Consider the following 104,465-nt stretch of genomic DNA (forward strand, 5'->3'; position numbering starts at 1 on the left):
TAATAGTCAGTTAACTCTCGAGCTCTTGCCTCGGGAAGATGAACACTACAAGGCTGATAACAGTCGCCAAAGCATAAATAAAACTACATACATAAAACATCAAAACGAAATCACATTAAAACTGAAAACATTTTGTCTTTCAGAAATCGATTATCTATATTGTGAGTAGATCTAATTACTTTTACTGTTGATGTTATCAATTGAACCATTTGAGATTCTAATGGATGAAGCTAAAATATTAAAAATCTAGGTTGTTTAATATTGGATCCATTTTGACAGCTTAAATTTTCTCACTGTGAAACAATACATTCCCTTACTCCTTTATTATTATTTTTTTGGGGGTGTGGGGGTGGGGGTGTGTGGGGATATCAAGCCTTCAAACAGATATGAAAAGCACGTCCACATCCCAAAATTAGAAAACTGCGCCAAATATTCTAACACTGTTAGTCAAATGATAAGCGGTCTCATTCACTCGTCGGTCGCCGTTGACATTTTCCAACCGTGATGTACTAGATATGCTTTCTAGTTCTGTCAAAAGAATATATTATTTGGAAAATGAAACCACGTGTATCCATTATACTACCACAACATTAGATCAGCTGTTTCATGTGACGTCATCCACGTCACAACACGCGAGGTCAAATCACGCGCACCTGTCCAGACGACAAATTCACAGCCGCGAGATTTCACCGACCGTCTGTAAGCCTATTCGAATAAAATTGCAGATTGTAACGAAATTAAATTATGTTTACTCATTGCTGATATTTCAGATGACATATCAAATAAGAGTTGAAGACTTGCAATAGATTATCATACGTTAATCGAGAGTACAGTGTACATCAATAATTTGTAAATCTAATATTAATATTAGATCTAATATCCATGGCAGAATGTTGGAAATACGAGATGATAATATATTAAATTTTCTGAAGAGATTAATAATGTGTATTTGATGATATATGTGCATACACAATTAGTTATCAGTTTTCTTATACAATACACCATGTACCATGTACATTAGACTACTATTTCAGCAAACCAATCACAGCGCCATTATCACAGTTTCAATGAAAGGAAAAACAAATCGAACTTAACAGCACAGCGTATCGATAAGCGGTTAACCCAATACAAAAAGGTATTGCTGTCATCATTGAAGAAGTTATGTTGATGTTTTCAGAAGTTGCATTATGTTTGTATCGCGTGTACCATCGACAGAAACGGGGGCCGAGCTACCACATGTGGAACTGACCTTGACACAATTTGTTTACAATAAGGCGTCGACTCACGTTAGATGTCGTGGCCACACTTTTGAAATCTCCATTTTCGACAAAATGTGAAACAGTTAGGGCAAGTCACTCACACGGGCAGGTAGTTTGAGCAATCACACAAGACTCTTAGTCATTTCATATGAAAAAAGTAGCAGTTATTTGTCTGAACGGGCGAGCATGTTGGACAACCGGCAAACAAGAAATCGCGGTACAGATATGATGCGAACGTGCCCTGTCGATCACTTAAAAAAAAAATCGGGGTTGGCCATTCAATGTTTAGGTTTTGATCATGAACTTCCTGCCCATAAATATACACTATACCAACTTAATATTAACGATTATAGCTATCTTAAATTTCCATATCTTTGATTTGAATATTTTCTGTAAATCAGCATCATAAACAAAAAGACAATCTGCACTGTCGTTTCGTCTCTAGCGCCGTGCTAAATCGCCATGACACACAGTCGATAAACATATGCAATAAATTGAACATAAAAACTTCCGTGGCCGACTAAACGTTAGTACTCTTAAAAAATTACGCCAGTAACTGTATAAGTGGGGACAAGTAAATCTTTCTGGCCAGTCCGATCAAATTTCTTTTTCAAATTGGCTGTCTGATATAATAATAGTTACCTTTATGTGACATGGGTGCATAATAAAAAAAATGACTTCATTCGCATGAAGTTCAACACGGGGAGCACCTTAAACAGTACCACAGCTTCTCTTGAGGACGATCTCTGCCGTAGGTCACATGTCACAAGACAAGCAACCAGTTTTAGTGAGAATCCGTCGGACTACGTCCACACTGTTAAACTTATTGCAAATTTACCTAGTCATGCCTATGACGTTACGGAACTGAACGAAAAGGGTCGAATAGGTGACGGACACTTACGAAGGTTACGGGTAGGCATGGTGTCTCGTGACTTTAGTCTACGGACACTTACGAATGATCCCGATGCCATTTGGTAAACTCGTCCCATTCCGTAATCTACAAGATACCGGATGGTGAGGAATGAGCCGATATGCCGCGAACTGAAAACGGCTCCAGGCGTCAGACGTCAGACGTCGAACTCGCGAGTGCGCATGAATGATAATGGTATTTAATAATTCGTCGGGTGATTTTTGTGACAGAAAAGAGTGGTAGGGAACACTGTAAGGATGATGTGGATAATAGTAAGGAACGATGGAGGAATAAGCATGACTAGTGACGACACAACGGTGAGTTCGCTTTTGAATCAGTACTGAAAAATGTAGCCGATGAAAGTGGCTTGTGTGAATGTTCCAGGACAGTTTCCAGTAGCCAAAATATTCGACACAAAACCATTTCATCCCCTTTTACTCGACGTTTTTGTGGGAAGAATATAAGGAGCCGCTATACAATCTATAATAGCCGCTAAACGAGTACCTAGTCCCTCCCTAATGATCGTAAAGGGGTGATTGATCGTAAAGGGGATCCAAGGGTTAAGGATAGACTTAGGGTAATCTAATAGCCACTAAACGGGTTCCAAACCCTAAAGATCGTAAAGGGGTGATTTATCGTAAAGGGGATCCAAGGGCTAAGGATAGAGTTCGGAGTAACCTACCCTAACATTGGCGACATTTGGATGTGTTCAGCACCACTAAATATCCCTAACAAACTACATTCTTGTGCATAATAATGAAAATTAATGCACCGAAAAAATAACATATGTATATTAGTTCCCATTTATAACCCTTTTAGCCACTTGAATTTCGAGAAAAACGAAATAAAAAATATATAAAAAATAAAAGTGCTTTCGTAAACTGCGCCGCCGCAGGCTATATTCAGTAAACAAATATTCAAAACTCTCCACAGCGCTTGGCGTATTCAATGACATTTCGTGTAGAGATGATAGATCACTGGGGGGAGCTTATGCACACTCGATGACCCCTGACGTCACAGGGTATTGTTTCGCCGGTGTGACTGGCAACAAAATACTACAAATTACGTCATAGGGTATGATCACGTGTTTGAAAAGTTTGTGGTACTGTATTCTAAAGGTAGGCCAAGTAACTTATATGCATACCTATTGAAATGAAATGCTAAAAGAAATATATCTCGGTACAAATAATGCAGTTTGTATTTGTTCTGAAAGCATCATTCTAAGCACTTATTTGTTCTTCCCTGCATACTAACTCGTTTCATTGCGGGAGAAGCAAACGCCTTACATGGCCTATTGTATTCACTAGAGGTCTCCATGTTGAACTGTACATGGGTTATCTTCCCCTCAATTTTCATAATTAACGCGATAATCTCAAGAGGATTTCAGTTATAATAGATAAAATATCTGAATGATTCTGAATGTATTTGAATATATTGAATACGATGTGAGCTGTATATTTATTAGACTTTACAATTAGTACAAATAAGAAACAAAATTAACTAATGGTAAAAAAGCAGAGTTATTATATAGAGTACATCACGTTCGTTTTAACACATTAGTCTACCGATGTAAACAACGTGAAGCACACAGCAGTAAGTAACAGCCGATTTCCACCTAGACAGCCATGTCGGACAACGAGGTAGAGGAGGTGTCTTTCCTTCCGGGTGAGTGACTACATTCTAGAAATCTGACCCCAGATATTAGGTGTTTATTTTTGTGATGAGGACGGAGCTTGCTGTCTGCAACGCCTGTCGGTGTCATTTTGACAGTTGACATCCTAACTGACAAAAAAAGTGAGCTCGTTATAATTTCTTGAATTGTAAATGAAGTATGCTTAATCGAAGTCTGCACATCGGAAACTGCTAAACAATGAGAGATGTGTCATCCGTACAGGGGCTTGGAGGGGTAACTCGGGTACTCGGGTCGGGTGGGTCCTGAGTACGACCCGGAACCCACACTGACAGTCTCGGGACGCAGTATCATCGTTGATACAACAGAATGCATCGGTTCAGTGTTTTTGTTGTATATTTTCATCAAATATAGCATAACATGCTCAAACAGGATAATGACTCATTGTAACTTTCGGGTATTTAAGGTACTTTTTCATGTTTTGTAACAACCACTTACTGAACATTACTACCATGTTTAACCCTCATGGTGCCTGGACGTCAGTCAGCCTGCAAACCGCTCAGTGCCGCACTGTGCTGACGTCGCGGTTACAAAAACGTATACATTGTATCAAAAGTGTTGCAACGTCTTTATTTCTTCACACAGTGTAACCAAATTGTAAAACATGCAACACGAGTTGATTGTCTTTCCAACAGTATCTAAAGTCACCAAATCCAAAAGATCTATGCACTGCCCAGCCATCAATAAAAGTGCTGGTATTATAAGTTTCCTACTTTTCCACATTAATCGTAATATGGAAGCACCCGAATATGGCAAGCAAAGTCAAGTAAGCGCCCTTGTTTGAAATCTAAATGACCAATGATTCATATCATTGGCAAGAACATGTCCTTACAGTGATAGACATATGATATTTATGTTGAAGTACACATTCACTGAGTATTTTCTGTGAGTTATATTTACCGATAAAAAATCCCGATGAAATTGTGCGTGTTTTTTACGTCAAAACAAAATTGACGGAAGTGGTCGTGATTAATTCATACGCAGACTGTTTCAAAGGTTATGTCACAAAAGGAATGACAGTTTGGAATGTATATATTGAAGAAATCCCGGTTACGTCCATGTATGTTTCAATGACCGTGCTCTTTTATTAGTGATAAAAACTTCGGGGTAATTGACATCGTACATTTTCAAAGGACAAAATGTGAAAAATCGCTAAACAGCCCTAACAATACTCAAATTGACATCGCTCAATATCGGCCATCATTGTTATTTCTTAATAATTAACAAGATTATACTAACGTAATACCACCCAAGAGTAAGTACATGTAGATTCAATCAAAATTGTTGAAACGTTTTCATGGGCAGCAAATCTATTCAACAAACCTATTTTCGATCACTCGCAACTCGGGCGCCATATGTCATTGTTTCACTATGACCACCAGAAAACATACATCCTCGTATCAGCTCGTATTTCGCACTTGGCTGCCTAACTTAGACCTTTGCTCAAAATATACTTGTATGGCCAGACCATGAAATACCACCTTTTCTTTCATTTAGTCATTTGATTTATAAATACGACTTTAGAAGTGTATTTACACCTAGCTAGGTATGTACATGTACATTTAAGGACATATGTGATAGTTTATTTCCACTAGTTTCCCATTACATCCCATTCTACTAAAGGAAACGTTTGAAATAGATAATGATCGTAGGTCAATGAAAGTAATGGAATTATTTGTCATAAAAGAAAAAATATATTCTTGGTATTGAACTTCGAAAATTTAACCAGCAAAATCTTTAATAAAAATGGTTTATTATGTCTTTCCTTATGTCTTGGCCTAGCTAAACTACAGCTTGGAGGGAAGATATACAAATTAAAATGGTGAAAAAAACCCAAAAGAATGCATTGATTTTGCTCTTAGACAAATATTTACTTAAAAAAAAATCTATTTCATACTTAGGATACAGAACAAAGTAGAATCTAATTACTACTATGTCACTGGTCGAAGTATTTGGTAATTAAGATAATGCAGAGTGAAAAAAGACATAAATATAACTATATAAAACCTCAAAACGAAATCACATTTACACTGAAAACCTTTTGTCTTTCAGAAATTGATTATCTATATATTGTGAGTAGATCTAATTACTTTAACTGTTTATGTTATAAATTGAACCATTCGAGATTCCAATAGATGAAGCTAAAATATTAAAAATCTAGGTTGTTTAATATTGGATCCATTTTGACAGCTTTCTCAAATAAATGCACATCAAGCCTTCAAAGAGATATGAAAAGCACATGTCAACATACCAAAATTAGAAAACTGCGCCAAATATTCTAACACTGTTAGTCAAATGATAAGCGGTCTCATCCACTTGTCGGTCGCCGTAGACATTTTCCAATCGTGATGTACTAGATATGCTTTCTAGTTCAGTCAAAGAGAATATTGTTATTTGGAAAATGAAACCACGTGTATCCATTATACTAACACAACATTAGATCAGCTGTTTCATGTGACGTCATCCACGTCACAACACGCGAGGTCAAATCACACGCACCTGTCCAAACGACAAATTCACAGTGGCGGGAAATCACCGACCGTCTGTTAGCCTATTTGAATAAAATTGCAGATTGTAACGAAATAAAATTAATTTTACTCATTGCTGATATTTCAGATGACATATCAAATAAGAGTTGAAGACTTGCAATAGATTATCATACGTTAATCGAGAGTGCAGTGTACATAAATAATTTGTAAATCTAATATTAATTTTTGATCTAATATCCATGGCAGAATGTTGGAAAACGAGCTATAATATATTCCATTTTCTGAAGAGATTAATAATGTGTATTTGATGATATATATGCATACACAATTGGTTATCAATTATCTTCTACAATCACAGCATATACCATGTACATTAGACTCACAGAAAATACTATTTCAGCAAACCAATCACAGCGCCATTATCACAATTTCAATGAAAGGAAAAACAAATCGAAATCGAACTTAACAGCACAGCGTATCCAAATACAAAAAGGTATTGATGTCATCATTGTAGAAGTTATGTTGATGTTTTCAGTAGTTGCATTATGTTTGTATCGCATGTACCATCGACAGAAACGGGGGCCGAGCTACCACATGTGGAACCGATCTTGACACAATTTGTTTACAATATGGCGTTGACTCACGTTAGATGTCGAGGCCACACTTTTGAAATCTCCATTTTCGACAAAATGTGAAACAGTTAGGGCAAGTCACTCACACGGGCAGGTAGTTTGAGCAATCACACATGACTCTTAGTCATTTCATATGAAAAAAGTAGCAGTTATTTGTCTGAACGGGCGAGTATGTAGGACAACCGGTAAACAAGAAATCGCGGCACAGATATGATGCGAACGTGCCCTGTCGATCACTTCGGGCTTGGCCATTCAATGTTTAGGTTCATGAACCTCCTGCCCATAAATATACACTATACCAACTTAATATTAACGATTATAGCTATCTTTCCATATCTTGAATATTTTCTGTAAATCAGCATCATAAACAAAAAGACAATCTGCACTGTCGGTTGGTATGTAGCACCGTGCTAAATCGTCATGACACACAGTCGATAAACATATGCAATACTTGAACAAAACATTTACGTGTTTGTGACATGGGTGCATAATCAAAATTCGCCGTCATTCGCTTGGTGTTCAAACATGGCACAAAAAGGCCGAGAAGAGCGGTAGCCACTTTACTAATCTCCCCATATTTCGCAATCCGTAGCATTGTATAAAGTAGGAGTTACACGATGTTAAAGCTAAGATGATTGGGGTGATGATGGTTATAGTTTTGACTTTGCGCACTCAGTGTTAAATATCAGAATTCACAGTTTAAAAAGGGCATTTTCTCGGGACCATATATGGTCCCCTGGCACTATGCGGGTGTGAAAAGTGAGGGACCATATATGGTCCCGTGGCACCAAGAGGGTTAAAGGACTGGAGTGAGTGAGTTGGGTTTTAACCCTCTGGATGCTGAGTTTTTTTTCTGACACACATTTTCCTAAGATCGGAAAAGTGAAGGTTGTGCGAGAATTGCTCTCACGCAGCACTGGATCTACCTCTGGCTATAAAATTACGCAGAGGTGGAGAATATTAAATTTCCTATTTGATGGTGTAAAGTTAACTGCAAATATTAAACCGGTTTAATTAAAATACACTTCTAAGTGTTGCCCGAGAATTTTTTCAGCTCGAAAAACAGTAAATTTCTCCGCTTTTTATCGTACACTGATAAAAGTACTGTGCGACGATTTTTTTTATTTACAAGCTTTACGGAATCTGAGCGAACAAAATACTGCGCAATATCTGAACGACATAACTATATATGGAGTTATATGCGTATGTATAACGACAAACATGCAATGCTAAAAAATAGTTTGCAGTAAATGACGAAAACTGATTTTTCTCTATGACGTCAAAAGGCGACAGAGATGTTACACACGTACAAAGAAAAGGGTGCATAACTCCGCTAAGCTTAGCACTAGTTTATTGTAACTCAGGTCACTTGGTGAGAATTAGCTGTGGGTAAGGATAATACATTTTCGTGGTGTTTTGTTCACGAGGAACCAAACTATTCCAACACAAATATCGATAAAAAAAACTGTATACGTTTAGTTGTTAAAAAACCCCATAAGAAACGATGAAATCGTGCTTCATAAAAAAGTGGTAATAGAGAAATGGATGGCCCTATCTAACCTATAACTAAGTCCTTAGATTCCAACATTCTCCTGAATGTGTAAGTGTAATTTGACTAATGTTGCACCATTATTAATGGAGCACTAGCCTTATCATCAAATGTAATGAAATACCAAAAATAATAACACCGTTCTATTTGACGTCATGGCTGGTTTTATGTCTTTCATAATGTCAGAGAAAGACGACACTGGTATTTTGATTAATATATATCTCCCCTAATTTTCGTTCATGATATGGAAAATGTCGATGTGTAAAACGGAATTTGAAAGCTCTATTGGTATAGTATTATCAGGATAATTGTATACGGTTGAACCAACAGCTAGGGTACTTGGCATGGGTTTTATTTTTATTCATTTTACAATTCCTGGAGAAATAAAGTGAACAGTTTAATATCCTGTGATCACAATATTGAAAAAAGAATGAACCCATTGATTATTATATATAATGCAAAACGAGAGAAATAATTTGTAAATTGTTTGTGGCTAACACGCACCTGGCGAATCGTTAGATATCATGGTCCTGTGTATCAAACGACAAAAAAAATAAAATTTTCCAAGACCAAGACAATTCTTTCAGAAATGTGTGCATATCTTTTAACGAAAAATATTATCCATTTTGTTAAAGTAATATATTCAGTTTTAGTTATGAAATAAAATGAAACAGCTATTCAAAGACATTGATGAACTTATGATACTGACTATTACACATCCCAGGAAATACGCACATGCTGCAGTTACATTTACGCTTCTTCTTGTAACACTTGTCCATAGGAAAGAAATATCGTATTCGACACTAAAAACCTATCAATTGTTATGTAAACAATGTTCAAACAAACAGGAGATTATCAAAGGTCCGTTCATACATGTTGTGGCTTATATTTGCGTATGATATCATTTTGAACATTGACAAATATCCAAAGGGAAATTAATTGTATGAAAAAATGTATAAAACATATGCAAAATCTACATCATAACTGAAACTGTAAACAGCATGATACAATGATCGTGTGCAACTCTCATTCAAGGACCATCACCTCAAAGAAATTACCAAATATGTACAACAATGTTGACGTATGACATCACTACCTGTGACCGACTTTTACAAAATGGCGTGTTCACTGTCAACAGTACGCGAGATTTTACGAGGGGACTTTCGTCGATTCAGGGATCACATATACATAAATGTGACATGTAAGTAATCAGAAACATTCTGACAATCTATGTACTGTTATTTGTTGTTATAATTTTCATTGAAACAAACCGCAATAGTCAGAAATTCCGATAAATACCGTTGTCGTTGTGCATGATTTTGCGTCAGTCGTGGCGTCACACAGGACGGTAACTTTGACAATTTCTGTTGAAAATATCAAATCATTGCAATGTATCTATTTTAAACACTAGCCAATATGGCGAAAAGTTCACTTTGGCGTTCGTGTTTGCGTATTTTCCAAAACATTCGAAACGATTCTCGGGTTATCAGAGACGTTTTGGAATGATCATTGGTGATTTCATAAAAGACAGATACCCATGATCACTAATATGCTATTTTTGAAATTCATTTCTCCGAGTAAATATCCTAAATTTAGATTTCAAAACATGCTGTAAATAACGCTATGAGAGGTGATTTAGTAATTTGTAAAAATGGCGACATTTACGATGTACCTAATTTTCAGAGGTCATTTTCAGTACTTTTGCTTGGCCTAAAATGCCAGTGGATGATATCACAGAACACAGAATTTCCCACCTTATTCAAAACTGTGAAGTGTATTTGTGTGGGTGATATATTTTGAATTTTATTCGACTTCAAAGTGAGGGTTGTAGAGGAAGGACATATATGTCCCTCTGGCATCCAGGGGGTTAACGCCGCTTTATACAGTATTCCAGTTATATCACGGCGTGTCAGCTTAATGTGGGAGGAAAGCCTGAAGTGATGCAGGTCTCAGACGTTTACCACTTCTGTGAAACCCACGAGCACCATTTTCCTTCATCTTGTTCAAGTTAATCAGTCAACACAAACAAATGTAAAGAATACTTCCGGACACTGTCATGACATCATGAACTTTTTATCTCTGCAGTGAACTGAAATCAGATCAAGCGTTAGTGTGTTTGTTATCTGCAAATATAAGGGACTGCCAGCCCCCTTTTGGTAAGGCTCAGGGGTCTTATTTAGAAGGCATTGGGGACTCAGCAGTGTTGTATGTGGGACGCAAATAGAATCATATTTGGCACGCAGGTTCAACATTTAAAAAAAAATATAATGGTGTACAGCTGTGCTTATAATTTTCTTTTATATACTTAATTTTTTCAGAATCTAACATCAAATCTCATCTTTTTATTGCCTAAGAACGAGTTCTATTGGTTTTCGCCTGTGGTTCACATTCTGCCTTTGAATTCTGACGTGCTTTTGAGATTTGTGTTAAGTAGTATTCGGGATTCAGGGTTGAGCAAATGAGACTGTTATAAATTAGATGGTATTGACTATTCAGTATTCAGGAGAGAGTGGTTGGCACCCTCATATAATCAACAAGAAACATTTCAATAATCATAAGAAATCAACTAAAAGTGGTCAGTTGTACAATTCAAACTATATTATGTTTATTGTAAGCATTTGTTAATGAATCCCTATCAAATAGTGATGATACCAAGTGTTGCGAAAAAGTGAGTGTGTCAATACTGTCATGCCCCACCAGTGGCACCCATCAGAAACCATGCAAAGTTATTTGTTAACCTGAAAAAACATGGGAACAATTCTGGTACATGTCAATATATGAAATTGCATTTGTCACTGATACGTTAAATTTGGAAATGTTTGAAAGCTTTCCTAAGACCTTGAATGCTGTAACCCCGATCAAACAACTTTTGAGCAAGAGTCGTATGATGCTCTTTGAAATCTTTGTAGAAAGAGCATGCCTGGTTGTACGTCAAAAGTTGTGAAATGTAAGACAACAAAGATGGAGCTACAGGAATATTCCTCAACTTAAAGGGAAGGTTGACTTGTTCCTGGGGTATCTAACTGTAAAACTAATGTGATAGCTGCTGAATGTAGCCTGTGAAGTAAGAAAAAAACATATCATTTTCTGGTCATGTTCTGTAATGTTTTCATTGTTTTTGAGAATTGCTCAAATTTACAGCCTTTGTTTTCATTGAGTGGGTATTTTGTGTATCCGATAAATCTATGTGCTGTCTTTTGAAAGTATGAAGTCAGATGTGAAATTGTTATGAAAATGTTGAGTATCAGTCAGATTAGCAGATAGAAGCATTCCTACCAAACATTTATGCTTCTCACATCTGTTGACCGTTGGTGCTCTCATTTGCCTTGAACAGTTTGTTAACAGTTATATAAAAACAGTTATATGAATATAAAAAAAAAATGCACACCACCTCACATGATGATAATCTTGTAAATACTTTCTTGTGACCTAATCATTCAACATAAAGAAGTTCAGATGCTTTTTTCTTTTCAATTATAAGATATGTTTTGTGCCACATCCTAGTATACTGCTGGGGCTGTACAGAACACAGGTTGCGCATTACTTGTCTGAGTGACAGCTGGTACAACAGGATGTATATACTGCTGCACCTCCCTGCAATTGCATGCCAAACTACAATAAGCTGCTTTATGGTTGAAAATCATCTTCCTAATAAGGCATATGTGGCACCACATATCCCCAATCACACACAATATGTAGCACCGCATATCACATACAAGATATGTGGCACCACATATCCTAATCACATACAAGATAAAAAGCTGTTTTACATATGTGGCACCACATATTCCCATTCACAAACAATATGTGGCACCACATATCCCCAAACACATACAAGATATAAAACTGTTTTACATATGTGGCACCACATATCCCAATTCACAAACAATATGTGGTACCACATATCCCCAATCACATACAAAATATAAAGCTGTTTTACATATGTGGCACCGCATATAGCCAATCACACACAATATGTGGCACCGCATATAGCCAATCACATGCAAGATATGAAGCTGCTTTATATATGTGGCACCACATATCCCGGATCACATACACGATATAAAGCTGTTTTACATATGTGGCACCACATATCCCCAATCACATACAATATGTGGCACCACATATAGCTAATCACATACAAGATAAAAAGCTGTTTTACATATGTGGCACCACATATCCCCATTCACATACAATATGTGGTACAGCATATAGCCAATCACATACAAGATATAAAACTGTTTTACATATGTGGTACCACATATCCCCAATCACATACAATATGTGGCACCGCATATAGCCAATCACATACAAGATAAAAAGCTGTTTTACATATGTGGCACCACATATCCCCATTCACATACAATATGTGGCACCGCATATAGCCAATCACATACAAGATAAAAAGCTGTTTTACATATGTGGCACCACATATCCCCATTCACATACAATATGTGGTACCACTTATCCCCAATCACATACACGATATAAAGCTGTTTTACATATGTGGTACCACATAGCCCCAATCACATACAAGATATGAAGCTGCTTTATATATGTGGCACCACATATCCCCCATCACATACACGATATAAAGCTGTTTTACATATGTGGCACCACATATCCCCAATCACATACAATATGTGGCACCGCATATAGCCAATCACATACAAGATAAAAAGCTGTTTTACATATGTGGCACCACATATCCCCATTCACATACACGATATTAAGCTGTTTTACATATGTGGTACCACATATCCAAAATCACAGAGCTCCACATAAGCTGCGTATCTGCGTAAAATACGCATCAGAAATGCAGAAATATGCAGTAAAATAAAATCCAAGCGTATCAAATACGCAACGAACATTACAGATACGCTACAAAAATAAAACTTGTGTTTATCATCAAAATATTGTGAAGTAACCCTGCGTATTCGATTAGCGAAATAGCAACTTATTTGGAAATTATAAACGGGCATTCCGTCAACCTTGCCAAACTCCACGATGACAGTTACATCATGATCATTTGCCATAACACTTTCTTGTGGAAGTATCGTGGTATTTTTGAGTCCTATAAAGCTCTCTAACCCACATGACACCGGTTTGCAGGGACAAGATGAATAGTGTTGTTAAATATTTAACTTAAATACCCACATGTGTAAAAACTGTTTTACATATGTTCGTATCACATATCCCCAAGCCTAGTAAATAGATAGAAAAAGTTGGCAAAAATGCCCTGCAGATAATGTAATAACGTAAGCAATTGGGGATCTATATATTGATGATTTTATTTGAATTTTATCAATTTATATCCACTAGTTTTTTACACTCTTACCAGATGGTAGAAGAATAACCTGTAAGCAACCTCAGCAGAATGATCCTGGTCACTAATACCACCGAGATCACGCAAATCTTACTTCAATGAAATCTTTTCCTTTATGTGAACATGATCATTTCAACCATTCGGCAGAGGACACAAGAGATCATGCCAGTGGCTCCGTCACTCATAAGGTATGCTTCCACGAGATTCAGCTGTCATATTCAAAATGTCAAAATTAAATACCTTGTCATTATGCCATTGCTGGACCAGGCATGGGCAGTCAGAATACCGTGTTCATCTGTGTACTTACTGAGGATGCATCTAAATGTAAACAGATTTAGCACTTGAGGTGATTTATTTGTGAGTGTTGCAAGATGTTACAATGATATTTGATACAGCTCATCTTATGGACTGTTTATGTATTTGTATTTATGTATTATGTAAGACAACATACCATTGCTGTGTATTTCAGGCATGTGTCAGCTTGATGTCTGTACATAGTCCCACCATGCATTCATGCTTGATGAAACATACTCTGTGCATGCTCTTACCATGCATTCTTGCTCTTGGTGAATCATATAAGGGTAACATTGATGTGCTCAGCTATCTCAAAAGGTTTGATTAAAAATATACTTTAATAAACAATATGCCTCCATTTTCACATGTCTGACAAACATTGATGAAAATTATTTGTTTGTAAACAAATTATTATAAGATATTATCATCATCATCATCATCATCATCATCATCATCATCATCATTTAATTATTATTATTATTATTATTATTTGTTTGTTGCCTTATCTTGCATATTTACAATTTTTTCATCCTACATAAAAATGAAATATTGGATATTAAATGGCTATGAAATGAAGCCCTGATAATATGTGTGGTTTACATAGTTAATAGCTTCCTAGTTTGACATGTGGAGACTTGATGTGTTGGAGAAAGCTTCATTTAGGATTTTATCTATTTATCATTATAATGACAATTTTATAAATGCTATGTTTCTCCTATCAACAAGCTGTGGCAGCTATACAGTCAGAAACACCTGTCGTAGGTTGTGTGTGTGTGTGTGTGCGTGCGTGCGTGTATGTGTGCTTGCATGCGTGCCTGTGTGTCAGATATCTTAGTTGAATATCTCGCATGTAGCTGTCACGTTTTAACTCGTTCAGCACAACTGTGTTTGTTCAATCATCTACATTCAACATGACAGTTTGGTTTCCATTTTAAACTTAAAGTTATTTTGGACCATCATACTCACATTTACTCTGATAAATCAGGTTTAGAAAATTATTTTTATTTTCTTTAGTCCAAAGAAATAAATTGCTACAGAGTTACCACTTACCTAATGGTAAATAGAGAACCTCACCCATGTGTGTTTTGATATTAAAGGGACAGAACTTTGACGGTTCTGTGCTTTTTTAATTCAAACTTGAAATAGTTTCCGAGGGTGACGTGACATACCAAATTTATTTTTCAAAACTATAGAGCTCCGCACAGCGAAGCTGACAATGCAAGCCCTGCGCAGAGTAAACTGGCTTCAGGAATGTTATTTATTAGAGGCAATTTTTTTATAAAGTGTGTGTGTTTTTCTCATGGCTGAGAAACTACAAACTACTAATTGCCCGATTAAGAAGCCAGTGTTTGTCAAAGCCTACATTACAATATAAATATGCCTCGGTCATATGAAGCCAATCACTCTCCTACATAGAGGTTCCTTGTGGCCAGCCTAGTACCTCGGTCACATCTTACACAGTCCATTCATGTGTTTTTCATCGGTTTCATTTTGGCGTCTACACATTTAGATAAACAGAACTTTCATAGAGAAAGTATCCCAAAACGTGAAAAACTAGTTCCGTTTGCATATTTATCCTCCACATGCTTATAATCTTCAAAGCCCTATGGCGATCGACTGTGCGATATCGTCACTTTGATGTGTAAAGGTATATTGTCAAGCACCTCACCTTTGCTGTTGGAGTAGCATATCTATATAATTATGCAAAACAATATGTAGAGCACACAAAAAGGTTTGCATAAGACCTGTCTGTTTTTATATAAGATATCATTATTATGTGCAGCCTCTTGAAGGATGTTGATAAAGTGTACTTTAAAAATATTTAATCAAATTTTAATAATGATGACTCCCTCAATAGCATCCAACTTTAGAAATGTCGGACAAGTCCATTTTACAAGCAGGTGGGTTAAGTTTGGTATTTCCCGCATATTTAAACAATCCTCATGTCGATTACCTGTACTTTTTTTTCCAATACTGATTGTCATATCTAGCCCACTTTTTGGATGCAATCGTTCGGCCATCACGTTTATCTACGTTACTAGCCCAGCTACATCTATGGGGAACAACTTCCTAGACACTTCCCTCTCAAAAGTAACGTTGTCCAATATATGACATCATCAAGTTGTGAGTGCATATTTGAATTTCCAGAAATGACATCACGTTAGAACAATGTCTTATCGTGAAATAAACCATGCTTCATTCTTCATTGTCCTTTGCAATTTATCACGTAACTGTCTTATATTTCAGAATCTGTGCTTTTCTTTACGAACAGGAAAATCTTTCTTCTAACCTTTTCAGTTTGTTAAAAGTATTAACCAGTGTCTTGAGTGTAAAGTGTACAGCTAACCAGCATCAGCGCAAGAGAGAGTAGTGATGCCATTTGATTGTGACATCATGGTAACTGATGTCACAATGGTCTGCAAAGTATTGTAGCCAATTTCATTGTAGTGGAGATATCACTTAATCTCACCTCAGTGATAACTCCTAGGGAAGCCAGTTTGGGATGATAAATGTGGTAGTCCACAAGAAAATGTTACTTGTCCGTCCTGAACTTTTCAAGCAGTTTATGTTAACTTTGAACCCTGTAATTTGAATATATTTTCTCAGTAGTTTCAACATTAGCACTTGTCTTTTTTGGTATTTTATATTTGTAACTGTTTCTGCTTTATTTCTCCCTTCTATTATGGCAGGGGAGAATGGAATACAAGTGAACCTCTCATCAAGATGCTTAAATGTGCATTTTCTATTGTAAGTGCACCCACAAGAAGAATATCGGTACTTTTGATCCCTCTTAAAATTCAGCAAATGTCTTTTCACCATGATCTAGTTAATAAATATTTGTTATGTTGAAAATTGTGCCTTCCTATTCATTAAAATTGATATTAATATTCTTTTCAATTTGTGAATTGACAGGTTGACTTTGTGAATCATACTATGCATTAAGCATGTTTTTCTCCAGTTTACCCGTGTCAAATACATGTGTCACTGCCTTCATACCATAAACATTTTGTGTAAAAAGAATCTTTTTCCATGTGTGCCCTTAAGGCACTGGGAACTTGTCTTATCTTACTATATTTGAATTTGATGGGTCAATGGTGTTTTGATTAATTCCCATGTACCTCGCTACTGTAGTTTTCAACTGTAAAAAATCTACCCTGTCATCATGGCAACAGCCATTTTACTGATATCTGTAATCTCTGCAATTCAAGCTCCTTACAGCAAACAGTGTTTGTCATATAATAGCAGGGCTGGGACGGGTAACTCGGGTACTCGAGTCGGATGGGTCCTGAGCAGGACCCGGGTACCCACAGGACTACCCGGACCCATGGTTAGTCCCATGATTATGTTGTTTAATGACAAAAACTCACTATAGCTCAATGGTTACACTACAAGTCGCTAATGTTCGCATTTCTTTTTGTACAATGCTCACATTCATCAAAAGAATTATCAAAAGAATAGTGTAATATACTGACCGAAACTTTTTTGCGAGAGCTGTGACGTTTCACAGACTTGGGTTAGAGTAGCTTCCCTTTGATAAAGGGCAGTTAGTCTAGCAGACAGACCGATGGATTGCCATGAAATGTTGTTTTGCATATATGTAGTTACGCCATTCTATAAGAAACAGGTTTCAGTTGGAACTATATCGGCTTCTGTCGCTGTCCGACTGACACATCACTTACCTTCTGACGTAATATAGATCTATATTAATGGCACATTCCAGGAAGACTTGCATTGTTTAGGTAATGTTTGTGAGAGATAGGAAGAGATTTTCGAGCCCAGAATTGAAAAATGACGTATGATAAAGAGGTTATTGCGCTTGTGTCTATGGGAATTAGCTCACCATGCCTCGATAAATACAATATTTATTCCTAATACAGGATATTTACCATCCCCAAACACACTCGCCTGATAACCTCTACATATTAACATAAGGACATAACTATAGTGAACATGGACCAGAGACAGAGCAGCTTGCTGTGGGAAGGCGGGAGCAAGGTCTGGAGGTTCCTGTGCTCGACCAATATCTAAACAAGTTAGACTGTGTATGTTAAACCATAGGGAGGAGTCAGTTGTTTATCATGTACTGAGATGACTCAGTTAAAGATTGCCATTTTGTTTATGATGATATCATTCGGTTTTCACCCTAATCTGTGTAATTGAATGCCACTCAGCATGCTCAGTGTCCGACCCTGTGGCAAGGGATGCATGATCTCTTTTTGTTTCAGCTGACTCGCCTAAGGTGGTTGGTCAACACCCCAGGTGGATTAACTACTTATGTAACTGTGGACAGTCCTCCTTTAGGAGAATGTTCTGTAGTTGGATTAAGAATTAAGGTGACAGGCCAGTTAAGATGGATAACACTGAGACACTAATTAACTTACTTACTTACTTACTTTGGAGATTTAACGTGCGCTTTCCGACTGATGCGTATTTCGCACACGGGCCCGGCCAGGCCATTTAATGTGTTTCCGAAAGGGGCGAAGGTGGTCTGTGCAACCCAAGAGGGGGGTTTTAGGGGTTGCTTATATAGAATTTGGGAATTTTGAGATTTGGAATAGATGCCGATGGGATTGGGGAGGAGAACTAAGGGAGCTGGGTAATTAAGAGTTTGCTTGGCATTTATATGGAGCAGTCAGAATAGAGACACCCAGCCACTGTGTTGTGAACTTGTTTTCTGAACCTACTACTTTTGTCAGTCTAATCAAGATACTCCCTTGCCACAGCCAAATGTTTCAGTCTGAACTCATTTGACAGAGGCATCGGTAAGTTAACACCTGTATTAATTTGATAACAGATTCACAAACCCTAAGTTTCAATACATTTCAAAGAAAACAAATTCAACCTCCATTTATTACTCAAGATAATGTTGTCCAAACTATCATTATGTTACTTGTAAATCAGTAGCACAAATATGAATGAAAAATCAAAATGTGTAAATGACAAGATGAATAAGGAATGAAAAGCATAAAGATTTCAGATGTTATTAAATTTGTGTATTATATTGTCCTCCCCTTCTCTGCACCTAAACAGCAATGAATGTAATCAAAACATGCAGAAACAAAAACATACATGGCCTCAAGTGCAGGCAATCTGCATGCTGAGGATGATTTTATGGCTGCTTGTTGCCAGTTATGTTTTTCCTGAGTCAAAGGCTTTTGCAGCGGTTGAAATTTAAATTATTTTGATATATTGTTTGAGAGCTTTCGACAATGGACGATGCTATCCGTAAACCCATTTTGTTTTGTATGATGCCTGACTTATGTTCTCAGATTTCGTTGCTACTTACCATGTTCCCAACACCATAAAGCAACATGTTTTCATAAAGCATGTACAAGATAAATTAATACATTCCAAGTCGGAGGTATTTTGATGGTGCGATGTCAGACACATCTTTTGCTGTGAGAGATGTTATTGACGTAAACTCAACTCTTTCTCTACATATCGTCATGCACACACTTTAGAATGTGGGCATTCAGATGTAAATGTTGTATCATAAACAACATGAACAAGTTATCCACAACACATCAATACAAGATGTACAATAGTGTCACATCATTTACATGACAGTCAAATAATATATGTTGATTCAACCCTACAAAGTGTCAGGTGTAAAATGCATACCTTTGAACCTAATATCCAGATGTAAATAATGTATCAAAATGAGTTATCCACCTTCGTACTAGATCTACACCTTCAATAAATCCATGGTCTCTTTCCTCTTGTATGGAATCAAGTGATGTATATACGTATATATGTCAATATGGACATATCCCACCTCACTTCAAACATGCACACCATACAGTAGGAAATAACACTGAACATTATCTAGCCCCCCACCTGTCACTTCCTCGTTATAACGCTAGCGACCTTATTTCCTTTTCTCAGTATAGAGAAAGTTGTCAGTTTGAGGGACAGCTGTCACCAATGCAATCGTTGAAACACCGTCGGAAGCGAGGGGCCTCTTCTACAATACAGATGGAGGAACGAAGCCTCATTGATGAAGGTTTGTCTATTTCACTTTGACATCAGCTAATGCTGTGTTTGTTTGAATCTCCCCAGCCATGTGTCCTGCCTCACAGAGACATATGTCCACACCCACCATGTGCTTCAGTGCAGGACCAACATGGCCATGTGTTGATAAGTTTTCTACTCTGAAGCTACTAAGTTTTGTTATCACTGTCAATATATCCCTATAACTGCGTGTTTGACTTGACAAGGTAATCAATATAAATCTAACACATGTGTCAACATTGCATTTGTTTATGTTGTGTTAGGGTTTTACAGGTTATCCTATACACAAATGTGGTATATCAGTCAATATGTTATGTCCATTCCACTATATTAACAGTTTCTGTATAATTACATTTAGTGTATTTGGTACAGACCATTTGCATCATTGTTTTACTTGTATACCACACCATAGAAATTGAAATTAGTACTGAATGGCTAACCTGAGCCAGTTGGCACATGTCTCTCATTACGAATCATTGTCCATTGTATAATTAAAGACAGACAGACAATAGTTTATTAACGTCTCACTCCTGTACATACATAAAACAGCTTTATACAACTTGACATAGATAAAATGTACAGAACCATTCAGTAGAATTATGAGAGACGAATTATCACAGAATTTATACATAAATGATATAAAGATATATAGTAATAAGTTATCCATATAAAAGATGTTTTCTACGATTAAGAATTAAAAAGCAGACTTTGGCAAGTATAAAACACACACTGGAGTCACTGAAAATAAAACAAAGTTTGTCGACATCAGGCATATCTAAAACATTATAAGATTTAGCAATACATTCATTAAAAAGAGTTGCCCTGATATCATCATATAATGCGCAGTGAAACAAAACATGGACCTCGTCTTCTACGCTGTCATTACAGTGAAAACATCTTCTATTATTGACAGGTACACCTTCGTATCGACCGGTTTCCACTCGAATAGGAGCCACACCACATCTAAACTTGGCTAGTGCCGATCTATAGTTTCTGGGCATCTTATTTGAAACATAGTATAATTAAATGTACTGACGGACCTTATCTCCCAGCATGATAAAACCACTAAAGAATGCATCCTGTAAGTAGCAATGCCAAGGACAACTTGGTTAATAAAGGGGAGCAATTGATGTGTGAAATATGTCCTTGTCTTGTAAATAAAATGGAGATGAATTTGTGCCTGTGTTACTTATTGCCTGCATGTTTTATTGATCTTACATTTAAGCACTGTATACTTAATATCAAGGATCCTTGCAGGCAATATGAGGGTCCTCCTGTGAGGTAATGAAATGGTGTTGTGTCTTCATTAAATCATTCCTTTAGAGCCTGGAATGAATCAGGGATTATGTAGACAGTTATGATTGATGGATAAAATAACAGACACCCATAATTGCTCTTTATAAGCTGTAGGGACAATGAATATTAAGTATTGTGCGTCCCTTCTGACGCAGTATATTTTTTTTCTGCAACCATTCTATCATTGTGTGTACTGGACACACATTTGTGTGTCATGTGAAACTAAAAGCCTGCTGCTCTCAAGCACTATAATATATTGTCTGTAACCATGACAACAGGTTCAAAGCTAACCAATCACAGCTATGGTATATTGTCAATAACAGGTTCTGAATTAACCAATCAGCTGTGGTATTGTCTGTAACAGGTTCACCAATTACAGATATAGTATTGTGTATAACAATGCCATAGATAACCAATCGCAGATGTATATTGTAATAACAATGTAATAATTAACCAGTCATGCTAATTACAGCTGTGGTATTGTCTATGTGAACATCATAGTTAACCATTCGAAGATGTATATTGTAATAACAACATAATAATTAACTAATCCTGCTAATTACAGCTGTGGTATTGTCTGTGTGAACATCATAGTTAACCAATCACTGATGTATATTGTAATAACAATGTAATAATTAACTAATCCTGCTAATTACATCTGTTGCATTATCTATGTGAATACCATAGTTATAACCATTCGAAGATGTATATTGTAAAAACAACATAATAATTAACTAATCCTGCTAATTACATCTGTTGCATTGTCTATGTGAATACCATAGTTAACCATTCGAAGATGTATATTGTAATAACAACATAATAATTAACTAATCCAGGTCATTACATTTGTGGCATTGTCTATGTGAACACCATAGTTAACCAATCGCAGATGTATATTGTAATAACAACATAATAATTAACTAATCCTGCAAATTACAGCTGTGGTATTGTCTACGTGAACACCATAGTTAACCAATCGCAGATGTATATTGTAATGACAACATAATAATTAACTAATCCTGCTAATTACAGCTGTGGTATTGTCTACGTGAACACCATAGTTAACCAATCGCAGATGTATATTGTAATAACAACGTAATAATTAACTAATCCTGCAAATTACAGCTGTGGTATTGTCTACGTGAACACCATAGTTAACCAATCGCAGATGTATATTGTAATAACAACGTAATAATTAACTAATCCTGCTAATTACAGCTGTGGTATTGTCTATGTGAATACCATAGTTAACCATTCGAAGATGTATATTGTAATAACAACGTAATAATTAACTAATCCTGCTAATTACAGCTGTGGTATTGTCTATGTGAATACCATAGTTAACCATTTGAAGATGTATATTGTAATAACAACGTAATAATTAACTAATCCTGCTAATTACAGCTGTGGTATTGTCTATGTGAATACCATAGTTAACCAATCACAGATGTATATTGTAATAACAACGTAATAATTAACTAATCCTGCTAATTACAGCTGTGGTATTGTCTATGTGAACATCATAGTTAACCAATCGCAGATGTATATTGTAATAACAATGTATTAATTAACTAATCCTGCTAATTACAGCTGTGGTATTGTCTATGTGAACATCATAGTTAACCAATCGCAGATGTATATTGTAATAACAACATAATAATTAACTAAACCTGCTAATTACATAAAAATGGCAAATGTCTACTGGTTACGATACCTTAACTACTAGGCAGTTTGGCAAGGAGTACAGGACTAGTGCCAGTTTCTAATGCCGCTAGTAGGTACACTTTTCACTTACCATTTATTTATGGTGTCAGAATTTGATGAGACATCCAGAAATGAGGTAGACAGTCTGCAAGTTTAACAGCTAGTCTGAAGCCCGAGTCTAGTAACTTTATTTTCCACCTAGTTATATCTTAGGAGCAGGCCATATGTAAAGAGTGAATCTACTGAAAGTGACAGTTCAGGACAAGTTGGGGCAAGTAGACTGGTCCACTGTGTCCCTTATTATTTCTGCCTGCCTCATTGGTCTAGTAGATAGGGCATGTGCCCGGAGAGCGGTTCGATCCCTGGCCATAGCGAATGAAGTTCAGAGATGGTACTTGTTGTTACCCTGCCTGGTACTCAGCATTGGGATGAAACAAGGACTGTCTGGCTCGGAGATTGTATGCTGTGTCTGAGTGGGCTGGTTATCCATGTTAAACTGCACCATGGTAGCACAGTGACCCCACTTTCACCTTGACCATGTTGACCTCTCAGTACTTCTGAGTCAGTATTGATGTTGATGCTGTCAGTCACTGTTTTGTCTGGTCCAGACTTGTATATTTACAGACCATAGTGATATAGCTGGAATGTTTCAGGCACAGCATTCACTCCTTAACTCACTCATCTACTATTTTGACAATTGTTTGATTTCACAATACATAAGTGTTCGAATTTTGGGCATTGAATGTCAAAGGGTACTTGTCTTAGCCCTAATGTTAAAAGCATGTGATTCACAGAGTCCCTAGATTAAAATACTATAGCAGCAAACCTGTCCCCAGGAACCCCTTTGATTTGGAACACCATATGTGATCCTAAGTTGTTTATTTCCATGAATTATGTTTAACAGTTTCATTGATTTACCTGTGTCCATACAAGTAGGCAGTATAATATCAGTGTATCCCGGATTACCAGATGTTGCTATTCATTATGACGTAGAGGACTGATGGGATCTGGGATATATACAGAGGTGATTTAAACACCTACTGACAAACTGTGTGTGTGTGTGAGCAGGGGGTGGTTGTGCTGGGAAACTTATCTGGATCCAAACGTAAGTTGATAGATTGTGGCAACATTTCCAGACATTGAGGCACTGCCTGGGCTCACTAATCTTGTGACGCGTCTGTGGTCTAGTAGGTAGAGTGTCAATCTAGAGGGTGGAAGGTCAGTGGTTCGATTCCCTGGCTGCATCTTTCTAAAAGACTTTAAAAGGTGGTACGCAGAGAAACTTAACACTAGCACACTAGCCCTGACAAGTTTTGTTAATGTTAAACATATCCTACATATGTCCTTAGGGCTAGGAGTAGAATTGCAAACATTTTTGGTATTGCCATATGTTATCACTATTCGGGTTAGTAGATGTTCTTGGTTAATTCCATCACTGGTACTTGTTGTTACCCAGCCTGGCGCTCGACATTAAGAGGATAAAACAAAAAATGGTCAACTCGGAGTCAGTATACTGTGTCTCAGAGTGGGGTATCCATGTTAAACTATGCCATGGCATCTCAGTTGGCTAGCACTATAAAACCTGCATGAGTCCGGACCAGTATAAGCAACCACTCACACATGCATGTGCATCCCCATCCCTATATAAGTGCAATAGCCTTGAATGCACATTAAACCTTATTTCACCTCACCTCACCTCATCTTGCAAATTGTGGTGCTGAAATTGTCTGGTTAGCTTTCATCTGGTTGGTATTTGGAGATACTGTTTTGGAATCTGGTGAAGTGTTTGTGCAGAGTGCAGTGAATGGGCAATCTTATTCAATTTGTCTTGCCTTCATTAACTCACTTGGTGCGTTGACCAAGCTAGTCCAGCCTCAAATAGATGGTGCATGTGCATCCGGTTTGCTTTGACTATGATCAGATGATTACAATAGATATAACTCATTCCTTAAACATTCATGTTTCCATATTCTGAAATGATGATCACTTTTCAATTTGCTACACAAATAAATGAATAACGATATTCATTTAAGCTCACTGAAAGTACCCTGTTGGGATTGAGGGTTAGAATAGGTCTGCAGCAACCTGTGCTTGTTGTAAGAGACAACTAAATCAGTTGGGTGGTCCAGCTGGAGGATGATCCGGTTGATGGTGTGGCATTGTAACCTGACACCTTGCCATAATATACCGTATTCAACGTAATAAGCGCCCATGGCGATATTTGCTAATATATTGGCTATTGAAAATCACAATTAGCACCCCTTCCAATTGATTAATGTACACAAGACTTATTTATTTGTGTATAATACGCACTCGTGTGTTATATGCATCCTTAATTATGGGCAATTAACTTCTGGAAAAATAAATCTGTCGTGTATAATACGCACAGACTTTTCTTTTGTATTCAGGCTGTCAGCATAAACCACAAAATTTACGATCTTTCAACTCTGTTTTTTTTTACCAAATTTTTATTCTTATAAGAGCCCTCTATTTCTAATGTTGAGAGCATCCTGGGCGCGTATTACGTAAAATACGGTAGCTGTTATTTAGCTATACATCATTATTTAGAGTTTTGAAAATGTTGTGCTATGTACATGATGTAATGCCACTGTAAACTGAAAAGTTCATTTGATCATTTTGACTGGACGGTATATACATGATGGAAGCATTTTAGAAATTGATGGAATCACTCCATGTTGTCTTGTATGAACATATATATACTTAATTTGGTTATTTTATGATTTTGTAGATGTTCTAGGGGACAACAGATGTGTCTGTAGATGTTCTAGGGGACAACATATGTGTCTATAAATGTTCTAGGGAACAACAGATGTGTCTGTAGATGTTCTAGGGGACAACAGGTACATCTGTAGATGTTCTAGGGAACAACAGATGTGTCTGTAGATGTTCTAGGGGACAACAGATGTGTCTGTAGACATTCTAGGAGACAACAGATGAGTCTGTAGATGTTCTAGGGGACAACAGATGTGTCTGTAGATGTTCTAGGGGACAACAGGTACATCTGTAGATGTTCTAGGGGACAACATGTACATCTGTAGATGTTCTAGGGGACAACAGGTACATCTGTAGATGTTCTAGGGGACAACAGGTACATCTGTAGATGTTCTAGGGGACAACAGGTACACCTGTAGATGTTCTAGGGGAACAACAGATGTGTCTGTAGATGTTCTAGGGGACAACAGATGTGTCTGTAGACATTCTAGGAGACAACAGATGTGTCTGTAGATGTTCTAGGGGACAACAGATGTGTCTGTAGACATTCTGGGGGATAACAGATGTCCGAAAGATATGTCTTTAGATGTTCTAGGAGACAACAGATGTGTCTATAGATGTTCTTGGGGACAACAGATGTGTCTGTAGATGTTCTAGGGGACAACAGATGTGTCTGTAGACATTCTGGGGGATAACAGATGTCTGTTGATGTTCTACGGGACAACAGGTACATCTGTTGAAGTGCAAGGGGACAACAGATGTGTCTGTAGATGTTCTTGGGGACAACAGATGAGTCTGTAGACATTCTGGTGGACAACAGATGTGTCTGTAGACATTCTGAGGGAAAACAGATGTGTCCATAGATGTTCTAGGGGACAACAGATGTGTCCGTAGATGTTCTAGGGGACAACAGATGTGTCTGTAGACATTCTAGGAGACAACAGATGAGTTTGTAGATGTTCTAGGGGACCACATCTGTGTCTATAGATGTTCAAGGGGACAACAGATGTGTCTGTAGACATTCTTGGGTGACAACAGATGTCCGAAAGATATGTCTGTAGATGTTCTAGGGGACAACAGATGTGTCTGTAGAAGTTCAAGGGGACAACAGATGTGTCTGTAGACATTCTTTGGTGACAACAGATGTCTGAAAGATATGTCTGTAGACATTCTAGGAGACAACACATGTGTCTGTAGATGTTCTAGGGGACAACAGGTACATCTGTAGATGTTCTAGGAGACACAGATGTCCGTAGATGTTCTAGGGGACAACAGATGTGTCTGTAGACATTCAAGGGGAGAACAGATGTGTTTGTAGACATTCTGGAAGACAACATATGTGTCTGTAGACATTCAAGGGGACAACATATATCTGTAGATGTTCTAGGGGACAACAGATGTGTCTGTAAACATTCTGGAGGACAACAGATGTGTCTATAGACATTCTGGGGGACAACAGATGTGTCTATAGACATTCTGGGGGACAACAGATGTCCGTAGACATTCTGGGGGACAACAGATGTGTCTGTAGACATTCTGGGGACAACAGATGTGTCTGTAGATGTTCTAGGGGACAACAGATGTGTTTGTAGATATTCTGGGGGACAACAGATGTGTCTGTAGACATTCTGGGTGACAACAGATGTGTCTGTAGATGTTCTAACGGACAACAGATGTGTCTGTACTCTGTAGACATTCTGGAGGACAACAGATGTGTCTGTAGACATTCTGGGGGACAACAGATGTCCGTAGATGTTCTAGGGGACAACAGATGTGTCTGTAGACATTCTGGGGGACAACAGATGCATCTGTAGCTGTTCTTGGGGACAACAGATAATAATTTGTAATTTGTATTCTTCTCCAGGGGACACCATCCTCAACAAGAAGGCAGTTTATGAGCCTTCTGGTTCACAACGCTGTCGCCAGCTTGTTTGTAGTAGAAGCTGGGCTGTCACTATCCTCATCGTCATGGGCCTCTTCCTCATCCTCATCGCCATCATTGCCTCCTTCGCCAGGCCACAGACACTTCCGTGCACACCCCTCAACACTGTCACAGAGGCAGCCACAACGCCGGCCCCTAAAGCACAAACATACATTGCAACAAATGGAAAGGATTTTCCATGGAAAGATATTCGGCTTCCAGAAAATTTAATTCCAGAATCCTATGACATTCTAATTCATCCAAATATATCCCAGTCATATTTCAAGGGCAGAGTTATCATGAAGGTTCGAGTGATCTCTCAAACAGACTTTGTAGTGTTTCATATCAAGGACTTAAATGTCACCCACTTTGATGTGAAATCTCTAAAAGATGGTGAGCCCATACATACCACAGAGTATCTAGAATACAAGGAGGGGCAGCAGTTTTACATCAAGCTGGGTCGGAGTCTGGAGGTGGATGAACAAGTGGAAGTGACAGTCAAGTTTGAGGCCTTGCTCGTCAATAAGCTGGTCGGCTTTTATAAAAGTTCTTATAAGTTGTCGACAGGTGAAGAAAGGTTCGTATTATTTTAGTCTTAATTTTGTTTTTATATTTGAAATGAATAAGGTACTGTTAAGTTTTAAAACTTTTATTCAGTTTTGCAGAGATTTAAGTAATTCCAGCTTAGAGTAGGTCCTCTGACCTATGCTTATCGTCAGGCGTGACTTAATGAATCAGGTGTTCTGAATCAATGACTTAATCCATTGCCAGGCTCTCCTATCTATTTGAGTAAAAAGTGTTTTTTTTACAGTGAACAGGTGAAGGTGTATTGGTAGCAAAGCTCCCGCATCGGAACAAATGCAAATGAAAAGAAAAGAAAACGGATTTGACAGCATTCGGTATCTTAATATGTGCATAGCCGCTATGGGAAACTGTCAAATGCAGTGGAATCTGTTAAAATAAATAAATATTGTTGTTAAGTCCCATTCAGCCACAGACGAATTGCCTACTGTTGACATTGACTGACAGAAGTGTTGGTTAGGTAATTATTAGGTTACATTCTAGATGAAATAATGGATGGAGTCATTTATCCAGCTCTATCACTGATCATCCTTTCTTCGTTTTGTGAAGGCATATTGCAACGACCCACTTTGAGCCAACAGATGCTCGAGGAGCTTTCCCATGCTTTGACGAGCCTCAACTGAAGGCCAACTTCACGCTGAGCATCGTGCGAGACAAACAGCACATATCTCTGTTTAACATGCCCCTGAAGAAGACTGAGGTGTATGACAACACAGGGCTGCTGCTAGACAACTACGACACCAGTGTCAAGATGAGCACCTACCTCGTGGCCTTTGTTGTGTGCGACTTTGCTAACATCTCTAAAACTACTTCTGATGGAGTGAAGGTATGTGGTGTTGATCTGTGTTATACAATGTTGGGTCCAGGGTTAGATTAGGTGCCAGGGACCGATTTCACTATAGTCCAAGCTGCACCAGTGCAGGTAAAACATTGCAAGTGCAGGTAACTTGTGTGAAATAGTCAAATACACAGGTCTGAATGCAGCGAACCTGCAGAACTAATTCTTCACAGTTACCGCTTGAACAGTCACTCATGCCGTTACAGTCACAACAAACAGACACTTTGAAACTTCTGTTTAAGGAAGTATACTGGATATCAAGATGCCCTAGAATCTAAAGTTTTGAAAATGCATTATTTTATTGTTTGGGCTGACCATGACTAGATGTCCAAGTGAGCCCCTAGTATGGTGTTGTGGTTTGCTGTTAACTGGCATGCTTGTCGCTGTATAAGTGCAATAATCTTGAACACATCATTAAACCCCATATCACCTCACCTTGTACATTAACAATGCGGACCTTGATTCAGTGCTATCACTGTCTTTAGTATGTGTTAACCTGAGTAACACCATTGTGGCAATAACTAGATAATGTCCTACTTCCTGTAGGTGAGCGTGTATGCCCCAAGTGAGCTGATCAGCCAAGCAGACTTTGCCCTGGATGGAGCAGTATCAGTCCTGGAATACTACAACTCCTTCTTTGGACTCAAATACCCGCTGCCCAAACAAGGTAATAGGCTGGCTCTGTGACAAATGGCCTTCCAGAGAGAATAAGTGTCACACTCTTCATACTTGTTGTAGTACTTAGCATTAGAGCTATACTATTGCTTGATTATTTTGATGGTGAGCTGTCCCGATTGTGTTTGAAAGCTACGTTGAGTAGATCAGGGCAGATAGGTCTTACCTCCATATAATAACTACGGTTGTATGTGCAGTGGAACCTCTCTGTTTCGGTTCATGTTCATCAGAAGTTTTTTACTGGATAATACCGTCATAGCTAAAAGTCAGATCCACCATAAAACTCAGATCCATGGTAGCACTTGCATCCATTGTAAGTATGGCTCAGATATATTGTAGGACTCAGATCCATGGTAGCACTTGCACCCATTGTAAGTATGGCTCAGATATATTGTAGGACTCAGATCCATGGTAGCACTTCCATCCATTATAAGTATGGCTCAGATATATTGTAGGACTCAGATCCATGGTAGCACTTGCATCCATTGTAAGTATGGCTCAGATATATTGTAGGACTCAGATCCATAGTAGCACTTGCATCCATTGTAAGTATGGCTCAGATATATTGTAGGACTCAGATCCATGGTAGCACTTGCATCCATTGTAAGTATGGCTCAGATATATTGTAGGACTCAGATCCATGGTAGCACTTCCATCCATTGTAAGTATGGCTCAGATATATTGTAGGACTCAGATCCATGGTAGCACTTGCATCCATTGTAAGTATGGCTCAGATATATTGTAGGACTCAGATCCATAGTAGCACTTGCATCCATTGTAAGTATGGCTCAGATATATTGTAGGACTCAGATCCATGGTAGCACTTCCATCCATTGTAAGTATGGCTCAGATATATTGTAGGACTCAGATCCATGGTAGCACTTGCATCCATTGTAAGTATGGCTCAGATATATTGTAGGACTCAGATCCATGGGAAAAGTCAGATCCATGGTAGGACTCAGATCCTGGTTTGTCTAGTCCTAGCAATGGCAAAAAACATCCTTCTTTCTTTTTCATGCAAGGTTTTCTTTTTCAGATCTGATAGCCATTCCTGACTTTGCTGCTGGTGCCATGGAAAACTGGGGTCTCATCACATATAGAATGACAGCTATTTTGTATGACCCTAAGGTGTCGTCGCTAGGCAACAAGCAGTGGGTGGCAACAGTTGTTGCTCATGAGCTAGCACATCAGGTGTGGATTTACAAACCAAAATCATTGTGTTAGGTCCTTTGTGTGATTTATGGTCCAAAACAAATCCAGAGTCCTTGTTATTGTGACTGTCTGTGTGTGTGTCTGTTACAGTGAGTGTAGACTATCTCTGTGTGTGTGTTACAGTGAGTGTAGACTATCTCTGTGTGTGTCTGTAACAGTGAGTGTAGGCTGTCTATGTGTGTGTCTGTTACAGTGAGTGTAGGCTGTCTCTGTGTGTGTGTCTGTCTGTTACAGTGAGTGCAGACTCTGTGTGTGTGTGTGTTTGTGTGTGTGTGTGTGTGTGTGTGAGTGAGTGTGTCTGTTACAGTGACTGTAGACTGTGTGTGTGTGTGAGTGAGTGAGTGTCTGTCTGTCTGTCTGTCTGTGCGTGCGAGTGTGTGAGTCTGTTACAGTGAGTGTAGACTATCTCTGTGTGTGTCTGTTACAGTGGTTCGGGAACCTTGTCACCATGGAGTGGTGGGATGACCTATGGCTGAACGAGGGCTTTGCAAGCTATGTTGAGTACATTGGGGCAGATCAGATCAACCCAGACTTCCACATGGTAAGTATAGTATATGTACACTGACAACTCAGGCAATTCTTTTCCGGGCTCCATGTAACTGTATAAAACATCCACTAGTGCAACCTGATCACTATGCAACCTGATGCCACGTTTTATTAATTTCTGCACGCACATGGTGTTTGTTGGTAATATTTCTAGAATTACATTAAACTGCCAAAATAATTAATAAGTATCATTGTGAGTGCAACCTGGTTTAGTCTGAGGCAACTAGGTTTTGATTGTCAACATGAACCTTGTGCAAGATTTATCCGTTCCTTAAATCTAGCCATGCTTTTGTTTATTTTTTGGTTTATGGTTTGAAGTTAAATTTAACCACCTGACTGCTTGATCTCTGATGTGTTAGAAAAATATGAATTGACAATTTTAAAACTTTTCCTATCTCACACTATACATTTCTTCCTTCTTCTTTCGATCATTGTGTGGAACCGTCCTAAAACTATTTATGCCTCTTCACCCCTCTGAGGTGTAAATTAAAGGGCTTGGCCAAGATAACTCACTTGTATAGCATATTAAAGGGAATTACCTATGATCAAGGCAAAATTTTGCTCTTACAACTTCTCCTATAAACAAAATAGGCTTTACAAATGTCTCTATGTTGATACATTCTTTGTTCTAGCACGACCAGTTTGTGACAGAGGACTTCCTGACGGCCATGTACCTCGACAGCATGAGCAACTCCCACCCCATTCACGTCCCCGTCGACAACCCCGATGAGATCAATGAAATTTTTGACAAGATCTCATACAGCAAGGTTAGACAGAGTCAAAGCTGTATATGATGCCAAGGGCATCAATATCTTCAACATTTTACTGTTCACAATGATATGTGAAAAGTGGAGGAAAATCTAGAATGGATGACTTGCTTGTGTGAATAATGAATAACTGATATGAAAGTCATTTTAACAGTCACTTGGAAGTGTTGTAACCATGTTTTACTGCACTTGATGGACAACTTGATAGAAACGATACATCAAAACGCTGATGCACTTTGATACATGACCTTGATGCAATACATGATACAGACTTGTTTGTTTGTTTATTTGTTGTTTAATGCCACACTCAGCAGTATTACAGCTATATGATGGCGGTCTGTAAATAATCGAGTTTGGACCAGACAATCTGCTGATTGACATCATGAGCATCGATCCATGCTATTGGGATCGATGACATGCATCAACCAAGTCGTATTATGATGTGTGCCGACACAAAATACATATATTTTACTTACATAATGAAGAATGTGAAAGAAATGTGAGCTTGAAAAGCCGTCCGCATTGTACAAAATCAGCTCTTTGGGATCGTTTTGCTTTTCCTGTTATTTTATGTGAGGTGAGGTGAGGTGAAAGGGGGTTTCACCTCACGTTCAAAATTATTGCACTTACGTAGCACATATTGTAACATTGCCTTCCATATCGTTGCACCCCTACAACCGGATACTGAGAAAGCTACAAGGTAATATAGCCAAGTTGTGCACTTCTGTATGTACAGGGTGGGTCGGTGCTGCGGATGTTGCGGAGCATCCTGGGACAGAGCAAGTTCAAGGCCGGTCTCACTCACTACCTGACCATCCACAAATACAGCAACGCTCGCACCGACGACCTGTGGATGGCTCTCCAGGACGTGAGTCACATGACTTTATCAGTTGCAAGATGGGCCATACTAGGGATCCTGTGTCTTTTAAAGCAAAGTGTTATCAAAGTTTCTTCATAAAAAATTACACTGGCTTTGATTAGCACAATGATTATTGTAACTCTTTTTGAATGTAGACTTACAATAGTCCTGGTGCGGCAGTATAAAGGTAACAATATTTTTCAGGGCATTATCAGTTGCAGAGGCTCAAGGTCTTCCATTAACTGCCCAACAAAGGAGGGCTTCTGCAAATGGTAGTGCCATGAAAAATACATTACCATTATTATAGCTAATCCCAAAATGAAGAAAACAAGAAACAGCAGCGTAAGTTTAGTGGCTGTAATAAACACCTCCCAACAGAGGTCATTGATTTACAAATAGCAACGTCACAGAACAGAATAGAGAATGACGTCACAAACAAGAAACGTGACGCCACTGATGTCACGTAACAGTGGAATAGATAGCAGCCTGTCATTAGGGAAATGCGGGTTGCACTCAAGTTACAGTGGCCCACAGATTTCTGATAACGTGTGGGCATTTTTATGATAATTCTATCCATTTAAGCTGTAATGTACAATTATAGACTTCATGTGAGGTCTATACCTGATAAAAGCAATGTTGACTGAGGACAAAGTCATAAACCTTGCTGTCATTTGTGGTCCAGTAATGGACTCAGACATATTATACCTCTTCTCCTTCTTCCTTGTCAAATTCTCCTTCTTGCCTCTTCATCAAATGAATGACCCTGATCCCACCTGATGAAGCTGCAAAAAGTAGCCCTGATCGTCTTGTAGATGTCATAAAGAAGTTCTTCACTGAGAATTCTATGGCCTAATGCCCAGGTTGATGGTGTATGTTGCCCAACCTAGCCTTGTAAGACTTGTTTGTTGTTCAGGCCAACCCCAACCTGCACGTGGACATCAAGGCTGTGATGGACACCTGGACCAAGCAGATGGGATACCCTGTGGTGACGGTGAAACAAACAGGGACACTTCTCTCCCTCACGCAGGCCCGCTTCCTCCTCAACGCAGCTCACACCAACGATGTTGTCCCCAGCTCACCATTCAAGTGAGTCCATGATGCCTCCACACTTGTTATCATATACCAGTAATGGCTAGTGTTATCAAGAAGATAAACCAATCCAAAAAAACAATTCATGAACCGATAAATAGAGAATCTCACCCTCATGTCTTTTGATATCAAATATATCAACACGAGTTGATAAAAGTGGAAAAATTCCGAGGCTTATTTATCATCCAACATCAGTCTTCCAACTTTTTCAATTTGTAGACAGTAATTAGCAGTGCTTTCAATGTAAAAAGTACTGCTAACAGCTTCAGTAGCAGCGCCATTAGTGATGTCATTTGATTGTGACGTCATGGTAACCAGTGACGTCACAATGGTCTGCAAAGCATTGTGATGTAATTTCTAAGGGTGAAACGATACACCAATATTCCGATGCATCACGATACTTGACCCACGATACGAAATACAATAAACGTGGACCCATTTATCGATACGCCCGATACGAAATGCAAATCCCAAGTACAGCGTTTCCTCGCATTTGTGCCTTTCAATAAACCGCTAACTTGGTTATAGCACGCGCTAAGGCATGGCTCCCAAAAACGTACTTACATTTTTAATAAGCTCAGGTTTTACACCGACAGTCAGCAAATCCGAACTGAAGTACGCAATTATCTTGTTATTAAAACGTGTTCATTGTATATCTGGACTTGTGTTTGCAATATTTTTTATTAATCTTATTCAAAATTTCCTTTAATATTGTTTTCATTAAGTTATGTGAAATCGTGTGGGAAGAGATACAGCAACCACGGTCAGATTACCGCTTTTGACGCATTGAAGCGAACTTAAGTTGCTAGAGAATGGATACATATATTAAAAATGCCATACTTTGACTCGTTAAAAGTCATATTTGTGGCAATTTGGCTAATATATGTCAACATAACGTTTTCGCAATCAAAATACATGTAGCAGGGGAAGTCCCTAGGGTGACTGGTCAAATTGTTCCATACGTAAAAATATCCTGCAACAGCAATCACCAGTACCAAAATGCTACACTTGTGGTTCTTATAATTTTAAATATATATATATACTAAAAGCTGCAACTAAGGTAACACGATATTGGAATATATTATTCCTGATAAAACAATAATTTCAGATACAATTTCTTCGACCATTGCATCAAAATTCTTTGAAGTTGTACATAAATTATTTTCTGGTGTTTGAACTTTGAATTGTGTTGAAGGAAAGTTAGAGAAAGTTGCACTTTGAAGCTGAACACCTTCAGTAGTCTTGTTATTATAAAATAATTTTGACTGTTCCAAAATCCTAAAAGGTTCAATCTTGACATGCTTTAAGTCTTGTTTTTTTATCATTGCGTATCGAGATACGTATCGTATCTTGACCAGAATATCGAGATGCGTATCGTATCGTGACCTTCCTGTATCGTTGCAGCCCTAGTAATTTCATTGCAGCGATATCTTCAGTGTAGATATCGCTTGATCTAATCCAAGCGATATCTCCTGCCAGTTTTGGATGATAAATATGCATTTGTGGATGCCTAGCAGGAACTATTTTCAAGCTGAACACATTGATGCAATGCCTTTTTTCTTGATGACTTATTGACTAATGTTCCTTTAGTTTCCCAGTGAGTCACCATGTTCCTGTAACTAAACAAGTCATTGGGTACTACATGATAAATAAAATTGGGTGGTTCACCAAGACATTGTATTCATATGCTACTTTAATGAGTGAAATTACATAATAAACACCCATGATTTTCAGAATGATATTATTATGAATTCATTACTCTTGTGTGTTTCCATATCGTAAATATCATTAGTTAGGAATAAAAATTATAAAATGCTTGCACAATACAAGTTTTGATACAATGATTATATTATATCCTTCAAGCAAAGACAAGAGAAATATAAGTTTAGTGTCTGTTTACTCAGTATTTAAAAAAGAGCATGAAAGTCAAGGAGACCCTGTCATAAATCAAGTGTTGAATATCATATATATACATAGTTATAGAGTTTGTATAAGTTGGGTAGATATAGCATATTATCATTTGATTACCACTAAAAGTAATAATGGCCTGATGGATTGTGTTCACATGGTTGACTGACTGTCTGGCCTCACTGCAGGTACAAGTGGTACATCCCCCTCACCCTCCTCACCAGCGCGGACAACGAGACCCACCAGCTCACCTGGATGAACATGACCTCAGGTAAGTCAATTGTGTCTTTGTTTGCCAGACAACCAGGCCGTGACACAAGCTCAACCCACTTACAGGTAGCCGAGACTATTGGGATTTCCTTGTCTCAGGAGCAATCTGGAGAAATGACTGTGAACATGGTTCTCCGTAATTATGTGGATGTTGCTTCCCTCTCTGACAATCCTGACAACAAGAGACTGCCCCTGGTGGAATCCAGGTTAGAACTGATCCCAACAACCTTTGCGGGTCATAAGAGGCAACCAAATGGATTGGATGTTGAAACTTGGTGCTTTATGCACAATATCAATCACTTGTTTGTCTGGCCTAGACTAAGCTGGATTATTGCAGGGCGAAGTGTTAACAATAAATAACAATTACAAAAGGGACATCATTTCTGTGTCACAATACAGCTCTTGATGATTGTCTCTGTGTCATGGTGACAAGAACAGAACATGATTTGGCTGTTCAATCATTAGATTATTTAGAGGAAATACTTAAACCTGCCTATATTTCATCTACTATGGTACACTTGCAGCTGAGACAACGGTGCCCCCAAATATCAAGTGGATCAAGGCCAACTCGGGCATGAACGGCTTCTACCGTGTCAACTACGACACCGCCAACTGGAAAAACCTCATCAGGCAACTGAAGGATAATCACAAGGTAAGTGTCCACCTCACTGGGCACAGTCTCTACCAGACCTTCTGAAGGAGGCTCCACACAACAAGCTAAACTTTGACGATGTTGATGTAGTGGCCATAAAGTTTCCATGACCTGTGATGGAATTTGAACCACAGGCCTTCTGATCCATGGTCAGTCAGACAAACGTAAGTTTGTGTGTGTGAACATTGCGAAAACAGATGGCAAACTACTTTATGCAGAAATAATATTGGTCTCTATTTTGACGTGGGATTGGTTGACTCAATGTCAGATGATGGGACAGTGTTTTGGAAACCATGATATTTCCAAACAGTATGTCATCATGCAGGGTCACTCATTCTCTTGCCAGGGGCAAGGGTGGCCCAGTCATCAATGGCGCCACAATACGCTGTGCAGAGTTGCATCCCTTGGGTGCGCCAGAAACCTATGATCGTGGTTTTGAACCCTGGTTGCACCTATTTTATGTTTCTAGGTTTGTCAGCACCATACCCGTGCTCGTAGGTTTCACCGAAGTGGTAAACGTCTGAGACCTGTATCACTTGGGACTTTCTTCCCACATTAAGCTGACACGTCATGATATAACTGGAATACTGTTCAAAGCGGCGTTAAACTCAACTCACTCACTCATTCTCTTGCCAGAGCTTTGGGGTAGCCTAGTGGTTCAAGCAATTGTTTGTTACACTGTAGACCTGGGTTCGATATCCCACATTGGTACAATGTGTGAAGCCTATTTCTGGTGTCTGCTGGAATATTGCTCGAAGATGTGTAAAACTCATTCAGTCCCTTACTCCCTCCTTCTGTTGCCGACCCGTGAAGATTCCGGGCTAGAATAGGTCTTCAGCAACCCATGCTTGCCGTAAAAGGCGACTATGCTTGTCGTAAAGGCGACTAAAGGGATCGGGTGGTCAGGCTCGTTGACTTGGTTGATACATCTCATCGATCCCAATTGCGTGGACCGATGCTCATGATATCAATCACTGGATTGTCTGGTCCAGATTGATTATTTACAGACCGCCGTCATATAGCTGGAATATTGCTGAGTGCGGCGTTAAACAACAAACCAACCAACCAAATCCTTCTGTTGCCAGGTCTTCTCAGCGGCCGACAGAGCTGGCCTGATTGATGATGCCTTCAACCTGGCAAGGTAGGGCTTTATCATACATGTTTGTCAGTCCAGTGAGTGAAATAGTCTCAAAATATTGCTGGCCAGGTGAGCTAACTAGCCTTTAGGGTTAGTAGCCAGTTTCAAATGTCACTAGTTTATTTTTCCAGAAATTTGATTCTGTGAAGGTATCAATAAAGTAAACCCACACTGGGGGGAACACTGAGCTTGCAACCTTGATTTGTAACAGATATTAATTTGATTTTTCATTTTTTTTATGGTTGTATTGATCTACAGAAATAGGAGAACTTCTATTATTTTGATCATGAGGTGTGCATAAAAAATCATGAGTCACTCGGGCCAGAATCTTTAGCCAGTCTGAAATTTTGCTAGCAGGCCGGCAGCTATTTTAAACACTTTGTCCAATCCAGACTCAGTTATTTACAGGCTGCCATGATAAGCTGGAATACTGGTGATACCATTCCTTAAATTTATTCCCGAAAAGCTTTTGACACAGATCTTACAATGAGATTAAGATGGGATAGAACGGAAATGTCTGCACATAAAATATAGAGGGACATCTAAATCGTGGAATTAAGGAAGATGACAGACAGTATTCCATGGTGTAAAATATTGTGTTGAGACACATGTTGATTCTGGTACGTACAGAGCGGGGCTGGTCAGCCAGAAGATTGCTCTGGACCTTACGTTGTACCTGGTCAAGGAGGTGGAGTATGTGCCGTGGAAGGCTGCGCTGGACAACCTGGCCTACATCGAAGCCAGGATCATCTACAAGGAAGTGTACACAAAGTTCAAGGTAGGGCACTTCTTGAATATGTTTGTGTGACTGTAAGAAGTGAAGTTAAGAGGGGCACAAAGTACTGAAGTAAAAGTGACCTGCATTAGCAGTGTTTGCCTTACCCCAAGCCAGGTACGTGTATCTACTCATGGTTTGTTAGAATTCTACTTCATAGCCGTCTAATATTGCATTTGCTATGTCAGTATGAACATCGCCACTCTTGAACAAACTGGCTCCTGTTGCTGTAACACTGCTTGGGGCGATGGTAGACGAGGGAAAAGGTTCTAGTGTGTGTAGAAAATGTGTGGATTAGATAATTTTTTTCTGGAAATTATATTGTACATGCTGTTTTTGGTTGCTTTATTTTAAAAAAAGTATAATCAGTTAATATATCATCTGTACAGTTAATGTTTGGTTTCTTGAATTCTTGTTCCTTGATATGCCATGACATCACTGTAAGCATGAGTTCCCCGAGCCTACAAATAAGGTTTCCTGTCTAAATATTCCTTCCAGGCCTACATGCTGAAACTTATCATGAACCGCCTGACGGCACTGCAGTGGACAGACAGTGGATCTCACTTGGAAATGTGAGTATCGGTATATAGGTAGAGAATAGCTACGTAGAATGCTACGAGGCGTTATGGATTATCCTTCCTGTGCCCCCTGGATCTGCAAGTGCAGCGTATTGGTGTTCTGACTCTGTGACTTGGATCATTGTACCATGACAGCATGGATCGTTGCTCATGATGTCAATCGCTGGTTTGTCTGGTCCAGACTCATTTATTTACAGGTCACCAATAAACAAACAAATGAAACATGACATTTCATGTGCTGCACTTGAGTGACTAACGTTCTCATTCACCCACAGGTTCTTGCGAAGTAACATTCTCATCTGGGCTGTCAAACTTGGAAATCAACCATCGATCGACCAGGGCAAGCAACTCTTCCAGCAGTGGGTGCACGACCATGCAAGGTACGCATAGTCTCCATTTTCTGGTATTTAACCTAGCTCAACAACGTTTTGTTGCTCTCAAGGTATCACTGTTCTGGATGCAGCCTTTAACAGAATTTTGAAAATTTCCCTCAAACTAAACAATTTGTGACATATATATATTTTTGTATGTGTCTGTTGGAATATCATTATAGCGAATTGTGTAACTGTTAATAACTTACTGTTTCCAAAATTAATTTATGTGGTTCTTTTAATAAATAGATTGTCTTGAGATTGCATTGTTTGAAAAGATTGGTTCAATACTGCAGTGGTAAAAGACATAACTTCTCCAGTACATTGTCCCGACACTGTTGTGTTCCTCATAATAAGTTGAACTCATATGTTTTCTCCCTTGAAGTATACTTTATTCTTTTCACAAATACATTTACAGAATGAATAACACACTCAATAAACGGAATGAAATTCTGAATAGAAAATATTGAGAGGAGTGGCAGTGAGTTGTGATAGTTTTCAGTGCCAGTGTGGTCAGTTGTCCTTGGCCCAGCGGTGTCGAAATGGCTCCACATTAGTGTCTGATATATTACTGATATGTGATGAATTTAAGATAAAACAGTTGCCTGGTGAACACAGCTCCCTTACTGGTAACTGACTAGACTTAAGAGGATCTTACCACTCACCCTGAGTTGAGCTCACCAGTCAAGAGCAGACAGACTATGGCTTTGAAGTCCAGGACCGTCAGTTTTAATGAGAGCAAAACACATGGAGAGCTCTGAGTGGCATGTGATTGTTCACACATCGATGTCTGCTACTTATGTATGTGTCATCAGATGTGGTCCATCTGTTTCATAATGGATGCCATGGCAGAAGAATTAATCAATTATTCTGAACTTGTGCTTCGGAACTGTGTTTTGAAATATTTGTGATGTTTCTTTATAATCTTACTCGTGTAAACATTATGCATTCAATTTCATCAACATTATCCTACCATTTTGTGTAACCATTCAGTTATACAGGTCAGAAACCTGACCTTACGAAGCTACTGCTTCAGAGTAAAACAGGGGGGCACGGGTGGCCCAGTCGTCTGAGGCGCTGCGATTCACTGTGCAGAGTTGCGTCCCTTGGGCATGCCAGAAACCTATGATTGTGGGTTCGAATCCCGGTTTGCCCAGATTATGTTTCTTGGTTTGTCAGCACCATGCCTGTGCTCGTGGGTTTCACCGAAGTGTAAACGTCCGAGACCTGCATCACTTCGGGCTTTCCTCCCACATTAAGCTGACACGCTGTGTTAAACCCAACTCACTCACTCAGAGTAAAACATTGACAGGCTTAACAACATCGTCAAGGTGAAGAAAAAAGAAAGAAGGTGTTAACGACACTCTTACTAACTCATTTGGTGGTATATGTCCACAAAGTTACAAGACCACTGAAGCAAATTGCCAAATCACAAAATGTACCACTCCTGTGTGTATGCTTGTTGCCTCTCTGTAATCAGGATTTGTCCAACTCTTGGTATTCATCATACAAACCAGCCACGTGATGTGGTGTATGGTTAAATCATATTTTTATTTCGAAAGAAATTGTATTGGTAAACAAGCAAAACATGTAAATGCCTTTCCAGGTAATACCTTAACAACAGCTGGTTATATACAAGGTAGGGCTAAACATAAATATGCTAATAAATGCACATATGAAATGCATGAAGCCAATATACTGTGAAATAAAATGATGCAGTTTTTCATTACTGTGTGTCTGGTGATAGTATCCACACAACTCCACCCAGTCACTGTCACAGTAACAGGCGCCAAGGGAGCATCCAGTAATGAATTTATTTCTGATTTGGCTGTAAGGTCAAACTATTTCAAGTACTGGCGATAAGTTCAGAAGTCATAACAAGACTGACATGGTTCAAATGGAAAGTTTTACATAGATCAGGCATGTGTTATTTCAGTCTAAAGTTCCTTTTTTATCTTTCAAATTTACATGAAGTTTTTCATGTTGAAAATGCATCTTAAGGTTTCCTGTTTGCCTTCCTCAGCAAAGAAGACAAGCATTTTCATATCGTGACCTATGTAGCGTGATACATATCATATCATGACCTATGTAGCGTGATACATATCATATCGTGACCTATGTAGCGTGATACATATCATATCGTGACCTATGTAGCGTGATACATATCATATCGTGACCTATGTAGTGTGATACATATCATATCATGACCTATGTAGCGTGATACATATCATATCTTGACCTATGTAGCGTGATACATATCATATCGTGACCTATGTAGCGTGATACATATCATATCGTGACCTATGTAGCGTGATACATACCATATCGTGACCTATGTAGCGTGATACATATCATATCGTGACCTATGTAGCGTGATACATATCATATCGTGACCTATGTAGCGTGATACATACCATATCGTGACCTATGTAGCGTGATACATATCATATCATGGCCTATGTAGCTTGATACATATCATATCGTGACCTTGCTGTATTGTTTCACCATGCTAAATATGTTTTGGTTGGTCTTTCAGTCATTTGATGTCATTTGTCATGTATCATACTGTATAGCATATTGCAACAATTATCTTTACAGCCCTAACCTACACATTAACACCCTTGTTATAGAACTATGGATGATTTGATTTCTGAACATTGGTGGCCTAGTGATCAAAGTGTTCGCTTATCATGCCAAAAGCCTGGGTTTGATTTCCCCCTTGGTACAATATGTGAAATGTGTTACTGGTGTCCACAACCGTGATGTTGCTTGAATTTGCTTAAAGCAACGTAAAACCTTACTTACTGTGTAAATTAGCACCACCACTTGTGTATGTGAAACTCGCATAACGAGACGTAGCCCTGGGGTTGGTACAGCCTTACCTATTACGTGGCTGTGTTTCAGTATTGGTCCCAACCTAAAGAATGTGATCTACATGACGGGCGTGAAGTACGGCACAGAGGAGGACTGGAGGGAGTGCTGGAAGGTGTACGAGGAGACCAACGTGCCGTCTGAGAAGCAAAAGATGCTGGTGTCCATGTCGTACAGCAGAGACACGAGGCTACTCAACCAGTGAGTTCAACGTCCTGTACTTGCTTTGCCAATTTGGTTTCCAAACACATGGGGTCGGCGGTAAAAAGAATTATTTTAAAATGTTTGCAATATTTTCTTAAGTGATTTCTTTAAAGCAGTGTTGGATAGGTTAAAGCAGAAATGGTGACTTTCTTTGTTTTTTCAGTGGATCGAGTGGTCCGACTCGATGACTCTGTTGATTGCTTGTCATGGTTCCCCAATGGTGTGACCCATAATTATAACCATGAAGATACAGATAAATCAATTCCATGATTATCCATAATTATTTTAAGATAAATAGTAGATATAGATAGCAAACATGTATAAATATGATTTATGAATCATGTCAATATTTCTCTCCATAAAGAAATATTACCAATTTAAATAATATAATATGTAATTCCATATATACAGTTATATTCCCTACTTACCACCGTGTGGCAATGAGCTCCTCTCTAGGTACGCTGTCACGTTGGTTAAGGTCACGTCATTCTATAAAAAGTTGGAATAATACCTTGACAATACTAATAATGGACATATAAAATAAGTTATAAAAAGAACAGATATCCCATACATACGCTCTTATTCCATACCACATTCATACAGTTATAGGTTTAGGAAATGTTTAAATAATAATTTAGTTTAGTAAAGTTTATACTGGTAAATGGTAATACAGTATATAACTAGATAACATATTCTATAGATGTAATACGATACAGTTTAGATTTAAATGAATTAAATTCCACCTACAACCAACTGTTCTGATGGTTGAAATATATACTTTACTTTAACCACCAGCTAAGTTTAATTGTACACTGATGCATTAATCTCTTAAGAAATACAATATGTACAAAACCATATACAGTCATGCCCCGCTTATATGGACTTCAGATATCCGGAAACCTCGGTTCCCGGACGATTTTCATTCAAAATGAAATAATTACTATATAAATTTACCCGTATATACAGAAATTCAGTTTCCGGAACCGGATGGTCATTTTCATACACAAAACACTGAAATGCACACAAAATTGTCTCACTTACCCGGACAATACACTTCCGCTGGTGGTAATCCTTTGATTCGTGAGAAGTCAATTAACCAAGTCACACTGAGTTACGTTTGAGACGAGCTTATTTATTGTACATGTAATCCCATTCGATAAATAAGGCGTCTGTGCAGGTCAGAGGTCAAAGTTGTGACTTCAAACTGTGAGTATGGCCTGTCAACCAGCGAAACGTAAGCGACGTGACTTTTCATATTCTCGTGGGTGGCTCACTCGATTCAAATCCAGACATAGTGTATCATGTAGGAAATTTCAAGGGGAGGCTGCTAGTGCGGACAAGGACGCTGTTGTGAGAGGAAGGGAAAAGTACTGCAAAATTACGAGGAGCAAGACATTTTTAACATTGATGAAACTGGGTTGTTTTTTAAGTTGGGACCATTCAGACGGGCCCCTCCAACCCACTACAGTCACTCACAAGGAAGCTTGTGCTTGTGTAGAGACCTTGATTACATATTACGAGAACACAGGCGATCTGGACAATTTAGAACTATTGTTTAAAATTCAAACCTCAAAATGTGGTAAAGTTCAAACTTCCATGACAGATTTTTTGAGACGTGTATGTCTTGAATAAAGATTGAGTGGATGTATCTGTTTGCTCTGTCATCTGTCATGAGTTGCATAATTGAAGGGAAGTAACTCTTCCAGTAAGAAGCTGGTTTCAGTTATACGGAAATTTGTTTATATGGACGAATTGTGAAATGACGCAAGTGTCCGTATAACGAGGCACGACTGTACAGTATATGAAATACACAAATCAAATAAACTAACCTGGATAATGAAATCCTCAATACACAAACATCAAGTTCCATGAATGTACACACTGTTTAACATCCGCAATCAGCAATGGGCTGATATTAAGGAAAACAATCATTCTTCCTGACCTCCTCAAACATATGTGTAAGACTGCCCACTAGATATGGCTGACAGAAACCTTTAAAACTAAATACACAAAACTAAATAAGCAGACCAGAGAAACTAAAAATGAAAGACAAACGAAACTTGTGCTGTGTGCAAGTGCATTGGTCAGAATGTGGCCTGACCCAGTGAGATGGCTATTACCGGTACATGCAGGGTGCAGGGCTAGGCCTATTGTATTGAGGGCTTGTATAACTCTAAGAGTTTGTAGTGTACTGTATGTAAAGATAAAAGCTGAAATGAAACATCTAAAATATCTACCTAACAGACAGACAGACAGATTGTTTATTTGAGTCTCATCTCACAGAAATAATTACATAAATAAATATAAAAGGACATAAAAGTGAGCCACCCGTTAAGGGTTACGAGAGACTTAAAATGTATCACAGTATGTACAGCATAAATATATTGGTGTAAAAGGGGTATGAAAATATACTACCCGTAACTAGCCGTATAAAATATTTTTTCTTCGTTGGAGAATTAAAAAGCAGGTTTTGGCTGTAAAATATACATAATATTTAAAAAGTACAATAAGTTTATCCGTATTGCATAACTCTAGAAAGTTGGGATAGCTAAAACTCACCTTTTCGTATAAACTTGCACGCAAATCATCTAAAATATCTACCTAATATGTACAAATACTCAAAACTTGACTTGGCCACATAAGTGACAGACTACCTATCAGGTATAAGACCCTGACCTTTGCAGTGGAAACATCTTTGCACTTTTGTCTTAAATATATCAGATCTCCGGTATGTTCTCCCCTAATGGTGCTTGACTGGTTCCTGCTGATAGCCACATTTTATCTTCTTCAAATCATACTGATTATATTCTTTCATTTTCTGTGTCAGAAATATTTCAGATATCCAACTTTTAGAAGTAGTTTTTAAATCACAGAAATCACAAGCCAGAGAAAGCTGAAAGTTTGAATGCTAATCAGCACCCATGTTTGTCCAGGTACCTTGGCTTCAGTCTCAACACCTCCAAGGTCCGGTCCCAGGACACAGAGACGGTGATCAACACTATTGCAGCCAACCCCAGCGGTCAGCTGCTGGCCTGGAGGTTCGTCCAGCAGAACTGGGATACCTTCAGTGAAAGGTGAGACTGACTGACAGGCCAACACTGCCTCTTTCTCTAGCATTTCAGAAGAATTTTGGCTGGATATATTATAGGAATATTTACTGTATGTAGTCTAAAATCTGTTTCCATTTTTTTTTTTTTTCATTGTACAGTTTCAAACTTCAATTCGATACCTTTAAATTTCATTCAGAACCGAATGCAAAAGTGTGAGGTTTCAAATTTTACAATTTTACAGGTTTTAAATTGAAGTTGAAACCTCTAAATTGAAAACATGCCAGTTCGTTTATCTCCATTCTACTGTGACAAAAACAGAACATACACAAGGTCTTTAGTTACAGTGGAAATGATTAGTGAAGTGGTGTTGGTTGAGCTAATATTTTCAGAAGGTTTAGAGGGCGAATTCAGAGATCAGTGAAGAGGGGGTTTAATCCTTGCTTTATGTACCCAAACAGTAATATTGAATATGCTGCATGAACCAGTTCACGTGATCCACTCATTGGTAAATCTGCTAACCAGCCTGTAATGTTTCAGGTACAAGGGTGGTTCATTCGGGATGTCTCGACTCATCAAGGGTGTTGCATCTCACTTCAGCACACAGTTTGACTATGACGAGGTGAGTACTTGCGGCCAGTCCTGCCTCATATGATATCCCTGTTAAATCACTTTCTTTCTTTCTCTAAACAAAACGCAATTTTAGAATTAGTTAGTATCTGTGTTTGAAAATATACACTCACTTTTTCCACAGTGAAAGTAGGAAGCTCACAATATTGTGAAAATGATATGCTGTTATGAGGCCTTCGTTTTTCGAGCTAAACAGGCCTGAGTTATCCCCCTTAGATTATGACGTAATTGGAGCCAATTCAACTTGGTCCCTGTCTATTCTCAACGCAAAAGATATCAAGAACCAGTTTGCGGTAAAACAACATGGCCTACGACACACTCCGGCGCAGTGGTGACTCAGCATAACACTTTGCTGGCTGGCATCTGAGACGCTAGAATCACACACCTGTACCTACACCACGTGAAGCGGCTCTAACAAAGCATGATGACGTCATAATGTTTATCAATTGGCACCAATGACGTCATATTGCAGGGGGCATAAGCCATGGTGTTTTTGTTATGGAAATAGAACACTTGGTAAATGTGAAATATAAATCGTTTTAATGCAAAAAATATGTTAATTAATTGTGATATTTTTATTTTTTGGGGGGTGTATGACACTACTAGGTTAACACTTTTAATGTGGAAAAAGCACAAGAAAAATAGGTTCATTTTCATGTGAACTTGCCCTTTAAGCTGTTTCTATATCTGCCATTAACACATATACAATTCTATAACTGTTTTTTTCCGGGTAGATGGTCATATATAGTCATCATTCATAGGGGTGATACGAGTTAATCATCACTCACTGTCAGGTTTAATCTTCTATATCTGTTATTCCCAGGTATAGGCTTCTTTATTTGTTTCTCTACATTCTATATTTACTCCACAATGTTCTATCTGTTGTTCCATACATGCGTACCTCCCAATTTGTCCGGGAGGGTCCTGGATAAACGACCCATATCATAGTCCTCCACTGGGGGGGGCCTGTTTGACCTGGATGACCCTTTGTCTAGTTATCAACTGGTATTTAAATCCATATGAAGAACGATTTAACAATGTAGACTGGAAAGAAAACTTGGATAGACATAACAGCTAGGCGCCTGAGGGCACTTGAAATGAATAATCAGCCAAGTACTTATCACTTCCTGTTCTCAGCGTGTTTATCGCTGCATAATTTGATAAAACTTAGATATATATGACCGGCCCAGTTATACAGTCAAGTCCCGTTAATATGACATTGTTGGTTGCATATGATTATGACGGATTAACGAGTATGTCGGATGAACAACATACATGACTTTATTAGTTATCAGATTTTTCAGAAACTAAGCTAAGATGTCAATATACCTCAAAGTTACACTATTTGACTCTCAGAAATGAAAAAAAAATATGACCACCAAGCACTGTCTCCAGGAACAACAAGATGCGTGATTGGTTGATTCGGTAGTCAAAAATAGGAACGAGTTACACAATCAGGGTTCCTAACAGGGTTTCTAAGTCAAAGTAAGCCTCATGTTAATTTGCCTATAAACTGACATCATGACTTGTTAGCACAGAAATATCAACACATTGAACTTTGTCAAATTTCGCGAGAATGTATCACTGGCTAATAGTTAGCTGGCGTCCCAGATCAGCAATCTAATTCGCATACAACGATATTAGTCAACCAATGAGATTAATACATGTCTAGGTCAGAAAGATTGACAACGAGCCAATTTCATTTATAAATAGTAGTAAAAACGTAATAGCACTTCCAAATATGGCATACATTTCTTGGAATTTGAATGACATGAACATTTCTAGGAAATTTGTAAAGCAAAGAAGTCAGACTATTAACAGAAAAAACAACACTATACAATAATGAAATTGGTGGCAATGATGTTGCGTCAGGATAAACACACTTTATATTTCTTTGGCATATTTTAACCAAAAGCGCACCAAGACTACGTCGACTTGGAAGATTGGTCAGATTGAACATGTTGCCAAATGGCCAAACTACCTATCATTTGTTTTCAATTTCTGTTTGCGTCTATCTGAGATGATCTTTGACCGAAAGTGATATGAGTAGATTGTGAATCTTTTCATTATTATTGCATCCATGTAAGCTACAAGGCCGAAGGGGGCGGTCGGGTAGCCTAGTGGTTAAAGCGTTCGCTCGTCACGCCGAAGACCCGGGTTCGATTCCCGACATGGGTACAATGTGTGAAGCCCATTTCTGGTGTCCCCCGCCGTGATATTGCTGGAATATTGCTAAAAGCGGCGTAAAACCATACTCACTCACTCACTACAAGGCCGAAGGATACATCGGTCAATTAAAACTACTTTGTGTGTGTACAGCTACATATTCCTTAAATTAACTGACATTATTAATAAACAATATGGTTGATCGATATTGATTTTAAATCTAAAATCATGCTACATCTATGCCCAGTAATGATTTTGTGCTTTTAAGAAGAAAAAAAACTTAATTTGAAACAATTTTTAATTAGACAAATTATTTTTCTCTCAAATTGTTTGTTTGTTCCATAAACAAAGGACCAGAAAACATGTTAAATAAGTATGGATAGAACTGACCTTTGGGGTACTGAGCCATTGTAAATTGACAGATTGTGATGACTGTTTAACATTTAAATTTAATGATTGTTATTTTAAAATTCTCCCTAATAGATACAAATATCTACCTGATACAAAAGGATTAATGTCCCTGACACCCTCTGACAATTTATCAAATGTATGGTTGTTCCCAGGAACAATGTTCTCTGTCTGTTATTCTCAGGAACAATGTTCTCTATCTGTTATTCCCAGGAACAATGTTCTCTATCTACCAATCTTAGGAACAATGTTCTCCATGTGTTATTCTAAGGAACAATGTTCTCCATGTGTTATTCCCAGGAACAATGTTCTCTGTCTACCAATCTCAGGAACAATGTTCTCCATCTGTTATTCACAGTAACAATGTTCTCTATCTGTTATTCCCAGGAAAAATGTTCTCTATCTGTTATTCCCAGGAACAATGTTTTCTATCTACCAATCTTAGGAACAATGTTCTCCATTTGTTATTCTCAGGAACAATGTTCTCCATCTGTTATTCCCAGGAACAATGTTCTCTATCTGTTATTCACAGGAACAATGTTCTCTATCTGTTATTCACAGGAACAATATTTTCTCTCTGTTATTCACAGGAACAATGTTCATGTTATACCCTGGAAACATGTTATCTATTAATCCCAGGAACAATGTTCTCTATCTGTTAATCCAAGTCACAGTGTTCTCCCTCTCTTATTCACAGGAACAATGTTCTCTCTGTGTTATTCCCAGGAACAATGTTCTCTATCTGTTATTCCCAGGAACAGTGTTCTTTATCTGTTACTCCCAGGAACAATGTTCTCTATCTGTTATTCCCAGGAACAGTGTTCTTTATCTGTTACTCCCAGGAAGAATGTTCTCTCTAAATCCCAGGAAGAATGTTCTCTATCTGTTATTCCCAGGAACAATGTTATCCCGCAATCCCAGGAAGAATGTTCTCTATCTCTTAATCCAAGTCACAAAGTTCTCTCTCTGTTATTCCCAGGAACAATGTTCTCTATCTGTTAATGCAAGTCACAATGTTCTCTCTCTGTTATTCCCAGGAACAATGTTCTCTATCTGTTAATCAAAGTCACAATGTTCTCTCTCTGTTATTCCCAGGAACAATGCTTTCTCTCTCTCTCTGTTATTCCCAGGAACAATGTTCTCTCTCAATCCCAGGAAGAATGTTCTCAATCTGTTAATCCAAGTCCAATGTTCTCTATCTGTTATTCCCAGGAACAATGTTCTCTCTACCTGTGAAGATCCGGAGTAGAATAGGTCTTCAGCTACCCATGCTTGCCATAAAAGGCGACTATACTTGTTGTAAAAGGCGACTAACAGGAGGGTGGTCAGGCTCGTTGACTTGGTTGATACATGTCATCAATCCCAGTTGCGTTGATCAATGCACATGTTGTCAATCACTGAATTGTCTGGTCCAGATTTGATTATTTTCAGACCGCCGTCATATAGCTGGAATATTGCTGAGTGCGGCGTTAAACAACAAACCACCCAACCAATCTCAATCCCAGGAACAATGTTCTGTATCTGCTATTCCCAGGGGCAACGTTCTCTATCTGTTATTCCTGGGAACAATGTTCTCTATCTGTTAATCCAAGGTTCAATGTTCTCTCTCAATCCCAGGAACAATGTTCTCTATCAGTTAAACCAAGTCACAATGTTCTCTCTCTGTTATTCCCAGGAACAATGTTCTCTCTGTGTTATTCCCAGGAACAATGTTCTTTATCTGTTAATCCCAGTCACAATGTTCTCTCCCAGTACCATGTTCTCTATTAGTCCCAGGTACAATGTTCTCTGTTAGTCCTAGGTACAATGTTCTCTGTTAGTCCTAGGTACAATGTTCTCTATTAGTCCTAGGTACAATGTTCTCTATTAGTCCTAGGTACAATGTTCTCTATTGGCCTAGGTACAATGTTCTCTATTAGTCCTAGGTACAATGTTCTCTATTAGTCCTAGGTACAATGTTCTCTATTAGTCCTAGGTACAATGTTCTCTGTTAGTCCTAGGTACAATGTTCTCTATTAGTCCTAGGTACAATGTTCTCTGTTAGTCCTAGGTACAATGTTCTCTGTTAGTCCTAGGTACAGTGTTCTCTGTTAGTCCTAGGTACAGTGTTCTCTGTTAGTCCTAGGTACAATGTTCTCTGTTAGTACTAGGTACAATGTTCTCTGTTAGTCTTAGGTACAATGCTCTCTGTTAGTACTAGGTACAATGTTCTCTGTTAGTCCTAGGTACAATGCTCTCTGTTAGTACTAGGTACAATGTTCTCTGTTAGTCTTAGGTACAATGCTCTCTGTTAGTCCTAGGTACAATGCTCTCTGTTAGTACTAGGTACAATGTTCTCTGTTAGTCTTAGGTACAATGTTCTCTGTTAGTCCTAGGTACAATGCTCTCTGTTAGTACTAGGTACAATGTTCTCTGTTAGTCTTAGGTACAATGCTCTCTGTTAGTCCTAGGTACAATGTTCTCTGTTAGTCCTAGGTACAATGTTCTCTGTTAGTACTAGGTACAATGTTCTCTGTTAGTCCTAGGTACAATGTTCTCTGTTAGTCCTAGGTACAATGTTCTCTGTTAGTCCTAGGTACAATGCTCTCTGTTAGTACTAGGTACAATGTTCTCTGTTAGTCCTAGGTACAATGTTCTCTGTTAGTCCTAGGTACAATGTTCTCTGTTAGTCCTAGGTACAATGTTCTCTGTTAGTCCTAGGTACAATGTTCTCTGTTAGTCTTAGGTACAATGTTCTCTGTTAGTTCTAGGTACAATGTTCTTTATGATTGTTATTCCCAGGTTCAGGCTTTCTTTGCCAAGAGAGATGCCGGGTCAGGAACCAGAGCTGTGAAACAGTCCCTGGAGAAAATACAGATGAACATTGATTGGCTGGAGAGAAATGAAGCAGAGGTCACTGATTGGCTGAATCAGCATTCAAGCTGAATTATTTAGGAAGGGTTGTGTGTCAAAAGTTGAAAATCTTAATGATATGTTTTAATGATGTTATGAATATCAGTCTTTGAAATATGTTATTCAAGGGAGGTTTTATTTCTCTACAGGTATACAGGGGTGGTGGGGAAGCCTTGTGGATAATGCAATCAAGCATCACGCCAAAGGCCTTGCTTCAGTTCCACACATGGGTACAATGTGTGAAGCCCATTTCTTGTTTTCCTTGCTGTGATGATGCTAGAATATTGCAGAAAGTGTAAAACCATACTGTTCTTATACAGAGAAGGATGGGATCTGATTAGCTTCTCTGGGTATTTTTCTGACTTAATTGAAAGGTAGAAATCACTATTCTTTTTATAATGGTACAAATAACCATATTCCAAAGCAGTGTTGACTAGGATCACTTTGAGTGTGTTCTCAAGGTCATACAATGAAATACGTTTGGGACCTCATTTATAGAGAGTCGTGGTGTTTTCTCCAGGTTTGACAGTCCTCTGCAAGACTGATTTGGTTTGTGCTGTAAAACTCATTTGTAGGTTTTCATTCTGTCCTCACCCTGAACTTGGACATCAGCACTGAATGTTATTGAACACAGCTGTAATACAGCCCATAGAATCTAAAGCTGAGAATCCCCCAAACCAAGGCTTTCCTGGATGGGTGGACCTTTGTTTGTAGGTGAGCCAGTCCAAGACTTTCCTGGATTGGTTGACCTGTTTGCAGTTGAGCCAAATTAAGGCTATCCTGGACGGATGGACCTGTGTTTGTAGCTCAGCAAAACCAAGGCATTCCAGGATGGGTTTGATCCGTGTTTGTGGCTAAGCCAAACCAAGGCTTTCCTGGATGGGTTTGATCAGTGTTTGTGGCTAAGCCAAACCAAGGCTTTCCTGGATGGGTGGATCTCCTTCACTACTAATCGGTTTGTTTGTAAACTCTGTCGGATAGTCTAGTGGTTAGAGCATTAGCTCGTCACGCTGAAGACCCGGGTTCGATTCCCGACATGAGTACATCTGAAATTGAAAGAAGGATTAACTTCTTTGAATATGAAAGTCAACAGATTCAGAGTTTGGGGAAGGAACCTTATTGACTGTGTTTTCATACATAGTATTGGCATTGTGATATTCCTATACGGAAAACCTTGTTTGCATATTATCAGTGTACTTATTGTGCACTGACATTTTAATCTTGCGGTTAAGTTATATCATATTTGAAGTCAGCTTCAGATGAAACAAACTTCACATTACTAAATTTTGTGGCTGCATGATTTGTCATCCGAAATTCACCCTGATTAAGTTTCTAGGTTTGTCAGCACCACACCCATTTTACCAAAGTGGTAATCGTCTAAGTCGTGCATCACTTCAGGCTTTCCTTCAACATTGAGCTGACATTCCGTGATTTGACTCGAATACTGTTCAAATCGGCGTTATACCCTACTCACTCACTCATTCACTAAATGGGGACTTGAATGGATGTTATTGCAGCCATGTTTTAGAACTTCTGACTTTGTTATATCTGAAGTTGATCATGCTATTTATGTATTTTGACTTTTAACCTATAAATTGGCTGTGTGTACTTTTATATCTTGTTTTTAAAAATTCCATTTTTCTTACGGTGCTTGTACATGAAATACTGAATCAAAATACATTTTAAGCTTACCTTCCAGAATATTCTGTAGGTCAGTGTTGTTACAGGGTCAACCAAGTGTATGGTGATGAAAACAATTAGGGGACACATCACAGACAACAGTAGAGCATGTAGGGACCCACTGTTTAATCGTGAATTGTTTCCCTCAGAGAAGGAGCCGAGTCTGTTTCTTGGACCCACACCAAATTATTGTTCAGAAGATCCAGTAGATCTTTTCTGTAAAATTGAGAACAAATAAGAATATCAGATTCCTCCACACTACCACACACACCACACCCATACCCCTACACCTACACACTCCTCTGAATATCACATAGTTAATGGATGAGCTGGTCAGGCTTGGTGACTTCGTTGATTGCTTGTCATCGTATCCCTGTTGTGTGGATCGATGCTTGTGTTGTCAGTCACTGGCTTCTCTGGTCCAGACCAAATTATTTACAGACTGACGCTATGTAGCTGGAATATTGCTAAGTGCAGCTCTAAACAATACACACATTTGGTGGTTGTTCCCTTACTTATTTCCATCAGTATACATGTATATCAGCCTTGTAGCTTGTCTGTTGTTCTGTAACACATAGTTCCATCTGACAGGTTAATTTCAATATATATTTTGGAATTCGGCTCAATGTCTGTTGTAGAGTTACTGAGTGTGGATGAACACAGTACACTGACCTTGATCTTGACCTACATTGATAACCATGACGTCCCCCGTGTGATTCGTTTCAGTGGTTGGACGGCAACATGGTGAAGGTATTGCTCCTGCACATGGGGGACACGTCTTACTGTACATGCAGGATGTCGACTGAGTCATTGTTGTCTGAGTTAACATAAGGTACAATGAACTACTTGATCCTTTCTCAATGAATGATATCTCTCTTTTTGTCACTTTCCAAAATGTTGCCCTCCTTCCTGACCTGCCTGTTTGGTTGTCATCATCAGTGACTTAACAGGGACAATACTGTCTATGATTTTCAATAGCCTATGACATGTGATTATAATTGCAAGCCAAAGCATGTACAGAAGAAATCAGGACATATTTTTAAAAGTAAATGTTGAGTATGAGATGGGTTAGTATTTTATGTTCCTCTGAAAGAGGTTTTACAAAGTGAGAAAAATAGTATTTACAAGTAAGGGTCTTTAGTGTTTTCACCATTGATGTTTTTATGTTATCTGTCTTCCCCTGATTCTCTTGGACCGCCTCCCTCTCTCCTCCTCCTGCTCCTTTACCATGCTTATGAATGTAAATAATGTGAAGGGGAAAAGATATTTTATATTTATTTTACATCTTATGACATATATTGAGATGTGTGTTATATTTTGTGATGTACAAGTCCGTACACTGTGATGAGTCACATCTGGACTGGCTTGCTGATGGGTCTTGTTGTAGAATGACTGCTACCTTGATGACTGAAGGAAAATATATTCACACACTTGCCATTAGAATCTGACCAACTCTCCATCTCCTTACGTCAGATGAACATTCAGTCGACCACTTAGTGTTGAGGCTTCTAAATTCTTTGTACAAGCAAGCGAAGCATTCAGAGCAGCATAACTGACTTTTGTATCTCAAAATGAATGTAAACAGGCAGTTGCAAATGGAGATTAATAAAGTCCTCACTATTTGTGTTGTAAATAAATATGTTAAAAACTTGCTTTCAAGGAAACATTTGTGTTCTGTGTATCTGAAACAAGGTTGTGAAGAAATGCATCTGAATTGTTTTTGAAAGCTGCTAACTGATTGGACGGTCAAAGTTTGCTCAGGGTTCACCTATGTGACCTCCAAGGGAGGGTTTGTCAGATCTTGATGGATAGATGTATCCGCTCCAGTGAGACAGGTGTTTTGTAGCATACACACAAGATGATAGACAGAGATATCTACCCAGTTTGTGAGATCAGCAGTTAGTTCTGTTATACCACTCACCTATTCACTTCATATCACTAGTGTCAGTGATAATGATTCCTCCCTTGTCAGGGTTCAGAGAGCTGGTATGATTAGAGCTTTAAGATAGTAATACCAACAGCATGAGATATCCAAAGACCAGAAATATTGTTCTGCAAGATTGGTTGGTTGGTTGGTCTTCCTATGAAGTAAGTGTCTGCAACATGCCATTACCTTGCCCTGTGTCATCCCAGGCCAGAATAGTACACGATTATTAGCAGTAATTGGAGACTAGATGACCCAAGTGGTTGTGTCACCGTATCCTAACTGAAGGACATGGATGCCCAGGTTGATTATTTCATCGTGTCAAACAATATTGGGGATTGGATCAATGCTCTGCCACTGGTTTGTGTAGTCTTTGGAAGTGGTATAGCTCGGATATTGCTGACTAAGGTGCAAACCCTGTTCCCTCACTCACTTACGGTGACAACCGATACATGTTAAAACTTGTTAACAGTATCTTTGTTTATCAGTCAGTGTCACTTGGTCATATCACTAAATTGGATCCTGTGGCTATCCTGGGAAGTATTTGTTATATAATAATTATATATAATCATTGGTTGGTTGTTAAGGTGGAGGGGCGGTGGGGTAGCCTAGTGGTTAAAGCACTCGCTTGCCACCGCGAAGACCTGGGTTCAATACCCCACATGGGTACAATGTGTGAAGCCAATGCATATCCCTCTCCGTGATATCACTTGAATAATTGAAATATTGGTGTAAAAACCATATTCACTCACTCACTGTTAAAGTGGAAATCCGTTGGTCACAATGATGAGAAGAAAGTTAGATGTATATTGTGAATGTTAATTTAATTTAGTTTTATTAGCACTACTCTCTTCACACCTTCCATTGCATCAAATGAAATATAGACATTATATTTACATGGGATGAATAAGATATTCACCATTTCCTGATGGCAGGGAGTCAACTGACTATTAAAGTCCAGTTTCCACCCTTGCCGAACTAATGTGGAATTATAGAGTCAAATTTTGGCTGCACTAATGAGTCTATGCATTGTACATTCAAAATCCCCTAATGATATCGACATCTGGTTCATGAACATGGCAACTGCCGTGCCGAATTCATTCGATTGCAGGATTTGCATAGAAGGGACATAACTCGTAACAGCCACTGGAGATACTACAATTGAGCCCCGAAATTCCAGCCTAGTTCAGCAAGGGTGGAAACTGGACTTTTAAAATCAGTCAACTCCCTTGCCTTGGGAAGATGGATATTCGCGGGATGGACAAAAGTTGATCGGGTAACTGGGACATAAACAAAGTGAATATTGTGTAAAATGTTGACAGGGATGCAACTAAACCTGAAAAATATTCTAGGCTGTACAGTGATACCATATCAGGATACATCCATAAACCTGAAATACCCCTGGGGCCCTTGGGGTACTTTTATCATCAGACAAACTGACTTGCCCTAGAGGCCACTTTGTGTCACTGACTAAATATCTTAACGAAAGATGTGGACTGTATATTTACATCTATGGAGAATGGTGGAGAATGGTGGATCGAGTGACTGTATTTGTTGTTACAGGACATGATCACACTATCGGTCGCTTTGTGAAGTATCCTCAAATTTGTGTTTGTTACTGGTTGTGAAAATGTATTTTTGTCCATTTGTAATTTGTTTATGTATGTGTATGTCTGGTCTGTGTGCCACTTCAGTCAGATGTGGGTACATGTATTACATGTGGCCCTGGCTGCAGGATGTGAGTGGGTTGGTCTGTCTGGTGGTGGGTAACATGAGTACCTGCTGGATCAGATGACTCACTGTAGGGCATGCTTGTGTCACCCAGCTCACATTTCCAGGCTCTTGTTTACCTGCTGCACATGGGAAAAGTGCACACAGCAATATGTAGGCCTGTATCAGAATAACAGTACTGCCAAAATGTATATTTTTCCTATCAAAAATGAAGACAAAGAAGTTCTGGTGCCAAGAAAAACTCTATGTTTCCAATTACATGTTGCTTTGTTTTATTCCATGAGTATATTTGGTCAGAAATACTTGTGATGACAATGTCAGACCAATAATTCTTCTGAACTTACATGCTCTGATAAACACAAGCTATGGTTAGCAGTAAAACTGCCACAATATCACGGCACTGGTGCTAATTATTTTCAGTCATGAATCTCAGTGCTGCTGTAGCCATGTCACATTGTATGTCAGTGTTATGTATAACATTCCATTAATGTATGTGTAAAGTCTTGTCTTATCAGCCATTTCTTGTCATATAAAGAGATTAATGTTAATTTGTGTTGTTTTCCTTACAAAACAGGTGTGTCGGTCTCTGACCTGTTGCCTCCGTGGCGATTCTGGTTTGATTTTGGTCCGAAGTGGCCCATGCTGGTCATAAGAGGCTCGCAATGGATCAGGTGGTCAGGCATGGTGACTTGGTTGATTGTGTGTTTTTGTACCTAACGACTTTGATCGTTGCTCACTATACCAATCACTGGATTGTCTAGTCCAGATCTGATTATTTACATGCCACTGTTATATAGTAGGAATATTGCTGAGAGTGTCTTTACACATGAAACTAACAAAACAAACAAATCTTACCTGTTGATAGAGGATTCAGAGTATGTGTTACCCAGTAACTGGCTCGCATCTGAGTATACAGAGCGGGGAGTGTGCTTACTCCCTGCATCTTGAATCATACAAAACTTTAACACTTTTCATAGACAATTGGCGAAAGACAAGCTGCTTCTCAGAATATTTGCAGTAGCACTTGCATGCTAGGCTGTGATCACAAGATGTACCCATGTTTTGTTGAAAGAGCTGTTCCGGTGCTTGGCCTGAATGCTACCTTGACCACCTGGATGGAGGAGAGTGAAACCCAGCAGGATCCAGGGGGAGAACAGGGACCCCTTCCACCAGCGATGGCAGCGTTATGGTGCTTATAACTGCCATACTGCAACATAGGCTTACAATCGTCCTGGACCTAAGAGTGCCCCATTGCTTGTCATAAACGGTGACATTATTCACTCACTTTTAAATCCAGCAAATCCAGCATCAGCTTGATTCTAGAACTTACGACATATTACAGGATAAATACTGACCTAAAACCTACACACCTGTGTGTATATATATATACACACACCGGTATATACAGCCGTGTATAACAAATGTACCTGGTGGTATTGGGGCCCCGGTCTATCTTTCTATATATATATATATATATATATTTATATATCTATATCTATATATGACTGGGGCCCCAATACCACCAGGTACATTTGTTGTACACGCCCGTATATACCGGTATATATATATCTGATGGCCCTAATAGAACCAGGTACATTTGTTATACACGCCTGTATATACCGGTATATATATATCTGATGGCCCTAATACCACCAGGTATATTTGCTATACACACCTGTATATATATCTGATGGCTTTGAAGTCTGGGCTGAGGTGTTTCATCCAGCTTTCAAATCCAAGAATCTCATCTAGATTCTGCACAAGTTTCATTAGAGCAGACACTATCCACTTGTTTTCTGAATAAAAGTCCTGCACGAAGCAGTACAATACTCACTATTCTATATCCCTGCAAACTTGTATAGGTTTAGCTAGACCCAGTGTCGTGGGACTGCATTTGTTGCATAATGTCCACTTGTCAGGTAATTGTGAAAAGTGCTTGCAGTATTCATCATCTCTTGGATAGGTATTTTACTGTACATCCTACCATGGACCTGGGTCATCTTTTGGAAGTTCATAATGTCCAAGGTCAACAGTCCAAATGTTCTGTTGGTACACTTCCTTAAAAAGAACTGATGACAAGGACAGCATTCAGATTTGTGGAAAATCACAATTATTGGACTCGCTCCTGATCTCCCTTCCTCATCAAGTTGATACATCAGAAGCTTCACAAAAAACAAAAGCAGAATTTCTGCAAAATAAGTTTATTGAGACGTACTTCGTCCCTGGTGCCTGACATAGCCAGGGTTATGCCTACCTGTACAAGATAACAGACGATACATACTTTCATAGCTGAACACTTGCTACAGACAGCCAGCAGATATAGCTCATCACATGATAACAGTTTACTAATGACAAGACATGATGAACATACAAATACAGGACCTGTGGTCTCAATGGCATCAATTTGAAAAATTCGTGACTCTTCAAGCAGAAAACAAAACTATTTCTTGTTTGTTTTACGCTGCAGTCAGCTGTATTCCGGCTGTATCAGTGGCCTGTGACAAATCAACATCTGGACCAGAGAAGCCAGTGACGGAAAAGCCCGGGGAAAGATCCACATCACACACAATCAGCCTAGGTATGGGGCCGGAGAACCCAATCCTTTAGTCAGCCTTTATGATAAGTATGGGATACTGGGGACCTATTCCCACTTCCTAACAGTACCACCCAAATGATACTGTTAGCATTTTACACAGATTTTAGTAATATTTCAGCGACATCCTGGTGGAAGGCACCAGAAACAGCTTCACACCTATTACCTGGGTCTTTGAAAAGATGAGCTACACCAGCGAGGCCAGCTTGACAGAGCCCATAACACTGATGGTGAGAAGGTTTTTAACACTGACAGCTGATCTGTGACTGAAGACCATGTTGGTCTAGTGGATGACATGACACCGATGTGATGCTTCTACATATAACATCAGTTGGTTTTTATTTGATCTAAAAAATCTGTAGGTTTAATTTGATAAAATAAGTTTGTTCATCTCCACTGTCAGAAGGTTCTCTAGTCTAGACAGAATTCTATTCTCAGAGATGAACACAAGTGATCAGATCCCATTTAATTGTATAATACAAAATCATATTGATTATCTTTCGTGCAAGTATTAAATGACTAATATTGCAAAATTTGTTTCTAAAAAACATGGACAAAACAAAGAATTTAATGATCATAACAAAATATGAAACCTAAAATCTTGATAAACTGACGTCTACACTAAAACCAGCTATAAAAGGCAGAGCAGGGGATACAGCGTTCAACAAAGAACAGCGCAGATAAAACATAAATGCAAATCTGGACTTCCGTATGTACAATTTTAAGAACTAAATTTGGCTTTCTGCGTGTCCATTAACAATGAAGTACAGAAACTTGAAACATTGATTCATAGAAACTCAGTTCAGGTTTTATCAGGTAGGGGGTGAACACTGAACGATGGCACAACCTTTACCACTTGGGCTGGGCTGCCTAATTCAATACAGTTATTTATACAATACTATACAGACTTGCCGACTTGAGTTCGGTAAGCTCATTACCATAATCATGATAATCAGTAGATTGTTTGTCCAAAGTGACCTCTGACCCGCAGTCAGGACAGCACACCTCCTTGTGGTGACATGACTAATCTGCCGACAGGGCTGAAGATCTCCAAACATTTCTTCTCCTTACAGACCATGTTACTACTTATTGTCATTATCATTATCATTATCATTATTATCAATACAACAAACCTTGATAACACTCACTTTGTACAATTCTTTGACAATCAAATTGAAATGAACTCAAATGAATCTCCGGGACTGACATTTGTAAGTCACGCAGGTAGACGACTAACTATGGAAAGGGCACATGATAGCATCCATTTCTGATGTTCATAGTTTTATTTTGAAATGTTTAATATAGTTTTTACAAAATGACATATACCGGGGTACTTGTTTTCTTGGCTTGATTTATTTTATTGGTTTGTTGTGAAAATATATCTTGGAAAGTCTACGATGCTCACATTGCTTCTCAGGTCTTATGACTAATACATGGTATGTTGGATTTAAAAAAAAATTGACAAACTTAAGGCTAATAACCCATATGAAAAAGCCTTGAAAATGACAGTTGAAATTTTAGTGTCTCATATCTGCCTGAACCTTGTGACAGACAAAAAAGGCTATCATGAAGAAGGGTTCTGTCCGGATTCACTATTTTGGTGTGCTATGCCTAGTTCAGAGCTATTTGAACTTTCCATTCAGTGCAATAGGGTAAGTCTCTATTTATCCTGTTATATAAGTTACCTCCACAAAGCCTAGCCTATATGAACTATATCAACAATAGGAATTGTAAAGTATGAAATTTAAATTGGGGAATTAATAATGCCATTTGCTTCAGACTTGAGGCGGAACATTGGTTGCTGGGCAGGTTGAGATAAATCCCTGTGTAATGTTTGGTGACTTGACTCATGTCGGAGAACCAATGATTATAACTGGGCAGCATCACAGCTTCAAGCATGCTTGGGGGCATGAACACAATGCATTATAGAAATATCCATCATTGAGGCTTAAAAAAATAAAAAGAACTTGTTCTCAGGCGATGGCTTTTGAAAATATAGTGTGGGTGTCTTTTTTTTTTTATGGTTGTTCAAACTAGTGTGTAACCAAATAAGCAGTTGTGTACAATCAAAGGGCCTCCATACATTAATGTATTCCTCGATCAGTAAAATACTGGAATACAGTATTGGACTACTGTTGGACTTGGAATAGTTAAGGATTTTTTAAAATTTGTTTTTAAAAATGGAAAGAAAAATGAAACATTTATGATGAACGAACTTTATGATGATGCAGGCGGTGCCTGAGAACCAAGACTATTATTTTTAATAATAGTAATACTAACGACTATTTAGTCTGTTCAATAACTATCTACTCCATGCCCTTTTCCTTTCCTAATGTAAAGTAGATGAAGACTTAAAAACACATCGAAACCTTCTTCGTGAAAACATGAACACATAACATTCTCAGAATATACATTCACCCTCGTAGGTTTTGACAAGAAATTATCCTTACGTAAATATTTAGTGAATCTTGAAACAGGTAATATCAAAAGATGGCACTGACAGCACTTTGAGAATTGCCAACCGAAAACAAGTGTTTCAATGGTTCCTGATATCAATTATATCTGGGTACATTCCATGAAGCAATTTTAGCGCTATACCTGTCGTAAGTGTATGTTCAGGTATGGGAGTTAGATAGATGTAGAGCTACAATTACACTCTGAATGAAGCCTCCGTTGTGAGGGCTGTCGAACATTGTCATTTCACGGTGTCCATGCACGTACCAAACAAGTTAGTCAACACCATTGGAGTGAGTTTGTTCTACTGCTGCCTTGACCAGTGTTTCCGTCATATCAGCTTCATGTGGGAGGAAAGCTCCAACTGAGACCCATCAGCAAATTAAAACTAAGTCTTAGAACGCATGGACAAAGTTCTAACTGCCATGCTATTACCACATGCCTACACCAAGGAGGGACAAACATGAAATACTCTTTATCTAGCTTGAAACTTTTTACATAATCTGTATTTTTTTCAATTCTGGTTGAGTTTTTATATCTGAAATACTTGTACATCAGAAGCTTCAAAGAGTCTGCAGTAACATGTAGAAAAATGGTTTGTAACCATGACAATATTTACAAGGACTTGACAACATGGAACACCGGCAAGCACCTGCTACCAGTTACACCAGCAGGCAATGCAAGTATGTATATATACAGCTTCATGTAGCATAGGCAGTGAGTGCGTAGGGCCTGACAGTCCCGTCAACACTGCAGCAATAGGAGGGACATAGCAACAGGCTTCACATGTTGTATTGTGTTGGGAATCCCACTCAGACCTCCATAATGATGACAGTCACTGGAACCACGAGGAACAGGAGAGTACGAGGACCTGTTCACTGAAAGCCCATCACAGTGTGTGAGAAGTGTTTTACACCTCATATAGTGAGTGAGTGAGTATGGTTTTACGCCGCTTTGAGCAATATTCCAGCAATATCACGGCGGGGGACACCAGAAATGGGCTTCACACATTGTACCCATGTCGGGAATCGAACCCGGGTCTTCGGCGCTTGGAACGCTGTAACCACTAGGCTACCCGACCGCCCCTACACCTCATATAGCAATACTCCGGCAAAATCAGGGCAAGGAAAACCAAACATTGGCTCCACACTTCATATTCATGTGTATTAGGAATCAAACCCAGGTCTTCAATGTGACACAGTGATGCACTAACCAGTAGGCTACCACTATGGCCCAAAAGACAGTGATGTTAAGCCGAAAATCTAAAACTCACAAGTAAAGACTATCATACTGAAAGTTGAAGTTTTTGTTTTAGTGTTTTACGCTTTCTTAGCACTAATGCCCAATATCCCAGCAAGGTGGGGCACCAGAGATGGAGTTCACACATTGTATGCACCTGACTCCACATCGTTGATAGTTTGGGTCGACAGATAACCAAGTCATGAAACAAAATCTCAACATGTGACAAGTTGTGCAGAAAACTAGAACTTTACACAAGAATGAATTGTCATGTGTGGTACAGTTGATGGTGACTGGCCCCAACTATTCTGTCACAAGGCCATTCCCCTACGCACTCATGTAGCTCTAGCATTCTCCAGTTGAGGGCTACGTCCACACCAAGTGATGACATTCCCTGAAGGACAAGTACAATTGTTGAAGTCAATGTTGCATATTAGCAAACACATGGTGTTGTTGGATATATTAGGATGATGTTGATTGGTGGGGGCTCTCTCGGTCGCGGAACCATCAAAATGAACCCTGGGTACCTGACACATGTATACATTGTAATGTGCCACGCTTCCATCGCTTTTTTTTCGCAAAGTCACAAACAGTTCAGCAATTTTACGATGTTCTTCACTTTGTGTTAACATGGCCACACCTGCTATGTAATAACAAGTCCAATCCGTGTTCAAAATAAGTACCTGCTTGTAGGCCCCTGTCAACGTAGATCTTGTCAGGCACGTAGTTTCAAATTTGTATTTATGGCCTCCAGTAAATTTAGGTGTAGATTTCTTTGTCACAATAAGCTGCATTTTTTTAAAGGGTCTGCAGCTTCTAATGTCTGTGGGTCCTGATGGCAGCCTCGCAACTTTTTTTATTTCCAACACTGGTTGATATATATGATTTTGATAAAAAACGTATTTGGGAATGCAGGCTTTTGTGGGTGTTCACAAGCCCTGGGAAAAGTGGGAGGTTCATCAGTCAACTGAGAAGCTCACAATTTATTGATGGCAGTGTATTTGTGACCCCTTGACACAAAGTGGTTAATGTGGTAAAACTGTGGAGATGTGGCTAGAGAAACACTGGGTACAAATTGATGGAACCATGGTACACAATGTAAACATACTGCCCTGGGTACATCAACCTGCACCAGCACCAGCACGTACCCACGGTACATACATTTCAATGGTACCCCTGCGAGACAGACACCATCAGTTGGATTGCTGCCTTGAGTTCTTGGAGCAAGTTGAACTGACTTCAACTTCAGCATGTTCACTGGTCTAGGGGAAACCTAGTAGTTGCCACGGTATCCATGTCCTCCCCTGCCTCTGTAGTCACGGTTATCATGGTGACCTTGACCTCGGCTCTGACCATATCTGTCTCTTTGGTTGCCATAGTTGTCACGGTAACCCCCTTGCTGAGGTTGGTTTCCATGGTAACCTCCATAATTTCTATCATGGCCACCCTGATGTCTGTTGTAATTCCTGAAATATGAGAACAATTGACAACTGACATGAACATCAAACCAAAACAATGAACTCTAAACTCATTTCATTCAGTCACTACCAGCATAGTTTGTATGGGCCAGCAATGGTCCTTATCATACCTCGTCCTTGTATTACATTGTACAGGTACAATACCGGTTGAGCAACAAAAACTGACCAATAAAGTTTGAATTACCACATACCTACACAACATTAAAAAATAAGAGGGGCCCTGGAATGACGGAGTGGAATAAGCATTCATTTGTCACCATGAAAGCCCAGGTTCCATTCACCTCAATCGACGTAAATCATACTCACTTGTTCATTCCCAAAACAGACAAATGTACAATGCTCACCTGTTGTCATTCGGATACCTCCGGTCATCATAGCGGTGACCTCCACCGTAACCTCCGCCGTGTCCACCATACCTATCTCGGTCAGATCGATGCTGCTCACGGCGATCACGATCTCGATCATATCCCCGGTCACGTGACCGATCGTAGTCATGTGACCTGTCTCTATCTCGGTCATGTGACCTGTGTCTGTCCCTATCATCAGATCGGTCTCTGTAGTGGTCGTGAGATCGGCCTTGCTCACTATCACGTGCCCTCTCATGGCTGTAGTGTTTGTTTGGCAACCGTTGAGAGTCGCTTGGCAACTGGGTTTTGGCAGAATCAGTCTTCGGATCTTTGGTCTGGCACAAAAACAAAGGCTTCATTACAGCAACTTTAACTTCAAATGAATGATACCTTTTCGCCATCGTTCATGATGCTTACAATATCAGTTTTCTAAAAGACTGTACATTCCAAATACAAGAAAACCAGGGCTCTGATGAGGACTGAAACAAGCTTGGGGCTGAGTCAAACACTCAGTACTTGACAGCGGAATAACTCACATGTTCAGCCACAACGTGTGTTGCAGACATGGGGGCATTGTCTGTTTGTTTGGTTTGTTTGTTGTTTAACACCGCACTCAGCAATATTCCAGCTATATGACCGCGGTCTGTAAATAATCGTGTCTGGACCAGACAATCCAGTGATTGATATCATGAGCATCGATCCAAACAATTGGGATTGATGACATGCATCAACCAAGTCAGCGAGCCTGACCACCCGATCCCGTTAGTCGCCTCGTACGACAAGCATAGTCGCCTTTTACGGCAAACATGGGTTCCTGCAGACCTATTCTAGCCCAGAATCTTCACAGACATGGAGGGGAAACGGTACAGTGTCTGGAATATTTCCACTTAAATATTGCTTGTAAAAAAGACACAATATTGATTGTGTGGCATCTTACTGTTGAAATTGTGGACTTGATTCCAGAATGGGTTGAGAGATATGGGTACCAGCATCCATTTCTTTGTAGGGCCCCACAGGCCACAAACCATAGGCTCAGATCTACTATTACTCCTTGCATTAACAATGTCAACTTATTACATATTTATCAGAAGCAGAGTACACAAGACCGTAAAATTAGAGAATCATTCGACTGTATTTTTTAAACAGCATCCATGTACTCACAGAGTCCAGAGTCTCCGGGGCACTGGGAGGTTGACTAGGTGGTAGAGGAGCAGGCTGTTCGTCACCAGTCTTCCCGACACTCTCAGCCTCCTCTGGAACCTCGGTGTTCTTGTCAGTGGAGGTCAACTGTTCCCCTTCTTCAGGGACGGGAGAGGACACCTTCTCTGTCCCTTGAGATGCTGCTCCCTCCCTGTTCTTCTCAAACTCTTGAGATGACGGCTTTTCGCCGTGTGAGACACTTATCTCCTGACCCTCTGGCATGGTCTCACCGTCATCTTTACCTCCCTTGTCAGTGTCATCTGGTGTGACTGACGTCTCAGGCTGAGATGCCTCTTGCTCTTCACCCTCAGCAACACCTTCAGCCACATGTTCTTGCTTCTCCTCAGCATCGAGCTGAGTTGAACTGTCACCGGGGCTCTCATCCACTGTCTTACTCACCTCAGACACCTCTGCTTCTGGCTGTGTCTCACTAGCCTCTGGTTCTGGCTGTGTTTCATTAGCCTCTGGTTCTGAGTGTGTCTCACTAGCCTCTGCTTCTGGCTGTGTCTCACTAGCCTCTGCTTCTGGATGTGTCTCACTAGCCTCTGGTTCTGAGTGTGTCTCACTAGCCTCTGCTTCTGGATGTGTCTCACTAGCCTCTGGTTCTGAGTGTGTCTCACTAGCCTCTGCTTCTGGCTGTGTCTCACTAGCCTCTGGTTCTGAGTGTGTCTCACTAGCCTCTGCTTCTGGATGTGTCTCACTAGCCTCTGGTTCTGAGTGTGTCTCACTAGCCTCTGCTTCTGGGTGTGTCTCACTAGCCTCTGATTCTGGCTGTGTCTCATTAGAATCTGCTTCTGGCTGTGTCTCACTAGCCTCTGATTCTGGCTGTGTCTCATTAGAATCTGCTTCTGGCTGTGTCTCATTAGCCTCTGCTTCTGGCTGTGTCTCACTAGCCTCTGATTCTGGGAGCGTCTTGTCAACCTCTGATTCTGAATGTGTCTTGTCAACCTCTGAATCTGGTTGCATCTCACTGACATCTGGTTGAACATTTGCCTCGTCTACATCCATTTGCTGAAATGCCTCACTGGCCTCTGACATTATCGGCTTGCTATTATCTGGCTGAGGCGACTTTTCATCATCTCCCAGCACCGTCTCACCCTTCTCCTCTACTACTGACGTGTCCATACCCTCCTCGGCCTTCTCCTTATCACTGCCCTCAACAGCTTTCTTTGTGTCCTTATCCTCAACCACTGATGTGTCCATACTCTCCTCGGCCTTCTCCTTATCACTGCCCTCAACAGCTTCCTTTGTGTCCTTATCACAATACTCTTCTTTATCTTCAGGTTCTTGTTCACTCTCCTCGCCCTTTTCAACAGCCTCTTCATCGCCACCCTGTGTCTGATCTTTATCAACACTCGCGTCACCACTTTCTTTATCCTCATCTTTATCAGGTGCTTTCTCGTCATCTCCATCCTTCTCTCCTTCATCTTCAGCCTGGACTTTGTCCGCTTCCGAGTCAGTCATTCCATCACCCTTATCTTTATCAGCTGCTACAGCGGCCACTTCCTCATCTTCCTCACTGTCAGCAAGAGCACTCTGCACCAAGGAGTCGATGTTACTGGCATCGTTTGAGGTCTCCTCCGGTTCCGGGGTGAAAGGCTGCCGAAGAGATAGCACAAGCTCAACAATGTATCACAGCATCTCAATCACAAGTGTCAAAGTGTCTCGCAACAATGTGTCACAGCATCTCATCACAACAATGTGTCACAGCATCTCAATCACAACAATATGTCACATTGTCTCAATCACAATTGTTTTAACTCCTGTGATATTAATGTACTACGCTTGATAGCTTCATAATTAGGTAAATTATCTAAAATTAAACTGACACAGCGATACATCTGTCTAGTGGACCAGGATTTCTGCCTTGTGGATTGACATTTGTTCTGTGGTGCAACGTACTGAAATGGTTCTGGAATACTGTCATACGCCTCCTCCTAGTGTTATACACTCCTGACTGTTGCTTGTTTAACACTTCAGTCCAGTGATATCATGGCTACTGGTAAATATTAGATGACTGATAATATGTGCACTGCCCCACGGTGTCGGGAATGATGATACACTTGATCCATTTGATCGCCTCTTCCAACAAGCCTACGCTGCTGGACATGTTCTAACAGACTCCCCATGGGGACATATGTAAATAAACTCCAGTGTTACCCTGTCACCACTGTCGTCAGTTCCAAACACAGAGGCTTTGGTAGGTGTCTTGTCGTCCTTCAGCTTGACCGTCAACCATCTGCGAGCCCCGGTCAGCTCGGGCGGGATGCTTGGGTCCCGAGTCTCCTCTGGTGGGTCTGGCGGGAGAATCTTCTCACTGATTGCAGCCGAGGTGAAACGCTTTTCTGAAATCCGCAAATAGGAAAGTCAAACATGTGAAAATGTTTCAAACATCGAGATGTATTTCACCCTTACTACCACACAAAGTCGATACCTAATTAGCACGTCCATGACTGAAGAGGAAAGGGTAGAATTTCAAGACAATGATCTCTATTATTTCATCATGTGTTATACATCTTTAACATGTTTAACCAACTTACAATAGATCAATACTAAAGGGCAACAATAAAGATTTCCCTTTACTGTTCAGACTTAATTGAAGATCTCAATCCAAGATGAAGGTATTGGATATAAAATGTAAACTTGACAGGCAGTAGCAGGCAATGGGTGAGATGGTGATGGTGGTGGTTGGGGTGGGAGCCAATATTGACATGGTCAGGGTACAACACCATGACAGCCTGGTCAGGCCTGGAGTCCTACCCAGCTTTGTCTGATCCAGGCATACAGGCTGCCTTCATACAGCCGTGATATTGAAGCATGGGTGAATTCTGTTTCACGTCACAACACTCAGCTATCACTTTGGCCGGTACAAGCAAAGCCTCGTAAACATGGTAAACCATTGTTTGAAGTAGGAGCAACAATGATGTATAAAGAATTCACATTGTAACCAACCTATAGTCAGTCAATGAGTTGGCTCTTACAACAACCATAGGATACTGGAGGCCTAGGCCCTGAATCACAGTTGGAGGTCAATGATGATGATGACAATGATGATGGTGGCGATGATGACGATGACAATGATGATGATGACAATGATGATGATGATGGTGGTGATGATGATGATGATGACGACGACGACGTAATTGACTATTCATCATGCACATGCAGTCTACTACATACAGGGGAAATCATTCCACACAAACTCCACATCAAGTCCTGGCGTTAGGAGATTACAGGTTTGAAGCAACAAAGCTTGTTCTGTTAGTAAGCCAAGTGCCGAAGTCAATCTAATTTGCCAATATATATGTCTCTGTCAAGATATCTTGTTATGCCAGCGTATAATGCAGAGGAACCTTGTTAGCACAAACCTGAGAGGATCAAAGGTCAACATCATGACATGTTAGAACCGACACCATCCATTATCAACGCCTAATATCATGTAGGATGCATGTTGTGAGGAGGACATTTTCTCTCCCTTGTCTAATAACATGCCTTGTAAAACAAACATTATTTGAACAGATTCTACTAAATGTACAGAAGTAATGTAAATCAGCTTTAACATATTTTCGAAAACAGTTGAACGATCGAGGATGAGTAATTTTTAATATTTAAACAACAAAAATAGGTAATGTTTTTATAAAAGTTCAAAATAATTCAAAATCCATATTCTTGACAATAAGTCCTAAAGTTCCAGATATCCATATCTACAAATACTCTTGTGAAATTGGAAGCTACCCCTTGTCCATTCCAGTAACACAGAGCACAAAGGTCTGGGATTAGGTGCGAGAAGGTTCCACTGCATACATATACAAATAGAGGCAGTATGTAGGTCTGAAACTTATTAATGTATCAGGGAATTACGTTCCTAGTATTGGAATAAAGAACAGATCGTCTGTACCTTGTGATCACAGAGAAGCCGAATATTGGCATTAATATATTGCTAAGCTCACACAATACAAATTTCGTCTCTTCCTTGATATCAATTATTGTCAAGGTGGATTCAAACTTGCAGTTGTGATCACATTGTACAAAATTTTCAAAAATGTCATTGTCAAGTTTTCTATTTCCAAAACTTGAAGGGCACACATGAACATCTGTTCACATATACCTTCAACCAAACAATCAGCCAAACTGACCACTACCAAAAAAGGATAAATAAAACCATTGCTGTCTGGAATGGGGAGTGAAAAAAAAATACAAGTCTCAACATTGTTGACTTCAACAAGATAATTCCAATTGACATTGACTTGAAGCAGCCTATGGTTTCTTCACAAGTGGAGATGGATGACAGCCTCACTGTACACACACACAAAGGGAGAGAACTGCTGGATGTGCCCCAATAAGCAGAGATAACATAAGCCTTATCTTTAACATAGCAGCCTGGCAAGGGAATCAACTAACCAGTGGTCGAGACTGTCAGCATTCTTCCATGCAGTCACAATAAAAAGACACACTCAGCCTTACAAGAATTGAAATCTAGATGTTTACCAAGCCAAGGAAATTAGGACACAATCACCATGTCAGATATAGTAGGAAGTTCTGAATCTTGGAAGCTGAAGTCAAATTATAGGGCATTTGAAGTTGTGCAGTTGTGTCCCTTTGTGTCCCACACACGAACAAACAGGCTAACTACTGGGTGTTAATGAGTAGGTATAGACGTCAGCAAGCTCGCTAGGCTAGCCTCCCAGTCAGCGTTGGCTCTCACCGTAACGTTCACCGTCGTCGTGGTCCTCGGACACGCCCGCTGTTGTGATGAAACACATGACAACGCTCTTTAACAATCGTAGTCTCTCGGGTATAAGCCCACGAACCAAAATAAATACTGAATGACCCTTTGTTAATGCCAGTGAGTGACAGTGCTCCAGATACGAGCCATATCAACATATGTACAGTTATAAAATATATAGATATCGATATTTTAGTTTCAAATGTCGAAATGTATCCAGCAATGCCAACCCTAACTGAAACTTTGGAGCAATCAGTGGGGTTAAAAGAATAATTTAATGTAAAAAAGAGAAATAGTAACAGTATCAGGATGCAGGATTTCACTTCGACTTTTTCTTTAATAATAGACGGAAGTGAAACGTGGTCCATGCTCCACACATTCATCAAAGTCATCATGTGACACAAACTGTCTTTCACAAAGACAAAATAAGTTCCATGTACATGCAATAAGTTCCCTGTCTGCACCCTGAAAGAGTGGCTGAGACTGGCTTAGGCCGCTTTGAACAATATTCAAGTATCACGACTGTCAGCCTAATGTTGGAGGAAAGCCTGAAGTGATGCAGGTCTCAGACATTTGCCATTTTGGTGAAATCCACGAGCACGGGTATGGAGCTGACAAACCTAGAAACATCATCGATGTCATGATTCATCAACATATCGATACATCGCCAAGTTACACAGGACGCTATGATACTTGATACACCTACCCATGTGCCTCTACCAGTCACAAAAATCAACGTGTATGAAATTTTGCTGTAGCCCATCAAGAAATCTACACTGGCTACCATAACCTTACCACCTATCGTGAAACTAACAGCTAAATTTGAAAATACTATTAGAAGTTGAGTTCACATAAACTGGTTGCTAGCAAAACCTTGGGTTAGAAGAGCCACAAGGAACCTTGAGAGTTCTTTTATAAAAAAGGCAATAATTAAACATGGTGATATGTATTGCATGTTGAGAAGAATGTCCCAATATGTCCCAATATGTCCCGACCAGCATAACACCTACTGATGATACAACTTGAAACCCTCATCAGGGTATGTGTACATCACGCAGGAGATAGCCAACTGAATTTTCAGTCTGAAAATGACTGATTTTCTATTAAAAGATAGACTGAACTATTCTTCTCAGCCACCAATTAAAGGAGGCAACAGTATCTGGAGCACTGGACACCTAATGAAACTACCCTACAATGAAAATATTCCAGGGACAGCTAGGAAGAGAAGGTTAAGGTTGGCAATCTACGTATGCAGTTCACTAGAGGGAGCTATGCAATACCTAAAAAAGAACTACCGTTTGCTGTTATTAAGCAAAAATGTCTTTCTAACTTGTTAAATCCTTGTGTTGACCTCAGTGTTGAACACTGTCCTAAAATGCTGGTTTTATTTTTTCATGTTTGTTGTTTAACGCTGCACTCAGCAATATTCCAGCTATATGACAAATAAACGAGTCTGGACCAGGCAATCATGTGATTGATATCATGAGCATCAATCCACGCAATTGAGATACGGTAAAATACATCAACAAAGTCAGCGAGCCTGACCACCCGATCCCGTTAAGACAAGCATAGTCGCCTCTTACAGCAAGCATGGGTTGCTGAAAACCTGTTCTATCCCAGATCTTCACGGGTCCTATGATTATAGTGGAACACTAAACTAGTAAAAGTGAAATAGTATCATGACTATCCTAATGGGATAGTCTCAGAATTTCTGAAATTCATTTATCAAGAGCTAGATTTTCTATTCAACATCCTGATGCTCAAATGATCTGTTAAAACTTGGAATGAAAAGAAGTCTGTGCTAAACACTTTTGAGCCTATTACCAAGAACTCGTCTTCTGGCAACATTTGTAGCAGCTTGTAACCTTATTGTAGCTGAGCTTACTACTAAATAAGTTTTATCATGTTTACAAAACTCAGTCTAATGGCTTAAGACCCAAACGAACATTTTGAAATATGTTCTTGTGACATTAACAAAACAATGCTTATATATTTATTCAGGCTAGCTTTGTTGTTGTTTGGTGTTTTTTGTTTAACGCCACACTCAGCAATATTCCAGCATTATGACGGCAGTCTGTAAATAATCGAATCTGGACCAGACAATCCAGTGATTGATATCATTTGCATCTATCTACGCAATTGGGATACAATGACATGCATCACCTATGTAAGCAAGTCTGACACCTGTTCTCGTTAGTCGCCTCTTACGACAAGCATAGTCGCCTGCAACAAGCATGGGTTGGTGAAGACCTATTCTACCCCGGATCTTCATGGGTCTCAGGCTAGCTAAATCACTGAGTCTAATGAGTTGTTCAGATTCACAGATCTTGTATGGGTCGCGAGATCCTGATGGAGTTAGTATCGTCATCCTGTTTCAGGATTTTAAATAAAATTCACAAAAAAAACAACTATAATTTTACATGAAAAAGCAATACCTTTACAATTCAACTTACACTGCTGCTGTTTCTTATACAAGATAATATTACAACAAACCAAGGACAATGTACAAGGTTAATTGAAGGTCTGAGCAGTCCTCAAATTTCTCTTACAAGAAAAAAACAAATGCATTACAGCGATAGAAACTAACTGTTTTGGTCCACAAGTCCTTATAATGATAACATAAATAATGCCAAATTTCTACTAGTACTTATAATACCTTAACTGTTGTTTTTTTTGGCAAGGACTGTAAGGCGAGTGACAATTTCTATCACTGCATTACATTCCAAACATCAAATTGTTCAGTTTTACAAGTTTTCAAAAATGCAAGCAGAAAACAAAAGACAACTCTTCAAAATAATTCCATGTTAGATTGGGCAGAAATGGGTGATCTCCCCTTGCCTGATTAGAATTACCTCCTTTGAGAACAAGGCTACTATTCTACAGGTGAGGTGAGGTGAAATTGGGTTTAACGTCGCGTCCAAGATTATTGCACTTATATAGCGACGTGCATGCACGTGTATGTGTGTGTGTGGCTGCTTGTACTAGTCCGGACTGATGCCGATTTATAGTGCTAGCACACTGAGATACCATGCCGCAGTTTAACATGAATACCCCACTCAGACACAGTATACTGACTCCGAGCCGACCAGTCCTTGTTTTAGCCCCTTAATGCCGAGCGCCAGACAGGGTAACAACAAGTACAATCTTTTAACGTCTTTTTGTATGACGCGGCCCGGGATCGAACCCTGGACCTTCCGCTCTCCGGGCGGACGCTCTACCACAAGACCACGGAGGCGGTACTATTCTACAGATACAGACAAGTACATGATACTCACTTGACACAATGTTTGGCTTTTTGACTAGGCCGAGGACATCGAGGAGAGACGCTCCCGGTCTTCTTCTCGGGTCTTGTTCCTCATCAACTAAACAAAACAGTAGACAGTCTTAGTCAAATCAGTCTTGGTGCCGTAGACTAGTTAAATATGTTTTGTTTCTGATAATTCTTTTAACACTGACTGGGCACGGAGGGAGCAATAGTGATGAAGGATAGATAGAGTGATGGATGGATGAATGGATCGAGTGAGGGATGGATGGAGTGAATGATGGATGGATGGATGGAGTGATGGATGAATGGATGGAGTGAGGGATGGATGGATGGATGGAGTTAGGGATGGATGGATAGAAGAGGGGTGGATGGATAGATGGATGGTGTGAGGGTTGGATGGATGGAGAGGGATGGAGTGAGGGATGGATGGAGTGAGGGTTGGATGGATCGATGGAGATAGGGATGGATGGATAGAAGAGAGGTGGATGGATTGATTGATGGTGTGAGGGTTGGATGGATGGAGAGGGATGGAGCGAGGGATGGATGGAGTGAGGGTTGGATGGAGTGAAGGAAACATGGATACATGGAAGGAGGGATAGATGGAGTAAGGGATGGATGAATGAATGCATTGAGTGAGTGAGGGATGGATGGAGGTAGGGATGGATGGATGAATGGATGGATGGAGGTAGGGATGGAGTTAGGTTAGGATGGATGGAGAAAGGGATGGATGGATGAATGGATGAGGTGGGGATGGGTGAATGGATGGATGGGGGAGGTAGGGATGGATGGAGGTAGGGATGGATGAATGGAGAGGGATGGGGGTAGAGATGAGTGAGGGATGGATGAAGGTGGGGATGGATGGATGGATGGATGAATGGATGGATGGAAGGAGGTAGGGATGGATGGATGGATGAATGGATGCATTGAGTGAGTGAGGGATGGATGGAGGTAGGGATGGATGAATTAATGCATTGAGTGAGTGAGGGATGGATGGAGGTATGGAGGGATGGATGAATGGATGGATGGATGGATGGAAGGAGGTAGGGATGGATGGAGGTAGGGATGGATGAATGGAAAGAGGGATGGATGAATGGAGGTGGGGATGGGTGAATGGATGGATGGGGGAGGTAGGGATGGATGGAGGTAGGGATGGATGGAGAGAGGGATGGGGGTAGGGATGAGTGAGGGATGGATGAAGGTTGGGATGGATGGATGGATGAATGGATGGATGGAAGGAGGTAGGGATGGATGGATGAATGGATGGAAGGAAGGAGGTAGGGATGGCATGAGGGATGGATGAATGGAGTGAGGGATGGATGGAGGGATGGATGGAGGGTGGGGGGGGGGGGGGGGCCTTATAAATAAAACACAACATACAAGAGTGCATTTCTGCTCTTAGTCAAATATTGGAAACCACAGTCTCCACACTATTGAGATTTTACTTTATCTTCATAAAATCCTTCAGTGCTGGACAAGAAATGTTATTTTATTAACTTCACAAAGGGATTTCTTTTTTCAAAACTTTTCATTGGTGATTTACTAGATTAAAGATCTGCAGGTTTGTCAAGAAAACAAGTCTGTGAACAACGTCATATTTAACAACCACAAAGTCAGACAACAAATAATTCTTTTCTTTCACCCATTCCTTCAAAATAACTCCATGGGTCTCATTATGCTACATATCCAGGTAAAGTTTCATCTATCTTTCTTCTCATGTCATGATAATTTGTAATGCTTCCTTTATGTTTTGTTTGCCAGTAGCCCCTGAGGAGAGGAGAGGTGGTTTTACCTCTGTCCTCTTTGGGTGGTAGTATAGGCTTCTCCTTGTAGCAGGATCGCTTGGTGCAGAACACTAGATGATTGGCTGAAACATACAGACAGAGCAGGACATCACGTGATGAACACATCAAAGGCATATTAACATGACCACATGACCAACATGAGGTTGGATCTATCCAGTATTGAATGAATTAATCTAAGCATTCTCAGAACTAATGTTATATCTTTGCTATAAGTGGCTGAGTGAGAGTACAATTCGACCATACGCTAGTTGAGCGGTAGAACAGATCACTAGAGTGTTCACATCAGCTAGTTGAGCGGTACACCAGATCACTAGAGGGTTCACCATCAGCTAGTTGAGTGGTACACCAGATCACTAGAGTGTTCACATCAGCTAGTTGAGCGGTACACCAGATCACTAGAGGGTTCACCATTAGCTAGTTGAGCAGTACACCAGATCACTAGAGGGTTCTCCATCCGCTAGTTGAGCAGTACACCAGATCACTAAAAGGTTCACCATTAGCTAGTTGAGCAGTACACCAGATCACTAAAAGGTTCACCATTAGCAAGTTGAGTGGTACACCAGATCACTAGAAGGTTCACCATTAGCTAGTTGAGCAGTACATCAGATCACTAGAAGGTTCACCATTAGCTAGTTGAGCGGTACACCAGATCACTAGAAGGTTCACCATTAGCTAGTTGAGCAGTACACCAGATCACTAGAAGGTTCACCATTAGCTAGTTGAGCAGTACACCAGATCACTAGAGGGTTCACCATTAGCTAGTTGAGCGGTAATCCAGATCACTAGAGGGTTCACCATTAGCTAGTTGAGTGGTACACCAGATCACTAGAGGGTTCACCATTAGCTAGTTGAGTGGTACACCAGATCACTAGAAGGTTCACCATTAGCTAGTTGAGTGGTACACCAGATCACTAGAGGGTTCACCATCAGCTAGTTGAGTGGTACACCAGATCACTAGAAGGTTCACCATTAGCTAGTTGAGTGGTACACCAGATCACTAGAGGGTTCACCATCAGCTAGTTGAGCGGTACACCAGATCACTAGAGGGTTCACCATCAGCTAGTTGAGTGGTACACCAGATCACTAGAAGGTTCACCATAAGCTAGTTGAGCGGTACACCAGATCACTAGAGGGTTCTCCATTAGCTAGTTGAGTGGTACACCAGATCACTAGAGGGTTCACCATTAGCTAGTTGAGTGGTACACCAGATCACTAGAAGGTTCACCATTAGCTAGTTGAGCAGTACACCAGATCACTAGAGGGTTCACCATTAGCTAGTTGAGTGGTACACCAGATCACTAGAGGGTTCACCATTAGCTAGTTGAGTGGTACACCAGATCACTAGAAGGTTCACCATTAGCTAGTTGAGCGGTACACCAGATCACTAGAGGGTTCACCATTAGCTAGTTGAGCGGTACACCAGATCACTAGAAGGTTCACCATTAGCTAGTTGAGCAGTACACCAGATCACTAGAGGGTTCACCATTAGCTAGTTGAGTGGTACACAGGATCACTAGAAGGTTCACCATTAGCTAGTTGAGTGGTACACCAGATCACTAGAGGGTTCACCATTAGCTAGTTGAGTGGTACACCAGATCACTAGAAGGTTCACCATTAGCTAGTTGAGCAGTACACCAGATCACTAGAGGGTTCACCATTAGCTAGTTGAGCAGTACACCAGATCACTAGAGGGTTCTCCATCCGCTAGTTGAGCGGTACACCAGATCACTAGAGGGTTCACCATTAGCTAGTTGAGCAGTACACCAGATCACTAGAAGGTTCACCATTAGCTAGTTGAGTGGTACACCAGATCACTAGAAGGTTCACCATTAGCTAGTTGAGCAGTACACCAGATCACTAGAGGGTTCACCATTAGCTAGTTGAGTGGTACACCAGATCACTAGAAGGTTCACCATTAGCTAGTTGAGTGGTACACCAGATCACTAGAGGGTTCACCATTAGCTAGTTGAGCGGTAGAACAGATCACTAGAGGGTTCACCATTAGCTAGTTGAGTGGTACACCAGATCACTAGAGGGTTCACCATTAGCTAGTTGAGCAGTACACCAGATCACTAGAAGGTTCACCATTAGCTAGTTGAGTGGTACACCAGATCACTAGAGGGTTCACCATTAGCTAGTTGAGCAATACACCAGATCACTAGAGGGTTCTCCATCCGCTAGTTGAGCAGTACACCAGATCACTAGAAGGTTCACTATTAGCTAGTTGAGCGGTACACCAGATCACTAGAGGGTTCACCATCAGCTAGTTGAGTGGTACACCAGATCACTAGAAGGTTCACCATAAGCTAGTTGAGCGGTACACCAGATCACTAGAGGGTTCTCCATTAGCTAGTTGAGTGGTACACCAGATCACTAGAGGGTTCACCATTAGCTAGTTGAGTGGTACACCAGATCACTAGAAGGTTCACCATTAGCTAGTTGAGCAGTACACCAGATCACTAGAGGGTTCACCATTAGCTAGTTGAGTGGTACACCAGATCACTAGAGGGTTCACCATTAGCTAGTTGAGTGGTACACCAGATCACTAGAAGGTTCACCATTAGCTAGTTGAGCGGTACACCAGATCACTAGAGGGTTCACCATTAGCTAGTTGAGCGGTACACCAGATCACTAGAAGGTTCACCATTAGCTAGTTGAGCAGTACACCAGATCACTAGAGGGTTCACCATTAGCTAGTTGAGTGGTACACAGGATCACTAGAAGGTTCACCATTAGCTAGTTGAGCGGTACACCAGATCACTAGAGGGTTCACCATTAGCTAGTTGAGTGGTACACCAGATCACTAGAAGGTTCACCATTAGCTAGTTGAGCAGTACACCAGATCACTAGAGGGTTCACCATTAGCTAGTTGAGCAGTACACCAGATCACTAGAGGGTTCTCCATCCGCTAGTTGAGCGGTACACCAGATCACTAGAGGGTTCACCATTAGCTAGTTGAGCAGTACACCAGATCACTAGAAGGTTCACCATTAGCTAGTTGAGCGGTACACCAGATCACTAGAAGGTTCACCATTAGCTAGTTGAGCAGTACACCAGATCACTAGAGGGTTCACCATTAGCTAGTTGAGTGGTACACCAGATCACTAGAAGGTTCACCATTAGCTAGTTGAGTGGTACACCAGATCACTAGAGGGTTCACCATTAGCTAGTTGAGCGGTAGAACAGATCACTAGAGGGTTCACCATTAGCTAGTTGAGTGGTACACCAGATCACTAGAGGGTTCACCATTAGCTAGTTGAGCAGTACACCAGATCACTAGAAGGTTCACCATTAGCTAGTTGAGTGGTACACCAGATCACTAGAGGGTTCACCATTAGCTAGTTGAGCAATACACCAGATCACTAGAGGGTTCTCCATCCGCTAGTTGAGCAGTACACCAGATCACTAGAAGGTTCACTATTAGCTAGTTGAGTGGTACACCAGATCACTAGAGGGTTCACCATTAGCTAGTTGAGCAGTACACCAGATCACTAGAGGGTTCACCATTAGCTAGTTGAGTGGTACACCAGATCACTAGAGGGTTCACCATTAGCTAGTTGAGCAGTACACCAGATCACTAGAGGGTTCACCATTAGCTAGTTGAGCAGTACACCAGATCACTAGAGGGTTCACCATTAGCTAGTTGAGCGGTACACCAGATCACTAGAAGGTTCACCATTAGCTAGTTGAGCAGTACACCAGATCACTAGAGGGTTCACCATTAGCTAGTTGAGCGGTACACCAGATCACTAGAAGGTTCACCATTAGCTAGTTGAGCAGTACACCAGATCACTAGAGGGTTCACCATTAGGTAGTTGAGTGGTACACCACATCACTAGAGGGTTCACCATTAGCTAGTTGAGCAGTACACCAGATCACTAGAAGGTTCACCATTAGCTAGTTGAGCGGTACACCAGATCACTAGAGGGTTCACCATTAGCTAGTTGAGTGGTACACCATCTCACTAGAGGGTTCACCATCAGCTAGTTGAGTGGTACACCAGATCACTAGAAGGTTCACCATTAGCTAGTTGAGTGGTACACCAGATCACTAGAGGGTTCACCATTAGCTAGTTGAGCAGTACACCAGATCACTAGAAGTTTCACCATTAGCTAGTTGAGCAGTACACCAGATCACTAGAGGGTTCACCATTAGCTAGTTGAGCAGTACACCAGATCACTAGAAGGTTCACCATTAGCTAGTTGAGCAGTACACCAGATCACTAGAGGGTTCACCATTAGGTAGTTGAGTGGTACACCAGATCACTAGAGGGTTCACCATTAGCTAGTTGAGCAGTACACCAGATCACTAGAAGGTTCACCATTAGCTAGTTGAGCGGTACACCAGATCACTAGAGGGTTCACCATTAGCTAGTTGAGTGGTACACCATCTCACTAGAGGGTTCACCATCAGCTAGTTGAGTGGTACACCAGATCACTAGAAGGTTCACCATTAGCTAGTTGAGTGGTACACCAGATCACTAGAGGGTTCACCATTAGCTAGTTGAGCAGTACACCAGATCACTAGAAGGTTCACCATTAGCTAGTTGAGCAGTACACCAGATCACTAGAGGGTTCACCATTAGCTAGTTGAGCAGTACACCAGATCACTAGAAGGTTCACCATTAGCTAGTTGAGCAGTACACCAGATCACTAGAGGGTTCACCATTAGCTAGTTGAGAGGGCTATAAGTGGCTGAGGGAGAGTACATTGTACACCGTTTGCCAAGATGAACTAGAGATCGGATTAAGAGAGGGTTAACCATTAGCTAGTTAAGTGTTAGATCGGATCACAGGAGGGTACACCATCAGCTAGTTAAGTGTTAGATCGGATCACAGGAGGGTACACCATCAGCTAGTTGAGTGTTAGATCGGATCACAGGAGGGTACACCATTAGCTAGTTAAGTGTTAGATCAGATCACAGGAGGGTACACCATCAGCTAGTTAAGTGTTAGATCGGATCACAGGAGGGTACACCATCAGCTAGTTAAGTGTTAGATCGGATCACAGGAGGGTACACCATCAGCTAGTTAAGTGTTAGATCTGATCACAGGAGGGTACACCATCAGCTAGTTAAGTGTTAGATCTGATCACAGGAGAGTACACCATCAGCTAGTTAAGTGTTAGATCTGATCACAGGAGAGTACACCATCAGCTAGTTAAGTGTTAGATCAGATCATAGGAGGGTACACCATCAGCTAGTTAAGTGTTAGATCGGATCACAGGAGGGTACACCATCAGCTAGTTAAGTGTTAGATCAGATCACAGGAGGGTACACCATCAGCTAGTTAAGTGTTAGATCGGATCACAGGAGGGTACACCATCAGCTAGTTAAGTGTTGATCGGATCACAGGAGGGTACACCATCAGCTAGTTAAGTGTTAGATCGGATCACAGGAGGGTACACCATCAGCTAGTTAAGTGTTAGATCGGATCACAGGAGGTACACCATCAGCTAGTTAAGTGTTAGATCGGATCACAGGAGGGTACACCATCAGCTAGTTAAGTGTTAGATCGGATCACAGGAGGGTACACCATCAGCTAGTTAAGTGTTAGATCGGATCACAGGAGGTACACCATCAGCTAGTTAAGTGTTAGATCGGATCACAAGAGGGTACACCATCAGCTAGTTAAGTGTAAGATCGGATCACAGGAGGGTAAACCATCAGCTAGTTAAGTGTTAGATCGGATCATGTAAGGGTTCACCAGTGGCTAGTTAAGTGTCACCAACTGTACACTGACCTATCGTATTCCCGTATCGACTGCCGAAGCCACACAGACAATACATGGGTCCTGGCAGCGAGCGCTCCCAGGGTATGTTGAGGCTGAGGCTGGTGATCTGGCCGGAGTGGAAGCCCATCATATGGTTGGCATAGGCAAAACTACAGCTGGTGGCGAACCGGCACATGGAACACTGGATGTACTTCCTGCAAGACATGCACAACATGTTAGCATAGACAAAACATGGATAACAAAACACCACTAATGACAATCATAACCAATATGTGGGACTGTAAGAATATCCTAAATGGCTGTGTAAAAATAGTTATGTAAGAAAGTACTATTCAAAAGGCAACTTGTTCCATTGTTGATCATGTTTCATAATTGGGACAAAACCTGAGTTTTGAATCTGTGTTAGTTAAAAGTGTACTTTTCTGCATTTGCTCCATCCATTCATCACTGACACAAAAGGCAACTTTCATCTGACCCTGAACGAGACACCGTCCAACATCGAATGCATTTTCATTTCACCCTGGACGACACAGCCCAACATCTGACCCTGAACGACACAGCCCAACATCTGACCCTAAACGACACAGCCCAACATCTGACCCTGGACGACACAGCCCAACATCTGACCCTGGACGACACAGCCCAACATCTGACCCTGAACGACACAGCCCAACATCTGACCCTGAACGACACAGCCCAACATCTGACCCTGGACGACACAGCCCAACATCTGACCCTGGACGACACAGCCCAACATCTGACCCTGAACGACACAGCCCAACATCTGACCCTGAACGACACAGCCCAACATCTGACCCTGAACGACACAGCCCAACATCTGACCCTGAACGACACAGCCCAACATCTGACCCTGAACGACACAGCCCAACATCTGAACTTACTTGTAGTGGTCGGTGGTGGCCATGATCATCTTGCACTCGAAGCAGTGGAGTTCCTGAACAGCCCGCGGGTAGCGCAGCCCACGATGCTCCGACACCTTGGACACGGCAGGAGCATTTAGGGACTTCACTCCCAGCTGCTTGGGCTGCAGACCGGACTCCGGCACACGGATCATCACCTGGTCGGGCGTGGTGTACTTGGCATTCATACCTGTCACAGAGAGGAGAGATGCATTACATACTGTAGACATAGTGAGGGAACGTTGGTTTCACAGCAGTCGGCAATATTCCAGGAATATTCCCGCTATATCATGTCAATATTCTAGCTATATCACAGCACTACTACGGCTATATCGTAGCTATATTCCTGCGATATCACAACGATATCGCAGCAATATTCCAGCTATATCACAGCACTACTACAGCTATATCGCAGCGATATTCCAGCTATATCACATCTATATTTCAGTCATATCACAGCTACATCACAGCAATATTCCAGTTATATCACAGCTACAACACAGCAATGTTCTATATTATAGCTATCGTCCAGTCATATCACAGCTATATCACAGCTATACTTCGCCAATATCACAGCTACATCACAGCGATATTCCAGACATATTTATCACTCAGAGGTATATTATTAAGATTTGAAACCTCTGATTGACAAATCAGAATTGATTATTTTCCAAATAGATGGTAGAATTACCTATAACTCCCTTCTGATTTGGCATATGGTCTCTCTTCCGATGAGCCTTGACTTCCTGTGCATTGAAGAATGTGAGCTTGCACAGTTGACACTTTTTGGCATTAGTCTTGGACTGGTGTCGGAGTAGATGGTGGTAGTAGTTCTGAGTCTGCCCCCAGCCCTGGGAGACGAACTTCACGTGGAACACCTTCAGGCAGTACAGGCACAACAGGCACTCCGAGTTCTCGTGCTTCTGCAACACACCATTGTTACCATTGTTATATCAATACAAGTCTAACAGGTTTTGGTTGTGGTTTATCTTTTGTGAAAAAGTCTTGTTTTAGATGGGGGGAAAAACAAAATGTTATTTTTATTTATTTTATTTATTCTATTTATTTGTTTTCCAAAAGCTTATCTCAATATGCTGCCATGTGAGCAGAGTAAGTTAGTCAGTGGAATAAGTTGTGGAAAAGAAACAGGCTTTGACCATATATCATTTTCTTCATGAATAATAACTTCAATCAGGAAGTTGTGATCCTTAGAATGTGTCACGTTATTACATATTCTACAATTTCCAAATGTCAATCATAAACTTAACCCAAGACTGGGTCGGGGAAACTAGTCTAAGGGAAGCAAATCTTGGTCAACTACTTGTTGAGGCCCTGTGGAACAAGTCATCTGCCTACAGAGCTACAACACTAGTCCAGACTGTATTCATTTCATGTAAAGTTCTTGCCATGTGCAAAATATTTCATGTGTCTTTCAAGTGGGCATATCATATGCAAATTAATTATGAGTCAACACATAATTGTACTCAGTGAGTGAAATAATAGTGCTTTTCAGGTTTCGTTTCTTCCTGTTTTAGGGCTAGTGGGTTGACGTAGACCTGGACACAAGTGAAGCAAGATAATAACGGACCTTCTTGAAGTGGTCGACGACATCGCTGTACATGGAGGAGCGGAAGTGGCACAGCTGACAGATATATGGCATCTCACAGGCGTTGTGGTTCTGTCTCATGTGACTTGTCAGGCTCTGGCGGCTCTCATGGTCCTTCTCACAGATGCGGCACAGCAGGACGTTTGTGTTGTTCATGTGCACCTGGCAACAGGGAGAGTGAGTTCATCACCGTGTATCAGCCATATCGCTGTAGGCAGCTTAGTTGGTTAGAGAATGCTGCATGTGTGTCAAACTGCTAGTAGTGAGTTACCTTCTCAATGTGCGTCTGCATCTCGAATGGTGTGTCGAACTGCTTGTAGCAGTGTTTGCACTGGGTGAGATCACTGAGGTCTAGGTTCTGCTGCTTCTCGCTGTCGATGTGACCCTGCATGTGCATCATCGTCTTCACGTTGTTGTACAGCATCTTGGAGCAGTACCAGCACTGAAAGAGTGAGTGAGTGAGTAAGTGAGTGAGTGAGTGAGTGAGTGAGTGAGTGGGTGAGTGAGTGAGTGAGTGAGTGAGTGAGTGAGTGAGTGAGTGAGTGAGTGAGTGAGTGGCAGTATACACTTGATCCTCACCATGCGTACTGAATTGGTCAAACAACAAGGAAGTGCTTATGAATCATAGTTATATGGTTAAAAGTCAATGAGTGACAGAATATTTTCTAATGCCGCAGACAGCAATATTCAAGCCATATCATCAGAGAGACATTAGCTGTGTGTGATCGGCATGAATTGTGGAATGTCTATGTCTCGTATTTATGATGGTAATTGTATATATTGACGTGAAGTGCTCTCTGTGAATAGCGGCCATTTTTTAACACCCGTGTTTGGCATGACCTGTCAAATGTCCATGTGAGTCATTGTGGTATGTAAATAAACCTGCGTACTGAGATTCCTCTTGTGTATTTTATTTACTTATTTATTTTTGGTAATTTAAAGTGTGTTTGAAACGGAAGCGCTGCCATGCAATTGTCTGGTCACGATACTGGGACCGTAAGCTATGGTATCTTCCAGTGATAGTACAAAGGAAGGCTGACACATGCAAGCGTGTGTGTGTGCGTTCACCTTGAACCTGTGTTCCTCCTTCTCCTCCTGGTACGTGGGGTCACCCTCCTTCTTGCCGTAGTAGTACTCATCCAGCGGCACCAGTGTTCCTGCAGCCAACACCAACCAGGACTTTAGTGACAACAAACTCCACCAACCAAGTCAGTGACATTGTGCAACACGAACCACGTTATCAAGCCGGGTCCATGATGTGAGGAGCCACCGCTTCAACCACTGTGAACTCATCATGCTAAACATGGCATTAGCCCAGCTCCGTGTTAACATTAAGGATAGAAACAATTCCACATATGAAACAAAATGTCTGCATGCAAAACCTTAAATAGACAAGAATTATCAAATCAAAAGGATTATTGTCAAAATCATGTTCAATTAAATTATATTCTGTTAAATGTAATTAAACTATTATCAACGAAGACCATAATTTCCAATTCAAAATGACAGATTAAAGGATGACTTTCTGAATTTATCCCCTGAGCTTTGTCCATAACATGATCCTAAGTCCGAAGGGTGTTCCCCACAAACCACCTGGTGATGAATGTCTTACCGATGTCGTCAGCCTCCAGGCGGCGGGGCTTCTTCTTGGGGGGGTTGACGTACTGGGGGTACTGCAGGGGCCGCTTCCCAGGGACCCCCGTCACGTTTGTCACCTGGATCCCCTGGGGCTGGAACTGACCCTGGGGGTAGTTCTGGAAGGAATCTGACATACGGACAAGGATGAGCCAGGGATGAATCCACTAGTGGCAGTAACAGCTCACACATACATAGTGTCAGAAAGTGTCTGACAGAGATACCAGAACTAGTGACCATGAAAATAAACTTGCATTCACACCAAACAGTTTCTTCGTTTGTTCCCAAAAGTTATTTGTAATTCTTCCTACAGTACATTGGTAGACTGAAAGGTGAGAAAGGTCACCACTTTACCAGCTTCAATTGTAGTGAAAGATATGGATAGGACTGGTACATGTTCCTGTAGGTGAGACACGCTTGAGGAAGGCTGCCTACTGACTGAATGTGAGTACCACATGAAGACTTCAGGTATTCTTAATACCAACCCATGATTGACATGGTTGGTTTGTGGTGTAACGCCGCACTCAGCAATATTCCAGCTATATGACAGCGGTCTGTAAATAATCGAATCTGGACCAGTGATTAATATCATAAGCATCGATACACACAATTGGATTCCCATGTGTCTTTTGGTCTTGAAAACTTGGTACATGCTTCATGGTTGAGCTGAAACTGCTACTTTATTATCAAATACTGGAATGACATTGATTGATCTTTGTTTTTCGATTTTCAATTTGGTTCCCTGAGAACACCTACAACATCTGACTAGGAGCGTGGTGTTGCCCCAGGTGAAAGGTGAGTACCTGCTCTCTTTGGCATGAATGGACTCTTCTGAATGTTAACTGACTGGTTGCGGGGCTGCAGCTGGTTGTTGCCCACATTCTGCTGCGGCTGGAACAAGACACACACAACACTAACAAACTCACATCAGAGTCGGAAAGAGTGTATTAGAGTGGCGGTCGCACTGATAAATCATGACGACAAATAAGTCCCTGGTGCCGGGAAGGCCCACTCACAAACCTTATCGTTTTAAAAATATACATTGTGATGATGTATCAGAGTCGAAGTCAGTGATGAATGTTCTTAAGGAAAAAGAATCTGTAGAAACATGTAAACTGAACATGCAAACTCAGTTAATGCCCAAAATGATTAAGAAATTTAAAAGGATGAGTGAGTATGGTTTCATGCTGCTTTTAGCAATATTCCAGCAATATCATGGTGGGGGACACCAAAAAGGGGCTCGACACATTGCACCTATCCTTTTCAATCCAAGAGTGATTGATTATGGTTTTATGCCGCTTTTAGCAGTATTCCAGCAATATCACAGCAGAGAACACCAGAAACAGGCTTCACACATTGTACCCATGTGGGGAATCAAACCCGGGTCTTCAGCGTGATGAGGAAACGCGTTAACCACTAAGCTACCCACCCCCAATCCAAAAGAAAAAGAACATGCAAATTTTCTAGACTGCAACTGCTTATGATCTAGGTTTTGGAGAAATGACATTCCAAAGGGCGCACCTGAACAGCACACATGAGTGAAACAAACTTCCTATCGATTTATATCGCAAACTCTTCACACTCTCCAACAACTCACGACACCTTTAGCCATGACATATGTTTTAAGTTTTCAATAACATAGTTTTCCATACACTTGAATTATTCTTTAAATTCACATCTCATAGGTCACAGACCACGACGACGGAGTTATTCAGACTATCACTTGGTCACACGCTGTACCTACCATGACCTGCATCAAGGGGCGGATAACCCACTGGTTGCCAGTGGCGGTGGTGGTCTGCCCCGGGACGTTGACAAACTTGTACACCTGCTGCGGGGTGGGGTTGAGGAGGCGGGCTGCGTTGGAGACGGCGGGCTGGGCAGCGGCCATCTGCTTGGGGGGGCTCTCTCCAACTATAACTACATCGGCTTGTGAGGCTGTTACATGATCACAATGCTCTAGTCACTTACACTGAACACTCAAGTCACTTACACTGAATGCTCTAGTCACTTACACTGAACACTCTAGTCACTTACACTGAACGCTCTAGTCACTTACACTGAACACTCTAGTCACTTACACTGAATGCTCTAGTCACTTACACTGAACACTCTAGTCACTTACACTGAACACTCAAGTCCCTTACACTGAATGCTCTAGTCACTTACACTGAACACTCAAGTCCCTTACACTGAATGCTCTAGTCACTTACACTGAATGCTCTAGTCACTTATACAGAATGCTCTAGTCACTTATACAGAATGCTCTTGTCACTTACACTGAATGCTCAAGTCACTTATACTGAATGCTCTAATCACTTATACTGAACGCTCTAGTCACTTATACTGAACGCTCTAGTCACTTATACTGAATGCTCTAGTCACTTATACTGAATGCTCTAGTCACTTACACTGAACGCTCTAGTCACTTACACTGAATGCTCTAATCACTTATACTGAACGCTCCAGTCACTTACACTGAATGCTCAAGTCACTTACACTGAACGCTCTAGTCACTTACACGGAACGTTCTAGTCACTTATACTGAATTCTCTAGTCACTTACACTAAACGCCCTCGTCACTTATATTGAAGGCTCTAGTCACTTATACTGAACGTTCTAGTCACTTACACTGAATGCTCTAGTCACTTACACTTAACGCCCTCGTCACTTATACTGAAAGCTCTAGTCACTTATACTGAATGCTCTAGTCACTTATACTGAACGTTCTAGTCACTTATACTGAACGTTCTAGTCACTTATACTGAACGTTCTAGTCACTTATACTGAATGCTCTAGTCATTTACACTAAACGCCCTCGTCACTTATACCATGACATAATGAACTACAGTAATATGACAAAATCAGGCGATCCTTAACTTATTGTGAGTGGTATACTTATTGTGAGTGGTATATGATTGCTGTTTTCAACATTTTGTTGTGAGAAACCATGGAGGCATCGTTGAGGCAAAGAGAGACAACTCTTCCTTTAACAAAACAATCTTGTAAACATAACACTGTTATCAAAACATTTTAAAAATTCTGCACAATGAACTTTTGACGGCCTAAGTAGAACCCACACAACAGGTCTAACATCCACTCACTTGTAGTACTAGGAGACACAGCATTCTGCTGTGGTGCTGTTGCAATCTGCTTCTGCTGCTGTTGCTGTTGCTGTTGCTGCAGCTTCTGTTGCCGTATCTGTTGCTGCTCCAGTCGCATCTGCTCATCCTTCGCAGCCTTGACCTTCCTCCTTGCCTCCTTGTACTCCTCGACCTCGCGCTTGAAGGCCTCGATCTGGGCAGGGAGCAGCTCTTCCTCCTGACACTCCATCAGCAGCTCCACCGTGTCGCTGTACTGACGCCGCAGCCCGTACGATGTCGGCCGACCCTTCATCTCTGGAACAGTAAATACATGGTTAGAAAGGCCAGCCTCCCCATGACCTCCACCACCAGCTCCACTGCGTCGCTGTGCAGGTGCTGCAGAGGCTCTATTCAATGGACCAGTCCTTGTTTTAGCCCCTTAATGCCGAGCGCTAGACAAGGTAACAACAAGTACCATCTTTTAACATCTTTTGGTATGGTTTATTGTTTATTTGTTTACCGCCGCACTCAGCAATATTCCAGCTATGTGACAGCGGTCTGTACATAATCAAGTCTGGACCAGACAATCCAGTGACTGACATCACGAGCATTGATCCAAGCAATTGGGTTTGATGACATGCATCAACCAAGTCAGCAAGTCTGACCACCCGATCCTGTAAGTCGCCTTTTACGACATGCATAGTCGCCTTTTTTGGTATGATGCGGCCAGGGATCAAACCCCAGACCTTCCGCTCTCTGGGTGGACGCTCTACAATTAGACCATGGAGGCTGTCCACTAGACCATGGAGACAGTCCCCAGGAAGAGTCTCTGCTCACTCGACCACGGAGACCATCTCAGGGAAGATGCTCTGTTCATTAGACCAGGGGGTCAGACTCCAGGAAGATGCTCTATTAACTAGACCATGGAGGCAGTCTCCAGGAAGACTCTGTTCACTAGACCAGGGGGGCAGACTCCAGGAAGATGCTCTATTCACTTGACCATGGAGGCAGTCTCCAGGAAGAATCTCTGTTCACTAGACCATGGAGGCAGTCTCGAGGAAGACTCTCTGTTCACAAGACAATGGAGGCAGTCTCCGGAAAGACTCTCTATTCACTAGACCATGGAGGCAGACTCCAGGAAGACTCTCTGTTCACTAGACCAGGGGGGCAGTCTCCGGGAAGACTCTCTGTTCACTAGACCATGGAGGCAGTCTCCAGGAAGACTCTCTGTTCACTAGACCATGGAGGCAGACTCCAGGAAGACTCTCTGTTCACTAGACCAGGGGGGCAGACTCCAGGAAGACTCTCTATTCACTAGACCATGGAGGCAGTCTCCAGGAAGACTCTCTGTTCACTAGACCATGGAGGCAGACTCCAGGAAGACTCTCTGTTCACTAGACCAGGGGGGCAGGCTCCGGGAAGACTCTCTGTTCACTAGACCAGGGGGGCAGACTCCAGGAAGACTCTCTATTCACTAGACCAGGGGGGGCAGACTCCAGGAAGACTCTCTGTTCACTAGACCAGGGAGGCAGTCTCCAGGAAGACTCTCTGTTCACTAGACCATGGAGGCAGTCTCCGGGAAGACTCTCTGTTCACTAGACCAGGGAGGCAGTCTCCAGGAAGACTCTCTGTTCACTAGACCATGGAGGCAGTCTCAAGGAAGACTCTCTGTTCACTAAACCAGGGGGGCAGACTCCAGGAAGACTCTCTATCCACTAGACCAGGGGGGCAGACTCCAGGAAGACTCTCTATTCACTAGACCATGGAGGCAGACTCCAGGAAGACTCTCTATTCACTAGACCATGGAAGCAGACTCCAGGAAGACTCTCTGTTCACTAGACCATGGAGGCAGTCTCCGGGAAGACTCTCTTTTCACTAGACCAGGGGGGCAGACTCGAGGAAGACTCTCTATTCACTAGACCAGGGAGGCAGTCTCCAGGAAGACTCTCTATTCACTAGACCAGGGGGGCAGACTCCAGGAAGACTCTCTATTCACTAAACCAGGGAGGCAGTCTCCAGGAAGACTCTCTGTTCACTAGACCAGGGGGGCAGACTCCAGGAAGACTCTCTGTTCACTAGACCAGGGGGGCAGACTCCAGGAAGACTCTCTATTCACTAGACCAGGGAGGCAGTCTCCAGGAAGACTCTCTATTCACTAGACCAGGGGGGCAGACTCCAGAAAGACTCTCTATTCACTAAACCAGGGGGGCAGACTCCAGGAAGACTCTCTGTTCACTAGACCAGGGGGGCAGTCTCCAGGAAGACTCTCTAGTCACTAGACCAGGGAGGCAGTCTCCAGGAAGACTCTCTATTCACTAGACCAGGGGGGCAGACTCCAGGAAGACTCTCTATTCACTAAACCAGGGGGGCAGACTCCAGGAAGACTCTCTATTCACTAGACCATGGAGGCAGTCTCCGGGAAGACTCTCTGTTCACTAGACCAGGGGGGCAGACTCCAGGAAGACTCTCTATTCACTAGACCATGGAGGCAGTCTCCAGGAAGACTCTCTGTTCACTAGACCAGGGGGGCAGACTCCAGGAAGACTCTCTATTCACTAGACCATGGAGGCAGACTCCAGGAAGACTCTCTATTCACTAGACCAGGGGGGCAGACTCCAGGAAGACTCTCTATTCACTAGACCTGGGGGGCAGACTCCAGGAAGACTCTCTATTCACTAGACCAGGGGGGGCAGACTCCAGGAAGACTCTCTATTCACTAGACCAGGGGGGCAGACTCCAGGAAGACTCTCTATTCACTAAACCATGGAGGCAGTCTCCGGGAAGACTCTCTGTTCACTAAACCAGGGGGGCAGACTCCAGGAAGACTCTCTATTCACTAGACCATGGAGGCAGTCTCCGGGAAGACTCTCTGTTCACTAGACCAGGGGGGCAGACTCCGGGAAGACTCTCTATTCACTAGACCAGGGGGGCAGTCTCCGGGAAGACTGTTCACATGGCCACAGAGTTAGTATCCAGGAAGATGCTCTAATCACTAGACCAGGGAGGCAGTCTCCAGGAAGACTGTTCACATGGCCACAGAGTCAGTATCCGGGAAGATGCTCTTTTCACTAGACTGTGGAGACAGTCTCCGGGAAGACTCTCTGTTCACTAGACCATGGAGGCAGTCTCCAGGAAGACTCTGTTCACTAGACCACAGGGACAGTCTCTGGGAAGACTCTCTGTTCACTAGACCATGGAGGCAGTCTCCAGGAAGACTCTGTTCACTAGACCACAGGGACAGTCTCTGGGAAGACTCTCTGTTCACTAGACCAGGGGGGCAGACTCTGGGAAGATGCTCTATTCACTTCATGTGAACAATAACAGAAACAGTTCAACAACCAACTTACGCAGATTCTCTAGTATTTCATGGATGGACATGAATAGCACGACATTCACATTGCCCTCTACCAATATGTTTCTGCACTACAATATCCCAACTGTGACATTTAATAACAATTGATTAGGGTTTGTGATTCACCTGCAAAAAGAAAGAATTTCAACTTGGGAAATATACGAATTGTATCGTATCCACAGTATCGAGATATATATCGTATCTCACACACCGTATCATTACACCTTCACTACGACCACATCTTCAAAATGTCAAGCCATGCGGGCACTGTAGCTCACCTGGATAGGCAGTCAACAATTCAAAATGACAACAAAGACAATTAAAAGAAGTTGATGACATCATTGCTATTCAAATGTTTTCAGTGTATATACTGAGGACTAAAACAAACAAACTGATTTGAACAAAATATAACGTCATCATAAGGAGAAACATAAATTAAAGTTCAGCTTCCTCAGTCTGTCAATTTCAGAGGAGGAACAGTTTACACAGCCAATATGCCTTTGGGAGAATTTAAGAGCATGGTCAAAACATGGTCAAACTTCCTGATTCTTGATCTGATCTAATTGATTAACTATGGTAACAGTACACTTTGTCACAACATGACATGTATCTTGATTACCTGATACAGAGTTGAAATTCTTTGTATTGGGAGTGGCAATGGCATGATCAAAATACTAATGTCAGTTCCTGGTGCCTTAACACCACACACAGAAATCATATTTCTTTTTACATATATGCATTGTGAATATGTTTGTTGTATAAGGCAAGTGATGAATATACTTTTGCACAAATAAATGAGAACAAGACGTTAGAAATGGACCTATGAACATGCCAAACTTCCCAAATAAAACTGATCATTATCTAGGTGATGGAGTTCCAAGGAGCCCACCTGAAAACTTTGAGAGTGCCCCATGGCACACTTGAGAAGTCCAAACAGATCTTTGAGTTGCACTCCATGCATCAGAGAATAACCTAACAACCAAACACTTGTTTTGAGCAGTGGGCATTGAACTGAACTCACACTGATATGGGACTGATATGGGACTGATATGGGACTGATATGGGACTGATATGGGACTGATATACACTTGCAGAGGACATACACACATCTTCTTACATTGTTGGACGTAAAGTAAAGGAGTCCTTGTTGTAACACTAGTATAAACAGCTAAAGATTCATGGGTTTTCTAAATTTATATTCTAAGACATCCAACTCCAAGAACCTCCCTCCACCCTAATTTTAAGACTGCAATACAATACTTGTCTGCATAGAGAGATGAGGCACCATCATTATTGGTCTGGAGAATCCAGTCTCAATGAAGGATCATGACTTCTTCAGCCAATTAAATGTCAGCTTTCCTGATAATTCGGCCTTATTTCTTTACCTCGATTTGGAGATTTCAACATCAGCAAATGAAACTTGCTACAGAACAAATATACCCTTGAAAGTACCCCCTTTTGTGTGCTGATGCCCTGGCAAGCTGTATCAACAATAGAAGAGTTTTATTAATATTTTTCGCACTTGTAACACTCTGATTATATTCGTTTTCGAGAAACGCTTCAGAGATGCTTGTCTGAATGCTTCACTCACTCGTACTGAGAATTTGGAAGCCTGGATGCTGATTGGCTGATCAGAAAGTCCACCTGATACAACGTCCCATAGATATGTCCTCAGAATGTCACACAGAGAGGTATTGTATCTCAATAAAAGGTCTGATTTTAATGTGACCAAGTTATACACATCGGTTATCTTGCAATTTCTCCCTGAATACAGGGTTGCTCTGTCCCAAGTTTCTAGTCCACAAAAGATGGTGAACAGTTTTAGATGACAACACCAGTCCATTCAATAGATCAAATTGAGAGGTGAAATATTAGTAAATGTGTTAAAGAAGTGAACCAACACGTGAGGAACTGGTGCATTAAAGGTGGTTAGTATAACAAAAACACAAGACTGATCCCAAGAAAAGAATTCAACCAAATTCCTACCTTTTGATTTTGGAAGTCTAACTCTCAAACCACTTGACATTATAGAAAGCTGTCTATACTCTCACACACAATGTTCAAATGTACCAGTTTAACTAGTATATGGATGGGGCTTAGCCTGTAGGGGCTGAGTCATGAATAAGGCGGACAGACTGAGCCAGTCGCGGAAGAACTTGTCTAGGTGAGTGTGGACGTGTTGTTTGATTGGGCAGATGCCTGATCACAAATTGTCAGTCTTATTCCTGACACAATTCTGATGTAACACTGGAACAACCAAACAAGAAATGTATTATTGCATCAGACATTACAATGACATTAACAAGATTAGAACAAGCAGGTCAGAGATGTTTGCCACTATGGTGAAATCCACAAGCACGGAACTGGTGCTGACGGACCTAGAAACATAATCTGTGCAAATCTGGGATTAATCATTAATGATGGGTTTGTGGCATGCCAAAGGGAAGCAACTCTGCACGGACCAACTGAGACACCTGTATCACCATATTGATGATCATCATACTTCATAGAGAGTAATGTGAAGGAGGAGGATGACATAGAGCAGTAGACCCATGAAAATCTGGGGTACAATAGGTCTTCAGCAACCCATGCTTGCCGTAAAAGGCTACTGTGGTTGTCGTTAGAGGCAACTAACGGGATGCATGTCATCATATCCCAATTGTGTGGATCGATGCTCATGATGATCATTGGACTGTCTGGTCCAGACTTGATTATTTACAGACTGCCGTCATAAAGCTGGAATATTGCTGAGTGTGGCGTTAAACAACAAACAAACAAACAAAAAATAGTGCAGGAGGATACTCCCTATCATGTGCTCCTCAGTAGTCAACAGCTTATTTGTTTGTTTGTTTGTTTGTTTGTTTGTTGTGAACAAATGATATTGAGAACAACAATCCACACTGACAAGATATGATGACATGCTATAAACCAAGTCATTTACTTTTCTAGAAAGTTCTACATGCTTCATTACAGCAGGGATTGTGAATCAGAATTAAATATATTTAAAGAAGGGAAACTATGTATCAATGATATAAGTAACACATACCACACATGCTACAAGGCCTTCTTTACTTGCTTCACGGATGCAAATTTTCACAAATGTGCAATAAAAGTGAAATTGTGAGAACAGTCCTTTCTACATTCCATGCATGTGAACTTATTTTGGTCTTGACAAGAATTTAAAATGGGACTAGATCGGAAGTGTAGTAACCCGTTGACTGGAGCAACGTCCCATGCTGCAGGGGCAAGACACCAAGTCACTATGAGCCAAGTACTGAGTCAGGTCCCCACAAGGGAGCTTACTCTAAAATAAAGGAATGTGTATGCTGCAATCTGATTGGTCAGAGAATGTGACAAGGGATGTGATCCTAGAAATTCTTTGGCTTGGTGAAATGGATGCCACAATAACTAAATATTAGCTTCATCAATATATATAAGAACAACTTTGATTTATTCTGTGTTTTTTCCTTATTCTGTTAACCAGGGAAAATCAATTATTACAAAGAAGCATGTTATCCATTGTATCATGATGTCATAGAATTCCAGACGGAAATTTGATATCACATAATGTTTAGTTTCTAAGTATGCAGTCACAGCTGCTTGTTTCAGAAGCACTAACAAACACTTCTTCAACTGCCTGCACTAAACTTTAAGCATTTTGTTGATTGGATGGTTGGTTGGTTGTTTAACGCCGCACTCAGCAATATTCCAGCTATATAATGGCGGTCTGTAAATAATGGAGTCTGGGTCAGACAATCCAGTGATTGATATCATGAGCATCAATCCACACATTTTGGGTCCTGCAGGTATGTTGCAATATTAAAATCAGACCCCATTACTTAATTTTGACCATGACAAGGACTCTTGACTTCCAGTCTTAATTTGGGTCACCTAAATACTGTATATGACTGTAGATAGGCCAATCTCAAAGTTAAGCCAAGGTATGACTTGATCCTTGAAATTTGTATCAGAATGGTATTTTCGCATCATGATCAACAAATCTGAATTGAATTACGCAAGTTAGTCCTGTTGTTACACTATCTGGTAATAAAGAAAAGTGTTCATTGTATATCTGGACTGGTGACAGGACAGGTCAAATTGTTCCCTACATAAAAAGTATCCGACAAAATACAGTGAATGCTACCACACATGCCTGGTCATTATTATTTTAAATATATAGAGTAACACCAGCACTTAAATACAACAATATCAGAATATATTATTCAGATACCATTTTTTCAAATCATTGCAAAAAAATTCTTTTCTGATATATTATTGGGTATGTCTTAACTTAATCACGGGTAAATTGGGAGAATATGTATGTACAGATGATTGCTATTCCGGCTCAATACAAGACAATACACGCGGTAATCTTAATCCCTGCATATAAAACAATGCCTAGCAGGACAGGAAATGCAAATGAATTGGTAAATCATCATGTCTAGTGATGTGAAATCGCTAATTTCACATTTTCATTGACATAGTTTGTTATTGCATTGTTCGTTCACCTGAAGCGATATGATGTACTTTATTTACCAATAGAAGAATAGTTTGATGAATGTGTAACCTTTACATAGGCCGCCCCCTTTCTTTTGAGTCTTTTTTCTGGTTCTCCAAATCTGGCTTATCTACAGTCATATATATGGTTCAATACCCAGCTCACTCCATATAGGTCGGCTTTCACAGCATGGCCTCCTGGGAACACCGTCTACCCTGGCTCCCAGTCAGGGCTAACTAACACCATGATCTCATGCTCCTTATCAACATGTACGAGGGGACAGTTACACAAACCAAGAAAGCAGTCTCTGATAGATATATTCCCCATTTTTGTATCATTCTGCTCACTATTATAATATACATTGGATGAGAAGAAAATAAAAATACAGGGTAGTTTGCCTTTATATTGTGATGTGTTGCAATGATCAAAGGCATCTTTGAAAGACAAACTGTCATTCCAGATAGTGCTCCAGCAAGTCATAGTTCACATGCAGCGCTCATATATATATATTGTGCTTACCTGAAGTGGACAGCCCAGGGGAGTAGGCAGAATCTCCCTCGATGGAGAACCGCTTGGCCCCGCTCTTCTGCCGGGCGGACCGGGTGCGTCTCCGGGACGGCATCTGCAACAGCAACATCACAGTGGTGACCCACAGCAACATTACGGTGGTGACAGAGCAACATCACAGGGTTGACCTACAGCACCATCACAGCGGTGACCCACAGCAACATCACAGGGGTGACCTACAGCAACATCACAGGGGTGACCTACAGCAACATCACAGGGTTTACCCACAGCACCATCACAGTGGTGACCAACAGCAACATCACGGTTGTGACCCACAGCAACATAACAGGGTTGACCGAAAGCAACATCACGGTGGTGACCCACAGCAACATAACAGGGTTGACCCACAGCAACATCACGGTGGTGACCCACAGCAACATAACAGGGTTGACCCACAGCAACATCACGGTGGTGACACAGCAACATCACGGTGGTGACACAGCTATATCACAGGGTTGACCCATAGCAACATCACGGTGGTGACCCACAGCAAAATCACAGTGGTGACCCACAGCAACATCACGGTGGTGACCCACAGCAAAATCACGGTGGTGACCCACAGCAACATCACGGTGGTGACCCACAGCAACATCACGGTGGTGACCCACAGCAAAATCATGTTGGTAACCAACAGCAACATCACGGTAGTGACACAGCAACATCACAGGGTTGACCCACAGCAACATCACGGTAGTGACACAGCAACATCACAGGGTTGACCCACAGCAACATCACGGTAGTGACACAGCAACATCACAGGTAAGACCCACAGCAATTGTACCATGACAACTGTCAGTCCGTTTTGTAATACATATGACTGGTCCAGTTTTGATTTCTATCCTTAAACATGAAAACTGAGGCGAACCATTGCAAATGTTTTGAGTACAACCATACCAATAGTATAGTCAATGATATGCATTGATATTTCTTCTCTGCATCCATTCCATACCTTTGTGCGTACTGGACTTGCATGGCTGCACTGTGTTAAACCCAGCTATAGTTAGTATGTTTGTCTTTACAATGCTCTTTCCAACATACTATAGACAAAATATCAACCCTAGGTATGAACAGGAATGTGGAAATAAGAAAAACATTCAATTGTTTTGGGGCAAGTAATTACATGGTGATCTTCCAGAATTTATTTAGTACGCTCAACATACGAAAATCTACGGAAAATGATTCCAAAAGACAAATTGGGGCTAGTCGACTCAGGAGTGTTTGACGAAGACCTGTTTAATGTGCCGAGGTGGGCTAGTCTAATGTGCCGGGGGAAGATACTGAATAGGAAACTTGCAATGGAGACTGGAAACAAGAGATGCTTACTTTGGGCTGATGACCAGAATCTCTGGAAGACAGGCAGGTAACCTCTCAGTGAAACATTCCTCCAGGGGTTATCTCCTCTTGATTTCCCACCATGCTTTCTTGTAACTGCAATACAGTAAAGAAATAGCCTAGAAAACAGTTCTTTTCGCTGAGGAGGTTAAACAAAAATGTGTTTCTAATTGAAGAGTGCCACAGGGCAGTGTCAACTGATAAAGATGTTCAGGTACTTAAGGTGAATGCCACTGCACCAAGGCTAGACAAAGCAGCTACAATGTAACTGAAAGTTAGTCCATTCCTTTGTATTGAGACGGACAATAATTGTTTTCATGTCTGAATTCCTAAAATAACTTGCTGTGCATTAAACATATTCACATGTCCACTTTCCATGTCCGTCCCATCAACTGTTTCAATAATACAATACACACTGTCACATGGTACTGTAGTTAAAATAATATTTCTTATGCTCTTCAGGCAACATGAACTTATTTTAACTAAGCCATCAGAACTGAAAACAAGGAATTCGCACCCTGATTTGCATGATTCAACTAGCCAGCTACAAGACTTTATTTAGTCAAATGCCCTTTGAAACTTCTATTTTCCTGAAGCTTGCATACACTTCCAGCACTTAACATGCTTGATGGAGTCTTAACTATATTGAAACACTTCGATTTTTTCGACATATTTGGCAAAATGGCCACAAAAGTCAAATAAAGTTGTTCTGGGTATTTAGGCATGAGAAAATCAAACACAACAATGCCATCAGGCAGGTTTGAATCTCATTCGATGTGTTTCCCGTTGGACAAATACACATCTTTTCAGTTTTCTAGTTATGCATTTTCATTGTGTCAGTACACAAACATTAGTGTCGCAGGTACCCAAACACAAAAAAACATGTACATCATTCGTGACGAACTCGTATTATTCCGGGACAAGCCGAATAGCGACTCATGCCCCTCTCATGGCCATTTTTGCGACCGGGTTCCGTCTTAGCGCAAATGGGCCTACCTAAAACAATTGTCAATTCGTGGCATAATGGTTCACACATATTTCCCCGTATATTATATATATTTCAAATGCAATTTAAAGCACATCTGGACATGCGGAGTTATACAGTATGTTTGAACATATTTAACTGTGTCTTGGGTGTATTTTTAGATGCAAGACATATGAAAAATTAAATATTATTTCTGAGGGATTCTTTGACGAAGAACTTGAAACCATACGCGCATTCTGATTGGTTTGTCGTATTTTCACACATAACATTCATCGATAGGGGGATGAGTCTTCTCGCAGGTTACGGAAAAAGGGGTGAGTAGTGACGAATGACATGTACATGTGGCAAACGTGTTTGGTGGGGTCCCAGGTAAGAATAGGTCTACAGCACTTGTCTGAGGAGGTGACTAAAGTAGTTACTTGGTTTAGTGCATGCATGTCACCGTACCCTGACGGCTTGGAATGTTGTCCATAATATCAACCAATGGTTTGTCTGTCCCAGGCTCCATGCTGTGACATAATGCTAATACTGCCGAGTGCAGGGTAAAACAACAAAGAACAGGATTCAGGACTTTAAATTTCTTGGACTCTTTTCTTTGTCACAACACATGCATAGTTTTGTTAATTACATTTTTTGGCAGTCCGGATGTGACACACATATGGTGTGTGATGAGGACATGAGTGAAAGCTTTAACCATTAGCTACCCCAGCCCTTTTAGGCTGTTAATACACCAGGTGAAATCAGGCATGTCCAACAACCACTGGAGCATGGCAATAAAGAGAGATTAGTAGAAAAGTGTTTCTGTACTGTAAATATCATATTAGGAATAAAAAAAACATATTATGCGAGCCTTTGGTGAAATCCACAAATTGTTGAGGTAATAATTTCTTTATCACCTAATGTCATGCTTACAATAAAGGATGTTTAAGATGTACTTTCACTCAATGAAGTAGCTTTATCATATTTGAGTGAATCACCCAATTCATCATACCGTACTTGCTGCCATGTTTGTCTTCATGTTTCTGTGACACTGTGGAAAACTCCTATCTAAGCATATTGTGATATATGTATCAGATCATGATACCGAGTTCATCGGACTGATTTATTGCATCAATAACACTAGCCTTTATATGATAATTTCTATTATCAGGTTTTAAACTTCACATTCACATCACTAAAGAAACAGAACATATTTACACAGGACGAGGGTGTACGAGGCTCCCTTGTAATGGCAAACTGTAAAGTAGCTGAACAATTAGAAACATTGGTATGAAGCTAAAGACATGTTCCAATGGTTGACACCTATCTCTTTTCTTTCTAACACTTGAAAGTTTTGGAATTATGACATAATCAAATACATAGTATGGATTAAAATGAAAGAAAAGGACAATTGTTCTAACTTCAAACAAAAAACTAAGTATGAGCAAGTCTGTGACCCAAGATGATTTTTTTATCATGTAGTCATAAGTCCCAAACATGCAACAACTGAACTGAACAAAGTCTAATTCTCATTCATAGGAACACATCTAACTAATAACTGATGTTACTGTATTGTAGAGGAAACTTTTACTTTTCTTATACCAGGACCAATAAACAGAAAGAGGCTTCAATGTTTACTGATATATAACTGCATTGAATGCAATCACAAAATACAATGTTAAAATACATCTGAACTCCAAAAAAATATGAACATAAAAACATTCTTCTAATCTGGAACAAAATGATAATTTTTTCCTCCAAATTTGCCTGCCAGGGACACTAAAGTCTAGAATTCTTTACAAATACCTGCAAATGTTTCAATAATAACACATGTCACTCCTAAATATCCATTATTTGACTATGGCCCATATCATAGAAAAATAAAACCCTTTGCACTTTACAATATTCGGCTGATATTAGGTTCATATTAGCAACATTGTTTATTACAGATTGAAAACATTAAACAGGTTAGAAAATATGACAAAATATCGAGGTCTTACAATTGTTTATGTTTTGTTTAGCGTACGAACATACATGTTGATACACAACTAGTCATAACACATGTCTGAGAAAACATCTTTCTGTTCTAAAAATAGCCCGCATACAACCCGAGTCGGTAGTTGCCCAATATCAAACCGACTTCTCCGTGACAAATCAATAAATGAGCAGTATTAAAAACCCTCTATATGTACATGACTGTCATGCACTTGCCGTGAAAACTCATTTTTAATGAAATCCCACAGATATGTTGTATATTATCATAACACACCGTCCAAGATGGCGGACGTCTGACTACCGTAATAAAGCAGAATAAACAACGGGTTTCAGATGCTTCCTTTCAAACTCAAGCAGCTTGCATGTTGTAGCGCGATTTCTATACTATGAGAAACGCTTCTTTGAAATGCACAAAATCAATAATACATACATGTTTTTCCTAATATGAAGCCGGTGTCACAAGAACTACAACTCCTGCATGTCTATATCAAACGTCACGTGACCACATGTGCGCGAAATTGCAAATGAAATATTTCGTTTCATAAGGGATGCGCTAATGTGATTTATTGTTACGAAAAACATATCTTTTTATGCAGATTATATGTCAGATTATCTTTGCTATAAATATCATTCCAAATAATTTGTAAATTGACTTTGTTGTATGAAGAGCCGTTCTGCTATCGAGAGTATTTTCCAACAAGACTATTTTCCTTACGTTAATTCCTATCATTCCATGCTAACTGGGTATTCTGTTGGAAGTTGTTCCCAAGAAGCGCTTTTACAACACATTTGATCGGAAATAAGAATTCATCATTTCCATGTGACCAGTAATGTGATTAAACATAAATTAACACTGTCAAAAGTGGAAAGACAAAGTTACTTTGTCAAATACATCCATTATCATGATGTTAAAAATGTTGTAAAAATTAGTGAGTGGGGTTTAACGCCGCTTTCAACAGTATTCCAGTTATATCGCGGCGTGTCAGCTTAATGTGGGAGGAAGGCCCCAAGTGATGCAGGTCTCAGACGTTTACCACTTCGGTGAAACCCACGAGCACGGCATATTGCTGACAAACCTAGAAACATAATCGGGGCGAACCGGGACTCGAACCCACAATCATAGGTTTCTGGCGTGCCCAAGGGACGCAACTCTGCACAGCGAATCGCGGCGCCTTAGACGACTGGGCCACCCGTGCCCCCTGTAAAAATTAAGATTCTGTATATGAAGAACATTCTAAATCTGTTTGGGATTTTACTTTGAGGTGGTTTATGGTGGTGGGGCGCATACGGGAGGTTATGGTGGCGGGGGACCCACACGGGAAAGAAAGATCGTGAAAGCTACCTACCGTTTGAATTGAGGCATCTAGAAATTTCGAATTCTAAATGAACACAGTCTCAGGTTACAGTATGACAACACAATCTCAGGTTACAGTTTGACAACACAGTCTCAGGTTACAGTATGACAACACAATCTCAGGTTACAGTATGACAACACAGTCTCAGGTTACAGTATGACAACACAGTCTCAGGTTACAGGATGACAACACAGTCTCTGGTTACAGTATGACAACACAGTCTCAGGTTACAGTATGACAACACAGTCTCGAGTTACAGGATGGCAACACAGTCTCAGGTTACAGTATGACAACACAGTCTCAGGTTACAGTATGACAACACAGTCTCAGGTTACAGTATGACAACACAGTCTCAGGTTACAGTATGACAACACAGTCTCAGGTTACAGGATGACAACACAGTCTCAGGTTACAGGATGACAACACAGTCTCAGGTTACAGGATGACAACACAGTCTCAGGTTACAGGATGACAACACAGTCTCGAGTTACAGGATGACAACACAGTCTCAGGTTACAGTATGACAACACAGTCTCAGGTTACAGGATGACAACACAGTCTCAGGTTACAGGATGACAACACAGTCTCAGGTTACAGTATGACAACACAGTCTCAGGTTACAGGATGACAACACAGTCTCAGGTTACAGGATGACAACACAGTCTCAGGTTACAGTATGACAACACAGTCTCAGG

General features: G+C 40.5%; 2 protein-coding genes across 8 annotated transcripts; one reads left to right on the forward strand and one right to left on the reverse strand.

Annotated features, from left to right (window-relative positions):
- The first annotated feature begins 3,673 nt into the window (after window positions 1-3,673).
- Window positions 3,674-58,176, forward strand: LOC124115130 (glutamyl aminopeptidase-like). Of its 3 annotated transcripts, XM_046475959.2 has the most exons (20): window positions 3,724-3,834; window positions 20,036-20,153; window positions 27,759-28,392; window positions 28,947-29,223; window positions 29,782-29,902; window positions 30,947-31,101; window positions 31,550-31,663; window positions 32,301-32,435; window positions 33,172-33,303; window positions 34,208-34,380; window positions 36,480-36,562; window positions 37,086-37,213; window positions 38,299-38,354; window positions 38,982-39,129; window positions 39,625-39,698; window positions 39,980-40,084; window positions 42,980-43,147; window positions 46,084-46,224; window positions 46,738-46,819; window positions 52,183-58,176. In XM_046475959.2, the coding sequence occupies exons 2-20, from the start codon at window positions 20,075-20,077 to the stop codon at window positions 52,324-52,326; spliced, it is 2,949 nt and encodes a 982-aa protein (XP_046331915.2). In that variant the 5' UTR covers window positions 3,724-3,834; window positions 20,036-20,074; the 3' UTR covers window positions 52,327-58,176. The 3 variants fall into 3 exon arrangements, with proteins under 3 accessions (XP_046331916.2, XP_046331915.2, XP_048251116.1); XM_046475960.2 differs by lacking the exon at window positions 20,036-20,153 and having other exon boundaries at window positions 3,674-3,834; XM_048395159.1 differs by lacking the exons at window positions 3,724-3,834; window positions 20,036-20,153 and adding an exon at window positions 24,178-24,266.
- Window positions 58,177-59,813: 1,637 nt separating this feature from the next.
- On the reverse strand, window positions 59,814-102,916 carry LOC124115131. Of its 5 annotated transcripts, XM_046475967.2 has the most exons (21): window positions 102,846-102,916; window positions 99,448-99,552; window positions 98,077-98,179; window positions 89,729-90,022; window positions 88,369-88,562; window positions 87,428-87,515; window positions 86,602-86,754; window positions 86,058-86,146; window positions 85,261-85,431; window positions 84,972-85,151; window positions 84,075-84,306; window positions 83,366-83,573; window positions 82,473-82,657; window positions 76,720-76,794; window positions 74,941-75,027; window positions 71,645-71,683; window positions 69,100-69,284; window positions 67,429-68,538; window positions 66,901-67,347; window positions 65,737-66,074; window positions 59,814-65,380 (listed from the first exon to the last, which is right to left on the reverse strand). In XM_046475967.2, exons 3-21 carry the CDS (start codon window positions 98,177-98,179, stop codon window positions 65,188-65,190), a joined length of 4,371 nt encoding a protein of 1,456 aa, XP_046331923.2. In that variant the 5' UTR covers window positions 99,448-99,552; window positions 102,846-102,916; the 3' UTR covers window positions 59,814-65,187. The 5 variants fall into 5 exon arrangements, with proteins under 5 accessions (XP_046331923.2, XP_046331919.2, XP_046331918.2 ...); XM_046475963.2 differs by having other exon boundaries at window positions 66,901-68,538; window positions 88,369-88,544; XM_046475962.2 differs by having other exon boundaries at window positions 66,901-68,538.
- Between the last annotated feature and the right edge of the window lie 1,549 nt (window positions 102,917-104,465).

The sequence above is a fragment of the Haliotis rufescens genome, unplaced genomic scaffold (genome assembly GCF_023055435.1).
Source record: "Haliotis rufescens isolate VD_foot unplaced genomic scaffold, xgHalRufe1.0.p SCAF_14, whole genome shotgun sequence".
NCBI lineage: Eukaryota > Metazoa > Mollusca > Gastropoda > Lepetellida > Haliotidae > Haliotis > Haliotis rufescens.

Bases quoted from the DNA above. Each gene is read 5' to 3' on its own strand.
- LOC124115131 (XM_046475962.2), bottom strand. From the start codon at position 98,179: ATGCCGTCCCGGAGACGCACCCGGTCCGCCCGGCAGAAGAGCGGGGCC. The intron at 69,285-71,644 runs GTGAGAGCCAAC...TGCGGATTTCAG, and splicing joins CGACGACGGTGAACGTTACG to AAAAGCGTTTCACCTCGGCT. The intron at 68,539-69,099 runs GTAACACTGGAG...TCTCTTCGGCAG, and splicing joins CTGACGACAGTGGTGACAGG to CCTTTCACCCCGGAACCGGA.
- LOC124115130 (XM_046475959.2), top strand. From the start codon at position 20,075: ATGCAATCGTTGAAACACCGTCGGAAGCGAGGGGCCTCTTCTACAATA. The intron at 28,393-28,946 runs GTTCGTATTATT...CGTTTTGTGAAG, and splicing joins TTGTCGACAGGTGAAGAAAG to GCATATTGCAACGACCCACT. The intron at 29,224-29,781 runs GTATGTGGTGTT...TACTTCCTGTAG, and splicing joins CTACTTCTGATGGAGTGAAG to GTGAGCGTGTATGCCCCAAG.